This window comes from Aplidium turbinatum, chromosome 15 (genome assembly GCF_918807975.1).
Source record: "Aplidium turbinatum chromosome 15, kaAplTurb1.1, whole genome shotgun sequence".
Classification (NCBI taxonomy): domain Eukaryota; kingdom Metazoa; phylum Chordata; class Ascidiacea; order Aplousobranchia; family Polyclinidae; genus Aplidium; species Aplidium turbinatum.
In genome coordinates, this window is record NC_137486.1 from 11,242,866 (window position 1) to 11,362,556 (window position 119,691).

Below are 119,691 nucleotides of genomic sequence, written 5' to 3' on the forward strand. Positions count from 1 at the left end.
CTATACTCCTCTAACCATTAGGCAACGGTGGTTGTGGTGAAGCACTCAGTTAAATTTCTTTGCATCAAAATTTTTGGATCAGAATATCACGTCACGAGTCACATGACTGAAATCAGCTGAATCGCGAATGAACATGTCACGCATGATTGCGTACCTCTTCGACCAGTGGGTAATGTTAAAGTGCCTACCGAATTGGAAACCTGAATCACTTAGGTTGCCAGAGTTGCCAGATATTAAAGACCAAACATTCACATTTTTGAAAATTGGCATCTTTATACCAAATTGGTAACCCTGCCTGACTGAGGCCTCCTAAAACCATGCTAAAACGCTGATCCTCAATGAAATAACTGCGAATAAGACAAAAATCCTAAACATGATACAATTTTTACATAAAAAGTTATATTGTATTTTTTTTAAAAGTCGCCCAATTGAGCGCCAGCCAAGCAAAGCGCGCCCAACGCGAATTTTTGGCGCCTGGAGAAATAGTAGTAGTACCTTAAAAGTAGCCCAATTGGGCGTGAAAGCGCCCAATCTGGCAATCCTAGCTACAACATGAATATACGTCAACCATTGAAACCGACCAATACATATAGGGTAAAATGTGTAAGTCAAGTCAAGTCAATTCATTTTGTTTTAACAGCGCCATATATTAACAAGCAATCAGAGTCAAAACAATGCAATCAGAGTCAATCAGAGCAATCAGAGTCATAATTCAGATAGAAGCAATCAGAGTCATATTAACAAGCAATCATTGTCAAAACAATGCATTGTACAACTGTTGGTTAGATTATGGCGCAATCAGGATGGTGGCGAAAGACCATAAGCAGTCATCTAGTCAGCCACCACCCCATCACAGTAAATCTAACTACACATTCATACACACTAGTGTGCAGAGGCAGGCACACTACTTCATTGAATAAAAAGGGTTCGCCACTGAGATTGAAAAACAACTGCTGTTGGTTTTAATCTGCATTCTCAAACTGAGTAAACACTGAACAGCTTTTAACCGGGGAGCTTTCAACCAAGCAAAAGCTATTTATGAATACATACCCTTTACTTCACTATTTTCTAACTCTAACCTTTAGGGTGTGTAAGTATTTTGGTTGGGATTAGAAAATAGTAAAGTAAAGATAGAGTAGTCAAAACACAAAACAGCTACTTCATCTTATCTTTTTGGTCAGTTCCAATCTATGATGTCATGGCATTTTTGACCAGAGCAGAGACTTGTTTGTTTTATTATCTTTATCCTGCATTGCGGGAAAGCGGACTTGAGCGCTATGCATCGGTGTACGCCTTCCGACGTACACCTGACCCACGCTGCAGCCGACTGCAATGTCTGTTTCCGGTTGTCTACTCTATTTATGACTTAAATTGACTACAAATTGACTATGACTTAAATATGACTACTCTATTTAGACTTGTGTAGGCTATAGCGGAAAAACTTAGAACATCACACAACTAAGGCGAAAGAGAAAATTGAATTGAGTCCTGTCTTTGTCATGTTCAGTCCAGTCCCAGGTATACAAGTCCCCCCCACCCCCCTTGGTAACTCATGACAAAGACAGGACTCAATGGACATGGCTCTTTCGCTTTAGTTGTGTGATGTTCTCGGCGTTACCGTGTATAGCACTAGCCTCTAGCCTATCAGCTCCGACTTTTCGAATCAACAAATGTTTCTCGGAAATTTGGTGCATCAAAAATTGAGAGCAAAAGATACATCTCTTGCCAATGACACTGGGCTTATCAGCATAACACAACTACTTCATGCCACAGAGCTCTCGACCGCTGCTACACCACTAATGAGTCGAGCCTAATATGAGTGAAAAATGTGTATACCACTTTCATTTGTCACATAACGACTTACCGTAGAGTGTAGATGTACCAATTATTTTAGCATGCCACTCAGTATCTTCTCAGTATACACAGCTGCTCACTCTGAAGCAGTGTCAAAACAAAGTCTTCACGAACATCTAGAGACGTTTTTACCACTCGGCCTAAGGATATGAGTTAATGAGCTATTTTTTTAGTAGGCTGTAAGATATTCAAACGTAAGTACTAACAAAGAGCTGCGCTGCTGCGGTAGGTAGGCTAAAAATATAAGACTATATTTTCTGAGCAAAACAAATACTTTTTTGCCGTTTTCAGATACTGTAGGCTACAGTACTTGATCCGTTGCCTTTTCGTATGCGAGCAAGGTACTGTGAAGCAATTCTCAAATGTTTAGACTACCGTATATTTTTGTGTCATAATGCAGGTTATGTTCACCAAAATTTCGTAGACCTACTATTCAACGTAAAATTAGTTTTATTTGAAAGGTTTGATAAAAGCTAGCTAGATGTATACTCATTACTCAAATTATATCAGGCTATATTTTGGCTACAATAATTTAGCCTGCATTTGAAAACTGTTGTCTAGCCCAGTGGTTCCCAACCTGGGGTTCGCAGACCCCTTGGGGGTCCGTGAGAAAGCATTTGGGGGTCCATGATTACCTTGATGAATTTTGGGAAAAAAAAACGAAAACGATTTTTTTACTTTCATTTCTCTCTTTAAATGTGTCAAGGTCAAGCCTGCGAGAATAAACTATACCGGTAGGTATGCAATAAAATATATCTATGCTGCTGCCTACAGTGTGTACATTGACTTTTAACTACATCTACCACAACCCATGTCGATTAAAGTCAAATCAGGATTGGTTCGTCTATTACGTAAAAAAAGCATGCGCTGCAACCAAAGTTTACCTCATAGTGGCGGGAACGACACCACTGCTTGCAGTTGGAGACTACGCTGCCTACTGGTAGGCCTGTAGATATGTAGCCTACCGGTAAGCATATAGGTGAGTGCGTGTTGCATTGTCAAATCCTCAACCACAGTTCAGTCGTTTAGTTCAAGAAAGGCAACAACAACCATCATTAAATTTGCTTACGTTAAAAAAGTTTCGGCATGGTACTTTGGGTCACCTTAATATTCAAATACTGCGGACATTTCTTGAACAATTCATTCATTTTCTTATTTGAGCAACTGTTTAACCTGATATTTGCCGCAGGAGTCATAGCGGCAATGCAATATGACACAGTACAGTAGTTGAGTAGCATAATTATTACAATAGTCAATAGTATGTTAAGTGAGTTTCAGGCAAAATTTAGGTAGGGGTCCGCAGAATTAATAATTTGTCTAAAGGGGTCCGTGACAACAAAAAGGTTGGGAACCACTGGTCTAGCCGAATCACTAACCAGACCTATACTTTTAAGAATAGCCTACTGACGAGTGCTGTTTGGAGTAAAACCACAGTGAGTAAAACCCAAACAACGGCGTGGTTTATTGAAAGAAAAAATGGCAGTGATAATACAAAAACTGCGACACGATGAAAAGCGAATAGAAAAGCAGCAAAGCGCAAACCTGAAGGCAAAGTTCAGTCAGTAATAAATCGCCAGTCGTGCTGAAGCATATGAAAAATCAGCTGGGACGAACGCTTTTGCGTTCTCAAAGAACCTTTACCACAATGACTTGTACTCGAATTTAAACTTGACAAGATATTTCAAGTTGACTTGAGCGACGTCATATACAATGTATTCATTGTAAAGCAAGCTCGTGTAATCGTCGAAATTGGACAGATCAGCCTTAACACCTTTGCCATTGGGAACGGTGTAGCCGTCTTTGCATATATGCGATGCTGGATCAGGCTCGGTCGCACCAATACCTCTAACACTGTGTTTACCTTTGGGTAGCTTCCGAATACTTTTGGCGTTTGTAAGATCATACCTGAAAAAGCATTGCTTCTGTATTGAAAACAGGAAGAATAACGATCTACATACAAAACTGGGCAACGGTATATCAGTAGAGTGAGTAGACCTATACAATACATTGATACAAACACAATGTCATTCCAACTGCACAAGGAATATTAGGCTCCTATAAATTCACAGATGTTGCGCTTTGGGCATTTCGTTCATTCTGTTTTAAAGGGCGGGGAACCCAAATTAACTTTTTGCGAGTTTTTTGTTTCAGCGTGATGTCATTGTGTACAATATGCGTTTTAGCAAAAAAAAAATCCAAATTTTGTTGCCCTCGTCTCGCTAAGGCCGCTTTTGTTTGATACCCGTTTGCGAGGTCTCGCGCGCATCAAGCTGTGAATTTGTTCGCTGTGACGTCACAAGGTACATATAGTTGTGGCCAAAAGTTTAAGACCAGACTTGATTTATGACGATTTTTGCATTACTTTAAAATACTGCATCAGATATTGTTTCAGTTGCATCATCTTTATGCATCATCTTATATCTGATGCTGTATTTTGAAGTAATGCAAAAATCGTCATAAATCAAGTCTGATCTTAAACTTTTGGCCACAACTATTTGTACCTTGTGACGTCACAGCGAACAAATTCACAGCTTGATGCGCGTGAGACCTCGCAAACGGGTATCAAACAAAAGCGGCCTTAGCGAGATGAGGGCAACAAAATTTGGAATTTTTTTTTGCTAAAACGCATGTTGTACACAATGACATCAGGCTGAACAAAAAACTCGCAAAAGTTAATTTGGGTTTCCCGCTCTTTAAGTTGGTATAAAAATAAACAGACTCGACTTACGTGTTACCCAGCGCCACATCGGCCAGCAAGCATAATCCCGTTGAATTGGTTGCAGATGCTCCACAGTAATTTGCACTTTTCGAAACCATGTCGGCGAAATAAATGCCTTTTCCAAACATGTAACCCGTCTGCAAAACCGAAAAACATCATCAAATGCCGTAAAACACTCAAAAATACTAGTTGGCTTGATAGAACATATACGAGCATTCGTCATACATACCACAGGGGCTTCTGGGGGGGCAATTCGCAGACCCTGGGATAGAATACCCGCATAGTTGCTTGTACGTGAGCCGTGCCACAATAGCTTGCGGTTTGAAAGCGATTGGAAGGGACGGAATCTTGCTGATTCACCTGTAACACAGGGGAAATACCAACAACAGTTAAATATATGAAAGCCTAAAAATAAATTTACATAAAATTTATAACCTATCTGTCACATGGCTGCCACCATACAGTAATAAAAGCAATTGCTCTGGCTTCCCTGTTCCCCTTTTTTTATCACAACTTCAATGTTAGGGTCGATATTTTAGATATAAAAGCTCTTAATATCTAGTTGCTACATAAACTTGACAAACCGTAATTGCTGGAACAAACTTGATTAGCGTTATTTCAACAAATGTGAAAAAGAACATTATTCGCAACATTCATCAAGTTCTAATTTTTTGGACATATAGAAGGTTTCTGTGTGATGAGGTCTGTGTAAGATATCACTGCGACGATCAGAAAAAAGTGAAAGTTTACTTCCCATTTAAAAGAATATTATTTGCTGTTTTATATCTAGAATTCTAGATGGTATCGAATTAGAATTAATTCTGTGTCTTTCTTCGTCTAAGAGCTCAAAATAGCATGTCGATTGTCTTCTTCTTCGTCGTATGAGTTGATGGGGGCTTGATGCTTGGTGGCCAGGTGCTCGATGATGCTGAGCTTGCTGGCCGTGATGCCCTCGGTGTTCAGCTGCAGTACGGTGGGTCGTCGGTACTTTTCGACAGTGCGAGCACTGCCGTGCCCTGAAAAGGGCATTCCCCTATCCACCCTGCGCTGAACAGTCTCGTTAGCTCGAACAGTCTCGCATAATAGTCTCGATTGTCGAAATAGTGTTGAAGTTGATGTTTTCTCGTAGTCTCGTACACAGCACAACTTTTTCAAACGTGGCCGATAAAACTAAGCAAGTACCTTTGCGATTAATCTTGAACAACTCGTCCACAACCAGTTTATACTGGTTATGGGTGGTCGCATGGGTGAGGTCGGCATATTCTTTCACCATCTTAAATTCGTCTGAATCTTTCTCCAACGCCTAAACATAAACAAAAAATAAAAAAAAGTCAAAAGAATCGAATCAGTCAAACTTGTGACTATTTAACTGGTTTTTTAAGTTGTGTGGGAGTCCTTGTGGAAGAAATTTACAAGTTAAGGTTCCAAGATATAAAACAAACCATACCTCGATCTTACAATTCAGCTTTTTATAACTTGCATCAAGAGGATCTTCCTCTTCAGATGCTTCTTCTTTCTTCACGTTCAGTAGATTGTAAGCTACTTCGATGTCCATCAGAGCATCAAGCATTGATGTCTGCAAAAATACGAGGTCTCATGTGAATAGCAAAACATTCCACTTGAAAGATGAACAAGCGAACTTCTGTAATCAACGCCGTACATGCGTTGCAGAGACTCTATATAACTCTATGCAGAAACCTTTGAAAATATCATCTAATTCAAGAAAAAATAACATCTTTACACCGTTATGTAACAAGAGATTTGAAGACAACCAACAAACATGATTAATTTTTATCATGGTTTCTCTTTTTTTGGTCACTTTGCATGACAAAACAATGATAAAAAGTTGACAGTTAATAATAGCGGCGTAACCTAAAAGAAAGTTGATTGGCAACACTGCTTTTTCATGAATCGATGTCAAACTGTAGCTCACCTTGGCTTGAATGATCTCCTCGTTGTCCAACAATGGAGGTTGCTGCATTCCATAATCGTGGGGGATGAGAGTATAGAAGCGATTGGAGCAATCCATTATCTTTATTTTGTTAAGTTTGTCTTTGCTTAAAAGCTGGAATGAAGCACAGGTTTTATGAAAGAGCAAAAAAGATGGTTTTTTATGAACACCATTTATGATCTAAAAATTGTAGTTTGCGTTATGAGGGTCTGTACTTACATTCGCAGCTTCGGTGAGAACAGCGTAAGCCATCTGCATTTGTTTCTTGCTCAGTTTGCCCAAAGGCATCTTGTTCAGATCAATCTGCGTAGACAAGAAACGTAAAGACAAAATGATCACATCCACAAAACACATTGGCTATTGATGTCACTACCATCATCATTTCAGTGTAAAAGAATGCGACGGAGAAGCCAGGGACAATTGAAAGTAAGCAGAATTTAATAAATTGCCAAATCTGGATATCTCAAACAGCAAATCATTACGATCCTTTGGCAAACAAGGCCAAAAACTTACATTTTTTCACTCTCAAAACTGATTGCGCTTAGAACATGAAGATCAGTGGGATTGTTCGCGTTTTTTTTTTTTCATTCTTGAGCTAGTTCCTTTTCACATGTGGTGAGTAATTTACGAAGACTTCAACAAACCTCGAATTCCAACATGGTTTTCTTCATGTTTTCAATGTCGAATATCATTTTGATTAGACTTTGAACCGAAGGCAATAAAGTGGAGTTTGTGCCAACGGAATCCAAGGACTTGAACTGCAACACGAACCGTAGATTTTGTTTGTAAAGGTTTGTTATTAAATCTTATTTGCTTTGAAAAGCTTAAGACATCAAAAATGCCGCCTCCTCTCTTGTCAATTATTTGTGGCTGAGTCTTTTTGCGTTACGAAAATCATCATTTTTGTTTATTTTCAATGACCAATCCATTACTTTCAGCGGACCACCACTGCCTTTGAACGCGCTGATACAGCAATTAGCTGGAAATCGAAAATATTTTACCAATCCGAGTATTTTACGCTCACACTTTGAGTGAGAAGTCTGCTAAACAAAATTACCCAAGATTTTTTTTTTTGAACTTCTTCGACTATGACATCATGAGGTATGAGAGCAGTCAGAGCACAGATTGTTTGATCGTCATTACAAAATCGACTTTTGAGTTTAACGGGTTTTAAAGAGCCTGGGGCCGGTTTAACAAATACAAGAGTGACAAAACTTAAAACTCATTGCAGTTTAACCTTCAGCTATTGCTAGTCATGGAAAAACAGCTAAATTATAAGCGGGCAATTAAATTTTTTGCCAGTGCAGTATGTTAACCTCTATCACTTGCACAGTAACCACGGGACTTTGCCTCAATACATTGAAATTTTACATGGGCCTACAGTCCCTACACAGTCATTTAAACCATCAATACTTTGTAAACAAGCGAAAAAAAAGATCACCTTTGCCTCGTCTTCAACTCCGTAGTCAATGTCCAAAGGATAAAATTTGCGAGGATACTTAACGAACTCCGGATCACCGAACTCGTTTCCTAAAATGCAATCAAAACTCTCACAAAATTCGCTCCTTAAAATAATAACAATATGTTTTACACGCGCTGTATCCTACGCAGCCATGCGTTGCTTTCAGCGCTTTACAAAGCAGAAAATTCTGTTTTTACTGCACCATTCAACCACACGAAATCGATTTCAAATGCAGAATGTTAAATCTTGCCTGTCTTCTCAAGGTAAAGCTCCTGGAAGTTTTGAATGGCATGATCACGCACGGAAAAGGCTTCAAGCTTTGTTCCACCGATTGTAGTCCCAACACGGCCCCAAGATCGAAAGACATGCCATCTGAACACAAGACCATACAATCACTTGTTTTTCTACACAAACCAAGAAGTGTTAACACCAGCAGAAGGGGGTCACAGCATGAGCTGTAGCCATACCTCAGTCAGAAACTGTTCTTAGCATTCCAGCAACAATATTTTTTTTCAAAATGCGTGCTTAAAATTGGAATTAGCTATTTTGGCAAAGATCTATCAATCATTCTAGAGCAGGGGTTCTTAAACTTTTTGAGCCGCGCCCCCCTTTGACGTGCCATCCAAACTTGCGCCCCACCAAACTACAAAATTAGCAAACATTTATATGTAATGACTACAGGAATTTATATTTAGCTTTCATCAATGTGAGAGATGTAATTGTTTTTCGGAAACCAAAAGTTTAATTCGAGGCTTTGTAGCTGATAATGCACACCTCAGATCGGCTTCACAATCAATAAGTTTGTTTCGATGTTTTGTTTTTATGTTCAAAAGTGTAGAAAAGCCACTTTCGCACAGATAAATGGACGAAAACGGAAGAAGTGTGCGTATCGCCACGCTACCCACTCCCTTGTATATGTGCAAATATTTAACCCAAAAATCAGTTAGTGGCATTGCTTCATAATAGTCTTTTGCAGTCGAGTTACACTTTATTTCCAAGAATTCCTCTTGCAAACCGTCGGGAAGAATGTCCTCGTTAACACGAAAGGGATCTCTTGTCATCTTCCATTCTGGAAGGTCGGTGTCACCCAAGTCTGGGAAATAGCGTTCGAATTCTTGTTTCAAAAGCTGAAGGTGAGCCTCCACTTCAGCCTTAAGCTCACCTTCCAGTTCAAGTTGCTTTTTGTCAAGTGCAGTATCTAGGTTGGGAAATGAAGCTGCATTTTCTATTTGTATTCGGCGGTGCCACAACCCCAGCTTTGCCACAAATGCTCGAATGGAATCATAGCTATTAATCCGGTTAATATTTCTGCCCTGCAAGAGCAGATTTAAGTTATTGAGGGCCTTGAAAATGTCCACGAGGTATACCAACTCCAGCTGAAACTTCTCTGATGAAAATGGCAGAAGGAGATCTTGCTTCCCATGAGCTTCCAAAAATAGCATCAGTTCATCTCTCATTTCATACACGCGGGCTAACATATTACCTTTCGATAACCAACTAACAGATGTATGGAAGAGGAGAGCCTCATGGTTCGAATCCATATCCTTGCACAGCTTGGCAAACAGTTTCGTATTGACAGCACTGGTTTTGACGAAGTTGACGGCTCGTATGATTACTGTAAGCTTATCTTTCATTGCAGCTGGTAGAGTCCAGGAGGCCAGAGCCTCACGGTGAATCACGCAGTGAGATCCAATGGCATTGGGACTTTTTTGCTTTATCCTGGCAATAAATCCACTTAGTCACATGCGTTTAGTCACATAGTTTGACATCGCTCGCGCCCCCCTTGTGTACCTTTCGTGCCCCCCAAGGGGGGCGCGCCCCCAGTTTAAGAACCGCTGTTGTAGAGATTCAGCTTTTTCAAAAAGCAACAGTAGTTGCACTTTTTATTGACGCTTCAATTACGATTAATTTACGTATATGACAGTAGAATGTCTAACTCTAACATGTGTTTAATATTATGTATCCCACTGGAAAAGCTGCCATTCATACCTTTTACTGAACATATCGACTAAAAGCTGCAGCTTATAATAAGAATTTGCGCCAGATCTCATGTCCACCATTGAAAGTGTCGCAGTGTACTTTAAATCATTGTGCACTAAGACTTCGGCGCGGTCCTGAGATAAAAACGAGATTGCCAAAACTTGTTCGAAGCCTTTCGTGCAAATTACGTACGAAACCAGCAAGTAATAAAAAAGACTTATAAAATTTGACAAGTTTTTACGTATTCACGAAACACAACCGAGCACTGTATTTAGCATTGTGAGTAGTAAAGTTTATTAAATTTTGTCAATGAATTAGAAAAATGGCTCCTATTGTACTGAGTGTAACGGTAGATTTGAACTTAGCAAATCACCTAATGGCACATTGAACGAATATTGTTTCATCACAATTGCTCACAAATAAACAAAATCAAACGTATTCAGATAACCAAGAAAATGTTGAGATACTTAAAACATAAATCCCCTGCTATGATATAATCAAACCAATCTGAAAAATTGTCTTTATTTGTATTGAGTGTGAGAAACACAGCAAAATAATTGGATGTTGCTGATCAGCTCTCACCTCCATTTGCGACTCTGGATCCACTGCCGAACCGGACTTGACTACCAATTTCATTTTTTTAGATTTTCCTCTTTCTAAGAAAACAATGACGTCAGATTTGCAAAGAGTAGAACGTAATTGGGATAACACCATAGGCGCCTAAGCCGTGGGGGCGTGGGGGCCAGGCCCCCACGCATATTTCTGCGTGGAAGCAACTTTTTATGCTGCATTGATACATAAAACAATTGATGAACTAGCGATCGGCAGCAGGAAAACATTTTTAAATGCAAACCGCAACAGCTTCGCGATAAATAATCACTAGAACAAGTTAGTAGCGATGCTACAATCCCACCCCAGACAAAAAAATCTGTCATTTTCACATTGATTTAACGTCTGCAGACGTTAAATTAACGTCTGCAGACGTTAAATTAAAAATGAAAATGACAAAAATGACTGATTTTGCTGCCTGAGACATAGCAAAAATCTACCATTTTGCGTCGATTCAATGTCATCAGATGTTGAATGCACCCAATTTGCTACGTGGACGCAGCGTGCGTTTAGCTTAATGCGCTTGCAAACAGACTCGATGTCGCTTTCGAAAGTCGAAACCTCTGCAGAGAATTGTCGCGGCAGTGAATCGCTTGCTGTGAAATTGAACTTGAAGTCTCGGGGCCCGAGGTAACCACTAACACTAACCAACGTAACAAGGGCTGGTACAAACCGCATTGCGCACACGCCGCATAATCAACACAACAACGGACTCGCCGCAAACTGCATGGCGCACACACGACCGTTGCCATAGAAACCCGATCAAAGGCGGGTAATATGCGCATTTTTTGTTTCATCTGCAACACGAAAACGGGCGTATTACAGCGAATTGAAACTTGAAAGCTGGTCAGCTGGTCAGCGATAAGTTGCGATATTGTAGTGAAAAGGGAGCAATGTCAAGTCGAAAACTTAATCAAACGTCTCTCCGTAACTATTTTTCAAGGGCTGTTTACGGATGTCAGAAACTTTTAAATTTATTCAAGTTGACGTGCTGTTGAATTGATGTAAACATGAATGATTTTACTTTCAACAGGTATATTTTCAAGCGTATGATCAAGTTAGTATTTTCATTCCATTTACAGTATACCTTTTAGTAAACCTTTTCGTCTCTTGTTTCATGCTAATAAATCTAGTTCGTTGCTAAACTTTATGTTGTGCTTAGCTTAAAGAGTTGCAGTCCATCAACCGCTAGCCAACGCAGACGCATAACATGTGATTGTTTATAATAGTTAACGTTAGGTCGAACGTAGCGATAACTCCGAGTGTGGCAATAAAAGCAATCCTAGTGTGACGACATACTGTAATTACGTCATCCATCTGCGTGACATTTCGCTGAATTTACGTTGCTGCTGATGAAACACGCGTTCGCCCCCACGGCCAAAAAAATAGTTAGGCGCCTATGGATAACACGATCAAGTCGAAGGCTTCAGAAGAAATATTTCACATTTGACTAGACTCACATAGGCTACGTTTACATGATAGGCGAAATGAAAATGACCGAAATGAAATCTCAAAGTGGCGTGAAAAAAGTTTTGTTCACATGCCATCTCATTGCGGCGGCTTTTGGTTTCGGGCGAAAGAAATACAGCCTCTACGCATGAGTGATTTTCGCGCGTAGCTAGGCTACTGGGTACGCTGAAAATAAAGCTGGTTCTTCTACCAAAAAAACAACAACATAGATTCTACAATAAAACGTGCAATTCCAAAGGGAAAGGGTACATTAACCACTACTGAAATATCACAAGTATTTTCAAAATTCTTTTGGGTCAATAGACTGACATCACAAGTTCAGAGCCAATAATTTACTTGTGTTCTTCAAGAATGGACTACGGTAGCTTAATTTATTGACTAATTATTTGCTCTTTACTAGTGCACCAGTCCAATGCATGTCTCAAATGATTACAGATGACATTGACAATAAGTCTTTGTGCTCAGTCTAAAAAAACAGCCAACATTCTAGACTAGTCCTAGTTGAAAATGTAGGCTATATCATGCAGATGGCTGGTTCCAAAGCGCAACCAACATTCTAAACCAGTGGAAAAATTCTATTATTATGACTTCAAAAACAAAACTATTTTATTTATGTTATATTCAAGTTCTTTTTACGTGTTACACTACAGATTATTACACTACCAGTTAACTGACTATAATCAAACTACTAGGGCTATTTTCATTGCTAGGATCTCATTGCGGCGTGTTTACATAGCCGCAACCACTTGATATCGGTTTCATTTCTGTCAAAACTACCGATGTGAAATCCAGACCGCCATGAATCTCACTTCGGTCGCCGCGTGTAAACAGATTACGCGTTCACCAAACGAACCGAAATGGAAATCTTTCATTTCGGGCGCAATGAAACGTCATGTAAACGTAGCCATAAACAAGGATTTCAAAAATTCACTGTAAAATTCTTTTGGACTAAGAAAAATGAACAAAAAGTAAATTAATCAACTACTGTGATTACAACAACTGTTAACACTGAGAAAAAAGTGTTTAATTAGGTATGTTTTAGTGCAATAGTGAATCAGAATGAAATTGCTTTTATCAAAGAATGCTCAAGGACCTGTTTCTCTCTCAGTGGAGTTTTCAGAAGGTGTACGGACAAGATGCCATATGTAACAGGGCGATGACACATTTAAATTATTAGATTAACAAAAATTTCTTACCTTCCTCTCCAAGAAATCGCTTCATACTTTTGCCGCTTAATGTTTCCTTTCTCTGAATTAGTGGGGAAAGGCGGATTAAAAATTTTGCTTTAAGTTTTCACAACGATTTTCAAAAGCATCACTGATAAATAAACATTTACGACCGATTTGTCGATGGCAAACTTTATGAGCAAATTTTACGTCATCGTGCTGCACTTCACGTACCTCACTGCCCCAGCTTGCAATACTGAATTTCTTCAGCAAAGGAACAAATGAACCAGGAGCTTCCTGCATCTGCTCACATTCTGACAGAAAGTCTTCGGAAACTACAAAAATATCTTGCACTTCCAAGCCTTGGGCTTTCTTTTTGCCGGAGTCAAGTTCATCTGCAAATAAGAATCAAGAAACGGTGAGTGTTAGGGACGGAAAGCCGATTAAACTGCAATTCGGTAAATTATTGAGAGAGAACCTTTTGTACAAATGCAACAATAAGCTTTTGCAAGAGACGTAGTCACTGATCCACCAAGATGTTCTATGCTTGCTTTCAGTTCCGTTTTAGGTTTCGATAGCTTCCCCAACAGCAAGATTGACTTGTCTTTCAAAGGTTTTGGAGGTGGCCTAAAAGAATAAGTTACAAAAGTAACGTGCACTGCTTAGCCAAGTTAACATCATAAAACTACTAAATCAAGTCAAAAAGTCGACTAGTACAAAATGATGATAAGCATGTACATTGTACAAACACAAATTGGAATGTTATGCCAAACTTTCTACACATAAACAAAGCTGCTTCCTTTGTTTATCTACTACACTAACAGTATACAATTTAACGTCTCTTGTTTTCCGCATTGCGCCGGTAAGACGTAATATTACACGCAAGAAAAAACACGACTTTGCTCTCAAAAAGATGTAACCATTGTAATTATTTTTCAAAAGTTGCAGGAATACAGTATAGGCTGGATATTATACAATACATACATTGGTGGAAATATTCTGTCTCTCGGTGAATATTTGTACTTCTTCCTGCCAGAAAAAAAAAGATTAACGATCAAAATATGTCATCTGCTATCTAGCTAAGACATGTACAAGACATCAAACATCTTCTACTTACAAGTATGGAAAATCTGGTTTCAGGTTTTCAGGTATAACCCATTTACTTCGTTTGACATCGCGGCTGGTGAAAGTACAGCTAGTCCAACCTGAGACATTGCCAGTGCAACGGTAGAATCCCTTCCCGCTCACTACCAGTCGTCCATCATCGCACATGCTACAGGGAGGGAGCTTCCCAAACACCATCCCATCAGCAACTCTTTCATAAATCTACAAAATTGTTGTCACTTGAAGGAACACACCAATAACAATGATGGATAAATACATAAATGAGGATTTAATTGAAGTACGGTACAAAAACAGTTGTGTTGTAAATATGCACAGTTATAGCAGGCTTGACTAAATCTGACCACTCGGCACACCTACAATCCTACATCAATGAAATTTTACATCAATAAAATCAGAAAGTGAGTTTGGAATAAGGTATTGATGGAAAAAATGAGAATGGGAAGATCAAAGAAAACATGGGAAGACATAGCGAAGGATGATCTGACCAAGAAAAACTTAAAAATTTAAGATGCCAACAATAGAGAGAAGTGGAGGAGTACCTGCAGACAACTGGTGGACCCTAATGTTCCGAGATGAAAACCAGGCTTGTTTGAAGCAAAATGGACACAACTTAGTAAGAATAACTGATTAACTGTTGATACCAGGGTTGTCGGTATTTTACTCGACCCAAAAAAACCCGGGTGGGTTTTTTAAAAAAAACCCACTTAAAAAAACCCATAAAAAAACCCAGAGCATCATATTTGTCCACTTTTTATTAGAAAATTAAAAAAATGAACAAAAACACTACAAGGCACTTAAAACAAACTTTAAATTAGGACTTAAGGATGTGATTGTGAAGCAAATTTCAAAAAATAAACTGAAAACACAGTGGATATTGTAACAGTACACAAAAATCAAGTAATGCCACTTTGTGTATACTACACTAAAACTCATTTATGCAAGAAGGCCTAATAGTTAAACTGGTGAAAGTACTACTCTATTGTAGTCTGTATATATGATGTGAAATGCAATTTAGGAGGCTATTCACCAATTACAGATTCTGGATTCTAATGCATGGCTGTTTCAGAGCATTTGCCTAAATGGCCATTGGCCACGCAATCGCTCATCCATTACTATATATAATATATATATATAAATGATAAAAAATATTTAAACATGATGGCATAAATGCTCCTTGCCTTCAAATCTAAACAAATGATGCAATAATGTGATTTCTACCACGGTAGCATCAACTTGGTATAGAAATCAGTGGATATGCAACATCCAGTTCCTGATCTTGAAATTAATGGATGATGCAACATTTAAGCAACAACAGCCTTAGTGCATTATGTTATTGAGTTATGCAAGCACGTACTGTGAGTGAAAGGCACTTCATTCGTAAAAAGTAGTTTTGAAGTGAAATAAGCATGAATCTACCCTTTTTTGCATCTTTTTTAAAAAAAACCAATAAAACCCAAAAAAACCTGGGTTTTTTTAAAAAAAACCCGGGCGGGTTGGGCTTTTTTAAAAAAACTCGGGTTTTTCTCAACCCTGGTTGATACCCAGGTCAAGGTCTCAAAAATAGATGTTAGAGCAAAACTACAAAACTAAGATTCAGACACAAAATTGAAATCGAAAATGCTTTACAGGAAAAATTGATATGCCGCATACCAAGATTAACCATTTGTCTTTCCAATTATTTTCAAGATGGTGGTCAAAAAAATTTTTGTTTTATTGTATTTTTTGATCTAGTTTGATTGGCTCTCCAGCCCACCCAGCAACAACAAATAGATAAATTGTAGATGGCGCTATTGATTTAAAACTACAATTAAATATCTGAACAAATTCATTCAAGCACATGGGAATTAACCAGACAAATCGATCCACCAACTAAGAACGGCCATGCACCACCACCCACGGAATCGAGAAAGAGCTGTCGATCTGTCAATCCTTGAGTGCTTTTGGCCTAAAAACTTAAGTTAACTTGGGAGACTCAATCTTTTTTACCCTTGACCAATTAAGAAGTAATAAGACAAGCGGTTTATCAAATCCGTCGTTTATATGTGAAACAAACTATTCTAAAAAAAATGCCTTCACCTTGTCAATTCCAGTAGGAATAATTTGGTCATTTTCCTCCAAAATTTCACACAGTTCTGTCTTTTTCATATCTTGCTTTTTCAAATTGTCTATGACTTTCCATAGCAATCCACTTTGCTTGGCAAGTTGTTTTGTTACTTCATCATTTTCAGTTTCTTTTGAATTTCCATTTGCGGCGATGCTAACCTTTTCTTTAGTTTTTTTGCCTTTCTTCCTGTAATTTGAGACAGATTGCAAAAAGCAAAACGAATTTTGATAAAAATATTCTTACTTTCTGGATTACATAATGGTCCAAAATTAATCATTCTTTTTTCAAATTGCAAATGTGTTGTTCTATATATATCTATTTATATTCAGCATTATATTGTATATTTATGTGGCAGTCAATTATAACAATAATAAAGAGAACCCTACTAGTATTAAGCCAGTAGGCCATTAGCTCTATGAACTCAAGTGCTTTCAAATAGCATGAGGGACAAACTAATCAAGTTTGGTAGAAAAAATTAAATATTGATAAAATACTTTTTTTTGTCTAAAAGTTTCTTTAGGGTTTCTTTATCACCAGCATCCAATGACTTGAAATTAGTCATCATATCTGCAGTAAATTCCCCATCATTCCACCCCAATTCCTTTCTCCGTTTAACAAAGCATCCAACGTGATGCCAGCGATCTATCAAGCCAATCTGGGGTTTCTCTTCGTCAATTTCTTTGTGGGAAATTCGTAGTTCATCCTAGAAACAGTTCAACAACATTTTTTTGCAAGGAAAACAACATTATATCATAATCATTTAGTCAAGAGTTATCTTTCCAACTTACTCCAAAATGTAGGAAATATTTATGCCCGACCAATAATCACCTGGCACTTGTCAACAACTGTAAGTACGGTACATCATAAAACACATTGCTAATTTGTTTCGAAGAATTTTATAATCTTTTTGCAAATAGTATGGGCGGTTTACTAAGAAAGCAAATTAATCTGAACTCATGACAAAGATTAATGGCATAGTGGATCATGTTGTCATTTCGTTGTCTTCCTATCATTAACAGAACTTAAGCATTGTATGTATTATTGTTTCATGTCACTCTTGTGTTTTGTTTTTTGATAAACAAAATATTGATTGATGATAGAACATCATATTTTACAAGATGTGAATTATAAGTATTTTACAATGAAACTTGAATAATGCTATTTTGATTTGCAACCTTTTCGATTTTTTCTCCACATAGTTTGCAAGTACTTCGTCCAGAAAGAGCATATTGAACCACAAAATCTTGTAAAGACTTGGTTAGTAACTTGACAGAACTTCCAGAAACTTTCTTATCAACTTTAATTGAACCCTTTCGTTCAACTTGTGCTCGAATGCTTTCCTGATCAGCCCATCTTAAGTTATGAACCCCTTCAATTTCATCAACAGATTTGGGACGACATTTTCCAAAAAAACAAGAATAGTGATACCAGGTTGGTTGCTGAAAGAATAGAACAATAAAACATCACTAGTGACATAAGACTGAAAATAGATTATAAACAAGACAAGATAATTGCCACACAAGGGGTGCAAACTAATTCATCCCTTGAAAAGATCAAGATAAAAACAGAATAATTTGGGAGCCGCTCTGGACAGTTGGACACCCAGTTTCCGCTTTTGTTTTCAATTTTGTCTACAAAAATTGGATTTTGCAATCTTTTATTTGTCAAAAGGGATTAGGGTTATTGCTTCCCAAGTGGGTTGCGAAGCATTTATAAATATCACAGTTTGCAATGAGATCGAAAAATTGTTGCATAATTATTACGGGTCTGCTACTATTCGGCGACAGCCTTTTTTGGCGAGTTCCCTATTCAGCAATTTTTTGAAAATCCAACGATTGAATATTATTCAATATTCAGACATTGAATCAATATAATTACAAACTGTTAGGTTAATTGGGTTCTTTAAATCCTACGTCACCATCACCATCTGTATGCAAACTTAGAATATATTAGTTATTTTTGTCATCAAATTGGAAGCAGTGCTGCCAGACCTTTTTAGTTGTTGTACTAAAATGTGTATCATCAAAACTGCTTTACTTCTGTAGCTTTAATATTTTATACAAATTTAGCAACTATAATCTTTCCGTGACGCGACAATTTATCGAACGACTGTTCATCGAACGACAGTTTATCGAAAGACAGTTCATCGAACGACAATTCATCAAAACGACAGTTCATCGAAACGACTGTTTATAGAAGCGACAGTTCATCGAACGACTGTTTATCGAAACAACAATTTATCGAACGACGAAGCACATATGCAATGGAATACTCACTACTCAGGGGTTAAGGGTTAGGGGGTAGGGGATAATGGTTATGGGTTAGGTTAGGGGTTAGGTTTTCAATTAACTGTCATTCGATAAATTGTCGTTTGATAAACTGTCGTTCAATTAACTGTCGTTTCGATAAACTGACGTTTTGATAAACTGTCGTTCGATTAATTGTCGTTCGATAAACTGTCGTAGTACCAATCTTTCTCCTTAATTTGCTTTTGACGATAATTTTTTTGCATTTTTATCACTACCTTTTTGGTGAAAATATAGTATAATTGCATTGATTGAACAAAGTTTATTTGAACAGAAGTAGTATGTCTGTATTTTATTATATTTAATTATATCTCTATTGTTATTTACTTTTTTCTGAATCCGCATTGTCAAACTGAGCCGGTTTCCTGCAATTTTTATTTTTCTGAGTCTTTTATGACATTACAACCTAGTTTTTGTGTGATTTTACCAGCAATTTTTTTCATAACTGTTACGTTAACTGGGTTCTTGAAACAAATTTTTGCTGGTCAGGATAACTAGGCTACGGACCTACGGTACCCGATAGTAGGCCACACATTTGTTGATCCAAACTAATCATTTTAACTATTCAATTCAACATAAGCATGACAAATTTTAATTCAATAGTTCAAACATTTTACATTTATTTTTTTCTGCACGATCTCAACGTTTAGCGACGTTAAAACGATGTAAAAACGGCAATGATAATTAGGCTACGATAACCCATAATTTTCTTTCAAAAAATTGCTGAATAGGGAACTCGCTGAAAAAGGCACTCGCCGAATAGGGAATTTGCCGAATCAAACTAGCCGAAGCGGACTCGCCGAAACGGACCATTCCGTATTATTTCATACCAATTACACAACATTTAAAGTTATGTGTTGTATTGCACTAACAATTTTAGTACAAAGTGAAAAAGGTTGGTAAGCACTGGGCAAGGGCTTGCCGGAATGGCCCGTTTCAGTGAGTCCGATTCGGTGAGTTCCTTATTCGGTGAGAGCCTTTTTCGGTGAGAGCTCTTTTTAAATTATCGGGCACCGTAGCCTAATTATCATTGCCGTTTTAGGGTTAGGGGTTAAGGTTAGGGGTTAAGAGTTAGGGTCTTATTTCAACGTTTAGCGAAGTTAAAACGATGTAAAAGCGGCAATGATAATTAGGCTACGGCCTACGGTACCCAATATTTTCAAAAAAAAATTCAAAAAATTACCGAATAGGAAACTTTCCGAAAAAGACTCTCACCGAATCGGACTCACCGAATAGTAGCAGACCCAGGGCTTGCAGTGGCTCACAACAATTCAATGATTGATTTCCAACAAATTCCAACTTCAATCAGTGATTTTGGCACTGCCCAACTCTTCCCAAAAACATTGAAAAAAATTTGCGGGAACTTCAATCAGTGACTTGAACACTACTAGTACGGTACTCCATTTTTATCTCAATCTTTTGAGGGAATGAATTAGTTGTTGGGCAGTGGTTATTTGACCGGCTCTGGTCTTTGAATCTGAAACAATATTTGACCGGTCATGACGTCACTATATAGGCATTTTTTCTTTTTCTCTTTCAAAGCAAAAGACGAGAAGAGAAAAAGAAAGTGCCTATATATACAGAGTTTGATCTTAACGCTAGTCCGCTAGCCAATGGCTAGTGAAAATTTGCGCAGACTAGTAGAAATGTTGCAGTACTAGTCCGATTGGCTAGTGAAAATATTCGCTGATGAAAAGTTTTGGTGTACAAAATGGCAATTGGCGACGTCACTCTGAAATACTGCAAAAATTTGCTTGCCAGCTAGGCGAAATTGCACGAAGAAGGCTGCAAAGTCGGTCAAGTGAGCACGTGACATATGCTGATTCTGATTTTGACATGTCCTCTGATTTTGACAGCGAAGAAAAGCTTGTTGTCACTGTGTAATATTAATACGTCCCCAAGCTTGAACGTTTTTACAAACAATGTTTTATTTGACTTTTATTTTGTTTTTCCCTCTTCTTTGGATTGCTACCTTGTCGCAGAGCTCATGTGCCTCCGTGACCTAAAGTGTTACGGAATGGCCCGTTTCGGTGAGTCCAATTTGGTGAGTCCGATCCCTTAACGGGGGATTTTTTCAATTTTTTTTTTTAATTATTGGGTACCGTAGCCTAATTATCATTGCCGTTTTAGGGTTAGGGGTTAGAGGTTAGGAACTCACCGAATCAGACTCACCGAATAGCAGCAGACCCAAAGTGTTATGCTGACCCAACAAGCCAGACAAGTCTGACGGTAGAGGCCTAACCAAACGCAATCTATCCAATAGTCCACTTCTTTTGACAGTGAACGAATATTATGTATTGTACCACCCTGGCAAGTGCCGTGTCATCTCCTACTACAGATGCACACAATGTAATATTAAAACATAAATAAATATCAAGCACACCGCATGCCACATTTATTTTTTATGTTATAAAATTGCATTGTTTGCGTTTGTAGTACGAGAAGGTGTTTTAGTGCGTATCGTTGCTCTCTTGTGCGTACTGAAATCTGAAAGCCTTTACTTTAGTTAGTTTCAGTCTAAGTCAAAGCACTTATCTTAATACGTCATCAGACAAGTAAAAAGTCAGTAAACTGGTCGGACTAGTGAAAAATCTTGCGGGCTAGTGAAAACGGGAAGCAACTAGTCCGGTGGGCTAGTGAAAAAAAAAGTTAAGATCGACCCCTGATATATATATATAAGTTCTAAATTCAACAATTTTATTCAACTAAATCCGTGGCGCGCACATTATTTCTCGACTGGTGTTTCAGTGGGAATGAGTTCGATTCTACCCGGAAGCGTTGTTTGTTTTTTTTTAACTAGATTTTGACCTGAAGGCTGCTGCATTATTGTAGTCAATTTTTAATTTGAGTAGCCTACAGCCCAATTCTTTATATCTTTCTAGTAAGTAATAAAGTTAGAGTATTTTTAAGTTGTTGGAAAAATTGAGAGTTTCTCTGGGTAAGTTTTCGTTCGTCATAAGAGGATGTGATTGTGTTTACCAAACAATGCATTACATTTTTGCTCTCAACAAGTTAGTTTGGTGGCTGTAAAAAGTTACAATACTTCTTTAAAAAACAGATAGTTTCAATGTCAAGTTTAATAATAAAAAATAAAACTATTGAGTTTCTAACTTGTTGAGAGCAAAAATGTAATGCGTCGTTCGGCAAATACGATGACATCTTCTTATGACGAACGGAAACTTACCCAGAGAAATTCTCAAATTTCAGCAAATCCAAAATACTCTAACTTTATTATTTAAATTTCAAAATTTAGTTAAAAAAAAGAAAACGAACGCTTCCGGGTAGAATCGAACTCATTCCCACTAGAACACCAGCCCAAGAAATATCGTACACGCCACGGATTCAGTTGAATAAAATTGTTGAATTTAGAACTTATATAGGCACTTTTTTCTTCTCTTCTCGTCTTTTGCTTTAAAAGAGAAAAAGAAAATATGCCTATAGTGACGTCATGACCGGTTAAATAGTGTTTCAGTTTAAAAGACCAGAGCCGGTCAAATAGCCACTGCCTAGTTGTTGCACATCCCACAACCAGTATATCATTGTACTTTTTCTTTTGCAAAGGTTTGTGTCAAATTATTATAAATTTTTAAACATCTCCTGCAATGATGATACACTACTTTAATGTCCACACAACAAAAATGCATTCCACATGATCATTTTGAACTCTTCAACTTAACTAGTAGTTTAAACCTCAAACCTTATCTGTGTTATATATATGTTTTCTAACATAAAAACAAGGAAGTGGCTACATTTACGACGCCGTAAATACAGCCGTTCCATGCCATTTTTATAATCTTTACGTCGCTTTTACTGCGCATGGGCGCTGTTGCTGGAAAAAAAGTGCGTATATAACTTCTAAATTCAACTGTTTTTGCCAAGTGAATCAGTGGTGCGTGCGAACTTTGTCTAGCTTGTACTCTCAAGAATATGAGTTCGGTTCCACCAAAAGATGATTTTTTTTTAAAACTTAATTCTACCCTGAAGTGACTCAATTGTTAGGCTACACATTTTTGTGGCCATTCAGTTTAGTTTGTTTTTAGTTCTGTTCTGACCATCACAACGAAAAAACAGTATATGACAAATATAGTAGAGGTATAGAAAAAGGTAGAAGCAACAAAACGCGGAGGTTATAGCGTGTATGATAGCAAAGTAGGACAATCAGTTTAAAATATGGCACGGTTGTAACATCTCAAAATTTTATAAATTTAAAACTTTTTTTTACTCATTTTAATTGTTAAAGAAAAAAAACTCACTAGCCTTTTTTTCTCTCTGTTTTAAATTTATAAAAATTTTGTTAAGGCGTTACGACGACGCCACGGTTACGACCGTGCCATATTTCAAACTGGTTGTTGATTAATTGAATCTTTATCCTCGGACTGAGAAAGCTTCTTGCAGAGCTTAATCCTGGCAGTTTCGCACACCGTACTTGTAGACTTGTGGAGGCTTTGAATCACTGATGCAGGCCCGGTCACCGAGATTGACAGAGTGAAGTTTCCAATTGTTGAAGTGTTGTTGCCGGGGAATTATTCCATCCATTAGATGCCGCTGAATGGAGAGCAGTCCTTAACGTGCGCTGCTCAAGCGCACACCCCGAGAGCTATTGATCTTGAAGTTTCTTTGTTCCAGAAGTGACGCGCTAACCAATTGAGCTATTGGGGCGGTAGAGTCACCCCGAGAGTCGAACCAGCGCCGCTATTGATCTTGAAGTTTCTTCGTTCCAGAAGTGACGCGCTAACCAATTGAGCTATTGGGGCGGCTTTGGTATCATGCATGCGCGCTATAACCTCCGCGTTTTGTCGCTTCTACCTTTTTTTAGACCTCTCCTATGTTTGTCATATACTGTTTTTTGTTGTGATGGTCAGATCTAAATACGGCCACAAAAATGAGTAGCCTAACGATTGAGTCACTCCGGGTTAGAATTTAGTTTAAAAAAAAATCACCACTGGTGGACTGGTGGTATCGAACTCACATCCTTGTGAGTGCGAGCCAGACAAAGATTGCAAGCGTCACAGATTCACTTGGCAAAAACAGTTGAATTTAGAAATTATATATGCACTTTTTTCATTTGTTCATTCGTGTTTCGCTTAGAAAGAGAAGGTAAAAAAAGAAAAAAATATGCAGCAAGCGTGCAAACACAGCAACAGCGCGCGCAGTAATAGCGACATAAAGATTAAAAAAAAGGCATGGAACGGCTGTATTTTAGAGTGGTCCCCAAAATCGAATTTTTGAAATTGCTATGTCTTAGTTTGTCTTACCCTTTAAAAAGTCTCTAAATGACTTAAAACTAAACCTATAAAAAGTTGAGACCCATTGGACTATGTTTAGGGGTGCCACAATGAACTTGAAAATCAAGCTGGGGGGTCACGGGGAATTTTTGCTTAAATTTGCATAACTCCAGAACCAGATGAGATAGAGAACTGTGCTTGGTGTCAAAAGATGCAAAGCAACCACATTCCTATCTGTACTCACGAGGAAAGTGTGCTCTAACTGCTTTAATTTTTGAGTAAACGCAAAAAAACTGAAAATAGGGTTAAAATCAAACATTTTTGCCCTATGTTGCTTCAGTGAATTATCTTTGCTTTACTGCAGGCAGCCTGTATCTGTTTGCCTGTAGCTGAAATTGTATCCATTTATTTAATTGCACCTATTAAAGAAGTAGTTTTCTATAAAGGGGGTTATTCTTCCAATCACAGCATTCCATGACTTTATTTAGTATCAATACAAGGCACAGCAGTGGCACTTGTTCACTAAGAAAGCTTTTTTTTGTTGTTACCAAGCAACTATGTTAAGTTCAGTGGGCTATATTTTAGAACATTTCACAAAAGACTGTTCAGTGATTACTGATTAGATTGTTTGCTATTGTAGATATATTTCACAAGTTAAAGAGTACATACCACCGGCGCGGAGTCTAGGGCGGGCGGCGCCCGCCGGACATTTCAGGAATTAAAAAAAAAAATTTAATGCAATTTTAAGTCCCAAAATTTCTGTAACCATCTGCCACCTTCTGATACTAGCCTACTTACCTTATTCGCAGGGTTTTGTGGCCATATGATAGGCCCTACTAGACCTACTAATTAAGCGATTAGTTTTCGTCAATTATTGCCATTGTTACATTCATGCAACGTTGATTCGCCGTTAAACGAGCAAAAGTGACCAGCCGCGCCGTTTGTCTCCACTCTGCCACTCGTAGCCCAGTGCTATCAATCAAGTAAATTGCGCAAACCTGTGAGGAACTTCATTCGCGGCAAAAGTCTGACCGCAATTTCCACTGCTTTTACATCGTTTTAACATCACCAGATGTTAAATCGGTGTAAAAACTGTAGCATTGTTTTTCAAAGGAGTAATTTTCTCTCAAACCACGTTATCAATTAACTCTGCTGCCAAAATGCTCTTTTTTGTCGTCTTCAATCATCACAGTTGCGTCTGTTATGTCACTGATATTAAACTGTGCACACCTGTTGGTTTGGCAGGATGAAACCGTTGGTTGTCATTAGTTGCAATTCAGCTCCTTCGTTATATATATACGTAACTGTTCTAATTGTGGATTCAATGTAACCTCGGTTCAATAGCGCAGTTTATCGCTAGATGGCTTCTCGGGAGCTGAATTGCCGTAAAATCGCTTCTGCGTTGCATTACAGCATCTTGTATCTTATCTGTGCGCCCGCTAAGAGCGACTTATCGTATGAACCCACCGATGTATTGTGTGTGTGTTATCGTGTTGTATCAACAATAGTAATGTAATTATGGAACTAGTACAGTATTGCAGTTTTCGTCCCGCAACTAGGGGTGTTCAATTTCGATTTGATTCGATTTCGATTATGGTGATATTCGAAATTCGTTTTTCGTATCGGACATATTCGAAATTATAGCAGCCCTTTCGGCTGCACGCGGTTGAAAGTAACGCGAGTGGCGCGAAATCTGTCTTGTCGCATTTTGCAAGCGAAAAAAGACTTCGACGCATGTGCATCGTCGATCACGTGACTACCACACGCTCTCGCGGGTCCAACGGGCAGTCCTGCACCAGGGATGCCAGGTTGGCATTTTTAATGCCAAATTTCACAAATTTCTCTCAAGAATGAAGATAGCTACGTTGTGCAATAGCAGAAAGTGTAGGCTGAGCTTTGTCGCAGTTTTATTCATTTTTTACCGAATCCATAGGCGCCTAAGTCGTGGGGGCAGGGCCGTAGCTAGACCGCAGAGCAAGGGGGGGCAACTTTTTTTTAGGGGGGAGGGGGCGAAAAAATTTAAATGGGCAAAATTATTATAATTGTAGCTGTTGCTCGAGAATGTTGAGATTTTGCTAAGGGGGGGCGAAATTTTTTTCAGAGTACGAGACCCCCCTGGCCCCCGGCTGGCTACGGGCCTGCGTGGGTGCCAGGCCCCCACGCATATTTCTGTGTGGGGGCAACTTTTTATGCTGTATTGAATATTGACACATAAAACAATAGATGAACTAGCGATCGGCAGCAGGAACACACTTTTTGAATGCAAACCGCAACAGCTTTGCGATAAATAATAATCACTACGAACGAGTTGCGATACTACAATCCAACACCAGACAACAAAATCTGTCATTTTACATTGATTTAATGTCTGCAGACGTTGAATCAATGTAAAAATGACTGATTTTGCTGCCTGGGACATAGCAAACATCTACCATTTTGTGTCGCTTCAATGTCATCAGATGTTGAATGCATCCAATAACAACATAATTTGCTACGTGGACGGAGCGTGCGTTTAGCTTTATGCTCTTGCAAACGTACTCGATGTCGCTTTCGAGTCGAAACCTCTGCACTCTGCAGTGAAATGTCGCGGCAGTGAATCGCTCGCTGTGAAGATGAACTTGAAGTGTTTGGGATCCCAGTGACCTCGGCTTCAGCGGAGCGATCGTTTTCAAAAGCTGGCCTGACCGTCACGAAGCTGAGATCCCGACTGACGGGTGACTGACCATGTCGATCAGCTTGTGTTTATAATCACCAACATGGGCCTGGAGCTGTAGGCGTTATTTTGTGTTCTTTTTTCGCAAATTTTCATGGCTTTTTTTCGCGTTTTCTAGCGAATTTTCATGTCGTTTCTTTCAATAAAATCACATTTTGCAGTTAGGTGAATAGTTGTGATATTCGACATCGAAATTCGGAAATCGAAAACAAATTGAATTTCGAATATTCAAATAATCGAAATTGAACACCCCTACCCGCAACCCACACATACCAAATACAAAAAATATGCGGAACTGAATTACCAGGACCAGACGTTGTTGCGAACCAATTATATTTATTACCGTACTTGTTTCCAAATCGTGTTAGAGGAGACATAGACTTAAATGTAAAACTAAGCTAGTCCAACAACCGAGCAAAATCGCCCTTTTGAAAAACGCACAAAATAACCTTTATGACGTGACAGTATGCTCGCCCGCCCAGCTATTTTAAAAACTCGGCGCCTATGGTACATACTGTATTTATTCGGGTACAAGTCGCACCCCTAACAGTTTGGGATGTCACCTTGATGAAATAGCCCTTAATCGCTCATCAGTACGTAGGGCAAGAATCCTTCATCGGCAAGAGATCTCCATAAAAATTATACATGAATTTGTTCATGACTCTACTCACAGTTCACTGGGATGGAAAACTCCTTCCAGATATAACTGGTAGAAAAATAGTTGACTGGTTACCAGTAATTGTCACTGGAATGACTACTAACAAATTGCTTGGAGTGCCAAAGTTGCAGTCTTCATTAGGAAGTGTGCAAGCTAATGGAGTAATAGTATGGGGTGTTGTTGACAATGTAAAAGCAATGTGTTTTGACACGACACCCAGCAACGCTGGTGTTAAGTCTGGTGCCTTTATCTTAATTGCAATAGAATTAAACAAGGACTTGCTCCATTTTGCTTGTAGTCACCATATTCTAAAACTTGTATTGCAAAGAGTGTTCTTAACATGCCTTGGGCCATCATCTGGATCGAATATTCTCTTGTTTTAAGTGATTTAAAGCAAAGTGGGATAGTTTTGACAAAGATTGTTATGTCACCTTAGAAAATGATGACTTCTGCTGTGCTGATGAGATCATTAGTTTTTGCAAGGACCAGTTGGCAAAAACTCAACCAAGAGATGACTATCACGAGTTCCTTGATCATAATTCTTAATGGAGCACCACCAGTCCACCACATCGCATTCGGTTTCGTTATCCTAGCGGCAAGATGGATGGCCACTGCTATATATGCATTGAAGAATTGGCTGTTTAGAATGCAGTTTGATTTGACCAATAAAGAGTAATTAATGTGGTTTCAAAAAATGACATTTTTGTGTTAAAAGTATACCTGAAATCTTGGTTTACTGCTTCTCTAACAATATGCGGCATGCGCCCCACGGAATGATCTGCAATTGTTAAAAAGACTAAAGGAATATCAGCTACAGGGGCGCAACTAGGGGGGCTGTCTAGTCGGCATGACAGCCCCCTTTAAGATTTGCAACTTCAAGAAGAGGGACGACTAACTAGACTGAGACTTACGTACTACCTAACGTGTGTCCGTTCAAGCTACGTTCTATGCATACCAAACTTGTTTCACGCTCAAGCCGCATAAACCGCAATACAAAATATTAACAGACCGTCATTTATTCACGCAATTTGATGTCATAAAAACAAAATGGCTTGGGAAACCGGCTCAGCTTTACGCTTACAACGGCATGAAAAAGAAGCTTTGCAAAGCCATCATTTTAACAAGTTCTCATTCTCAGGTTCAATCGTTTTCTTTTTCTTTCCTTTGTTCTCTCAAAACAACACGCGCGCGCGCACACACGTAAGGGACCTCTGTTAATCACATGCAGAAACGGATTGGCATGCACGACGCACGTGACTTGCAGGCGTTTTGCGGACGGCGGAGCATTTTTTCAATTTTTTTTTTATAATTTTTTTCCTTTCTCCGTATTATTTCCGAATCCAATTACCCGATAAAAAGCGGTTTTTACATTCGATTCTGGATGGATTCGAATCTTAAGGATTTGAAATTCTACTTAGGGCATCCCAACTTAGGATGCAACCTTATTAACCCACAAAACGAAACTGCAGCTGGCTTTAGGCTAGTCTGATTTGTAATCTTCGTATGGTCGCAACTTCACACATTCTTAAACCAATTTTATAATTTTGGTATCAAAAAGACGGCAATTAAATTTTCTTTACAATCTTGACGTGTATCCAGGCCCTAAGCTTGTGTGGACTACTTTTTAAAATGTGGGCTTGGAGAGCAAACAATTTGCTGTCTACTTTCGAAAGCGCGGGAAACTTTTTTGAGAGAGTAGCAAGCGCGGACAGAGCGAAAACGGTCGCTTCGCACGTCACAGAATTGGATCATTGCGCTGTCAAATTACACTAGGCTAATATTCTAACAATCTAACTGTGATATATCCACTTCTACAAATAATTGTTAGTTTTCTCTCTCGTTGCCGACCCCCTTTGATTTTTTCTAGTTGCGCCGCTGATCAGCTACATGATTCAGTGGTAGCCAAAGAAGCAATGAAAACATTCTCAAGGCACTTATCACATTGGCCTTGCATTTTTGATGATGGTGTTTCAAGTATTGAAAAAGAAGCTATGGTTTTTGCCTTGAGCCATAACAGTATGAGTAGGTAAAGGTCCCATACTCAGATACTGAGCTTTGAGGGATGAGAAGATAAGGTTCTCATTATACTAAGCCTTCGGCACTAAAGAGAGTAGGGTGGCCAGTTCCCTTCTCTCTGCCGCCTTTACTTCAGGAACTACGCCCACCCAATTTATTACACCCTGGGTAGAGGTGAGCAGTGTTTTTTTCAACAACCAGCTGAAGCCGGGAGTCGAACCAGGTTTGCATAATTGGAAAACCAACACCTTATCCATTGGCCCATCCCACCAACAGTATGAGTAGTCTACCATTAAAGCGTACTTCTTCATTGCCTGATGATGTCTCTTCAAAAGATTCATCAGACTTTGTCACATCCAATAGCATGCGATTATTCCAGGTTCTGGATTTACAATCTGACTTTCAAAAGGTGGAAGTTGTAGCATGGTATGTGGATGAAAGTAATAAGAGGGCAGAAAGCATTGTTAGTGGTCTTCATGTGATCAACGATTTTGCTGAAAGAGGTATTGCATTGATGCAAAATTTTAACAATTTTCTGACAAAAGATGAAGATCAAATGCAGTATATTCTGTAGAGCAGCACCGATGTGATCTTCCAAATTGCAATAAAAAGAAGCACTTAAAGTCCACAGACTGAACTATATTTTGATATACGGGACCTGTAAATGTATCCACTCTAAGTGGGTGCGATATAACTTGTTCAGCATATTCAGCATATCATTACAGCACATTGGCGCCGACTTACGGGGCTACGGGGTGGCCACGCCACCCCGTAACCGCTGTGACGGGGTGGCAGCCACCCCATTTAGGTTACATTACTTGCTGCAAATAAATGTAATTTGAACGGACGTTTAAATCTTTTTTTGATCATTGGTTTTCGCTTCAAGTCAACGTAAAGCAAGAGGTGAACCAATACAGTATTGCGAAGAAAATGATTGTTTTTGTCACAAGCATGATACTCGCGTAACATCAAGCAAGCTACGTGAAGATTACGCAACACGCGGCTACGAGATTTTTCCTTGTTGTTGTTGTTGCAATCGTTTTATTTGTTACTTGTCATAAGTCATTGTTACATTTGTTAGGTTTACAATAGGATTTATTAATCAACAAAATACGATCTTTCCATTGCCTCCCTCAAAAATCTTTTTTGAAATTTTTTAAACTGCTCATGATATCGCTATAAATTATGCCAGCTATAAAATACTTGGAAATAAAATTATCTCGATGATTGATAGCTCCACCCCCTAAATAAATAAATGAATATCTATTTTCAAATTTCATTAAAAAAATGCAATTTTCGAAACTTTTTGAGTTTTATTTAAAAAGTGCACTTAGTAAAGTAGCAGTTTTAATGTTCTGCAAATTTACACGTTTACATGATTCTATTCGAGGAAAGCTACACCCCAATTCCCAATAATAAAAGCAACCTTTTGCAATTACTCAAGATTTTGCATTTTGAATTATTTTCCGATTTTAATTGGAGTGTACTGTTATCTACTTCTACTTCATGCTTTAATTTCTACTTTGTTATCTACTTCATGCAGTAATATTGCGTGTCAATGCATGACAAACTGTGAGGCGGGAATTTATTGGTCTAACATAGGAGTTGCTTGTTACATCATAGAAAAAATCACGAAAAGTCGTCCTGTAAAAGTCTGAGGCGGGAATTTATTGGTCTGACATAGGAGTTGCTTGTTACATCATAGAAAAAATTACGAAAAGTCGTCCAGTAAAAGTTTTCGCCGACATTCCAGTTTTATTCAGCTTAAAGATGCCACCGAAAAAGCGTCCAAAATTGCAGGTCATTTTTGTTGCGTCTAGTCAGGATTTCAGCCAGCATGAAAGTGACCAAACGCCTGAACGAAAGTGTGCCACTGCCAAAAAGCGTTAGCACGATCAGGGAGGTGGAAGAACCGAGCACGAGCAGGATAATCGCTGTTGAAGGGAGAAGCTATCAAAAATCGTGGAGAGCGAATTCCCGTGGCTAGAATACGATAGATGCAAAGATAGAGCATTCTGTCCGATTTGCAACTATGTCGCAACTGCTTGATCTATTTGCAAGCAATGAAACAATTTCATTAATGCTTCCAACGTGGTCTGCAGTGTGAAAATATACTTATCGTTCCCTTCCACCACCTGCAAGGCGGAGCGATCGTTTAGTGCACTCAGCCGCATAAAAACCTACTTGCGATCTACCATGACGCAACAGCGATTGAACCACGTCCTAATTTTAAATGTTTATCAAGCAGAAGCTGCACTGTTACAACTTGACCAGTTGATTAACAGTTGGACTGACAGAGCTGCTGTTCGCAAAAATATTTTTGCCAAATGTTAAGTGTCAGAGCAGCAACGTAACAATAAAATTCACGACGTACCTCCTGTGCTTTGTTTTAAAGTTGCTTTGTGAATTATCGAGCTACAAATCAGGTGTGAAAAGGCAATTGCATCTACGAAACACGCTTAGTAAAAATCAAACAAAAACATGCAGTTTGAAAGTTTTTAGGTTGCCATACTGTGCTATCCGCCACCCCGTGCAAAAATAAAAGTCGGCGCCTATGTTACAGCATATGCATGTTTTATAGCCCACTACAGACCGGAGTAGTGGCTACTGCCTAATTTGGCAAGATTGTTGCCTATTTTTCTTCGTTTTTATCTGCAGTGCAATGTATATTGTTGAGGTCTTGTTTTTAAGACATATATTTAGGCGGTTTACCTATTTTGACAAAATTTTTGTATTTTTGTCAATTTTCACTGGTCATGTGGCACCTCTAAACCTTTATCAAAATACTTCAAACTTTTAGTGAACTGTTTTTTAGTAAAAAGGAACCAAATGAGAGGGTAAGAACGAAACTTTTCCAACTTTAAAATTTTACCATACATTCGAGGACCACCCTACTGTATTTACAGCGCCGTAAATGTAGCCACTTCCTAAAAACAACACAAAAACGTTGAATACGGTATGTAATAACTCTACCACTTTAATAGCAAAATCATCAATACCTTTCCATCAAAGTGTCTGGATTGTACCATAATGGCTATCCTCAATGAGTCTTTGGCAATGTGACTAATACAACCCTTACATAATGCTCGGTTGCTTTTCGCATATTCAGTCTTGTAATTGAAGTTATCTTGTTCCATTATTTTCACAAGTTCAACCCAAGTGTATGGATAAACGCTTTTATATAAACATGAAAGGATAACAAGTTATTAACATATTTATTTGGTAGAGCAGGCCTCGAAATTCACGGCGGACATGTCCGCCGTCACAGAATGTGATGTCCGCGGGAAGTACCCTCTAGATCGGACATATTTATCCGCCGAGAAATAACACAGGAACTACCGATACAAATCGTCATTGCATAGCACAAACAATTGTTGCAAGAATATAATTTCCCGCGCATCTAGAAAATGTGAATACTGTATCTCCTAGCTTCCATTCAAAAAGGAAAACTTTCGACTTTTACGTTGCTTCAACGATTGATTAACAAAGGCAAATTCTTCGCTAAGAATCGATGGGAATACCGGTACTTCTACACTAATCACGCACAACTTAATTCAAGTCTTACGTCACAATGTCTGGCTTTGATCCAGTAATATACTAATATTGATAACACGCAAGGTTGGTTACAAAATTAGATTATACGAGTAGGCTATAACAGCAAGATGCAGCAAAATTTGTTAAGTTTTGGTATTACAGTAAAAAAGAAAACGCCCACAGAAAAGTAAATTTCGCTCACAAGACACACAAAAATAAACCTAAAGAAAAAAGCCCAATGAAACTTTGCACAGCAGAAAATAGTGGCATTAGTGTAGAAGTTTTCCGACTCGTGCCCAGAGCATTGTGACGCAAGAAGCCACACGACCTCGTTCGGTGGAAGTTAATCAGTTATGCGTCGTATTAAGCATCTACACGGCGCTTTAACTCTTTGAACGCATATCGCTGCTCTGATGAAAGCCTTTCAAAGTGACTTCACTGAAATTTTAAAAAGCCTTCTCAACCGTAGCTATACAGTAGTTCTCAAATGGCGAAGAATTATCAAGATAAAGTGATTAAACATGACGATCAACGCTAAAACTGGTGTGTCCACCGTAAGACTTACGTAATTTGTCAGCCGAGATAGCTGCTCAGACCGGACACGTTTGTCCGCCGTCAACAAAAACGAATTTCGAGGCCTGTAGAGGCTATTATTTTTGTCAATTTAACAACTAAACCATTTGGCTGTGGCTATATTTACACTGTATAGTGTAATAATAGCCTCAATAGTGTTGCCAGATAAGGAATTCTGCCCTAATTTGAGAAAAGTTTACAGTTGTTGAAAACAAAAACTTGTTTTATGGAAATAATTTGTAGTCATGGGCAAAGATCAAAAGCCTAATCTTATTCCTAACTCTAACCTTTACCCTTCCTAACTTTAATCCTAACTCTGGCAACACCTGATTGTAACCATGGCATTACCGTAAGTGTGGAAAAATAGCCACTTCCAAACAAATTATCAATCTAACAACATAAGAGCTGGAGTCAGGCCTCTTATATAGTGGCTCCGTAGCGCAGCCCTGATAATCAGTAATCTCACCTAAACTAAGACAACAAAGTCAGCCTTCAAATAAAAACATCACATTACAATGAAGTACACAGGTTGCGAATTATTGGCAGAATACAAAAAAACAAGACCAAATCATTGCAGGCGAGGTTGGAACCTGGAGTATAAAAAGCCACTTGAAGAAAAAAATTGGGTAATTGCTGACCCACTAAATCCACCTTCCAGCTAAGATTTTCTTATACTTCCCTGCCATCTGGCCCAGGGCAGCCCTGGCCCTGGGCCATCTCAGCAAAAAGCAAAATGAACAAATGGCGCGAAATATAACAGTGTTGCCAAATGCTACATGTAATTATTTACAGGCAGTTGTTAGAAAATTTTGGCATCCTTGTTCAATTCATTGTGCTAAACGACAAATACCAAACATAGCATAAGTCCAGACTCTAGATTCTAGAAAAAGGTAGAATATTTCATGTGTTGAATATTGTATATCACTTTTCAAAAAATGACCGAGGGGCACATGTTTATGTGCCCACCCTCCTAAAAATATGCAAAACAAGCAGTTTTTCTCCAGTTTTTCTAATAAAACAAATCTTATTTTTCTATGTGATGCAATGCAATACAAGACAAGACTATACAAGACAATACAATACAAGACTATACAAAACTTTCTCTTAAACAAAAAGACACTGTATATTGGATCCCAGCAAACTCAAAATGCGACCATAACAAATAAATTAGTCTAAACTTTCTGGGGGAAAGCCTTCCCAACTTCTAGAATCACTACAGGCAAGCGCTTACCATACTATTTTCATTTTCGTTGTTCAACTTTTATCATTGTTGATTTTGCTTCAAATGTTTACTTTTTTGAAGCTTTGGTGACTCTACAATTATTTTTAGATCAATAACTGTATTTAAGTGCGCTGTGATTTTATTCTATCAAACAACTAACATTCATTGCGTCTAAAAAAGATGGATAGCCATAGCCAGGCGCGGATTTATGGGGGGGCCCCCCCCCGAAATTTTGTAAAAAAATTGTATGTTTTCGCATCAAATGGTTTGATATGCTTCTAAACAGCTGATATTAGTCCCTCGGCATCACAATTGATGAAAATGGTTGTTTTAATGTCTATTTTCTAGCATATCGTATAGCCTATGTCGTACAGTCGTAGTATCATTGTTCATATCTGTTTAGCTTTTTCTTTCTTTTTAATTGATTTTCAAATTTTCTGGCCCCCCCCGAAAAAAACTCTTAGATTCGCGCCTGGCCATAGCCTACATGTTTTCAGCTCTGGAGCGATGTTGTTGCACAGACATTCTTTCGAGTGTCCCGCTAAAACTTTTTTTCTCACTTGGCCACGCACGCAGCGACAGACTGTGTTCACCCAACTTAGCGGCGTGGTGGTGTGCACAGAGCACACTGCACAGTGCTAGTGTCACAATCAACTTGTTTGTGTGAGAAATTTTATTTTGTATGTTACTCGCTCTAAGGATGCGCATTGTCATGGTGCGCGAAACGTCAGTGAAGCAATAAACCATCTTGTTTGTTGTTAATTTTACTTTCAATTTCATCAGATGAACGTAGCAACTAGTGCTAGAAACGATAATTGTCCTGATGAACACCCAAACTCTTCAGTATTCAACTTGTTTGTTGTTGCTTTTACTTTAACTTTCATCAGATGAACGTTGCAACTAGTGCTAGAAACCAGTGGCGTATTTAGAAAGTTTTGTTAGGGGGGTCCAAGACATTGTGTCAGTCAGCCGCGTAGCGGCTGACTCGGCGGCTGGAGGCCAATGAGGGTCTGGGGGTGGTCACAGCGGTAAACCATAGGCTAATATCTTCGTGGGAAAGTTGTAACATAAAGTTCCCGGATCTTTTCGTTTGTATACTCTTCTACCGAAAAAAATACTCTTCGGAAAACGTCTTTCAAGAATTGTATATCAGTAAAAAATATCCACAGGCTGTCGAAAATGGTGTGCATTACACCACTAAAAAACTTGTCACCACTATACAAATTACTTAGTGTAATTTGTATTGTGTAAATTACTTTATCCACAAAAAGTGCAAGCCAATTCGCTCTCCATCTTCGCAATTCAATAACTGCAAAGCAATTGCTTAGTTCAACATCCAGCATTTAATGGTAGAAGTCGAAATTCTCGTTGATTGAGCAGTCCTCTTCTTCATGAATCAATGAAGGCAGAAAGTGGCGTAGCCAAGGGGGGGGAGGGGTTTGGAGGTTACAACCTCCCTTTGGCTCGCGTATGACGTCACAATATTGAGAATGATGCTTTCAGTCTAAAAAAATTGCCTAATTTTAAACAAAATTGCATTAAAAGAGCGAGTTTTGCCAATACCAAACATCTCAGCCAGGAATTAGCAACAAGAAAACATAGAGACTTAGCTTTATTTCCGAAAAATGCAGAAGAAAACATGATCTTATCCTTTTGCTATGCTACCAGACACCACCATTTTACAGGAATATTTGTAACCACATTTTTGTTGAAAATGCTCTCAGAATGCACCAAATTCAAAGTAATTTTTCAAAATTTTCTGGGGGAGGCCCCCCAGACCCCCCGCCGCTGGGTCGTCAACCCCCCCCCCTTCAAAATTCTTGGCTACGCTACTGAAGGCAGAATGTGCTGACTTAAAAGCTAGCTAGCAGTGCTCATTGAATCTCTCGTGAATTTGTGCCATTCAATTGAAAAAAAAAGAAGAAAACTGTTCCTTTGAAATAGATCTCCGCAGTTTCAGCTGGAATGTTAGGTCGATGTTGTTGTCTCGGTGCTCTCCGTGACATTAGGACTTCTTCGCCAAAAACTGAGCAAGCCTTACCAAAAAGTTTTTTTTACAAAATTTGTATTTTTTTTATTTTTTTACCTGATTATTAGTGGGGATGCCATCGCCCTTTATCCCCCCCAGTGGCATAGCTAGGGGGAGCGGGGGGGCGGAACGCCCCGGGCGGCACGTCTGGGGGGGGGGGCACTTTCAGACAGGACGTTTTGTTTTTTTGTTGATAATGCAAAAGTACACGGAAAATAAAAGCAAACAGAATAGCAACGTTCAAAACAGTGACGTAGCCAAGGGGGAGGAGGGGTTTGGGGGTTACAAACCCCCTTTGGCACGCATGTGACGTCACGATATTGAGAATGATGCTTTCAGTCTCTATGTTTCTAAAACAAAGTTTGCCTAATTTTAAACGAAACTCCATTAAAAGAGCGAGTTTTGCCAATACCAAACATTCAAATATCTCAGCCAGGAATTAGCAACAAGAAAACATAGAGACTTACCTTTATTAAGTTACCGAAAAATTCCCAAGAAAACATGATCTTATCCTTTTGCTATGCCACCGGACAGCACCATTTTACAGGAATATTTATACCCACATTTTTGTTGAAAATGCTCTCAGAATGCACCAAATCCAAAATAATTTTTCAAAATTTTTTGGGGGAGGCCCCCCAGATCCCCCGCCTCTGGGTGTCGTCTTTGGCGAGGACGCCGTCGGGCTTCGCCCGCCGGCCCTTAAAACCCCCCCTTTCAAAATTACTGGCTACGCTACTGGTTCAAAACACACAATAATTCCCACTTTAAGTCAATTAAAAAAATTTTATTTTCACATGCTTATTCTTGAAGGAGCGGCAAAATCTGAATCCGCCCCGTGCGGCATATTCCCTAGCTACGCCACTGATCCCCCCCCCCCCCTCCTTAAATACGCTACTGCTAGAAACGATAATTGTCCTGACGAACACCCAAGCTTTTCAGCATTTAGTAATCTTTCCCAAGTCTTTTTCCTGGTAAGAGATAGAAAGATCCGTAGCTTAACAGATAGTAACTACTGACTCATGATTTGCGTCGTTTTTTTATGATAAACTTTCTTTTAAATTTTTTTAACTAACCACGTGACGTAAACTATCGGTACTTTAATCCCTACCGCTGACTTTTTTAAGCGAAGAAGTAGGTGGATGCTAAAGTTATCGGAATATAACGTCCGTTAGGTAGAGCTCCTGCACCACGCAGTTGTAGAGTTGATACTAAAATTCAATGACACGTAACGTTTGACTTGACGGGACTTGACATCAATTATTAACCAACCAAACCAGACGAGACCGCTTATCTGAGACAGCGTTCTTCGTTTGTCTTTTGTGGGATTGCCTGATTTCAGTAACTGCATTTGACAGGTTGAACACAAAAATATTTTGACCTTTTCGAGTAGGGCGCAGGAGACAGGAGACTTTTGGTATTTCTGTTAGCCTGATAATTGCTTCGTCTCCAGTTTGTTCAGCCTTATGGCGAAACAGAACGATCTAAGAATGAGTTAATATTTCTGTATAAAAAATATCCACATTGAATATGCTTGGTTGTTTGATTTGACATTAGATGGAGACAAACAATGTTTGAAGAAAACAAGAGAAAAAGTAGGCTAACGTTAACACTCATATCATTGCCTACAGAAGATTTTAGTGCAGTTTAGCTTGCTGGTTTTTTCTAAAGCGATTTTGCCTTCAAATTTTATTTAGTAACCTGCAATACGGCAGCCGTAAGAAACGAAAGCATTGAAATTAACCTAATAAAACCCAAATGAGTTGCATAGGCTACGTTGTATACGGCGCATGCTCACTATATTATATTCTAACTAGGGGCTTAACGTACTCAGGCCCGAATAGAGTCTTATCTAATTTAGTTTGTTGTAAACTCACCTCGCATTTCTATGTTTTAAACCTACGAGACCTTTCTTCCATAAGAAGTACATGAAATCAGCTAGGTTCGGGAACTTGTGTGATTTAGCCTATTGATAAAACTCTCGCCATCGTAAAGTATCATATCAAAGCATATACATCAGCGTCTACTTCATCTTTTTTCCAGTCTGAATACCATTAATTTCCAACAAAGGCGTAACGTTTTGACTTTTATGTCGGTATTTGTCGGTAAATGATAAACACAGCTATTTCCTTTGAGTTAAGGATGTTTAAAACCCATTGCGTGGTCGAAACAAACGAAATCCACCAGGAAAATAATTTGAAACAAGTTGAAATTAAATCTTGTTGCCTAGTCGTGTTGTGTCTTGTCTTCTTTTGGTGTCTCACAATGAAACAAAATTTTCTTTCAGTTTGAAACAAATTTTAGACCACAAAAGTTTTCGAAATAAAATCATGGTAAGGATTTTTTGTCGAAACAAAGCGAAATACTTTGAGAAGTCGATTTGGTTGAGTTTTACCAAATTTTTTATTGTTCAATTTTCTATGTTAGCTTGATTCGTTTTAAAAGTTCAACAATGTAGGGATGCGTTCCTCGTAAAACAAACGCTTGGGCGCAACTCTGCTTTTGCAGACGTTTGATTGAATGAATTCAATTGAGTTTTTACGTTTTGCGACGTCAAATAGCGACTTCAGGCTTGCGTACATTTTGTATCTCTACGCAAGAGCCATTCAAAGAAACCGATTAAGGAGTGTATATTCAAGAGAATAAAGAGAAAAGAAAAAGCTTCTCTCAGAGTGGAATTAATCCCATTGAAGCTTTCATTTGTCATGAGCAGTCTGCGAGCAAAGGCCGCGTTCATTCTGGCTTGATTGTGTATGTTTGCTGCTACTGTACTTTCAATTGCAGAATTTAGCTATAATCTAGTCTTGAAAAGTAGTTTTTGAGAAAAGCACTGCACGCAACTTGGTACATGAACGAGTCAGCACCTCAAAGAAGATTGCCAACCGCAGGTGGAGCTGGCACTTTGTTTTCGCCGAAAACGCTGTCGAATAATAATAACAAGCTGTCGATGGCTCCCAATGTATCTTCAAGATTTAGTGAAGATTATTGCGAAGAAAGGAACAGTTTGACCCCCGATGTGATACCCGCTGCTGAAAAATGTGAACTTGACCGTGAAAATCGACTGAAATGTGTTCTGCTTGGTGACGGTGCTGTGGGAAAAACCAGCCTGGTTGTGAGTTACACTACAAATGGATATCCAACTGAATATGTTCCCACCGCCTACGATAATTACTCTGGTAAGTGAGTTATAAACAGCGTTACCGTGTTGGTTAATTACTGTGTAAGTGTAATTGCAATTAAAGAAACCAAACACAGAAGATTTGATTGGATGTTTTTGGATATTTCTCCACGCGGACTGCTAGTATGTCATTATATTCTGGCTGTTTTTGTAATAACAAACTACAGTAACAGTAACAAGCCGCTTTTCTCTTTTCTCGCGTTTTTATTTGGGTCGCAAATGATTTCTTGTTTACTCCCAACTGAAAAACGTTTTCCGTAGCAATAGTTTGCAAAGAAAATAATTGGTGATGAAGGAAAAATAGATATTTCATGTAAAGCAAGCGATTATAAATGTTAGGTTATAGAATTAAATATACCAAACTCAAGGTGGAAAAAGTTGTTTCTCTGCAGATGTCTCCTGTGTTGGTTTCAGCGATTGCGCGGAGGGTTGCTTCATTGCATTATTTGTTTTGTGGAATGCTCCAGCTGTTGCAATTTGCACTAGCCGTGTAATTCAGCTGCATCTGAATGAAACGGTTAGTACAAAATGCAGCATGCCGCGTTGATCTCTCTCTGCGAAAGAGAAAATTTTCCAGTAACAAAAATAAACTGACGAAATCTTGACATTGGTATAGTCGACTTCCTTTTCAACCTCACGTTGTAATTCTGTATTTGAGCTATTTCTTGATTAACCTTTGACGTGTGCGCTGACATTATGTTGTAGTTACAAATTATAGAGAAATAAAACATAGTAACTTTAGCGGGTTTAGCATACTTTATTTCACACAAAATATAACATAATTAAATAAAATAAACTCAAACGTTTTCGACACGTTTCGACACAGTTTATTTTATTTAATTATGTTATATTTTGTGTGAAATAAAGTATGCTAAACCCGCTAAAGTTACTATGTTTTATTTCTCTATGGTTCAACAAAGCAAACTCTCTACCAAAGCTTTATCAGTTACAAATTAAACGCTTGCTAGCAACAAGGTGGGAAAATAATGCATTTGACACAACGAAGACACTTCATCAGCAAAGTTATTCGTAATTACTTTGCCTTGTGTTGACATTGTCTGTTTGAGCACAAAAAGTCAATTTTGAATTATTCTATCCCACGTATTGCAGCAAATCAAATTGAAATCTTTATTTGCAGTTCGAATAAAAGTTGATGATTCTCCAGTGCGGCTGCAAATATGTGACACAGCAGGACAGGTAAATAAACAAACAAAGTGTATTTCACTGTATCATTTCTTCCATAGATTCAACGTCTAAATGTACGTTAAAACGATTTCCGTAAACGTTTAGGTCTTTCATATTTCAGCTTGTTGACTGACACAGTCGTATTGAGGGCGGAGATGCGTATATCATTAGAAGTCTAGAATTCACTTGTGATATTCGCATTCCAATTCCTAGTGTTGACAGAGCTGTGCCTTTACACTGGTGTGCATTTGTGTGCTTAAAACTCTTCTTTTAGACAATTTGCATTTAAATCTCAAATACCATACTAACGGTCACTGACAAAATGAAAAAACTGCATTAAGATCAATGAATATGATGTGTGTGTGTACATTGGGCTTGTGTTTCCGCTCGACCTCAAAAAGCGTATTTCGAAAAACGCTCCATGAATACATTACATAATGTAGATTTTGTTCAAAACGCTGTTTAAACAGATTCGCATGTTAAATAAGAAGAATGCGATTTCAAATCTCTAAGCTGTGATCTCAAAGGACGAAGAAATAAACATACTTCCTTTTATGGTTAATGGGTTGTCTAGTGGGACCTCTTTGCAAGCACTCAAAACCTTTTTAATCTATTCAACAGTTCTATTCTGTTGTTTGAATCCAGCTTGAGTTTACATTCACAAGTGCAACCCAATGGCTTCAATGAATGGCGATGCTTGTTGTCATTTTGAATCAGTGACGTAATTCTTTTTAGCTGTTCCACCAGTACTTTCCTTTTACGCAGTTAGGTTTGTTTGTATATAAGTTGCTGCTAACAAAATGACCTTCATCAGGGCTAAAAGATACGCTTATCAGTCTTCATTGCCAGTCGTTCCACAGTTTGGTGAAGGCGTGGCGCACAACTTACAGCAAAACCACCAATTTATGACGGTTTTCCATAGTATGATATAATTAATGTAGTCTCACAAACGAATTCCGATTTGATCAAAAACAGACGCCTTCGTCTTTTCTGTTAAATTTTTGTTCAACCAAAATATTTATCTGTTTAATAGAAACAAAAGTAGCAGCGATGTGTTTTGAAGGTGCTGCTTACTAATATGATCTCAAAAAAGTCTTAAGTTACGTTAAGACAAATGCCTTGTAGCAATACTTTCGTATAAATTAAAAAATAAACTTTTGAAACCATCTTCCAGTTACTTGGCAAAATTGGACAGTGTTACGATTAGTGCAACTTTAAGCACGTGATGTTATTCAAACGCGTCTTCATCCTCCAATGACAAACAACTCGACGAAACAGTGGTGGCTTTGACGTCATGAGTCAACGACTGCTGTTTTGCGATTCTCTACTCGAGGAAGCGTTACCCGATAATTACGTAATCGAATTAGCCGATCCCGTTTGAATGGAAGCTGTATCAAATGATTGCTGTAGTTTTTTGTTCAATGGTCTTGAAACATCAGCTCAGGATGCCATTCTACTCATACTACTACCGTTTCTACTTCGGAAAGAGCCTTTGAAACATGTTTTTTGGTTACTACATCAATAAATATTTGGTCTGGCCATAACAGCAACCATCAAATAACTTTGATGTAGTTGTAAACTTGGAGAACGTCTTTGTTCAGCATGGTTTAACTTCGCTTAACTTTCTCTCGTGTTGACGGAACGTTGCTAGTAGATTGAAGGCACTTTTCCGGTGATACTCGTTTCAGTTTATGACATGTCTAAACAGCGTGTAGCCCAGATTAAGTTGCATGAAAAGATCCTGGCGTGGCGATAAAATTTCACTATAAGAAACAAACCACGAATTCAGACCATGAAACAGGAATTTTGTTATATGGTCAATCTCATTTACCATAATTGTGTTCAAATGTGTGGTGCTTTGTGTCGGCAACCCAGGGATTTGCAAATGCATTGCCACACGAACTCATGTTGGGTGTGTTAGAAAGCCAAAATTTGAATTGAACTTTTGTGTAACATAACTTTGGAACCAGACGAAGAAACCCCTTATCTTCCTAAATACCTTTTTTACTTGAATTATGTCAGCTGCCAATCAGTCCTTTTCCAATTTCTTTAATGTTTACTGACGTTGAGTCAATGTAAATAAAACATGGGTTTGCTGGCTGGGATGTGTTGCATTGCATATTTATAGAATAGCATCCACACTCCACAGTCTTTTTGAGAACTATGAAGGTTTTCGTTGATACCTAAGTAAGTTCTGAGAACACTTTCTTATTATGACAAGAGAATACTCAAGACACTTCATAACTGCTGCATGGAAAAGCATGATGTTTTCTCAAAACTTACATCTAATCCTCACAGTGTCATTGCAGCGGTTTTTTCCCAATGGGCGTACCGAATCTGATGATTACTTTTATTTATTGACAAACCCGTTTGAAAACACCTTTCATTGTCGCGACGACAAAGCCTGGTCACGGTTGGCACTTTCCTTATGAAAATATCCGGGCTCCGACTAGCTTTTCTCATTGACATCAACAGCCTAAAATCATTCATCAGGAAATGGATACAATAACAGCGTGTGGTAAACTGTCACAAAGGCAAGAAACAGCTTCTCTTTTCTGGAAATGGGATCGTGGTTATCAAGTTGTCTTTGCGCCTTCGTAATGAGTAACTTTGTCAAGTGACTGCCAGAATGTCAGATCGAGTCTTTTCTACGATGCTTCAACGTTGGTATGAATGGATTGAAGGAAGGTAAAACAAAGAACTGCTGACTCATGCATCTGTTCTTCCCTTGCAATTTGGAAGTTTTGACACATAGCACCATAACCACGATTGTTGACTTTCCCATTCCGACCACAATATGTCAATCGCTCGATTCTGATGCTTGCCTCGTTGGTTTGTCCATAACTGAACACTTGAACAGCAGTGACGCAACGTTTACAGACGTGTGATTCAACGTACGAATGTTTGACGTAAAAAAACTAGGCTTTGCCAGCTGATCTGCGAAGTAGAAAGATTTCAATAATTGTTCAAGAGGTTTCGCATCATAAAAATAAAATGCTTCACCTGCTGTATGTATGTTGTTATCGTTGCTGCCTTTCCAACCGAAAAATAACTGAAAGTTTCCTGAGCTTATCTGTTCAGAAGATGATTATTTTTGTTTTCTGGGCGTTGGATAATGTCAAATACAGTCTTTCAACCTCACAAAGAAATTTAGTTCTTTTCATGTTGACTCAACGTCTAAGGACGTTCAAGCGTTGCAAAGCGAACTGGTTTTGTGAGTTGAAAAGCAATGACACAATTTGTTTCCTGGCCTTTGTGCCATGGTGGACAGGGCAATGCGTTAACAAAAGGCAGGCAATTTTTTGTAAAGGCTAGAACTTCACAGCATTTTCTAAAGTGCTAGAATCATTGATTTAAAAAACAGTATTGCATTGTCTGTGTGCTAAGTCTTCGGAAACTCAAAAGATTCGATCTTTTCATCTTATTTCGTTGTTTTGACGTTGGCTTTCTGACCTGATAAAGAAAAACGAATGAATGGTTGGTTAGATGTTTGTGTCATGACGGGTGTTATTAACTCCCACAGAGATTTAAAATTGCCTGATTTCTTTTCAACTTCCCGATTCTCTGGTGCGTGAAGTTTTTATAGCTTTTGGGCTTTATTAATACAACAGAAAACGCATCGGGAAAACTGTGAGTCACTTTTTCCCCGCAGACCATGTGAAGGATGAACAGGCAACACCAATTTTTTGATGACGTTCCAAGGCAGTAGGTTGCTGATTTTATGGCACCAAGTGCTAGCTCGGCTTGAGGCTTTCATCATTGCAGGATTGTTCTGAGCTTTTTCAAAACCAAAGGAATATTTCGTTATAAAATTATTGGCCTTGATTCCGTTAAAAGTTTTGAAACTACTTGCTCTGTGAATGCTCATTGTCATGGAAGCTAAAGAACGTATCCCATTGTCATGAATCTTTCGAACTCGTTTTTCAAGTAGCGGCATGATTTGATCTCTGTCGAAACTAGTTGCACATTGCCGTTTTGTGCCGTGGATTTGAATGGATATTGCATATTTACCGCGTCGATTAACTTGTCAACAAGATTGCTTCTAAACAAAGAGTTATTGAAAGCTGCGAGCTCGTACCTTCTCTGCCTTGTAAATGCGCATTTCTTGCTTGCAACTTAACGGTCAGCGATGTTGCATCGGCGTAAAAGCGCTGGAGGATTTACCAACTGGATTTGTTACGTGAATGACCTCATTTTGACCGGTGCTGAGAACGCAGTGCGTTGGAGATTATTATCCACCCGATAGAAGTACTGTCCACAACAACCATTGTCTCAATTATTGATTTCTGAAATGTGCAATGAAACAAACTGCTGGTAATAACCCTTAATAGCTTTGCAATAGATAATCTCCTTTTTGTCCGCACGGCAAACATCTTTCTGTGCAAGTGGTAATTTCATAATTAAATCTTCAAACCAATTTTCTTCAAAAGCAGATTACAGTGAAGCGGCAAGCTGCATCATGCACTCAATGGTGAATGCTCACTTGTCACCTCTTTCTAAATTCAACAAAACACTGGTGACTTATTTACTTGAATCTGTGTTTTCAATTATTTCCACTTCCTAATGAAAATGGTTTTGTGGTCCCATCTTTTGTTCTAACGAAATAATTATTGTCACTAAGTATACATTTAATATATGATCAGGGATGCAATTACACTTCAACGGTGCAAATAAAGATGCAGATGACACCCGATCGAGCTAGCAGCGGACGCCATTAGTCACACATTGCGCAACACCTTTGACGTCACTTTGCTGAATTAGTGATCCATAAAGTGTATTGAGGGTCGTAGGCCACATGTTCATCGTGCACGTTCACTGTGTGGCTTCACATAAGCTATAACACGTTCACTTGATTAAGAGACTGTTAATGCAGTCATGGAAAAAACGCTGCTTATAAAATATTCTATCAAACGTGATTTTCAACTATAATTCCAGGCTTACCTAAAATTAGGCTGGGCCGAATAAATAATAATTTAGCCTTGTGTGCTTTCTGGCTGTGTATGCTTATATTTGCCACCAGCAATAAGCGTTATTGCATACATTGAAAAGTACATTAAGTTACCAACAAATTCAAACGGCTGTGTGGCCTTTAAAAAACGGAAATATTGGGATAATGTGAGGAAGTGCATGTTGCTATATTGAAAGCGTGATGAATCTTTCCATTGAACTTTGTCTTGTCAACAGTAAAATAATCTTTTTTTATACCTTCTATTTTTGTAGCTCAACACGGTATTTACTGAATGACTCAATTTTTTAGCACCAAAAAACAATATTACAAACTACCAGAAGAAAAAATGAGTAACACTCTATCTCCACTCTGTTTGCTTTGCAGGATGAATTTGACAATATGAGACCGCTCTGTTATCCAGGGACCGATGTCTTCCTAGTTTGCTTTAGTGTTGTTCGTCCTACATCTCTATGCAATGTTCGCGACAAATGGCTGCCTGAAATCAAGAAATACCTTCCCAAAGTCCCCATTGTTTTGGTAGGAACACAGACCGATTTGCGAACCGATCTTGACTACCTTGTGGACCTTGCCAGATTCAAGTATGTACATAAAGTGAATAAGTGGGTGTTAAGTCATATACATATTTACACAGTTGTAGTTTGACTTGAATCATGTGTTAGTTGACGCTTGTGTCATTTTGTGAATGCAACTGCATCAGAAGTTTTTTTTTAAAGGTGATCATTTTGTTTCTTGCTCGCTTTTGGGCTGGTAGACGTGAGTTCCGTACAATGTTGTACCAAAAAAACAATGAAAGCAGCACCCAGCCTCGTTCCTTCTTAACATCCACCACCGAGAAAATAGATTGATGAAAAATTGACACTCGGCTGCGCCTCTATGCGTTTGTGTTAAAATCAAGTGCCTTGTAAAATGCTGAGAGCAACTCATAAACCGTTATCGGTGCAGCCCTAAGTATTAACACATATAAAAAACACGTTATCATCTTTATTATTCACAGTGCAAGACCCGTGAGTGAAGATGAAGCGCGTGGCTTTGCAAAGCAGTTTGGTGCTTCCATGTATGTAGAGTGCTCCGCTCTGACTCAAAAGAACTTGAAAGAGGTGTTTGACACCGCTCTTCTCGAAGCAATACATTTCAACGAACACAAAGAGAGAAAAAGCAAAAAGAAGTCTTGGAGAAGGAAAACTGACTCTCTGAAATCGGACAAATCCAAAAAAGCTCGCAGGAAATCAGTTGTTTGGTGGAGAAAGTACTTGTGCTTGACTTAACACGTGTTATCTTGCTAAGATGAAATATAGTTACTCTCCCAGCGCTCCAAGAGAACTGTCGGTGTTTGGTTGCCGCTATTCCAATATCGCTACTCGGCAACGAAGTGCAATGCGTATGCTGCGCAATATATTTGAAAACGGCTAAGAGACAACTGGCTTCTTTCTTCAAAGCGTCTTTCCTGCGCTTTAAATGTTTCAATCAGAAGCTAATAACAGACGTGATTCATCTTAGCTCATAACGACTGGTTTCGCTCGATTTGATTACGGATGTAAACAGCAAAAGGTAGTTTTGACTTGTTGTTCACCCTTGTGCGGTTGGTAATTAAAAGAAGTAATTTTACTTTCACGTATTGTCAAAGTTTTACTCAATGTGGAATGGAAAAACAGAAATTTCGAAGTGATGTCAAACTAAACAAAAAGTCTTGTGCAAGGGCTTGGTCGATTTAACGAAAGTGTGAAAAAATATAAATTTGACGGAAATGTGAGAAAATGTAAAATGGTACTTTTGCTGCCTGAAAAATCAAACATGCTGCTATTGAGTAATTTAAAGCTGTCATACACGAAATACAACTGTCCTTCACTGTGTCATCAAGATTTAATTTCTATTTAATTTCGCTGATTTTTCTTTTAATTCAATTTCAAACGCTTTAAATTGAACTGCACGAGTATTTTAATTAATTTATATCACCTGGTCGAGCCCAAACATACACGATATGCCTTGGATCAACAGTTAATCCATTGGATACAGCCAAACTTAAACATGTGATATTGATAACTTACGATTTGGTGTTTTACTGTTGTGTGCTACCGTGGTCATTTTGCAACGGATGTCCCAGACAGCAATGTCTTTTTTACATTGATTTAACGTCTGCAGACGTTGAACTTTTCACGGCTTGTCCCTTTTTCTGGATTTTTACATTAAAATCAACAGCTTTTGCTGGGACATATGCAGTGAAAAATGTTTATGCGAATAATTTTCACGCTGTTCAAACGTTGATTTAACATTACGAAACGGTTTAAACCCTGTAGATTCGTGTTTCACCTAGCAACAAATCAGTCCTGTTTACATTGATTCAACATCTGCAAAATTATGAATCAATGTAAAAAATGACTGATTTACTCGCTGGGGTGGCATGATGCTTATTTATTGATGTAAAGCACAAGCGAGTCGACATTTGCTTAACACTGTAATTAATTAGCTTCTCTGAAGCATGAATATGCCTGTGTTATCTTCAAGAGGGGAATTAGACATACGTCAGATCGGCGACACTCTGAGTGCCACTGATGTTGTTTTTCGACTTTATGCGTACGCGCTGCTGGCATCGGTCATCGAAGTGTCATTGAGCAAAGAATATATCGATCACTTTTGAAGGACCGTCCGCACTGCGTTGCAACAAAGTAGCAAGACGTACAATCTCAATGGACGACATTGTCGTTACTTCTTTGATAATCACTTTTGCGATGAAGCAAACTACCCAGTAGCAGTTGCCTTTTCCACGTGGCCAGACGTTGAAGCGATGCAAGCAGGCAGTTTTTGCTGCTGATTATGTTCATAAGTGAGTCGTTACTTGGCTTTGGAGAAGTGTAAAAGGCCCTTTATTTGCGGTTGCGGAAGATGATTTAACTTCAGCACTGTGCAAACGCACTAAGTTTTAATGTATGTGATTCGTACTGTCATGATCAGATTTGTGGCATTTTAGGTTTCCTCTTGTTTTGCTGTGGTTTAGGTTGATTAAAGTGATTTTTGCCTTATTTTTCGTAATTTGTGTTACTGCATTCATCACATCATTATATGTACTCCATATGCGTGTGTTATCGTACTATTTATATCAGTATCGTCACCTTGTAATTAACAGAATTCGTCCAAGTCGGTAAAAGTTGTCTTTTTACGTCGCAACAATGTTAAAAAGACAACGTTTGGTGACTGGGGCAGCATCAGGCAAATAATGTTTGAATTCCGTAATTAACATCCGGGATTGTGAGCCATATCTTGTGTGTTGATTAAACTATCACACAAAGAATATTTTGTAGCTTTTCTGTCCAATACATATGCAAACGTGAAATATCCCAGTCGTAAGTGCTAGAACTTCAGCGCATCGGTTGATGCTGTTGTTTCTGATCAGCAGAGAAAACTCATCCTCGTATGACATTTTGCGTGCCTAAGAAAAATAAAAAAGCACAGACGTTCTTTGATGTGTTTTCAAGAACGAAACGTGTTGTGTTTGGCAGAATTGGCATGTTCAAACTAGAAGCTTAGAATGAAATATTAAACGTCTACAAAACTACCGTCCAGCTGGTTTGCTGATGACAGCAAAACCGGGCTTAAGCTTTGTCTTTCTGACTCAAAAATGAATTACGAGTTGAATGTTTTTACTTCAAAGATATAGTGAAGGCTTTGTCTTCCTGTCTACCCGCTGCATGGTTGAGTTGGGTTTAGAAAAGTGTCACTGTCGTAGGATTTCAAATGTATTGTTTCCGAAATGTAGACTTTATGATAGGAACAATTATCGCCCTTGGACTATAGCCTATCATTACAACATCAATCGCAACGTTCCTACGCCCTTGAGCAAAAAATATATACTATTAACAAATTGCAGTAGTTTCAAACATGCTTATGTTTTGCTCTCTTTCAAATCCCGATGTCCTGTTCCCATTTTTTACTAAAGACAACCTTTGTCGGATTGGGTAATTTTTACAAAACTAAGATCAGCAACACCAGCTTGCCATAGTCAAGGCAGTTGTGAGAACAAGTCGAATCCAGCACCAAAAACATGCGAAGCCCTCCCGACAAAAACTAGACACTCCTAAAATAATTTTTTATATCATATCAAGTCCTTCAAAAAGAATACCGGGCTTCTGAAAAGATTGCGGATCCAAAAATACCTCATTGATATGATTGACAGTACCGTATGTATTAAGTTCTCTGACAGGCTACTTTTAACACAATATTTTATTGATGTTGCATAAAAGCAAGTTACATATAACATTCCATAGAAAGATTGAAATGTTTTAAACAGTTTCTGGCTTGCATAAGTTTTACTTGGATGCTGCAAAAAAGTTGCCTAAACGGAGCAGACCAAAATACAAAATGTAAGCAGGACTTTCAGACAACAAAACAGCCACTGGTGTGCAAGGCAACTTTCATGCAAGGGAAAAAATACCCCAACAAAAAGTAATGTTTTTTAATCCTACTTCCACAATTGTCCGTTTGGCGATGAAGATTAATGATTGTTTGTCGATTCTATGAAACGTTTAGAAATCTCGTCTCTATCTTTTTGTTTCATGTGCACAAATGTGAAACAGTCAGTTCTGTTTGCAGCAGACGGCTTGCACATCGCAATGATAGCGACGTCCACGCAGAAAGATAAGCCACACGGCGAAGTGATTTGTAAATAGGCAATCGTCATGCCAGTTACGCCCGTTTGATCATCTTTGATTTACGAAAATAGCATTACAGTCGAATAAATCACATCCAATGACCAAAGTTTAAAAGAACAAAACCGGATAGAATTGTCAATCGTTATATAGTCTGTTTGTGCAAGAATTAAAGTTAAAATTTCAATCTTTTCGGTAATTCTTTTTGGTTTTGTTTTTGTTGTCAAAATTGGTTTTTACAACAGTTTGATTTATGTCAGGTTGTTCTTTATTGATGTCGTACAAAGGTAACCACAGTAAGCAGCAATAATTGTTAACAACGCCAAAGGAAGCCAACTTGTGCGAGTGGTAGCAATTGTGTGACATTAGGGCACCGCCCAACGGTAATTGTAGGGCTTGCTCATAGGCTACCAGATGTAACTTTCTTTGACATAACTTAAAGATCAAGGTCACTTTCAAACGGGCTTCAAGTTAATGAAAATAAATCAGTCAAAACCTTATTGGAGAATTGAAATAGCCTGGTAGGCTACGTAAAGTTGTAATCAAGATGCAGAGCAGATCATTTGCGATCGTATAACTAACGATCAGGGGCGTTGAGAGAATTATTTGAGCCCCAAATTAAGACACTTTTAAGAAAAACGCATTACACCCAAAGAATACGCGGGGTCGCGGGGGTTTCCCAAGTTTCCGAGCTCTGAAAATCTTTCCGGTCCTGAGTCCAAAAGTACCCCCTGGACCCCCTTGTCAACGTTACTGCCAACAATTCTTTTCAAGGCAAAGACAGGGCTTTTTATTTGAACACACGTAGCAAATAGTCGCACTGTTTATTGAGTGTCTGCTGCGTTACTGTGAGCTAACGTTAATTTTTAACCGAAACATGGATCACTTAATAGCAATTTTACACCATCATTTAAGCAATCATAAAATATTGACCGAAAACCGCTTATAGCATACTTAGGGGTTCGATTTGATCCCACAGGTTTTGGTCTTGGTTTTGATTTGATGCAATGTCGATATTTTGACTTATTTTAAAATAGAGCTTGGGTTACCAAAGCAGTTAAAGCAAAAAGTTCCGACTAATATTTACAGTTACCAAAGTGAAACCCACAGACAATGTTTAAAATACGTTTGTGAGCACAACTTGTTAAACATTGGATAAAACCTGCAGAGTAGAAGTATTAATCTACCACTCTGCACTAAATCCTACTCTCCTTCAAAAAAAGCAGAAAAGTGGCTTCTTGAAACAATCTGTTGCAAAAAAATATTTAAAAAGTTTTGGTTAGACAAGTGAAAAATTCAAATATATCTATTGCTTTTTCTTGTAGTAGCCTACGATAAATGATATGGATACCACGTTTATTTGCTTTTCTTTGTGGCTTATACTAGAATCGGTGGGGTTGATGCTTATGACGTATTGCTGGTTAATTTGTGAAGGCATGAAATTCAGTAGCGTGACTCACAAGAGCCAAACAGGTGCAAATACAAACATCAGTTTATTGGTGTCGGAATTGTAGCCTGCATGTGACTTACCACAGTAGTGGCTATAGAAAAATATTTGGGGTGCACCAGAATTTGAACAACAAAAAAATTAAAAGCGAAATAAAAGTGTAAATATTGAGTTCTAATGGAGGAAAAAGGCTGACAGGGCGCTTGCCCACCACAAAATTTCACAACAAATTATTTTAACCTATAATTTTACAAAAAAACTTAATTTCACGTAAACAATGCTTTTTACTCATGTTTCTACTACTGTATTCAGTAAAAAAATGTTTGTAATATTTAATGGAAAATTTTTTTAATTTTTTTTTTGAATTTGATTGAGGCAAGCAGTGCATGCCTTCCATTCCCAAAGAACGAAAAGAGCATATCACTTGTACGCAGTTGACCATTCATGAGTTTGGCTAATCAGATTTCATTCATAGAAAATTCGTGTATTGTGTTCCTGTCATGCGAATCATAGCCACCTTCTTTGAATCGAAACAAATGAAAGTTAAAATAGAAAAGAAATTCGTTGGTACTATAATTGTAAACTTTAAATAAAACCCACTCCAAAGAAATAATATCAATAGAAAGTCGCGCTTTTATTGAGCTAATTGCGAAACTGAGCATTTTGCGTTTCTGAAACGAGTCGCATGTAGATCAGTTTACTCTTTGATAGTGAGCCAGTCCCCGTAGTATGCAATAGCCTATAAACTGAACGTGCCTTTTTTGTTTTGTTTTAAAACAAGTGTTAATTTTAGATTTGCAAAGCTTAAATCAATGGATATCTAAGTTTTGTTATACTACAAAAACACTTGTCATGATCATAGTCATTTTAATATTTAGATTATACAGTCTTATAGGCTGCTGTAGATTTTTAACCTGAAGTTCATAAACCACTAGGGGGTCCATAGATCAGGATAAACACTTTCTTAAACAAAAACTTAGGCTTTCAAATATTTAGAATGTTAATAGAGCTTGAATTGTGACTTAGCTGTTAAATTTTAAACAGTTGCTTTAGATCAGACATGTGCAACAAGCGGCCTGCGGGCCGCAGTGCGGCCCGCCAGGTTGTTCCGTGCGGTCCGCGTGGTGCTCAGCAGAATCTTAAAAGTTTATACTAGCCATTACTATTTGATGCAGTTTACATCAGAGCAACGGAAATTTTCGCACGCTGTGTACAAAAATATTGCGCTTTGTAATGCAAGAATGCTGCGTTGCATAATTTCGCAATTGCATTGTACAAATGTACAGTACCGTAGTTGAAACTTGATGGAGTTGTTGGTGCTACATAGATAGTCTACTGTTGAAAACAATTTGGTGAACTTTTATAAAAACAATGTTAGGGAGAAGCATCAGAATCTTGTCGACAATGCCGTAAAAACCATTTCGCTTTTCGGAAGCACATATTGCTGCGAGCAATTTTTCTCTAAGATGAAATATTGCAAAGGAAAGCAAAGAGACCAACTATCGGACCGACATTTGAAAAGTCAACTTCGAGTTGCTTATAGTTCTGTGAAAGCAAATATTCCAAAAGTTTGCAAAGATCTGCAACAGCAAAAATCACATTAATCTGTGATTAAATACGCTTGACTGAATTTAGTTTTCTCATATTCCATCGACAATTATTATTCATAGTTTTTCAATAAACTGTCGCACAAGTGTGTCGTGGACTGCATTAAATCTATTTCTTAACTACATAAACTACTTTCATAGGATAATACTGATTTTTTTTTTTTAATTCATGTGGCCGCGTTATCATTCAAAATTTTGTATTTGGCTATTTGGCCCTCCGGTGAAAAAGGTTGCACATGCCTGCTTTTAGGTTGCACATGCCTGCTTTTAGGTTGCACATGCCTGCTTCGCCGTTTGTAGGTTGTAGCATCGACTTAATCAAAGACAAAAAACGTTAGGTTGAAATTAGGGTCAAAAATTTTGCTTTATGTTAAATCCTGCAACTAATGTGCAATGCATGAAGTTAAAAATCATACATCCGCTTGACGGCGCAAACCAGACAGATAATTTTGAAAAGATAAGAAAGGTTAATTGTCTTCTTTGCAAAATAAGCATAATAATTTCCTGCTGAGTGTAGAGCCTCTTCATTGTTATTATATTTGTGTAACTTTATATCAGCAGAGAACGTCCATTCTCTTGGCTACACGCTTGAATTACTTACTTTTGAAGAATACTAACTGAATTGTATTTTCAACTAAGAATTTTAACTAATCTCGACGCCTCAAGTGACCTGATACTTAAATTCATGTTTTTGTGTATGCAAATAAAGCATAAACACTACACAGTGACGTAACTAGAAAGAAAAGTTTTAGGAGGCCAAAGTAGCTGTTGGCGGGGCAAATGTCATTCAACTTGAATTAGGCTACAATGGTGTTTAAAACGTTGTAATAGTATTAAACCATTTTTGGTGAGGGACAGGATAAAATTTTTGGGGTCGATTGCCCACTAAAGCCCCCGTGGCTACATCCCTGACGCAACATCAACGCGGCGCCCAGTTTGGGAATCGTTGCTCAAGTGTTTAACCAGGGCGGTGGAGTCGAACGAAAAATATAAAAATGTACGACCGACTCCGACCCCTCGATTTATAACTGGCTGACTTCAGCATTGCCAGATTTTGGAGGATTGCCACTTTTTTTTTAAATTAATTTTACTTTAAGTTGTGAGCTCAATACAGAGAAGAAGAAACAATATTTTGAAAAATGATTGCAAATAAACTTAAATTGTTTATCGTTTTGAATCAAGCCGAATTCGGGGTCCATCTTTTTTAAAGACTCCGACTCCAAACACGCCAAAACCCTTCCGACTCCACAGCCCTGTGTTTAACACGTCAAAAGGAACAAGTACTTGTTTTACTCATCTTTACACTCTTCGTTTGGGAAGTGCTGCTGTACTGAATTTGGTTACATCGTTGATCAGCCAACAATATGTTTATTTAATTTATCAATTAACTTTGGCACAATTTATAAACTCTACCTTGCCAATTTTTTTAATAAAATTATTTTTCTGTGTTTTACAGATGATTGGGCGATCCCTTTAATCGCCTCTCTCTAGATCAGCCACTGCATCAGGAAGGAACTCCCTTCATAGCATATCACTTGCTGTTGTTTCTCTGGGAAAGAAACTTTACGATAATTGCCTCTACCCAGTGATCGATTTCGAGTAATGGGTAGTACCAAATGTCATTGCCGTCGGCTGCAGCGTGGGTCAGGTGTACGTCGGAAGGCGTACACCGATGCATAGCGCTCAAGTCCGCTCTCCGCAATGCAGGGTAAAGATATGAAAAACAAAACAAATCACATTCTTGTTGCCTTTTACTACAGCTGTGTGAGCCAGCTTTTCGGCTGCAATAAAAACGGACCCAAGCAATCTCATAATTAAAACCTCAATGCTATGTTGAGTGTAAGCTTGTTATTGTTAGCTATGAAACTTTGCAACAAATTGTTTTGTAAGTTGCTTTTTTTTTTCATTTTGTTGAAATACAGTAGACTATATTAATTATCCAAATTCATTAATTTTCTTTTTTCATGTTTGAGCCAATTAAATCGGACCGTAGTATATCTAAAAGTGGGCCCCAATTTTCAATAAAGGTGAGCTGTGAACAGATAAGGGTTGGGAACTGGTCTTATCACCTCCCTCCTTTTTAAATACGAGTTACGATTTTAAATTAATCTTTTTAACTTTACGACGTTACCGTTTCACTATTCGTTTGTAAATATCATGATGTGTCGTCAAAACGCTTCCTTGTACAATGCCAATGATGCAACAATAATCGGTAATTAATCTGTTTTGTTGAAATAATATGGGTTGGTTTTCTTTCAGAACAAATCCACTTCATTCAAGCACTCCAACATCAAGTGTTTAAAGATGTCTATGACCGAAACCTGAGGAATTTTTGTGATCAACTCAGTGACGTACGACGTTGGTCTACTCTAAAGGTGTAAATGTCTTTTCAAGTTGTTTTCACCACAACACGTATTGACCTGAGCTTCACAAGAGAATGTTTTGCATGAAAATCCGCCTGTTCCACAGAAACTTGCTAAATGACGTCTCCATTGATCTATTACGTTTATTAAACGTTATTTTATGTTAATCTTTTCTTAGTTTGGGCACCCTTGTCAGTTTTTGATAGTTATTTTTTTTAAAAGAAACTATTGGTGCTGGCAGACAGTGATGTAACTAGAAAGAAAATTTCAGGGAAGCAAAAAGAACTGTTGGAGGGACAAATGTCATTCAACATAAATTACAATAGTATTAAAACATCTTAAGAATACAAAAACATGTTTTTTGGGAGGGATGAAAGATAAAACTTTCTGATTGCCCCCCAAACCACCCGTTCATTTCGCTTTGAAAGTCAAGCGATTTTTTTTCGTTGTGGCTTTCAAACAAAAACCAACCATACAAATTGAAAGTGCGTGGTTTTGTATGAAGTTCTTGAAAAATCTGATAGGTATTCAAGCATACGAGTGTTCAAAACAATTTTTCTAAAGGTAAGTAATTTTTTTATTTTACAGAACTCAGCTTTAATATGATGAGTTTGTCAATTTCAAAGTGAGCAAAAAACTTTGTTAGATCTTAAATACACACAAGATGACCAAAAGGTAAAATTAGTTAGCATTTACTGAGGGGCAAGCCTCCTAACCTCTACCAATTTTTTTTCTTTTTTTTACACACCTATAACAACACAGATAACAAACTGACTGGCTGGCTCCCGGATCAATTAAATTGAGGCACGGTTGGCTATTCAAAGTTCGCTTCATCTCATTATTGCTACAGTGCTTCACAAAGAAAAGTTTGCTTAATTGCGGTCAAGAAGTTTGTTGTGTTTTGTTTGCTGAGCAGAACAAGAACTAACGATGTGGCGCAACTCAAGGTCAGCACAAAGAGGATTGCGACCTAAGTTTAGATCACCATCAAGAAAAACTTTACTTTGCTTTCTGTAGTGAAAAACTCACTTGACTTTCAATCGCAGCTTTCTGAGCATAGGGCTGAGTGTTGCTGTTAGATTGGACATTGGACAAGACATACGTTTAAGCATTTGGCTATGTTTATTAAACGGACCCGTTGGATGTTGGATCGCAAAGACGCTAGTCCTTTTTTTTTCCAGGTCAAGCTTAAACCTTAATTGATATTTGTGAACTGTCAATCAAATCAAACACACCTTCAAAAGACAATTCTCCTGAAACGTCATCATTGAAACATTTATGTATGACCTTGGGTAAATACCAAGTGACGTTTAATAAAGTACTAAAGGAAAGTCTGTGCGGTTACGTTTATCCCGCCCAATTGAAAAATGATGGTCACGTTTCGTCACTTCCATGTAAAACATACAGGATACTAGAATAAATTTAATTAAAATGTTATCATAAGTGCGCGCATGCTCTTTATTGTAATGAAATATACCATACTTTTACAGAAAATTTGCATACTAGCGTAGCTCAAAACTATTTAGAGGTGTTAAAACGGGTTTCCCAGCTATAAGAACCCATTGACCTGTCAAAGATGTAATTCACATAAATTTTCCATCACGCAATCATGTCCTACGTTCATGTTCGATTTGTGAAGAAACAAACCAAATCGTTCTCAAAACCGATTGCGGCAATCACTTCCCCCCCCCCCTAAAACACAGTTAGGCAACTTCACTCACGGTGATTTCAAGAACTGAATAATAGTGACGTGCATATCATTATGTTGTACGATAAACGACATTAATACTACAAACTAATGTAACACAAAAATTTAGGCGATTATCAGATCAAGTTGTGTAGTTTCAGTTTTCGGTAGCAGTTTGACTTCAAAGTTTTCAATTTAAAAAAAACCTCGCTATTCAGTTTGAAGTGTCCTTACAGTTACAGTTATAGTGCATAATCAGATTTATCGTATACAGTAATTTTCATTTTATGTAGGCTATATTGCGGATTTGTAATTCCTGATGAGGACTCAACACGAGTAGCCTACGTGTCAAAAACGTTAGAGTTTATTTTAATTATGTTATACATATATTTTGGGTAAAACGTTAAGTTAAACCTGTTAAAGTTATTGCGTTTTTTCTGTCTGTGAAACTGTGGTTCAACAAAGCGAACTCTCAATCAAAGCTTGAAAAAAAGTCAGGAAAACAAAGTTTGCCACCAGTGAGGTTTGAACTCACGACCCCTGGTTTACGAGACCAGTGCTCTACCACTGAGCTATAGCGGCACGCTCGAGATGGATGCAATTTTCAAGTCATATTACAGCGCGTTAGAAATCACAGTTCAACAGGTTATAAATTTAACAGGTCAAAGCTAAATCAACGGCTAAATGCGGCTTTCGAAAACGATATAATAAAAAATTGTTAAATCTATAACCATGTTAAAGCATTTACCGTTTTGCAAGGAGTTTATTAGTTTAACTAGTTTTCCATGAACTACTTGTACTCTTGTAGATCAGGGACCAGGATCACTTTTGGTACGGTACCCACCAGGCGCGAATCTAAGAGTTTTTTTCGGGGGGGGCCAGAAAATTTGAAAATCAATTAAAAAGAAAGAAAAAGCTAAACAGATATGAACAATGATACTACGACATATACGATATGCTAGAAAATAGACATTAAAACAACCATTTTCATCAATTGTGATGCCGAGGGACTAATATCAGCTGTTTAGAAGCATATCAAACCATTTGATGCGGAAACATACAATTTTTCACAAAATTTCGGGGAGGGCCCGGGCCCCCTGGGCCCCCCCCCTAAATCCGCGCCTGGTACCCACCCTAAAACTTGTTGAGAGAGAGAGAGAGAAACCTTTTATTTTGAGAGGCCCGGAAATTTTCCTATAGGTTTTCATTTTAACACTGTGATAGCTGAGGTGTCCTTTCTTATAAAACAACCATCCCACTTTTTCTCGGAAAAAAAAAATTTTTAGAGATGTCTTGCTTTTTTCAGAAAATGTTCCGATTACGTTTGGTATCGGGATGCAGGCGCGGATTTATGGGGGGGGCCCAGGGGGCCTGGGCCCCCCCAAAATTTTATGAAAAATTGTATGTTTCCGCATCAAATGGTTTGATATGCTTCTAAACAGCTGATATTAGTCCCTCGGCATCACAATTGATGAAAATGGTTGTTTTAATGTCTATTTTCTAGCATATCGTATATGTCGTACAGTCGTAGTATCATTGTTCATATCTGTTTAGCTTTTTCTTTCTTTTTAATTGATTTTCAAATTTTCTGGCCCCCCCGAAAAAAACTCTTAGACTCGCGCCTGTCGGGATGGACCTGTTGTCCCAGCGACCCTCATCGTAGCTACTGTAAGCCAATATCCATAAAGCAAATCAGTTGGTTTTACATTGTTTCAACGTCCACTATTGTTGAATTAGTGTAAAAAATAACTGATTTCCTGACTACGCGAGCCTGTCTTGAATCATTGTAGAATTGTAAAGTTGTAGAGCGTACAATCGTTTTGATGAGTTTCAGCAGCTTTGAAAAGATTCCCATTGAATCAATGTTTTATTTATTTGTCAGTAACAGGAATGCAATTAATATACACAATGCAAAGTTACACAAGTTCCCATACCGACAGGGAGACAACGAGACGACCATACGGTCTACTAGTCAATTGCCAATTTGCCATTGAAGCGTTTTGTATATTGTCAAAAAGGTTTTATTACATGGTTTTTATTGTGCCAAAAACGTTAGCACATCTTTAGGTGTCATAATGAGGGATTTTGTGGTTCTTACTGTTAGTTTGCAATTCAACTCATTTCATTAGAGTTAATTACTGTACCCGTTTACTTGCACTGATGTATTGAACATTGCGAGTAAAAGGTTGTTCGAGGTGGCATATGGTCTGACTCTCATCAGGAGCTATCGTCAGAATGATGTTATGGTTTTATTTATTGTCGCGCTACAACAACTAAGGTCGTTTTAATTTTATATCTAGTTTACGATGTCATCACATTATTTTCTGACTGATTCTCATTGCGTTATGCTAGGAAGAGCACAATCGGTAGGCCTACCGTTTTTAAAGTCTTCGGTTTGACCCGACTTGGAATCCATCTCAATTCTCAGGCCTACCAGCACCAAAGCCGAAGGCGAAACCACTCGCCACTAATCAGGGGTATCGTCAAAATAATAATACTGTTAAGTGTTATGGTTTTATTTATTGTCACTCTACAACAGCTAAAGTCTTTTAGCGACAGCGCTTTTTTTATTTTATATCAGATTAACGATGTCATCGCATTATTATGCGACTGATACTCATTGCGTTATGCAAGAAAGAACACAATCGGTATCGTTTTTTGTATTAAGTCTTCGGTTTGACCCGACCTGGAATTGATCTAAAACGCCATGATCTAAAATCTACCAAAATCAGAGCTGAAGGCGAAACCACTCGGCCACTGACCTGGTTGTCGTCAGAATCGACATCCACGATGTGGTGAAGTATTTATAGTCGAAGAAAAGAAGAAAAACGAAATGTGAATTTTGGCTACAGAAATTCAAACTATCGAAAGAACTTTTAGGCATAAATGAATAAATACTTTACCGCATTTAGGTTTATGTTATTCTGACAATAGTCCTGATGAGGGTCAGACGAAAAGCCGCTCAAGCAATGAGCCTTTTACTCTCAATCTTCAGTGTTTGTACCATCAATAAACTCTTCAACCAAGGTTTTGAAAAAATTACAACAATGTCAAAGCATGGTGACTTTCATACACAAGCCATGGCAACGTGCAGCTTAAAATTTGACTGATGGCTGATCCGTGAGTAGCCAAAATCGTTAGTATAAGTTGATAGTTTAAGTCAGTGTTTCTCAACCCCGAGTCCGCGGACTCAAATGAGTCCGCGGAAGGGCCTGGATGAGTCCGCGAGCACAGTTGCTTTTGCTAGTAGTCAGTTCATATTGCATTACAAATAAAACGTAAAATGCTCCTATTTCACCAACTTTATCTTTGTGATGTCGTAATAAATGGGCTAAAATTCTAAAACTGACTGTGTTCTACCGGTGAGAACACAGTCAGTTTTAGATTAGATGCCTGGTGAACAGTCTCAGACAGAATTACTTAAAATGGCTAAAAGAAAACAAGTTTTTGCATATAATGATGAATACTTGAAGCTTGGATTTACTTTGATTGAGGTGAATGGCGAAGTGAGGCCGCAGTGTGTGTTGTGCTTAACAGTCTTAGCTCACAGCTCTTTAAAGGACACGAAACTTTGTTGGCACCTAGAATCAAACCATGGAAATGTTGTTAACTTAACAAATCTCTTGAAGTATTTAAAGAAAAAGAGCATCAGGTGAAGCGAAGTCGCATTGATCGCCCAACTGCTTGGGGAGGAGTAGTATATTCTCACAGTCATGCAGTGCGTGCTTCTTTTGCGGTTGCATGGAAAATCGCTTACAAGTGCAAAAGCACCTCACACAGCTGGAGAAAATTTGATTAAACCAGCATCTGTTGAAATGGCCAGGATAATGTGTGGTGATGCTGTTGCTAACAAACTGGAAATGGTTCCTTTGTCAAACGACACCATGAAGCGGCGTATCGAAGAACTCTCAAGAAATGTTCTGCAACAAACAATCGCTGCCATAAGATGCTGTGAAAGATTTAGTTTGCAACTGGATGGGACAACCGATATCGGAAGTGATGCACAGCTCATGGTGTTTGTGCGATATTTTGACACAAATGATTTCGTTGAGCAGTTTCTGTTTTGCCGTCCACTTGCTAAAAATACCACAGGAGAAGAAATATTCAAGAAAGTGGATTACTTCTTTGAAGAACATCAGCTTGAGTGGTCTAATTGCGTGTCTGTTTGTGCTGATGGTGCTCCAGCCATGATGGGAAGTAAGAAAGGCTTCATGAGTTTTGTGAAAAAGAAAAACAATAACATTTCGGTCGTTCATTGTCTTCTCCACAGAGAAAATTTGGTAACAAAAGAAATACAAGAAAATGTTGCCATAGTTTTCAAAGAGGTTGTATCTGTGGTGAATTATATTAAATCTCGTCCTTTGAACACTCGCTTATTTCGTGCTTTGTGTGACGAAATGGGAGCGGAACTCAGTGGGCTTAAACTTTAGGTATTAGTTGATAAATATAATCTTTGTGTATATTTAGTGGATTTTGAGTTATTTTTGTGCTTTTATTATCATTCAAATAACGGAATAGACTTTAGCACTTGTGTTGGAAATCCAAAAAGCGTCTGGCAACACTAGTAATTGGAAAAACATTGCCATTTTTTAACATAATAATATTATGAGTTTTGTAGTGATTTGAGATTCAGTGATCACACTTTGGCAACTTAGATTTTCAAAACTATCATTTCAAAGGGATATGAAGTGAATTTAACTTAAACTTTAAACTCGAAAATACACCACCCTTCCGTCAGGCCTCCAGTGCGCGCGTTGGCAAGGCATGTGTTGTGTAATATACCGATCGCTATGTGCCAAAGCACTTGCCATGGCTTTATTTACAGTGCATTTGCAAGGTAGAATTAATGTAGGCCTAGGCAGGTGTTCCGCAATGGTGCATTCAACCCTAAGTTTTTTTTCGCTTCATTTATATAAGTGGTGTCTGTGTGAGGAGTGGGTAGAGGTAACGGCTGACAAGACAACAGCTTATGGTGTGTCTTTTGCCATCATTCTAATTGGGCCATATTGTAATTTAATTAATCTATTAATATGCAATACGTCGTTTTCAAAGTTTTATTCACTCTATTACATGGCTCTATCGAAACAAATAACTTGGCTTGGCTCTCTGGGTGAAAACTTATTTCGTTTTAGCCACTATTTTAAAACCAGAGATGCTGAAACGCTTTTCATGGCGAGATGAAAGTTGATTCTCCTAAGTTCCACTTTTCGCTGGCGGTGAATAGATTGAAACGCCCTTTTTCTCGAGAAAAAGTTAAAAAAGTCGATTGCTTATCCCTCACTGGCACTCAGCGTTGCCAGATGGGGAAATAGGATCATCATCATTTTGTTCCTTCCTCGTCTGGAGGGTTGGATACAATGCGCCATTGTTCTCGACCATGAGCTGTGCGTACGTAAATAGGATACCAAATAAAAAAATTCTGGTGAAATTTAGAGGTCTTTGGTACCACGCATTTTGACCTTGGAACCAAACAACGTTTTGGTGAAATCTGGTGAAATATTTCCCACTCAAGTTTTTCCAAAATTTTTTAAACTTTTTAGCAAAAAATGTCTGCTCGTGCAGAAAATGTTTTGCAAGAGGTTTGCGCATGCTTGATGGCTGTGTTTAGTTCAGAGTGAGTGTGTTGCAAGTTCAGAGTGACCAATTTGCGCTCTTCAATCAATCTTTTGAATCTGACAGCAGCACTGTACCAGCGATCGTGTAGCTTTTGCCACTGGCATGGTTGCAGGCAGTGGCGAGACAATGCTTTTTGGAGAGTTCTTTTTACTAAAAAACTGGCCAAAAAGACAAGTTTTATATTTAAAATTAGTGAAGGAGGTTGTTTTTTGCCCAAAAACTAGAAGTTTATCAACATCAGTGACCTTACATAGGCTACACAAGCATACAGTGGCCACTTGTTTCATTTTCATGGATATTCTGACCCTGTGCAGGATATGCAAAAGTCTTTCAAATTTTTTCATCGAGATGTTATTGCATCTTGGAGTGCATTTTAACCCTGGCCGTAAAAATTTCCGCTTTTAAAGTAAAAACAACAACTTTTTCGGTTACCTAAAACCTCAACTTTTGAAGTTTATACTGATATTTATGACTGCTACAGTTATAATCCGTGTATGCGATGTGTGACAAAACATATGTTTTGCATATTCGTTTCGCTTTAGTCTTATGTCTCAAAAAGTCAAAAACTATTTGTATTTTTAGGCGAAATTGCTTTATTTAGGGTATTTTAAATATCTGGTGAAATTGAATGCAATCTGGTGAAACTTTAGTTACTTTTTGGTGCCAAGCAGCTTTCAGCATCTGGCAACGCTGCTGGCACTACACATATTCGCGCGTGCGATCAGATCACAGATGCTTATTGTTGGTTGCTTAACGCGTTTCCTTGCTGCATGTAAACTTTGGAGATCATTTAATTTGAGTTTATACAAAAAACGACGTCCTGGCATAAGTGACTAGCAGTGGCCGATAATTTTGGTATTTTTTTTTTCATTTTGCTGTTAGCCAGAAAGTTACAAAAGAAAAAAAAGTCTTGAAAAGGGTTTTTCAACTGCGAGTTCAAATATGGCATGTAAAAGATTGGACTGTTAATAATTAAGACTGAAAGAGGTGCAGATCCTGAAAAGATTTTTTTTTTTTCAGAAATGTCAAGTGTATTGAGAAAGCCTAGTATTAACTGATTCGGTTTGCAGTTTGCCAGTTGTGCTATATTTGTAGCCTTCTATTGCCATTTACAATCACAGATATTGTGTTATTTCAGATTATATTTTCCTGACATAGAGTAGCCTGCAATTGAAATTGCTGAAAGCCTACCACAAAATTATAAAAGGCGAAATCAAAACAGCATGGCTCCTGATATACCGTCAAGATTTGATCAAAGTCACCATTTTCCGAGCTCGACTCCAGACCTAATTCCTGCCTTAGAAAAGTGCGAGGCAGACCGCGAACAGCGCATAAAATGTGTTCTTCTCGGAGATGGAGCAGTTGGCAAAACGAGCTTGGTCGTCAGTTACACTACTAATGGGTATCCGACCGAATATGTTCCCACTGCTTTCGACAATTACTCAGGTAAAGACATTAGACTGAGCCATGTTATGTAAGTTCATAATTACTGTAGTTGTTTACGATTATTGCAGCAAGCGTTTGAGAACAATTTATTTTGCAATACTGTTTCAACTTTTTATGTCATATACAAAAAGATCAGTGTTGTATTTGCTCAATTTAATAAAGTTTTACTTTATTTCTAGCCAGAGTAAACGTCGATGATCAACCAACTCGTTTGCAACTGTGCGATACTGCTGGACAGGTTGGTAAAACTGTTTTTAAAGTTTGTTGCATTTAACGATCAGTAATTTTTTCCTAGATGTTGCTTTTATTTATTTTTTGTTTAATTTAGCGGTGGAAGTAAGCTGCAAAGTTGACCATTTGTGCTTATTAATCCAAGGGGAGGTGTGCGGAAATTGCCAATCCCTTTTGTGTGTGGCACTTTATTGATTCAGTGAAGAAATGAAGGCGTATGGGAACCTGTCTGTTTGCTTAAATAAAGCCTAATAATGCCCTTCTCTATTGTCAATTTTGTAAATTATAACCTTGTTCTATCAAAAGACCAGCGTCCAAATGTCTCAACCTACGTTTATCCGGCGCGGTTAGACCCTTTGTTAGAACCATTCAACAACCCTATTTACTTCCGATGAAAGCTGCTTTAGTTTATCTCGATTGCTTAGATCCAATTGTATTCATTGTTCCTTTGTTTACCAGAGGTATTGTTGCCTTTACGGTAGGCCACTGTCCAAAAAACACATTTTGCTGATAAATATCACTAAATTCTCACCTAACTCAATGAAAATGAGTTCAACTTTTTGGACAAAGCAATGGGCTTTTCTCTTTGGCAACCCCCGCTGAGCTGTGATTACTTCACTGATATGATTTCTTCGAGTTCATTTCTAAAGCATTTATAGTTTATATAACGTCACAGCTCACAAGTCTTTCATCACGTTGTGGTCACACGTTGGTTGTAGCTTTACAAAAACACAAATTTTGTTCATTGCGTTTGTTCTATAGGGCAGTGAGCTACATCAAATACACTCACTGTTGACTAACAACCCTGACAGGCTGTTTCACCCTTATTGAGATTATCAGAAGGTTCTTATACAAATTGTGTCTCTTGCCAGCGCTTTCATATCATCGCAAGACATCACCAAACACGTTTTCGTTGCCATCGTAGTTCAGTCATAGTTTTTGACTTTAGTCATAGTTTATGACTATTGACTATTTCTAGCTACAAATTGAAACGCTTTTATGGAGCGATAAACTACCATATGTTTTTCGCGTAGTCTTTCAATTTGTTCTTTATGTTAACCGGCAGCACACTCTGTTATGTGCAATTATGGCGCTGTGGTGCAAAGTAGATTTTGAGGGAGTGTGTCCTACTGGGAGGCAACGAATATTTGTAAAGAAAAAACGCAAGAGATATTTTCAATCGATTCTTTATAGTCAATGGTGTAAATCCGCCACAATTTGCACTGCTCGTATAGGCTACTATTTTTTGCAGCAGACAAAATAAAAGGTTTCTCTCTTTCTGCTCACTATTCTTTATTATCCTTTTACGAAACACAAGTCTTCAAATTGGAAAGCTGGGTGCAACGTGATTAAAACAGATATTTCCTTAGTTTCATTTTGATTTTACGTTGATACCAGTAAAGAAATCGTTGATATTTATAGATCGTTTAATTAATCAGACTTTTTCATTGTTCAGGACGATTTTGACAACCTGCGGCCATTTTGTTATCCTGGGACCAGCGTCATCCTTCTCTGCTTCAGCGTTGTCAGGCCAACGTCTCTATGCAATGTCCGTGACAAATGGCTCCCTGAAATTAAAAGAAATATGCCTAAAGTCCCAATTGTCTTAGTTGGAACACAAACAGATCTACGATCTTCGGTGGACGTACTGGTAGATCTTGCAAGAAAAAGGTTGGCACTTGTTCGATTTTTTTGCTGGTGTGTCTGCAATTTAGGTTTACTTAAGTGTGGTCTATGTTAAATAAGTAATAACCACGTCGTTTTGATGGGCTTTTTATATTGGGTTTCCTTTTCATGTGCTATTTTACCCATACAATTTTGGGATGGAGTCGTAATTTCAACATTGTTTTTAAGTCTGTAAACGTTACATTAATGTAAAGAGGCCTGATTTGCTAGCTTGGAGTCCAGATGTTTTGTTGTTTTATCGGAAAATAACACAAATAAAACTTTGCGATGTCCCTTGTTGTTATTTCAAGTGCACGCCAGCTAAAAGTAGATAATATTTTTTTGGAAAAAAGTTGCTAAAGTGGAACACATAATTAACACTCCATGGAATTAAAGTAACGTTGTGTCTTTCATAGTGAGAAACCGGTTGCTGAAAGCGAGGCCCATATTTTTGCTGGGGAATGTGGAGCGACGTGCTACGTTGAATGTTCGGCTTTGACGCAGAAAAACCTCAAGCAAGTTTTCGACACTGCAATTCTTGAAGCCATGAAGTTTAAGGAACACGTTGAAAAGAAAAGGAAGAAGTCCTGGAGAGTGAAACGATCCACATCACAAAAAAAAGAGCAAACCACCACCATTTCTGCGGAATTGCAACAAAAATTTTCCACGAGATGGAAGAAACTGCTTTGTTTTGCTTGAAATAACAGCAAAAGAACAACAGAAATTTACGTTGTTTTGCAACATGGCAAAGGTGTCTGTCATGTTGTAAGTTAGCCCAGTGGAAACGAAGGCAGCAAAGTGAAAAGAGAACTACGAGGGGTGTTCTTTATTGTGTGCAATGCGGGTCACGTGCTATCTGATCTGACTTATTCTTCACCTACCAACCCAAAAGAAATGGACTTCATATCAGAGATGTCACATGCATTTACAGCTCATTAAATTGTTTAGATTTATCTGCAAAATTCGATTTCATGAAAGTCGGAGTTTGCACATGAAGCTGAGAAATAAGTTAAGCTATTTTGTTGAGTGATACAATCATCAATCCTTGGTGCATTCGCTTAGCAGCAATTTTACATTAAGAAAACATTCTCGCTTCAACAGGCACAAAACATTATGATTTTCAAGTTTTCAGCTTATCCCAGCACTTAGCTATCATAAAGCGTTATGTGGGAAACTGATGCTGAACGTATTCGATTTTGCTCAATGCAACTATTTCTCATTTACAAATCCTTGCTGATCTGCCTTTCGCAAGTTACCGATACACTGTGTGGCGCAGTTTTTATGTTTTGTGTAATTCTTTTAGTTGTCTATTTGACTTGTATTTTTTCTACGCATGCTCGCTATTTATTGAATAATTGAATTGCTAAGTTTATTGTGCTATTCGCTCTTTAAAAAACGTACTGAACCTAAGTCGGAGTGTCAATGCTTATCATATTCCCTTAAAATCATTGAAACAGCAGTGAGATGACAATGTGTAGTAGCACGTTTGCGATGCTACAAACTTGGGGCTATAGCGATTGCCGTCTTAAGATAGGTCACATCAAGTTAATTTTCAAGTTTAATGTTTGTCTTTGATTAAAGATGGTTTGTTATTGCTTAATATGTCCGTGCAGTAATCAGTTTTAAAAAGATTTGATAATTTCATTCAAACTTGGAATTGATAAGTTACCGGTACAACTTACTGATGCAACTATTGTAGCCTAAGTGGCCCATGTTCATTGCAAGCCTGGTGCTAGAAAAGGCGTTAAACAGTCACATGCTTTACTTGCTAAATAATAATTAACAAGCAAATAAATACTGTTGTGACTTAATTATCTACAAGAATGTTGCCCATGACCAATAAACCTATTTAACATGATATCATTTATTCGCTGAGTCATAAGTTTCGAAACTAGTATTAATTAAAAGATTTGAATGGTTAAAACTAAAGAAAGTATTGCAACATTATTGTACAAGAATGCACCGTGCTTTTTACAAATCCTACAGTTTACTGTGGTTCGAATGACGTGCAGACATCCGGTGTGGTTTTGTTGAGAAAACATTTTTTTTTGTAGTTTTTGTCTTTGTCTATTTCTGCAAGGAGATCGTCAAAGCTGCAAGTCGTCAAACAACCACCGGCTTGTACGTCATCGTTTGCTAAAGTAGCTCAGCTTTGCTGTTGGTTTTTGTCTTTACGCCTTTTAACTTCAACCAAGCAATGAATGACAATAAACAAAAGACCACGAGACAAGCAGTTTGTGTTGTTGGTACTCCAGAATTTGTTTTGAGAGTATGCCTTTGAGGACCAGTGCAGGATGAAATGTTGGCATTTGCGAGGAAGAACGCACTGTAGCGGAAATAACGCGTGTACGCTTGTTCGATCAGTTTTCATGAATATAACGTTCTTTGATGGGACAACTACAGGACGAGTAAACTTTATCCCGCTACAAACAATGCTTAATTTTAACCGTTTGATTTTTAAACAAACTTTAGTAGCGTGAATGGGATTTTTGCGGTAACCTTGTGTAAATTTATGATGTAATGATGAATTGTGATTTTTCTGTTCTGCTGGATTCCAGCGGGAGTAGCGGGCTGAATGAGGAGCGGGGGAAAACTTTGTGAAAATAAAATTCCTCACACAAAAAAGAAGCAAAGGGAAAGAATCTTACGTCAAAAATAGAAATATTTCTTTTTCGAACACCTTCACTGTAAAGTCCACGTATCCTAAGTAGGCTAATGAAGTTGGACTGTTCCACTTTTGTTGCAGAAAATTCAAAACGTCTTCGATGCTTGCCTCAGCGACATATAAAAACATTGTGTTGGAACAAAGACAATAAAATCTACTAAACCATAAACGAACCTAGCAAAGCAACTCGAATCATCATTTGTTGGTTGTTCAAATAAAAAAACTGACAAAAACCAATGGGACGTTTTTCTTCTGCATGCATTCAACGGGATATATTTCCTTAGCCTTAATTTTCCGACCGGCCGGGCATATCTCTTGTGGTGATTCGAAATGGGTGGACGGGATGTCAAAAACTTTAATTTTATCTGGTAACTTCAATCACACGTCGTGACTATTACAACATAATATCTAAAAACGACATCAATTGAAATAAAATTGTGTCGCAATTACAGGCTATCACCGGTCGTAATTAAGGCATTCAAAGATCAAGTTTCCTTTCGATGGCAAACGTTACGTGACCCTTGCTTTTTTATCATTAACCCCGCCTGTACATCGCCGCGTTGGCTCTTTACTTTATTTAATTGAGCACTTCATGTTGATATATTGTCTTGCGACGTAAAGCAGACAAAAAAATCTATTAATAACAAGACCTTTGAGCAGGTGGAGCGTGGCTGGTGTTGATGAATTGAAATGACACATAAGCCTTCGTTAATGGATGGAGCACGCTTTCCAGGGATTCCAACAGACAATAAAGAAATATTTTTTTTTATCATCAAACAAGCTAAAGCTATGTAGCAAAACATGAAAGAGATTTTAATTTGATGCAAAGTAGGAGAAGGCGGTAAATTTTCTGGAAAGATTAAATACAGGAAAATTGATTTACAAGCGAAAAATGATGTGTAGTAAATCTGAATTTAGTTTGTTGCCTCAAGATTTTGCGTTTGCGCGAGTTACGACAGCCTTTGTTCACGAGCAGCAATAAGCGGCCTACAGCTGACTCATTCCTACCACAACTTAGACCTACTTGTTGAAATCCAAAATGTGTTTATTTATTTCTGTGAGTGAAACACAGCGCCGTATAAATTTGCTTTAAAAGGTCTTGATTCAACAAAAGTGATCAAAGATTAACATCTGACTCCAATATCAACCTCGTGAGTTGACAATTCATTGTCTGTTTGGATTAAAAGTTTCCCAAGTTTACAGCTGGATACACACTATGAAGGCCAAAGGATCAAGCATGCAACATTTAAGTCCAGTTTGCAGCGGTAACTTGTTGTGTTGCTCAGAATGATTTCCGTTAATCGTGACAGATTTTCATATCTGTTCCTATTGTAGTCTTGAATCAAAATTAAGCAATTTTAATCTTTGCTGCTCATCCAGATGTTAGATTTTCTTGAATTGGGTCTGATGGATATCTTTCGATCATTTCTGATGTTAGGCTAACTCAAGTTTTTTCCTTAATTCATGCGCACTGCACCGAACATTACGCAACTTAAAATTCTCAATAAGTCAAAAACATTTGTATGGTTAACGTTTCTCTAGCTCTAGCGCGAAACAACATTTTTATAACTTAGTTTCAGGCTTTCAACCGACAGTGTCATACGAAGAACCAGAGCTGTATAAAAATAATAATCGGGTCTATTTTTACCGATAGTTCTAGATAACGTTTAACATCAAAGAGAACAATTTACAATATACCAAGCCAAACACCCTGAATGCGCTTTAAATGCTTGATATCAATCATGGCTATTCAAAATCGCTTATTGGAAATTGTAAAGCGATTACGTCTAGTTTGAAGATATCATTGAACGAAAAAAAACGAATTTTGATCACTTGATATACCAATGTTAACAACGAATCAACGATACTACCTAATCTACACAGGCATTAATTATTTTCAATTTTATTACTCACGCTTTCAGTGTAATCTATTATTCATCATTTACAAGAAAATTGTAAGTGTAGTTACATGAAGCAGAGCACAAAATGCAAACCGCGAGATATCTTTCGTCGGTTTCTTATCTCCGTTTGGCTATTCTTCAATATTTTGTAAAACAGTTATGCTAATCTTTAATTAGTGTAAGTATCATAAAGTTTTTGTGAAAACAAAAAAATTGCTGATAAGCTAAAAAAATTCACAGATTTACTGAAGATTTGTTTGATGGTAAACTTTGCAGCGGACATCTTGCTTGAGATTGTGCTGCAAGGCACCAGTTTCTGCAGATTAAAATGCTGCAGAGCGTTTGTTAGGCGTCTTGGTGAACTTCTAAACGCAGCGGCAAAGCGTCGATTACAGAGCACGGATTTTGGAGGGTGTGAGAACCTACTCTGACAGGACCAGATGAGTTCTCTGTTTTTCTAAAATGTATCATTACCAAACAAGCAAATCAAGACAGGTGGAGTTTTTGATGGGAAACTATTCTTTGTTTATCGGATGCTTTGTGAAAAACCAAAAATCCGTCATGATTCGCAGACGTATCTATCAAGTGTTCGTCAATTAGAGTCCTAATACAACGTCACTTTTCACTTCAGAGTCTATCAACTTTGAAATGTCGACACCCGATCTCGTTTTGCCAACTAAAAGCGATACAGTCGCACAATTCTTATTGATTAAAACTCGACAGTTTCCTGTCACCAAAAAACAATTCTTCTTCAGAAAGAATCCAGGTGTTGAAACAATAGTTCTTTGTGTTCACCTAACGTTAAAAACCGTTGAGCCAACCCCAACTTTAGCTAAGAGTCTCATGACCATTGAGTAATTCATTTCGCAAATTTTCACTGCAAACGTCATGTGGTTGTATATTGACGTTTGATTTTAATGACTGCTGAAACCTGAGCTTGATGACCCATTGTGACTTTACTGCTCACTCCAGACGTTAAGCGTGGGAAGAAATAAGAAGTGCGTTTGTTGTTTATTTTATTTCATTCTGTATAAAACCTGATCAAAAACTATTTCTCCAGAAAAAACCATGTTTCGACAGCGACTTTCAAACTTTATTGTTCAAAGTTTTGCGGCGCGTAATATACACAACATGTCTGTACACGGAGGCTGAGCGATAAAATCACAAAAATCGGGCTTCGGAAATAAAAACAAGCAAGAAAGAACAACGCTTTATTACTCATAACAGAGCCTCAGGCAGCTAAAGTGACGAAAGAGGCTCCATCACTTCCCAGCAAGACAGCTTTTCCTTTTTTCTTGGTAATTGAATAAGCAGCACAAAAGGGGGATGATTTATAACAGAAAAGGTCAAAACTTCACAAGAAATAGTTTCGCCATCTCAGTTCGTCTTTTCCCTGACTCATTTGATTTATACTTTCCCCTACAAAAGGAAGTAAATTAAAGGGTTAACAGTAAACAAAAAGTAAAAGTTAACCTATTCATAACCTTCAATTAATGTAAAGATGACACTGAAATTTAATCGCATTGCCTGGGCAATGCGGTAATATGGAAAGTACTCTTTAGTTTAGTTTATAAGATTTTTATTAGTACATAAAATAGGACGCGATCACTTTATTCAGACAAAACACTTGTTTGCTCAATCTCAAAAATTCACATCACATCATTAACCTCAAGTTAGCAATTTTTAAACCAAAGCTTCTCTCCGGCGAAAAAAAAACAGGAAGTGAAAGGTTATGAACTTTCAAACACCATTCCGAGGCTAATTCAGAAAAAAATTGAAGAGATTCGAATATTCCAGGCAACAAAAATATCAATTTGCCATAAAATGTTCTTGACATTAGAAAATGTTTTTACCTTAAAAGATTGTACGACAAGCCAAAGCTTGCTATAATCTTCCTATTTTCTTGACCAAAGAGCATCAAAGCATCATGTTTCAAAAAATATTTTCGACAAATACAAAGTGAACCACACACCGTAGAAACGTTAAGAAAAGTCTATGTCAAATTAAAAATAAAAAAATTCGGTATGTTTCAAAAGGTACGATAAGAGTTTCGAAGTTATGTAGAACCCAAAACTTGGTTTATGTTCAAACGATGTCAGGTTGTGTTTTTAGTTTGTTTTTATGATTGCTGCAGAAAGTAGATTTCCCATAAATTGTCGATTTCGCTAGACAACGGAACAATCACAATAAGAATGGTTCAGTGCAAAGTCGTGAAGGGGCAGAGCAATACTTGCTTTAACAGCAGTTGGACTGCAGCAACAGCAGTGCGGTAATAAAACTATTTTGACTTTAGCAATGTTTACACATAAGCGATGACCAGTGACAACAAAAGCTTGCAAGGATTGTACAATACAGAACAAATCTTTTTCATGATAGAACATGTCTTATATTGATTCAACGTTAAATTTCATTAAATTGTCAACAACCGAAAAAGAAGACGTGTTGTCTGGCATGCGGACACATGTAACGCATCACTTGGAAGACAAAGCTAGTTGCAAACAAAAGCGGAGAAATCACATGAATTGCGCACACAACTTGTTATCAACGCCGAAGCTTTTGTCACATCAAATGAACTCAGATCATCCCTTGGGAGTCTATCTTTTTTGCATGAAGTCTAGCTAGACTCAGCTCGAGTTTTTGCAGAGAAGAGAAATTTGTCAACTTACAATCAAAAGACATGTTTACTTATCGATTTTCGTGTTGACAGAAGTTTAAATTTCAACGCGATAGCCTCTTGATCTGCTCGGAAGTATTTCCTTCTAATCTGGAACGTACGGAAGTCGAAGCGTGTTTAGTTAACATTTCAACCTAGAAGTGTCCAGAACTGATGTTTTGAAGAGTGATTTGCAAGCCGCTGACGTGTTTCCCTTTTTTAAATACAACAAATTGTCATTAACTCAAGAGAAGTTGTTATGGGATTACTGACTAAATTTGGGTCGCATGATTTTGTTTAGATACTAGCCTTTTAGCAGACCACCCATCCACAGAGTAAATTTTAATGTTTGTGATAACAATCGGGATTAAGATAAAACTTGGTGATACTTTACGATGATCAAACTATAACGTTTCGAATACCTCGAGAATACTTAATAATTTCACGCTCTTTTTTGTCAGCATCAAAATATCTTCCCATTTATCGATTTTGTGAAGTTGTTTATGCGTAGTCATCGCCTGAACATGATTTTTATTATGAATGTTGCGGTATACAAAAGTTATTGAATTATTATTTGTGCAAAAAATTCTTAGAATTTTCGGGCTGTAAGGCTCAAATAAGCATCAAATGAATAGTTCAGATCACCAAATTTTCGCTTACGGAATATTGTAGCTCAGGCATATTTCCTTAACCAACCAGGTCTGCAAATACATGTAGCCTACTTAGAATTAACAAAAGAGTTTGCTAAGGCAAACAGCCACAAAAAATGATCTGGTGAATGGCATGATTTTGTAACGAAGGCTTTTACTACAATCATTATTAGGGTTGGTAGCTTAACCTATATAACAGCAATCTAAAAAAAGTAAACTCCAATATTAAGGTAAGGTAAATGTGGTCCAATACTTGATTCAAGTGTCGGGCATGAGAAGATAAAGTTCTCATAGTAGGCTACTACTAAGCCTTCGGCACTAAAGAGAGTAATTTGGCCAGTTCCTTTCTCTCGGCCGCTTTTTTTGAAGCAATTAAGCCCACCCAATTTATTACACACTAGATAGAGGTGAGAGGTGTTTTCAACAACTAAGTTAGTTGAAGCCGAGAGTCAAACCTGATTTGCATAATTGGAAAGCCAACGCCTTGTCATCAAAATTGCTTTGCTTTATTTTTCATACACGAAAGCTCAAGCTCTTCGATTTGCAGTCTCAACAAGGCATTACTCTTGGTCCTTTTACGCCACCACACGACTACATTAAATGTTATTTTTTTGAAAATAAAGGATAATGTATATGTGTAAATGACATTGACAGCACCAACAAATCTCACATGATATATTGAGGGACGATCATTACAAATATTATTACATTGGCGTTGCATTGAGCCTGCAGCGTGGAAAGAACTAGCCTAATGAATGAACGAATTGCAGCGACAAGAAATGGTGTCATATTTTCGGACGTTATCGTGAGCACAACCATAGTTGGTGAGGAGACTTGAAAACTAAAAAGGCTATTATTAATCGTACTGTGAGAAATTCGTTGAGATAAAAAATCAACGAAACTCCTGAACGAATAAATTCATTTCACCAGGTAGGCGGAGATGTGCTACCTATGGGACAAAAATGACATTATTACTGATAAAATGCTTTTTTAATTCAAATTATGAAATAAAGGAATTGTGTTGTGAAGTTTAGTCATTGTTTCATAACATGAAGTCAAAACAGTAACAAATTTAATATTAGTTTATTGCTTTTTATCTCATTAAAAAATGTTACTGAAGTGTCCCATAAGTTGGTTGCATGACTGACCAATGAGACAAGAGGATACGTCCTTTGGGACACTTAGTTAGATATAGCAACGCGGTGTCTGACGTATCGCAATGAGAAACAATGTTGTAAAGTGGTAACCTTAGTGCTTACGGAACAGTACTTCACAGCACTACATAAAGGAAGTCACATGACATGTTTATTAGACATTCAAATGCACAAATATTTAGCAAAACAAAAGATGAAATTTGCAGGTCAAATTCTGAAAAATTTACCTCCGGCTAGCCTACATCAACTGATTGTTGAAGGTATGGTAGGGCTACCATATGTCCTCTTTTTTGCAGAAAAATAAATTGTCCTCCGAGGACACCCAAAAATGCTCAAACGTCCTCTTTTTTTACATTTTCAGTTTTCTTGCTCAAATTTTCAACAAGATTTGATTGTTATGTGACTTTTACGCAATTTCCAACCATTTCTGTACCAATGCAACATACCGATTTTCAAAATAGATTTTCAAAAAAACATTGACGTAGCCTACTATATGATCTGCTGTTCCAAACAATCTTAGACGTTCATTGAAGCATACTACATTGCTTTACTTGCGATTGTCTTTGGCAAAGTAACCCTTTGGCAAAGTAGCCAAATAGTGGTCAGCGATGAGTGCGAGTGAAACTGCAATGGCCGAGTGGTTAGCGCGTTGGGCTCGCAGTCGAGAGCCTGCATGTTCGACTCCAGCCACCCGCACTTGCTGTTGTTTCCCTGGGCAAGAAACTTTACGATAATTGCCTCTACCCAGTGATCGATTTCGAGTAATGGGTAGTACCAAATTTAAGTCATAAGTAGAGTAGACAACCGGAAACAGTCATTGCCGTCAGCTGCAGCGTGGGTCAGGTGTACGTCGGAAGGCGTACACCGATGCATAGCGCTCAAGTCCGCTTTCCCGCAATGCAGGAAAGATAAAACAAACAATGCAACAATTGTGAGGAAATTTCCTCATTTGAGGAAATCTGATCAACAAATTTATGAAAATGAAAAATTCGGACAAAATAAAAAAAAATGGAGTAGGCTAAATCACAAAGAAATAAATCATTGAAAAACGCAAAAACTTGCAAAAGGGTTTGACGTATTTACATTTTAAGCTTCTCACACTTTTACAATAAATTATTGTTTTACCCAGATCTATTTTGTATTGTTTAGCGCCTGTAGAGTGTAGACGTTGCTGATTACGGACATAAGATAATAGTTTGACTAATTTGTCAAGTGAAGCAAATCGAAAAATATCTAATGTGCACTGTGCATAACATAACTATTTCAAAAATATTTATTTTTAAAATAAATCGTGGCGTGGATGCTTACAACTTATATGGGTGCAAACTGCAAATGTAGAATGAATTTAATCTATGATGCAGTCACAATAGTACAAGGAAGGCAACAGCCTTTTAGTTGAGTCTGTTCTTACTCATTCACAGCTGTAGGTCTATACAACTTCAATTATATTTCAAGCAAGTAATTTTATAATTTCGTTAAAGCTAATCCTTTTTTTCTGAAAAAAGTTAAGGCATGCCTACCTGCAAAAGCTGCCTGATTTATCACATTCTTATGACATTATCACATCACATTTTTATTTTGTCGCAACAAATCGGCTTGCGAAAAACAAATTTGTCTGGGTTTTTTGTGCCTGTTTTTTTGCTGTAACTTTTCTTGCATAGGCTACGCCTATAATTATCCAAAAAGGATGTAAAACATTCTTCATGCTTAACATTCTACTTGTATTTTACCCGCTGGCGAAACGTGTCCTCTTTTTAGGCGATGAAATATGGTAGGCCTAAGGTATGGTGGAAAGAAAGAGATGCTTGAGAACTTGGGGAAATAGTGTAAACTGACTCGTCGAGCATCGGATGGGACATGTCCTAAGGTAATTGATTGCATTGTCCTATTGCTTGAACAACCACCATTTTGTGTTCAACTTGCCTGAAAATCTGTCACAGTTGGATTTGTAGTTTTCTGTTGCTATAGTTTTAAAGCTATTCATATGACTCAAAATTTATTGCCAGGCCCCAGCTGTTATGACCCTGTTTTAGTATAGAAACGATCAACAACAGTCAACCGTTCAAATTTACTCTGAAAGCTAAAAAACAATTAACTGATCTCACCACTTAAGTATAGCTTATTATTACACTAGTAAGTAAACCACGTTGTAATGATGTAATGTTAATCTCGATTCCATGACAAAAATCTCAGTTTTTATGTAGGCTACACACATATTCAGAAATAATGAGCTGTCCCATAGGTGATGATGTCCCATCGATAGTACATCTCCCCCTATCTGTCTAGCTTATTAGGCTACAGCTGTCACTATCGTGCGTCTGCCACCACCATCTAAAGTTGTTCAATTTCAATATGCTGCTATTAGATGCTAATAATATGTTACCAACGCAATATGCCTTTTATAGACCGATCCATCAATCAGAGCGAAGGAAAGCAAGCTTTGTTAGCTTTCCAACTAGTCGCATTGGTTTTGTGCAGTTTCGGTCACGTTTATGTTGTTTTCGTGATGGTAAATAAGCGACGTAGTTATGGCACTAGTTATGACTAAAATTGGTAACACTTCATAGTCCCGGACTTCATGTACCGGTATTGATTGTATTTTAATACATTGCAAAAGCACCACTACAAATAAACATTAAAATCAGTCTATCGGTACCCTCCAGCAGACGTAATAGATTGTTTAGGCAATTGATCCAGCATTGTAAGAGAGTTTCTGTTTTGATGAAATCGCAAACCATTTCAGATTCTAGATAGTAGGCTAGTTCCCACCTACCTTTAAACAAACGTATGAATGATGGTTAATTCTTGACACGTTTAGCTGTGCATGAGGCCGACCACATGCTTTGATCCAACGTAAACAGTCTTTCAATCTTGTTTTTGGTTTAGGAAAGCAAATGAAAGTGATATCTTTGCATTTCTCTGGATATCTGTCGTCAGAATTGCAAGTGCCATAACTACATCGTTCATTTACCATCACGAAAACAGCATAAACGTGACCGAAACTGCACAAAACCAATGCGACTAGTTGGAAAGCTAACAAAGCTTGCTCTCCTTCGCTCTGATTGGCTGAGCGTTGCTAGGCGATGGATCGGTCTATTGGTCGAACTACGTATGGTATATGCAGCGGTTTTCAACCTGTGGTCCGCGGACCACTAGTGGTCCGCGGGCATTTGCCTGGTGGTCCGCAAGCAAAGTCTGAAATCGTTGTTTTTTAACCATTTGCATAAAAGCTGTCAATTTTATCAAGGCTCATCCACTAAATTGTCGTCTCTTTGCTTCATTATGTTCGAATAAGGATCTTGATCATGAACAGCTACACTGATGCATTATTCAAGTTTGCTGGTTATCAAGGGGAAAAGTGTTTAACCGACTGTTTGAGTTACGTGATGCTGCGAAAGAGTTTCTCAGAGAAAACATCCAAGCTTGCTGCTCATTTTAACGATAGCTTTTGGTTGCTGTTCTGGCTTATTTGGCTGACATTTTTGAACAACTGAATAAACTTAATTCATCGCTGCAAAGAAAGCAGATAAATTTAATTACCCTCAGTGATAAAGTGTCTGCTTTTATAAAAAAAACTTTATCTTTTCAGGACAAGATTATTGCAGGGCAACTTTGACATGTTTGATCAATTGTACGAATTCACTGACAAACCAGAAATGCTGAAATCAATAAACAACTGTTGATGAATTTTATTTCTGACCATACCCAGTCACTGCAGGATCAATCTAACTTCTACTTTGGTGATTTGAATGTTCAGAGTTTTTCATGGGTTTCCAGTCCGTGAACTGACCAGTCAGTGGCGTAGCCAAGGGGGGGGTTTTGGGGGTTACAACCCCCCCCCTTAGGCACGCGTGTGACGTCACGATATTGAGAATGATGCTTTCAGTCTAAAAAAAAATTGCCTAATTTTAAACAAAATTGCATTAAAAGAGCGAGTTTTGCCAATACCAAACATTCAAACATCTCAGCCAGGAATTAGCAACAAAAAAACACAGAGACGTAGCTTTTTTTTCCGAAAAATGCTGAAGAAAACATGATCTTATCCTTTTGCTATGCTACCGGACAGCACCATTTTACAGAAATATTTGTACCCACAGTTTTGTTGAAAATGCTCTCAGAATGCACCAAATTCAAAGCAATTTTTCAAAATTTTCTGGGGGAGGCCCCCAGACCCCCCGCCGTTGGGTGGTCAAAACCCCCCCCCTATCAAAATTCCTGGCTACGCTTGTTCCAGACAATTGTTCACCTAATCAAACGTCATGTAAAAACCGTTCAAGTCTACTGAATATTACGTCATGGAAATTCCTAAAACATGTGCCAAAATTGCACCATCGTTCGTAAGACCTGTGTCAAACCTGTTTAAACCTGTTTCAGTTGAAACCTGTTTAAACATGAAATGTTGCGTCGCGCTAACTGCTGGCGTGCCTTTGAGTTATCACAAATTTTTCTGATTCATTCTCGAAGTTGTTTGTTGGAAGTCGATCGCACATTTAACTTGTTTATTTGGTGCTTGCTAGCTGGACAAATTCTCCGTCTTTTATCCAAGTAATCTGTATCGTAGTGACAGTTTTAGAGGTGTACAGCTTTGCATCTCGATTTCGATAGCCGCGGGCTAATTTTACAGGAATACACTTTAAGAATAGACGTTTCGAGGAGTGTTTCTTTTTCGGTCACTACATGCAGACAAACGGATCCGGGAACTTTATGTTACAATTTTCCCACGAAGAGATTATGGTTTACCGCTGTGACCAACGCTATTGTGACCAGTGACACTACTTTGAATATGTTGCATTCATCTGAGATTGATCTTGATAAAATTTTGGATACAAGCTTCGCATGAGTAGGCTATTCACAACTGTCTCAGAAAGCTTTGAAAATAATTTTACCTTTTGCGACATCTTATCTTTGCGAACGTGGATTTTCTGTATTAGTTACAATAAAAACAAAGTATCGTTCCAGACTTGAAGTCGAAGATGAACTCCGATTGAGTCTTTCAAGCATTACCGTACACCTCGTTTGGATATGTTGTGCTCAAATGTGCAAGCTCAAGACTCGTATCAATGTAGCAATCTTTGTAAAACCAATTACTGTTTATGACTTAGCAAGCAATAAGTGACATTTGTTTGTTACAAGGGGAGGGGAGTAGTGGTCCGTGACAGAGACACAATTTTTTTAAGTGGTCCTTGAATCTCAAAAGGTTGAGAACCTCTGATATTGCATTTGTTCAAAGAACCTTGTGACTCTCTGTTACTTTGTTGTGTAGATTTGTTCGACGAGAGTAGTAGCCTACAGCAACTGTACAGAAGGTGTATCACTAGCAGTTTGTTTGGAAATTAATTTGAAAAAATTCCAAAGAAACTCCATCCTTCACCCAGAGCCACTATATACATCTATATACTAGGCTATATACACTATACATAGTGACTCTGCTTCACCGACACCAAAGCCACTTGCATGCCATCACGACCATTCTCAGATCATCTTCACTACGGTACGTTTTTCATCCTTTATGATCATCATCACTGTCGTAGCTGCAAACACTTCACTTCATTTTATTTAAAAGCGAAACATGGTAGCCTACTGTAGTTTTTTGTATTACAAGCTCAGTATCGTACGTTTATTCTTAAATGCTCGTTTTTTTTTATTTTTATTTTTTTGCATTGGTTGTGATGTTCAGTCGCCGCATGGCTTCATCAAGTGGCACACCTCTAGTTGCTTTAGGCACAGTCTCTAGTCTGTGCTTTAGGTATGTGGAGCCAACTAGTTCCTTCAACTAATTCATCTATTTCAAACTGTTAAGTTTGGTGACCGTGCTTAATTTACTTTCATCTACGCAACCTTTAAATCTGCATCGCACGTAAGTTTTCAACTTCTCTGGTTTTGCCACCTTTCCCTTTTGTTGGTTTTGTTCCTGTCCACTACTGGTAACTTTATTATTGGCAATTAATGTTGTTTTCCGACAAAGAAAAATAAATTGAATTGGTTTTCTCATTCGATATCTTCCATATTTTCCATTCAAAAGTGCAGGGGGCGGTTTTTCCGCTTTTCACACGGTCGCTGGGACGATTCAGTTCCAGTCACGTGAACGTGACCAGTGTAATTTTTACCCGCCAAAGGATGTCAGTAAATCAATGTCTATGGTTGACTTGACAATGTAAAACCACCTTGAAGTTTATATTTCAGGACATTTAGCTGTCAAAGTTGTTTTTTTCGGGTTAGCGGATAGAAAAGAAAAGATGGGTGCAATTTTGGCATGCGCACTTAGCAGCAGCTAGTCTAGCCAACAAATTTTGCCTTTTTTTGTCTGTGTCCCCACCAGTGGCGTACCTTGACCACTTTGACAGGGTGTTCAGTGACGGCAAAGCAACAGCGGGGGGGGGGGGGTCTGGGGGGCCTCCCCCAGAAAATTTTTAAAATTAACATTGAATTTGGTGCGTTCTGAGAGCATTTTCAGCACAAATTCTGAACATGAACAGAACTGACAAAAATAATGTTGTCGGAATGGAGAAAAATACAAAATAGATATTTATTTGACAGCGCCTATTAAATGAAAGACTAAATAATATGAAACATTAAGTTGCATTTCTAAAGTCACATACTTCAGTGCACTTTTTATTTCCGACCATCAAAACGAACAATATTACTTGCCATAACACAGCAGGAGTCTGAAAAAACGCGAAAGTTAAAGCGTGCTCAAAATGGAAATGATTTACTTCATGCAAGGATTAGGCACGGTCGCAACACCTTGAGAAATGTACAAGCGAATTAAAAACAAACATGTAGTAAAAACGGATGTAGTCTAAACGCAGCTTTAGCCACTAGCCAATTTTTTTATTATCAGTATATACCGGTATCATTTTGTTCATTGGCTTCACATTTTAATATATAGGCTGTATTATATACCGTACCGGTGGTACACCCAAGACGAAACAAACATAGGCAATAATTAATGTGAGACAAACCAGGAGACACAGAAAGCGACTTTGAGTCAGCTGGCACCTGTTACATAATTAAGGTGTTTCAGCTATAAGGTACAATACCAGTAACATACAAACACTCTAATTACAAAACGATTAGATGTGTTGTTTTAGAATGGTGCATCAATGATATTGGCTGTTGCCATAAGGTTTGTTGCAGATTCAGACAAGCTAGTCCTAATTTACTGGCACTTGGTGCATAAATAACATTTTATCTTATCTTGTTTCCAACTCTGATCACCTCAAACTCTAATCCAACAAGCTAAAACTTGCTATTGCCTGGGATTCCCCCCAATGACGCGCCAAGGTGTGCAGATCAGCGAGTGCACAGCCTGGCTGACCTAAAACCATTGCTGTTTTTGCTGCCTTGTGACGTCATTTTTCTTAATTGTTTATTTTAAATAGCACTCGCCAAGCTGTCAGTGCACACCCAGCTTGAAGGTAATGACCGAAAAAAATTAAAGACAATGACCTCAAACGTTGGAGTATTAAAATTAGAAGGGGACGAGTTTTGCAATTGAAAAGAAAGCAATCAGCATGCAGCAAGATGTTAGAATATCATGAAAGTAAAGAACATTGACAACCGATGGAAGTTTTCTTTTTTTCTGGATTTCTTGGGGTGTTCAGTGCACACCTTGAACACCCTGAATATATGCCACTGGCCCAAATATTGAATTAGGTAATAGAATTGGGTCACAATTTAATTATCATCACCCTACTATGAACATTAGGGTGGCCAAAAAAAATGAAAATTTTTTATTTTTGTTTGCACACCCTCTCATTTGAGGAGGATTCATGAAAAAATGACACTGTGAAAATTTGAGGTGAATCCGACAAGAGGAAGTGCTCTCCCACCGACCTCAAAGTTTGCTTTCTTTGGCATAATTCGTCAAAATTCCTTGAATATCTGACATAATTTTTTTTTGACTTATCTACATTGCAGTTGCAGCATTTTTGTGTTAACCATTGTTTTACTCTGAATTTATGATACAATAAGTGTTTCCACATGCAGAAAAACATAAATAATGCACAAAATAGATCACATTAACAAGCGTTTGGTATAAAATTAAATGCACTAAACTTTAGCTAAAACCGCATAAAAGTACGTTCACCAGTCATGATCGCAACGCTTCAGGTGACAACACATTGCTCAGAAATTGCAAGAGAAATGTTTGTAAAGAGTCAAGCCATTGGTTGACTTTATTGCACTTGTTGGAAGCAGCTTTCTGTGGTGCTTGACCACTTGATAGAGGAGCTGGCGCTGTTGTTCATTTTTTGTATGGACTTCATTGAAGTCAGTAGCTAATTTGACTGCCTGCTCTGCACAATCATTGACGGCTTTGAGATGACGCCAAACTTTGCATGCTTCTTTATAATCATCACGATCACGCCATGTGTCAACAGAAGCAGTGACTCGAAAAGGTTAAGTGAACGCTGTGTTACAAACTGTGCCAAAGAGAGACGTTAAAACTTGACAATTTTGTTTGGGGCAACACGACGAACATCTTCGGGAAATGGGTCTTTCTTAAGAGCATTAACCATGGACTTCTAAATAGTAGCATCTGGACTGGAAACGCAGTGACTAACAAAAGGCCAAACAGTTGGTACAACAGTTGGCCAACAGTGGGCCAACAGGGTTAGTTACTTGGCTGTTGGCCCACTGTTGGCCAACTGTTGTACCAACTGTTTGGCTTTTTGTTGGTCACTGCGTTTCCAGTCCAGATGCTACTATTTAGAAGTCCATGCATTAATAAAATTTGCCTTCTTTTCATCATCTGTGTTATTATCACTGAATAAAGGCAGTGCAGCAAGATCCTCACTAATGTACCACAAGCGCAACCTCAACTTTTTTTTGCCACTTGAGAAATTGCTTTGTTAACCTCTTTATAATCCTCTGTGAGCTGTAACATTGCTAGATCATTTGTAGGGGCAGATATTGATGAAGGTGCTGCAAACCAAAAAGTGACATAGATGGTAGTAGTTAATATTACTTCATCTGCAACTGTACTGCATGCAAGTGGCAGTGTAATCTTATTGACCTTCATCTCGTAGTAGACGGCGAAGAACCACACCCCATACAGGCAGCTGACATGGCCCTCAAGAGAGTCAACAAATGGACACCCACTCTCTAGTGTTGACTCCCTTGAGGGGCTATGTCAGCTGCCTGTATGGGGTGTGGTTCTACGAGATGAAGATCAATTAGGTTACACTGCCACTTGCTTGCAGTACAGTTCTTGTGAGTGAAAGCTAATATCGCTACCACTGCAAAGACTCACGTTGTTACCAAACTAAAACGCATCCATCAAGAGCATATAGGAGAATCAAAGCACAAAAGGAGGCGAAATTCAGCTTCCCAGCTGACCTCAGAAGCTGACTTCACCCAGAGCTTAAGTGCATTATTTGATATTGCACATGCTAACTGGGAATGCCGCATAACAATACCAGAAGACTGCCAGTTTTTGATAGACCAAGGTGGTGCATGACAGATACTGATGACAACAGAGGACCCAATGCATCGGCAAGCTGCTGCAAAGTATAGAAAGCGCAAAGATGATGAACAGAGACGCAACAGAAATCGCATTGATCCAGTACCATCAAGTGCTGCTGCTTTCTCATCTGAAAATGATTAGCAGATGATGAAGATTCTTCCAGTGACCCACTGTTTGCACCGTAAATCCAAATAACACCAAAACAAAAGAAAACCCAGTAGGAGCGGCCATTACCAAAACGCTGCATTATCGATAATCCACTGTTTAATGCAGCACTGAACAGAACTATAACATCAAGTCGTCAAGCAATGATGATCGTCACTCCTGCTCTTGCTGCAGCTGGAATTGATATAAATGAATTGACAATGTCACATTCCTCTGTCATGAATGCTCGAAACACCTCATGTGAAAGCCTGGCAGCTGCAGTGCGGCAAAAATTTAAACCAACAGTTACAGTTCCACTTGTTGTTCATTTTCATGGTAAACATTTGACTAATGCCAATGGCACAAAGTGCGAATCTTTGGGCATTGTAGTTTTTGGTATGCAGGTTGAGATACTGCTTGGCATTCCGAAGCTGCCTGTTGGAACGGGATCACTAATGGGTCAAAAAGTAGTGGAATTCATACACGAGTTGTAGCAGAGCACTTAGCTACACTTTGTTTTGACACGACATCAAGTAATACGGGAATCCACACTGGAGCTATCACTGTCATGCAGCAGGCATTTAATCGAAGGCTGCTATTTCTTGCATGCCATGATCTCAAAGTCGTCAATGATTGTGCAGAGCGGGCACTGGGCAATTAGCTACTGATTTCAATGAAGTCCTTACGGAAAATGAACAACAGCGCCAGCTCCTCTATCAGGTGATCGAGCACCACAGAAAGCTGCTTCCAACAAGTGCAAGTATAAGCCAACATGCCAACAGCTCCATTAAATAAAATCAACGGCTTGACTCTTTACAAACATTTCTTTTGCTTTTTCTGGGCAATGTGTTGTCACCTGAAGCGTTGCGATTGTGACTGGTGAACGTACTTTATACGGTTTTCGCTAAAGTTCAGTGCATTTAATTTCATACCAAACGCTTGTTAATGTGATCTATTTTGTGCATTATTTATGTTTTTCTGCATGTGGAAACACTTATTGTATCATAAATTCAGAGTAAAACAATGGTTAACACAAAAATGCTGCAACTGCAATGTAGATAAGTCAAAAAAAAATTATGTCACATATATATTCAAGGAATTTTGACGAATTATGCCAAAGAAAGCAAATTTAGAGGTCGGTGGGAGAGTACTTCCTCTTGTCGGATTCACCTCAAATTTTCACAGTGTCATTTTTTGATGAATCCTCCTCAAATGAGAGGGTGTGCAAACAAAAATAAAAAATTTTCATTTTTTTTGGCCACCCTAATGAACATTTGACACAAAAATCAGTGTTCTTATCGCGAGCTGCCACACTGGAATGATCTATTCACTTTCAACTAGCATTTCTAGTTTCTAGACAAAGTTACAAAGAAAAAGTCGGCACTTATTTTGTGGTGGCCCATAAAAAATTCAATGATTATTTCAAAAGGTAAAATTTAAAATGTTTGCTAAACTCCGGTCAGCGACTTCAGCTGTGTTCTATTTTTTCTTTCGATCTTTTAGGGGATGAAGTGTTCAGGGGACAAAATAAGTTGCATCCATGACCAAACGAGTCCAATGCAAGCTGAAAATCTCATTTACTGACTTGGACTTGCTGAGTTGTCGCATGCCAAGTGGTATGACAACCATGTAACATGGTTTTGACAAATGGCATGATTGGGTCGTCGATGAAACAAATTGGTCCACAGGATTTATTTCTTAAAAAATGTTCCATGGGATGAAAAAGGTTGAGAATCACTACTTTACCACTAGTGTAAAAAAAGCAGATTAATGTAGCCATGTAGAGCTAGATGGTAGTATTTTTTTAGAGCGGTGGTACATAATTCTGGGAATGACAATGCGACACTTAACCAAAACTCTGTGACTTGAAAAAACCAAAAAGATCTCAACAGCTTGAGTCTTTTTTCAAATCAATCAATTGGTTCTGCAATTTATCTTCCCTATTCTCAGGAAAAAGCTGAAGTAAATTTTTTGTAACGGATAGGTTATCTCTACTTAGGGAACGTTCAAATATTACGTAACTCTTTTTTTCCGAATTTTTGACCCCCCCTCCCCCATGTAACGCCAACGTAACGCTTTTTTCAATCCCCCCCTTCCCATGTAACGCTTTTTTACTACGAATTCAGCACAAAAAACTATCATTCCGTACTTGAAAGCGTTACGTAACGTTTTGCTTGAACCCCCTCCCCCCCGATGTGACGCTAACGTAACGCTTTGCATAAACCCCCCCTCCCCCTCGAAGGCGTTACGTAATATTTGAACGTTCCCTTAAGAAAAATAAAATTTTAATATTTGCTTTCTAGCTTTTGAAGATATTTACTATTTAGCAACATTGGTCAAGTGCTTCATCTAACTCTGAAGTAGGGGAAGGTCGGAGCCTATGAGCATATTGGGTCCTATGATCCACCCCTCTATTTTTTTAAATAAAAAGTTTTGCCACTCCGTTTCAGTCGAGATCTTTTCTTCATGCTTGAATGCATTTCCCACAATTGCCAGGACAATCTCCTGTGAGAATTCAAAGCAAAAGGAGGGTTTCTTTATTTTTATGTTGAAAAAGTAAATTTTGAGGGGTTCGGAAATTTTACTATAACTTCCTAGTTTTTCAACAGATATTGAAATGGTTTAATTTGGTGACAAGTAGTGTCCTTTTTAAAGGAATAATGAAAGAAGTGCAGTATTAAAGTTAATACTTTAGAGTCAATACATGTGAATTTGTCAATATGGAGAGTCGGCACCTATGAGCCACCTTGTGTGCTGATCCTATGAGGCCGGCTCATAGGATCCTACTTGGTTGAAATGCAGATCACAATTAGTTTATTGTTAGAAAGTTGTTTATTTATTTTTTATATTTAAGCTAGTTAAGATTATAGTAAATTGTTTATGTGTACTTTTTAATTTTTGTTTAACAGTTTAAGATACAAATGTAGGCTATATCTGTACATAAGCGATTTCAAAAATCAGTTCACAAAACTGACTGTAATGCCTTGAACAACTGCTAAAAAAACTCATCGTGGTAAATCGCTGTTCCAGTTTCCTCTGTAGTCATAGTTCTTCCTCCGCCCATCACTGCTGGGTCAACAAAAAGAGTGAAGGGAATTAGAAAAATTTTGATTGACTTTTCTGCTTTTGATCTTGTGTGAATAGCCTGTTAGTAGCCTATAGGCTATTCGATGGATCGATTTTGTAAGCTTGTGATCATAAAAATGATGGCACGGTTGTGGCATGCTTAATTTGTTTCATATTTTCTAGCCTTCTAGGCCTATATAAATCTGTCACTTATAAAAAAAAATGTAGGCCTAATGTGATTATTAGAAATTATTATCTTTTTATTTAAAAATTATGGAAATCTTCCAGTTTCATGATCACTTAAGCCTCTATTTTCAACTTATCACGTCCCATTATCTTGCAAATGTGTTGTTGTGTATTCATGTAAATGTATTCATGTAAATACGTTTATTCTTTTGATTGTACTGGTGGCTCATAGAACCCCACGCGTTGGATCCTATGAGCCACTTCAACAAATTTACATTTTTTGCTCCACATTAAAAATCTGACAAGATAGGAATTTTCTCTTTGGTGATTCAACAGGTTATATATATCACAAGTTATGCTAACATGAAATATGAGGTGAAAATATTCAGAAACAAAAGAGTTATGGGATTAAATCAAAAAGGGGGATCATAGGCCCCGACCTTCCCCTATCAGCCAGGTTGCTAGGCTAACTAGTACAGCCTGGTTGCTAGGCTAACTATTACAAACTAAACTTTCCGTCAAGTTTGACAATTATATCCAAAAGCTTTGATCAAATCCACAAACTAAATAGTGTTTTTTTTTGGCAGTGGTTATTTGACCGGCACCGGTCTTTTAATCTAAAACACTATTTGACCGGCATGGCATAACTTATTTTTTCTTTCACCCTCTCTTTCAACGCAAAAGACAAGAGAAGAGCAAATGAAAAAAAGTGCCTATATAACTTCTAAATTCTACAGTTTTTTCGACTGAATCAGTGGCGCATGCGATATTTGTCTGGCTGGTATTCCCAAGGATGTGAGTTCGATACTCCCCCGAAGCGTTTTTTTAAAAACTAAATTCTAACCCGAATACTCAATCTCAGTTGGTTAGCGCGTGATTTCTAGAACGAAGAAACTTCGGTGTTCTTTTACAATTCGCCCTGTTGGTGAACTGGATGATGACATCATCATATGTCACACACATTGGAATTAACTATTATAAAGGAGGAAGTATGGAGTGGAAATGCACTGAGTTCGGGTTAGTAACACAGTACACATTTAACATGTTCTTTTAATTGGCTGTCGTTTAATGTTTTTATCATTTAAAGTAAACTTTTGATAATGGTTTGAATTTAGTCAAGTTTAGGTGGCCACCAGATGGAGCTAGTACTATTTTGTGACTTGGTATTAACTTAGCTGGTTAGATCTATGCTTGTGCTTTCCAACGATAGCAAATTTGTTGAAATTGAACAACAAATGAATAAATGGGAGACAATTTCCTTCAGTTGTTTTTCAGTGCATTTCCACCCTGTACTTCCGTTATAATAGTCCATTCCAGTGTGTATGACATATAATGATCTTATCATCCAGTTCACCAACAGGGCGAATTGTGAAAGAGCACCGAAACTTCAAGATCAAGCGACGCTGGTTCAACTCTCAAGGTGTGCGCTTGAGCAACGCACGTTAAGGATTGCTCTCCATCCAGCGGCATCTAATGGATAGAATAATACCCTGACAACAAGACTTCAACAATCAGAAACTTCACTCTGTCAATCTCGGTGACCAGGCCTGCGTCAGTGATTCAAAGCCTCTACAAGTACGCGAAACTGCCAGGATTAAGCTCTGCAAGAAGCTTTCCCAGTCCGAGGATAAAGATTCAATCGATCAATCGTTAGGCTACTGCATTTTGTGGTGAATTTTTAATTTGAGTAGTCTACAGCCCAATTTTTTATGTCTTCAAATATGAGTTGTTACGGCTGCGTGATCCTCCGCTCCTTGCGTATTTTTTAATGTTTGTGTTTTATCCGGCAACCCTGTTTTTCTTATCTTTTTAAAATGTGGCCAGTTTGAAATCACTTAAAAGAAAGCTTGGTAGGCTACTAAGTTTAAGTCGTCATTAGTGAAAATGAATAGTTGTATGTTGTCCTTATTAAGGCGATCGGAACTGCCACAAGGAAATCTGTACTTGAATTGGTATGTAATTTCACATTTATCTGTTGTATACTATCTGCATTGCTGTGTTACTTGTCCTGGGACCGTATCTAGTGTGTTGTGCTCAATCTGTGCTGTGCAAGAATAACGCTACAAATTAAATAGTAAACCTGGTCTAATCAATACTATGCTGTTGGGCTCATATCCGGCATACCTTTTTTATGTTGTAGTTAATATGTGATGTTATTTGATGCATAGGGTATCCTATCATTACTAACATGTCCTGATATAATTTGTCATGTGCCCTATTGTTACTTAGATTTGTTGAAGCCTGAGTTCATTGGTAAATGTTGTTGTAGATTGTTTGCTTGGAAGAAATTCAGTTTTTTATTGGGTCTTGGTTTTGCCAATGTCAGGTACATACTTTGTGCGATTTGGTTTACTGTATTTAGATGCAAATGATGCCGTAAGAATAAGATAACTGTAAGAATAGTATCATACATTGTATGAACACTGTTTAGTTTATTATGTGCAAGTGTAAATATGTGTATAGGTTAGGCACCTGTCTTAGTCTCGTTTGTTTATTGCAGTTATCGTCAGTCTTCACCTTGACATCAATCAATATACACAACAATTCAATTGGCGTGGTTGTGCATTGGAGTCTGGAGGAGGCTGTCGCATTAAAAACCTACACTGACAGGCGGGTAGACTGCTGACGCTGTCATAGCATCTGACGTCAGTAACAATAACTGACGCTGATTATTCATAAGCAGCCTAAACCTAGCTGACCCTAACTTGTTTATTGCTTATTCAACTTGGTATTTGAACATTAGCTCTACGATCTACACGATGGCCAAACATGAGCAGTTCGGTTCACTCTTAACGAATTCAAGAAATGTTTAAAAACTATTAATAGGTTAAAAGTTAAATCCAGTGACAGTGCAGAGATTTGATGTGCCGTTGGGAAATTGTATTTGCCATTGGATAGTTGGATACCTCAGAAGAGTCTTTTGTGAGCGCAAGGGAAAGCAATCTGGACGAAGAAGGAAAATTCAAAGAAGAGTTTGAAAATTGCGAGAAGCTTGCTGATCAAGCTAACAAGAGTGTTGAAGAAGCACTTCAAAGACTTGCAATCGAGTTTAGTTCCAGTGACTCAATGTCTCTTTTCTCTGGTGTCTCAAGAAAATCAAAGCAACATGTAGGTCCCAAGAATCCCATCCCGTTCCTGAAGGAAACAATGATGGACATGTAACCTTGAAAAATCCAAAAGAAGAAGCCAGATCCATGGCAATTAACCGTGGTCCACATGAATCAAGTTTAAATTTAATGCTGCAAAATATTCCTGTAGAATCAGAACACGAGCAGAAACATCGGATCATGTCGTCTATGGAAAATCTACACATGGAATTGGAAAGAGAATACAACAATAGAGCTCCCTTATATGCTGAAAAGGCAACTGCAATCTGCAAGTTACTGCATCCTTGACATCAATCAATATACACAACAATTGGCGTGGTTATGCATTCGAGTCCAGAGGAGGTTGTCGCATTAAAAACCTACACTGACAGGCGGGTAGACTGCTGACGCTGTCATAGCATCTGACGTCAGCCACATGAATCCACATGTAATAAAGTTAGAGTTTTTTTTAATTTGTTGAAGTTTGAGAATTTTTCTCGGTAACTTTCCGTTCATCATAAGAGGATGTGACCGTGTTTGCTGAACGACGCATTACATATTTGCTCTTAACAAGTTAATTTGGTGGCTGTAAAAAGTTACAATACTTCTTTAAAAAAGATGGTTTCATCAATGTGCAGTTTACTTTTAGGCAGTATTTTTTTAGCAGGCAATTTAGTTTAAAAGAAAGCGCTTCTATGGAGTATCGGACTCACATCCTTGGGAATACCAGCCAGACAAATGTCGCACGCACCGCTGATTCAGTTGAAAAAAACTGTGGAATTTAGAAGTTATATGCCTACTGGTAGGCACTTTTTTCATTTGCTCTTCTCTCGTCTTGCTTTAAAAGAGAAGGTGAAAGAAAAAATAAGTTACATCATGCTGGGGGCATTCTTAGTGTACTGTACCAGGAAAATGGCAAAAGTTAACCCAACCTCTCAGATTTTCCTGAAATTTGGTACAGTTGTAGAACTTTTTATGCTGATTCCAAAAATGTAATTTTTTTGAAAATTGGTCTATGGGGTACGAAATACGGGTCGTTGAAATTTCCCACTTTTATGCAGGTAATTGGCAACGAAAAACGCATAAAAATCATTATGAATATTACTTTGAAAAATATATTACCATTGTAGTAGTTATAGAAGCATTTTTCTTTCTAAAAGTGATTTAGTGTGGTGTTGTGTCATAATATTATCATACAAAACTGATCTTACTTTTTGCTTTTCACAATTTCAAAGGGGTTAATTAAAAGCAATTTTTGTAATCAGTCATGCGTAACGCAAAATTCAAACCCCTGTATATTCTGGTGCATAGCAGCTATCTTGTCATGTGATACCTCATTCGATTCGCCTTGATGAGGAGAATACAATGTTAAAATATCTCCATGACTTATTTTTCCTTATTCAAAAAAATAGGTGAAATGTCCATTACATAACAAAAGTGTTTTACAGACTCAATATCTCACTCCTTTTATCAACCGTGCAAAAAATTCATATTTCTGTACAATTGATGTGATAGCATAACCCCTTAAAATCTCTAAAAGTGAAGAATGTTATCTAATAATTCAACATGCAGCCGTATATTTTACCCAGCACTAAACGGTCAGCGTAAATACAGCAAGTACAAAAAATTGTACACTTTCATCAAAGAAAAAAGAGTTTCTGCTCTGTGCTCACACTCAGCACTGTTTCAAATTGTGCTTTATATAAACTACAGAGCTACATTGTCATTTGTACTTACAGAAAAATAATGTTAATTAAGCCTTGGCATCATGATTTATTTTGGAAAGACAACCATTTTGTGTGTAATTTTTCTTTGCATCCAGCTGAAGGGTGATATTGTCCTCGTGTGGTAGCAAGCATGGGAACATCAATCATGCACAGAATATGCTGGAAGGGAACCCAGCAGACATCTTCATGTTGTGGCCAATGAAATGATCGAGAAGGACCATTTGGGTGCATGCACTCGACTAAGGCGTCATCGTTTATTCCATCAACTTTTTTCACAACACCAATGTACCATTTCTGGTCATACACAATGCAAACAAATTGACCTTCCGCTATTTGCAGTGGTGAAGATATAGTTGAATCTGGTTGTGATGTCACCAAAGCAAATTGCGCATCACTGCTTACTCTTTTCATCCCTAATCTCCCAGAGTTGAGTGGCTTGAAGTAGTGGAATCCACGAGTTCCTTTGATGGTCGTAGCGTGAATAAATCGATCATTAAGTTGTATTCTAAAATTATCCAATTCTTGTTTAGAAAGTTGAAAAAATGAGATACTGTATTTGGCAATTTTTCTGTGCAATGTGTGATCATAGCAGTAATATCAGTGATCTGATCCCTTAATGGTCTTCTAAGACTCTCCATTGCAGTACTACGTTTAACGGTGCCACCAATGCCATCACAAGGTGATTTACCATGGCTGGTGGCAAAAAAAGACCAAGCTGCTTTAACACTAAAATCATTTTCATGTTGGCAGAGGTTAGAAAAAGATTTTTTGTTTTTATATTGTGCTGCACACCCATCAGTAAAGTATTCTACACTTTGGAGATTTTGGATCTTTAGTCTCAGAAATTCAATCGTTTTCTTCTGAATGAGGTAAACCATCACAACATCATGTTGCAATTCTTCAGAAAGAAAGCAGATACTCGTATGTTTCAATTCGCTATCATTAGTCTTGTAGTAACACACGACAGGGTGCACAGTGCACGTTTGATGAGTCCAGTGGAAACCCTGGGCTTCATCTTGGACATGAAATGCATAGTTTTCAGCGAAGTCCATTAAAAAAATAGCTGTGCTTCTATCAAGTGATTCTTTTTTGTGTTTTAAATAGGAAGACTGTGCATGAGAAATGAAGTGGTGTGGTATTAGTTTCAAAATTTTAGAAACAAGTCATCATCATCATAATCCATCGTCGGTTTGTTCCCCACTAGTGGGGGTGGCCGATTGTTTCCGCGCAGCAATTGTTTTAATTCCTTTTCTCCATTTCACCCTGTCCCTTGCATCTTCCTCCTTCAGTCCGACTTTTTTAAATTAATCCTTCACTTGTTGTTTCCACGTTCTTCTTGGACTTGTTGTTTCCACGTTTCCTCTTCCCATCCACCTTTAGATCTAGTGCCTTTCTAAGAAAACTTCCTTCCTCCATCCTTATCACATGTCCATACCATCTTACTCCATTTGCCCTTGCCAGTTGGTCTATGGTCTCTCTCATCTCTAGCATATCCAATAATTCTTCAGTCCTTTTTTCCCTTCTCGTTTTCACCCCACACAATGCTTTCACCATTGACCTTTCCGTTCTTCTCAGGATTGCCAGTTCACTCTCAATACCTATGTCTCGCTACCATATAGCATTGCAGGCCGCACACAGCTCCGATATACTTTTCCTTTCATCCTTAGTGAAAATTTTCTGCCATACAACATTTCCCCACATTCCCTGAGCGAATTTGATTTCATCAATTTCGCTATCAGTGGAACTGGAAACTTCATTCAATGTGTTCTCGGAAGTTTGCTCTATGGCTTCTTGAATCTTTGTTTTGCAATTGATGCATATTTTATTTCCTGGAGCAACATTCAAATGATTGAATCGAGATTTGATGGCATGATAAAATTCCAAGGATATAGGACGCAAACTTTTATTCTTGATAGGTTTTCTGTGAATGTGAAATGGATCACAACATTTTGTTTTTAAAGCTGCATAACGGTCAAGATAGCTGTACTTGTGGAAAATACAACGTAAAAAACATTCCGATCCTGTTTCTGCTGCAACACGAATATTTAGGAGCTCTCTCTCATCGATAGGCAAATCGTCCATAGCTAATACACCCTGCTTTTGTGTAGCATATGACTTCTTATGACATTCTGTGTTTAGTAGGGCTCCAACACTACAAGTCTCCATCTTCAGTGTGTAGTTTAAGTTATTCTACAGTTAAAGTACTCTTACAATCAATAGGTTACATACACTTTTTAAGAAAAATCAGTAAAAATAATTTTTTATTTCAATTCATCATAGCTTGAAAACAAAGAAATAAGTCATGGCAATATTTAAAACAAAGCAACTCCTCAACAAGACCTTTCATTTGAGCCATTACTCAACTTTCTAGCTGCTATGCACTGGATGTTATATGCTTTCAAAGTTTGTGTTACGCATGAATGCACACACCCTCACCCCTGGACTAAGACCCCCGTAATTAACCCATTTGAAGATTAAAAGTGTCAAAAAGGCTGAAAACCTCTTAAACATAACTAGGAGCATTATTATGCCAAAGTTTCATGACAATACCACTTAATACAAAAAAGATATTTCATATTTTGCATTAATATTCAAAAAAATAATATACGTTCCGCTTCAGTAGTCACAAAACCATGTAAATTTTGAAAGGTCGTAACTTTGTCATTTCTTGACGAATTTCAAAAATAAAAATTGTGCTGGAATCAGCGTTGTTTACTCTACAAGCACACAAAATTTCAAGAACATCTGAGAGATTGGGTTAAATGGCCTGGATCACTTGACAGAGAATGACCCGCTGGTCAAATAGTGTTTTAGATTAAAAGACCGGTACCGGTCAAATAGCCACTGCCTTTTTTTTCTTTCCTTTGCTTCTGGCAATTAGTCTACTCTGGACAAAAACCTTTGCGTAATAGCAAGTATTTTTGTCCGATTCAATCCCATTTTGCATTGAAGAAGTTGTCAACTTTTTGTGTTATTTACATTTGCCTTTGTACTGTTGTCCAAGGTGCTACAAAGGCTACTTTGATGTGCTCACTGTGTAGCAAACAAAAGACATGAGTTAAGAAGCTAATGATAGATCAACAGTCAACACCATCCAGTTGGATGGAAAATAGGCCAAAACAGACTTATTATATATATATTTTATTTTAGTTGTTGGTGATCTTTTATATGTGTTCTGACAATAATGCAATCTGTTCCTTTACTGTGTCATTAGATAAAGGAATATCTTTAAGGGGGTAGGTGTTATTAGATAAGTCAATTAGGAATGATAAACAAAAAACAGTATAAACTCTTCAAACTTTGTGTTCCAATGAAAATATCTTGGTGGCCACACTTGGCCACAGTTTTGGAACCAGTGGCTTAGATTAAGTAGTTTTCATTTTGTGAATTTAAATCAAAAATGTGAATGTGAAACAATTTATTCATGAACTCTCACTACCATACTGATAGGTTTTTGTGTGAACCTAACGTATTAAGATAGTTGAGAACAATGTTTATAGATATACCTAGCCCTATTGTGTTAGTAACAAATATAATTGGGTATTACTGTGAACTTTATCTCTTATGTGCCATACTTATTTATAATTTTGCAGTCACATTCCCTAATTAAAACCTCTGGTTGAAATGTTACCTCGGTGCATCCTTAGCTGTATGAATAAATGATTAACCAGATCAAGCTGTCATTTTTTATGAATTTATTCTCTATTTGATTGTAGACATGTCTTGTTTACCACAACCTTACAAACAGAAGTGACTAAACTATGTATTCTCAGCATCATTTTTGCACAGGTTATCACTGAAAGATCAATACTGAACAGTGAACATGTATTTTCTCATTTACAAATGTTTGAACTAGTTGTTAATTGCAGCAAGGGGTTATCATTGTTCTAACATTTTTATGTAATTTTTTTTATCCTAATGATTTCTTGATATTTGTTTAGTGAACATAGTTATTTTCTACAAGTTGGTAATTAGGTTTGTATTTTTGAATATTATTTATAAAGTATATTTTTTCATGAAATATGTCTTCAACATCTCAAAAGCACAAAGATTTTGTTGGTGAACCCATGGGAGAAAAAGATATTCGAGAGGTTGCTGGAATTGGTGAAGTCCTTGGTCAACGGCTAACTGATAATGGTTTTGACAAGGCAAGTACCGTACTATAAATAGTCTTAGATATATATATATATGTTTATTTATAGTTCTTTGAGTATGCAGACCAAATCGATTACATGTATTAATTGTTTTCAAGATTCTATAAGTAAAAAAACACATTGGTAGTCAAATAAATCTTGTTATTTGCTTAGAATAATTCTATGCATTTGTAGAGTTATATCACATCATCCCATAAGCAGAAGATGTGAAACGTGATGCATAGAGTGTTCAACAAGTTAATTTTTCGAAAACAGTATGAGCTTAGGAAAGCTATCCTGCTATGAATGTGGTCTGCAAAACTGATCTACTTTTTTGTCACAATTTTACTCACAATATCACACTGCCAAGTTCCAATTGTCATTCGCAGTAGTGTGTGATGCTTCATACAAAAGTGTGTTTTGTGCGTCTCCTTGTGTGCTCTACTAATCTTCCTCAGGGTGAGCAGAAAGTCTTTGGGCTAACTTATATAAATGATTTATTAATAGAAAATAAATAAAATTTTATTAAAAAGGTATCACAATGAGAGCTTACAACACTAAGAATGAATTTATTTATTTTCAATGTTGCCGCCCTTCACTGGGATAACTCTTTCAATTCTTTGTCGGAAATTTTCGACTGAAGCACGTAGCTTTTACCTAGTTGCAATACTGTTTATATGTTTTTGTGCACCATATCAAGCCATTTAATAAAACATTATAAAGTGAATAGCTTTAATTAAAATTGAGCAAATTAAAATAGGATATGTGACTTCATGCTTCCTCTGTGCTTGACATAACAGAAGTCCACAACATTTCAATTCCCAGCATGTCTTCAAAACACCTTTGTAGTGCAGGATAGCGATTAAGCCAGGGCCTGATTAAGGCTCACGGGGTCCGAGGCACAGCTAAGTTTAGGGGCCCCTATTGGCAATCGCTTTCGATGCAGAGCAGGAGTGCTCAACTGTTACTGCAAAATCGTTACACAATTTGATATTGTTACTCAAAAATAACAAGTGAGAACATACTGGCACAACAACTTTCACTACCTACCCTACGGTAGGGAAAAGTGCTATAAAGTGGACCGGCTGATAATTTAGACCACTGCTGTTTTTTCAATGACGGAAGTAAATAATTTCATGGTTTGTGAACAGCTTGAATTAATCTTTCTCACTGACCTAGTTTTTACTATTTCAAAATTAAGATTCAAAGGATTGAGCTGGTTCTTTGTTGTTACTAGAGGTTTTGTGTTTTGGGGGTCTGCGATGTTATTTTGCTGGTCCAAACTATTGATAATTTTTCAAATACCTGTATTGCTACAGTTACAAAAGATTATACAAAAGTAATCTACAAGACTACAGGAGAGGCATTACTAAATGACTATCTGCCAAAATCTTGAAGAAATGTCCACTGTTTAAGTTTATTAATTCTAAATGACACCAAGCAACATAAGATTATGCTAACTATAATATGGACTACCTAACTGTTTGGTAATATGGACCAGTGGTCCAGGTTATGGTCAATTGGTAGAAATTTGTTGCTCAGTAATGAAGACAGGCATTGAAATGAAGTTCCATGAGATTTATGCATTTTTTTCAAACTTTTTAGAGTGCATTATAAAACATATTTATAACTTGCTTTCTTATAGTGATAAAAGCTACTACCAGTAATTTGCATAATCACTTTGATATTATAAACAATTTGATTAAATTCTGATGACATGTCTAAGCATGGAAATTGGATTTAAAATGGATTTAAATGCAGTAAATGGATTTAAAAAAGCAGGAATTTACCCCATTAATCCTCTTGTATTTGATGAAAGTGATTTTCACTCAGCTGAAGTTACTGACAAGCCTCATGAAGTAGACACCTCTCCAAACAATGTATCACCGCTGATAATTGATGATCAAGATATGTCTACTCAAGATGCAATTTCTCGAAACATTTCACCTTTGTCACAAGATGTGGTAAACATTGAGAAAGTGGCAAAAAATCTATCATGTCAACAGAATTAAATGCTGGAACTTTAGCTGATGCCCCGTATGAAGCAATCTCACAAGCACCAGGACCATCGTCATTGAGTGTTAAGAACTTACAACCTTGTTCAGTTAGCATTTCATGCAGGGTATCTGTCGAGAACATGAGCCCACTTCCAAAATAAGTTACAAAGGGAAGAAAACGTAGAAAAACTACAAAGGCTACTGTGCTGACAGGTACACCACACAAACATAAAATCAGGTTCACAGAAAAAGCTAAACCAGCAAAACAAGTGAGAAAAGGCTTAACCTTTAAGTTTTCAAAAAAGAGAAATATTCCAAGCAATGCTGCTTCTGCATGCACTTGTCTTGTGTGTGATGAGTCCACTGATGAGGATTGGATTCAGTGTTGTCAGTGCAAGAAATTGGCCCATGAAAGTTGTGCTGATATATCAAATGCTCATTTCTACTATTGTGACAACTGTGCCAACGATCAATGGTTTGAAACTTGTTTGAGATGACTATCATGAACGTTTCAGACTATTTTTATTTATTGAGTGTTTGTGTTCTGTTTCATGCCTTTGAAGTTTGACTTCCTTGATATATTTACTTTCACATGACAATGGTCCGTATTACAGTATGGTGGACTGGTGGTCCATATTATGAAACAGGGTGGTCCATTTTGGAAACTGGGTTGATAATATAGACCACTATATAAAAAAAATAATAATGTAGTTTTTTTTTTTTTTTTTTGATTGCTTGATATAATAATAATAATGTTATGGTTTTATTTATTGTCGCTCTACAACAGCTAAGGTCTTTTAGCGACAGGGCTCGTTTTTCATTCATATCAGGTTTACGATGTTATCACATTATTACCCGACTCATTCTCACTGCGCTATGCAGGATAGAACACAATCGGTACCGTTTTTAAAGTCTTCGGTTTGACCCGACCTGGAATCGATCTCAGACCTACCAGCACCAGAGCCGAAGGCGAAACCACTCGGCCACCCGTAACTAATCAAATAAAGTTAACTGCACCCCAATGTTGTGGATCTTTTTAAAAATATTAAGATTTTTCATTAGGTGGTCCAAATTATAGTACTTTCCTTACTAATGTAAAAAAACTGGGGGCCCCAAAAACCAGGGGGCCTGTGCCTCGTGTGCCTCATGGTTAATCGGGCCCTGGATTAGGCACTGGCTTTCAAATAATTAGGACTTGGTTTGACACCTGGTTTACAGGTGATTGTTGATAAACTGCTCAGTGCTCACCACTACCTTGGCTGTAATAAATTGGGTAGGTGTTGCTGAGAACATTATCTTTTATTCTCTGAGTCTGAGTAAATGAGAACGTATAGGGACTAGAGATCTAGGCTGGCTTGGTGAACTATTCTTGTCCTAGATCTCGACTACAACTCACTAAGTCTCGTAACAGACCAAGATTGAACTTATTGTATATTGTATTACCCCCTACTGCGAAATTTTTACCAATGACTGTGAGTTCAGTGAGTCAGTGACAAAAATTTGAGTTAGGAAAGTGTAGGGCATCATGACTTCTGCAATAACACTAATGTTGAAAAGCGTAGGCTAAATGATTGCAACAAAAACGATGAAGTAATACGTAAGAAAATGCTTAGAGCTTCATACAGTGCAATCATTGTAGCTACCCGTTTCATTGCTTCAACGCAAAAGTGATGTAAAATTTATAAATGCTTTTTTACCTTGACATTATAAGAAATTGAGAAATTAACATAAACACGCATCAAGGCATTGGTAAAAGTTTTTATGCAATGCTATAATGCTATAACAAATGGCAATTGATGATGTTATGTACAGTATAATAAGCTTTAAGCTATGATGTTTGTAACAAGATAACTCCGACAGGAGCGAAACACAGTGGAATTTGGAAGTAATTCCCAACCTATTTAATGCAACGTGGAGTGATACGTGACATGGCTGTTTGTATGTCGATGACAGTATTTATTGAGTGAATAATAATGTAACATACTTAACTTTTACATCTGACGATGTTTGAAACGGCATAATTGAGATGAATTATGCCTTAGGCTGGGACAACAATAGCATTTGTGCACGGGTACTATTTCTATAATAATATTGTATGATTTACATATGGGGTACAAGGTTCTGTCACCCCCACTGTGATGAAAAATAGTATGGTAGCAACAAGCAATTGAAGGATTGTAACGCGAAGTAAAATTGCATAAAATTGTCGATTTCCTGGAGCCATGTTGTTTAAGTACTGGAGGTGAGAATGACTGTGTCGCCGCCAGGATGTCTGGCCTCATAACCAACAGCATCACTGATTTCGTTAGGAGTATGCATCACAACAAAAACGCGTTACAAAACGTAGTTGCTCAGTTTGCGAAAACTGCTTTGCAATCTTCACATAAAGAAGGACAGGAAATTAAATCAATAGTCCTCACGCAAGAGATCTGGGTTGATAAATTAACGGAATCTTATTTGTGTGACAGTTTTCCGTGGATTACCAAGTGATCCAAATGTCTTGGAAGATTACGAACTCTTGTGCTGTGTTTTAAACATTATGCAACGTTGATTTAAAATAAAACAATTTCTAAACCTGTGCAGAATATAGGGAGTAAGGGACGGTACTTTTCAATACGTTTTATTAGTACAACCGTAGTCCGTAGTGTTAATGAGCAACGACTTTTACGATTGTAACATTTAAACAACATAACCAGCAGACGGTAAGATTTTGTTTCGAGTAGCGTTTAAGCAAATACAGTAGAATTCGCCTATAACGGCACCTCTAGGGGATTGCAAAAACTGACATTATAGCCGAATTGACGTTATAGACGAACTACTGCAAACTATTCCAAAACTGCCTTTTGATTAAAGAAAGAGGTGTATAATCCAGTCAGGTTTACTGTGTACCACCAAACTGACAAAAGTCAAGCAGAAAATACAGTAAACAAATAAATTGTTTAAAAAAATAACCTACAGCGAAAGATACAGGAAATTTGCGCAATACAGCTCGTTACATACAGTTTAAAGGTCAGTTGTAAAGCTGCTTTTTACACGTGATAGTTTTTCACGCGGAAAAAAGTTAATTCAGTTAATTAAAGTCCCTGCTGCGAACGACGTAGCAAAATAAAGAGAAGACATTTTGCAAGCAGCAGCGCTAACTGGATTGAAAGACTGACCGTTCGTGGTGAAGGTGATGGCTTAAAATGACGTTATAAACGAACAAAATACGTCTGGGGACCAATAAAGGGTGCTGTTACATGCGAATTGACGTTATAGGCGATGCTGTTGTAGCCGAACTACAATGTACGTAAAAGATAGGAATTCTGCCGGGACCGAGCGAAATGTGACGTAATAGGCGAATTGACGTTATAAACGAAGCCGTAATAGGCGAATTCTACTGTATCTAGTTAATATCAACAAAACAATAACACCAGAAGTTTGTAACAGTGCCTAGGCGGCTGTAATTTCACATGATAAGCGAAGAAATTCTTAACAGGGAAAAGTATGACAGACTGTATCTGCTAGAAATAACAGTGGTCATAAATGTCGAAAGGAAAGTGTAAGTAACGAAGAGTTTAAGATGGCAAAGCTGTGGGCAAGTAGTAAAAGGGAACCTAAATATTTAACAGGCTACAATGTCATCCAACGACCCAAGAAATATCACAAACTGGGGGTCGCGACCCCCCAAGGGGTCGCGTAACAAACTTCAGGGGTCGCAGAAAGTATACCAATTTGCACAAGGTACTGCATATTAACACTTCTGTGCAAGATGCTATGACAGTTATTAACTTTGTTAAGAGTCGCGCACTCAATAGGCTGCCCGTATTTTTGAAAATTTATGAGGTGAAATGGAATCGGAGTTAAAAACTCTTTTATTGCATCGTTCGTGAAATAAGGTGGCTTTCAAAAGTTAAAGCTGTAAAATGGCTAGCCAATTAACGTTGAAAACCGAAATCGTGATTTTTCCAACAGACTAAAATTCCGTCTTGATTGATTGATTGAATCTTTATCCTCGGACTGGGAAAGCTTCTTGCAGGGCTTAATCCTGGCAGTTTCGCATACTTGTAGAGGCTTTGAATCACTGACGCAGGCCCAGTCACCGAGGTTGACAGAGTGAAGTTTCCGATTGTTGAAGTCTTGTTGCTAGGGAATTATTCCATCCATTACTTGTAGATGCCGCTGAATGAAGAGCAGTCTTTAACGTACGTTGCTCAAGCGCACACCCCGAGAGTCGAACCAGCGCCGCTTGATCTTGAATCTTCTTCGTTCCAGAAGTCACGCGCTAACCAACTGAGCTATTGGTCCACCATTTTCACAATGACATCTAGCTTTTGGAATTATGTCAAATGTCAGATTTGCTTGAAGAACTAAACGAATTTAATTTGTCCTTCCTAGGAGAAAACATCAATAGTTTGCATTGAAATCTAAAATTGGTGTCTTCATCAAAAAATTGAACATCTGGAAACCAAAATTCAAACTGATTTATCTGAGATGTTCTCACTTCGCCTACCGTTCCAACCTAAACAACATTGAAACCGCCTTGAGACCTGCATTAACAAACACTGAGCCAGGGCTGGACTTGCTTTGTAGCAGAAGGCAGTCACACCCATCACACTGAATAAATGTGTTTGCTTTTTCGTTTTGTTTTCAGTAGGCTGCCCATAGGCTTCGTTGTTATGGTCAGAAATAAATATAAATAAACTGAACTGAGTGCCGGTAAATTGTTTTTGGTTTTCGTTAGATTTAAGCTTTTCAATAAATATCACAAATGTATATTTCGCACTCTTCGTGGTTTTAATCGTAAGGGGCCGCAAAAAATTTTGGGAAATTGAAAGGGGTCGCGAGCAAAAAAGTTTGGGAAGCCCTGTTCTAATGCAAAGACACCAGAGCATAGGTGTGACATCAAGTGCAAGATTTAATCTTGACAGCTCAAAGCCTGTCTATTAGCTTGTCACTACTTGTTATCTTCACTGACCATTGTAAAGAAAAACCTTGATAGTCTGTTGAGCTTGCACACTACAGCGCATTTATTTTACATTTTTAAATAATCCATTTGATTGAAACCAGCTAATTTTGTTTTTCAGGCTTATGTGTTGCTTGGTCAGTTTTTGCTTTTGAGAAAAGATGAAGATCTTTTTATTGATTGGTTTAAAGACGAAGTGAAGGCGAACAAGAAGCAAGCTGGGGATGCGTACAGTTGTCTCAAGCAATGGTGTGATGCGTTTTTGTAAGATCAGTTGTATTATTGGACTGTTTTATCGCAGCCATGAAAGTCAAATGCATGAGAAATATCTCAATGATAAATTATCAAGTCCATTTCTTTCAAACATTTTTTGACATCACCATACTCTAAGAAGATTCTTTACACAAGGTATACTAGAGTTTAGTATATCTTGTGTTAAGATTTTTCTGTGTACTGTTAGCCAAGTGTGTTTCCTGTATCACAAATATTTTGTGGCCTATTTACACACTCTTTGAATTTACATGGTGTGCGTGCCTTTGGCAAAACTATGGTCACAGTAATGGTCAAATGCGCAGTTGGGTAATTTTGCGTTTCGAAATTGTGTCATGGAAATTTTCTTTTAGATTTCACCTATTTTGTTTAAAGTGTCTTGTCAATACAAGTGTAAAAATACGTGATAGCTAATTAAATGTGATTTATCTGTTCCGCAGGTATTACAAACATCACACCAAGACCATTTTCTTTTATATCTTTCGATCATTTGAACACCTTTACACAACTTTTAAACTTACGTCAAATCTTGCTCTATCGTGGTCGTTTGATTGGAACTGATTAATCGATTTTTTTTTGTGATAGTTTACAAATGCGTCGAATACTGTATGTGCACATTTCACTGTTGTCCGAAATGTTGGTTCAAGCTAATTTGTGAGTATGCTGTATGCCTACTGCCTAGCCTATATCCGAACAGGAAATATGACACCTCCGCTCAGGCAACTTTTCCCTTTTAATGAATTAGTTGGCTACGCAATTAGGCCCACCCTTAAAAAAACATTACTGAAACTGCCTACAAGATTTAGTGAAGAAAATACTTTTCTATCGTTTTGTTACTACAGTATTCATATTTCTAAAATAAGTTTAGTTAATTTGATGTTATTTCTAAAATGAATTACTGTACTCCTAAACCATCCACAGTCGTCCTTTGTTAGCTTTCAAATTAGCACAACAACATTTTTCGTTTCTTGTCAGCATCTAAATTGTCTTGTTACATGTTTTATAAGCGTTATGAATGAATGACGGACCTTGTGATCACTAGAATGTAAGAGAAGTTTTTACTACAAAGAGCTATTGACAACATCTTAATGCCATGAAAGAGCGTAAATCACTGCTTCCGCAGTTTTCGTGTTTTTACTGCCTGATTGAATATGGTGAACACTTTTAATGTCTTGTTTATTTTCAACAAAAAGTTTCTTTTTCCGCGATGTGGGTTGTCTCAAGTTTGTATTTTATGCCATTCAGTTATAGTGAATTCCAGGAATAGAAACGTTTTTTTGCAATGGGATTGAAACCTGCGCAAGAAACGCATTTGAATTGATATTGACAGATGGCTTTGAACGGTAGTGATAAAAATTATAAAATTTACAATTAAAAATGGCACGAAACTTCGTTGGGTTTTTGAATCGTTATCCTCGGACTGACAAAGCCTTGATAGGTTATTCTTGGTAGTTTTGCATACTTGTGTTTGTGTAGAAGCTTTTGACGCATGGCTGGTTACCGAGATTGACATAATGAAGTTTTTCCGATTGTTGAAGTGTTGTTGCCAGACTCTAGGTTTTTTTTTTCAGTCATTTATCGGTCATTGACCGATTTTTTAGCAAAATGTCCGAAAAAAATATAGTCAATTCGGTCAAAATGTCCGAAAAAATATAAAGCTCACTGCTTGCAATTTGAGCACTTTGGCAAGGTTGGCAGTAGTACTATTTTTGGTGCTTACGTACCACAAATAGGAAAATCTCCATGGCCATTCCAGTGTAAACACTGCACTGAGGAGACCGGAAGGTCGAAACGGTGTGCACGGTCTGCAGTTAGTCAATTGACTATATATGACCAAAAATGACCGAATTTTTTCAAGTCATTTCGGACAAATGACCGAAAAGTCTCAGCAAAAAAAAAACCAGTTGCCAGGAAAGTATTCCATCCATTTGAGGTTCATTAGGTTAGTCAAACGCGCACATCATGAAAGTCTAACCAGCGCTGTTTGATGTTGAAGCTTCTTCATTTACGAAACTTAAATCAATCAATCATTTTATTTTTCGTCATTAACGCGTCCGGGACGAAAAAGATACTAACTACAAGAATCTATATAAACCTACCAGCACGTTAGGGAACGTTCAAATATTACGTAACGCCTTCGAGGGGGAGGGGGGGTTTATGTAAAGCCTTACGTTAGCGTCACATCGGTTGGGAGGGGGTTCAAGCAAAACGTTACGTGACGCTTTCGAGTACGGAATGGTGTTTTTTTGTGCTGAATTCGTAGTGAAAAAGCGTTACATGGGGGAGGGGGGATTAAAAAAAGCGTTACGTTGGCGTTACATGGGGGAGGGGGGGGAGTCAAAAATTCGGAAAAAAGCGTTACGTAATATTTGAACGTTCCCTTAACGAACGGGAAAAGGTGACAAAACCTTGAAAGGTTTAAAACGTGCCTGAATGAAAAATTATGTAGTAGGCTATATATTAGTAGTTAGCACGGCCACAAAAGCCAAAAAAACAAATAGCAAAAAACAAAAACAGAGAGAAGCACACATGTAGTAATGCATGACAGCCTAATGAAAAGTGTTGTGGATTGAATTTGCCAGTTCCAATATTGATGTGGATGAGCAGTCATAATAATAGGATGGAGAAAGAAAACCGGACATAAAAGAAACCCATCCTCAGGCAAAAGCCCGTTTCAATGTGGCCCAGGAGAGCAGGTGTTGAGCTCTTTCTATGGTTAGACTGCACATCACACAGTAGCCTAAGACGATTGAGGTTTGATATCCAATTTAACCCTTATCCTGTAATTACGGGCCTTGAAGGCGCGGTGAGAGAGAAAATTCTTTTAATTTTTTTCTTTTTTGGTTTTTAGAGCTGTTGCTCTAGAAATGCCTAAAATAGTGTCGTTTGCAAAACTTAAAACCGGAATGTAAGGATTAATAAGTCCAAAAAAAATTTGTTGGCTAAAAACAAAAGTACACCTCAACTTGCAATTTAGGGCCTCGGAGGCCCGGTTGTAGTTTAGAGTAAACTTTAGATTACCGGTATAATCTAAATTATAATAGAATTAAGAAGTGGTAGGCATACACCAGCGAGGTGGTGTTCGCCCATTTTAAAGTACCTGAGTCAGTAATTCTAGAACTGGCCTGTGTTGACTTTGATTTGGGTACAAACATCGGTCTTGCGTAGCGTGAAGTGTCGACCTAAGATTGGTGACCTTGCCATATCTGAGCTGTGTCGTTCTGTGTTCTGCAGCGGCTGTTTGGAGAGTTTCACTATCCCAACCTGAGTATAGCTCCAATTGGGGTTTCAGGGTGGGATTGGGGAATGATTTGGATGTCGGGGGGGGGGGGCTCTCTTGAGTGTGGAGCTCATTTATCTTGGGTTAGGGTTGTGTTTGTCCATCATTCACATTACGTTTTTTTCATTTTGTTTCCGTATATATTAATTCCGTATATATACATAATTTGTAGGCTATAACGATCAATGCATCCTTCCAGCCGCTACATATGGTGCAGAAACTTGGAACCTTACAAAGAAATTAACTCTTAAACTAACAACTATGCAGAGAGCACATGAACGAATCATGATGGGTTTAACATGGCGAGATAAAAAGACTGCCGAATGGATCAGAAATCAAACGAAATCACGAGATATATTAAGCACAATCAAGAAACTAAAATGGTCCTGGGCAGGTCACATAGCAAGATATCAGAACAATAGATGGACTAAAAAATTAACAACATGGACAAACAATGCAATACAACCAATTGGTAGGCTACCAACTAGCACATAATCATGTAAATTGGCATTAAAAGGGGAAGGCTTACGCTCTACAGTGGGCTCTCACAGGCTAAAAATGATGATGATGATATGTTAATTCATTTACATAGATAGTAGTAGACAAAACGTTAAATTTCAGTAACATATATTGGGCTGTAGATTCATTGCTTTATATGCCATGAAACAAACATTTACTGTTTAGTTTTACAAAGATTTAAAACTGTCAACATTGAAGTGATTACTGGTAATGCTTACTGAGTATTCTATTGGCGTGCCCATAACCTATTTCAATTATATCACTAAGTTATGACTGTATTACAATAGTTGCTTAATACCTGTGTTTTTTATATAACTATAATTGCTTGATTTTGACACTGGGTAGGCTGAAAATGTAGTTTTTTGTTGTTAATTATTGCAGGGATGAAACCAGTTTCAAAAAAATTGGGGGAAAAAAGGAAAATCTGGAGTCACCCCACGAAAATATTTTTGAAACGGTAGAGTTACATTGAATTTAGCACATTCTGTGGCAATTTTGAGATCGCAATTTTTTGGAGGGCAAAATAAATTTTTAGGGGGGCAGTTCCTCCCCTGGGAAACCCTGTTGCTACATCCGTGCATTATAGGCAACTTTGGCCTACAATCATTTTCTGAAAACGAATACAGCCGATGTAATGAATTGAGATACGATTGACTTACTTTTTCATATTATGTTAGTATTGGGCCTAAGAGGCCCGTAATCGCTGTTTCTGTTACAGAACAGTAATTACAGGATAAGGGTTAAGTTATTGTTTCTTGTCCTGGTGGGTGATGGACTTTGGTGACTTTGCGCTTAACTAACCTAATGAACCTCTAAGAAATTATAAATAGCCTACACACTTCTTGCAGTCATGCAAAGACATTTGGCAATGTGCTTTTGCCTTGATTTTGTAGTTTGGTTGGCTTATCAGACAACAACACTGGTGAAGCATAAATTCAGTGAATAGCAGTACATTTTAATCTCAATAAATGGCAGACGATTGGCTGTAATCCATCATAACTTAGGCCTACAACGAATGGCACTGAGAAAATAGGCACTATTTGTTGAACGTCACTTTAACATTGAATTGACATATCAACAACATGTTAACTACGTAAAAATGGAATCTTGTCTCAGGCAGCATGGCTTCGCACAAACAGGAGTTACAATATCAACTCATTGGAATCTGCAAAAAGATCAAAACGAAAAGCTGTTAGACTACTAGATCCATAATCTATTCTAGTTACCTAAGAAAGTCCATATAAGCAAAACTAAAATACGTAGACAGCTCATTTTTTGGAGAATAGTGGTCCATTGTTCAGTTGTTCACCAATGTTTAAAACTACAAGAGAAGCAGAAATTGTCTAAGAACACCTAAACTTCACCACATTTTAGTAGACAAGTTTTATAACAAAGTTCTGAGAAAAGCGTTTCAACCTCTTTGCCGCAGAGAGTGTGGTGTGAAAGTTTTAAATTCCTTGTGTGGAATATTTATTCAAGTAGTTTTAAAAGATAGTGAACAAAGGTATTAATTTTATTTGCAATTTTTTCAAAAATGCAAATGTCCGTTTTGCCCGCCTTTCCCTACTTGCCGCGTGGTCTGACGACCGACCTATTTCTTGTAGCGATTTCAATTTAAGTAAATCTGAATAGCCTAGAGTGGCTGCGAATGCAAGCCAGCTTCATAGCTTACATTAATTCGATTTTAAAAATTCTTATGATAATTTCAAGTAAAATAAGTTGTAGGCTTATTCTTTTTGCGGTCTAAGCCGAATATGCACATTTGGCCCGACAGTATGAAAGGTTGCACACCCCAGTCTTACAGCATGATTGTAGATGATTGTAGACTCAATGATTGTAGACTAAATATATAATGTATATCTTGCTGATGCGTTGTGTGCTAACGGGCTATTGACCTAACACACAGTGTCTCATAACACTTCTTATAGCCTAACATTAGCTGCTGAAACCGCTAGCCTAAATGGACCTGCCTCTGCAAAAAATTCGATCTCCTGTTATAGTAGTTTCTACAAGTAGACTATAATCACTGAGAAGGAATAATAAAATTAATGATTCCAACAATCCAACATCTTCGCACGAAAAAGCGACGGTGATCGTAGAGTTGTAGAAATGTCACGGCAGTGAAAGAACATGAGATTTAGAGTTAATAGTCTGTCGATTATGTAGATTATTGAATTTAAACTTCTCTTAACAGGTAGATGCGACAGGCTCATTCTTGAGAGCCACTTCAAAACGTGGGGCTAACGAAAACGAAAGGGTTAACACGTTAATAACCCACTTCACTGGTGATAAAATTGACTAATGAAGTGTGATATTGGTATCGTAAAGGCAACAAGCAACTTTTGTGTTAATAACATTCACTTACAGCTTATTGAAAAATGTCGCCTTTCTTTATGAACGGGCTCATCAACTTTCCACAAGCACCTTTCTTCAATTACCTTGTTTCTGTTAGGATCGAAGACAGTGCTTTTGAAATTGTCCTGGAAATAAAAGTAAGCAAAAATAGATTAGATAATAAACTTGACATTAACTGACACGGTTAGATATGAATAGTCTAGAGCAGGGGTCACCAAACTTTTTTCTCTGAGGGCCGGATTGCTGCGAGATTAACAGCTGCAGGTAGGATGCAAATTGCGAAAAGATATACAACTATTTAGAATCTCCATTGACTCGAATTGAGCACAATAAATAACAAAGTCAGCGGTGGAATAGCAAAGTTGTGACGAAAATCGAAAGGTTGCTGGAAAAGTTATCTCCTGCTGTGATACACTACAGGGCATCGTGCTCTTGAAAAAAAAAAAACATTACATCTTTCCAAATTTGGCCTAGGCTATCTCCATTTGTGGTGGCCTAATGATAAAAATAAAACACCAACATATAGCCTAGGCTCAGGCTGCCTGGTGGAAAAATGTACAAATTCAACATACAACAACGAACTATAAGAACGAACAATTTTAACAAAGAAGTCTCTATTACACAAAAAGGCAAAGCCAAAGACGGTTGCTAATGCCAAGGGAAGCACATGTACAGAATTTATAACATTGTCTGGCAGTTTGTCTATTATAGAAAACGTATTATTACAAAAACAACTCTTATTTTAGTTTTAAAATCTATAATAATTTGTAGAACTTGAAATAATTTGTGATAGGCATAGGCAACTAATATTGCTATTTGACAGAATTGTTTCATAAGAAGAAACAATATGAAAAAATCATTAGCAGGTTGCGTGTAGCTCAACAGCAACGTCAGTCCTTTACAAAAAGTTTGGTAACTTTTTTCCTCAACAGTAATGTTGTAGTGCAGCTGTTATTTTCGCAGTACGTGGCAGGCCGGATGAAATCAGTTCATGGGCCGGTTCCGGCCCGCAGTTTGGTGACCCCTGGTCTAGCGCAAGCGTATGGGAAGTAGGGAATGATGCCCCTGTTGGAGAAACCCATTGCACGTGTACAGCGTCTGAAAGCAAAATTTTAACACGTCATTAACAGATTTTTAAATTTCTGATCTTAATTTTTAACCACAGCATTAGTTAAAAAATTCCAATAAAAAGCTAGTCTGATAGATTCTCATCTGGCAGTTTAATTTTGCATAAAAGTGTAGGTGTAGCTTATCACTTTTATTTTGGTGATCTTGAATAAAAATCACTTTTTGTGTGATCTTGAAGAACAATAAGATCAAGATCATTTTAAATACAAAAATCTTTAAATGGATACAATTAAATTGTAAAAGTGAAGTATGAAAAGCTCAATGGGCATCCTATCCAACGTTCAATATGAGGAAGGAACATAGCCTAATGATGATGATTGCAAATAATTCTATTCATAGGCGTCATTTCAGGGGTGCGAAGGGTGCTTGAGCACCCCAAAATGAAGATCTGAGGTAACAACATAAATGTGAGAGCACCCCTGGGTCCTGGTTTGCATAGAAAATACACCGATTCAAATAGAAATTTGCATTGCTAAATAACGTTTTTTTTTCTTTCTTGAAAGTCGTTTCACCAAAGCGCAATATTTTCAGTGTTTTACATTTGTGTGTGGCACGCAGCGCCACACATACCAAGGGCAGACATGATTGTACTATTGCGTAACAATTAAGCACAAACACGCGCACTGCGTCAAAAAGTGCCGTTCGAGAGAAAACAATTTGTCTGGCTCGAAGAAAATTGCTGTTTTGTACTCAAACGTCTACAAAAACATTCTGCAAACGGCGTCAGATCCAATCGTTAGCCGTTTCCCTTCTTTATCATACCGAATGGCAGACTTGCTACGAGAGCTGCTAGAGAATCCCACAATGAAAGAAGCTGATGTTACAAAAGTAAGCAAATTTTATGATGGTGACTGGGAACGCAAGGATTTGCTGCGTGAACGCAAACAGTGGTTCGCTTGTTGCAAACGTGACGGTGATGTTGTGACAGTGAATATGCTACGTCAGAAATTCATTGCACAGCCGTCAATGGTCGATATAATGCCAAATATATATGCAGCTTTGGTAACTTACATTGTTATGCCGACTTCTTCCTGTGAAGCCGAACGTTCCTTTTCGTTATTACGACGCTTGAAGACCTACCTTTGCAGCACTCAAACGCAACAACGACTGAACAATTTGGCCGTTATAGGTAGTCATCGCGAATTGGAGGAGAAATTAAACATGGAAGAACTTGTCACAGAGTTTGTTTCCAAGACAACGACCCGCAGAAACAAATTTGGATGTGATTAATTTATAGCAAGCCACATTATAAGGCAGACGTGAACAAATTAAAGTCGAATATATTTCAATATTCAATGTAAGATCACTTTCGCCTCGCATGTAATACTTGTTTTCATTTCTATCTGATCGTTTGACATACCGCTGCAGTCTATTCGATTACACATACGACAAAATTATCTTTTATGTTGATTCGACGTTTCATGACGTAGGCTAAACATGGTTGAATTTACTATTAGATTGAGTCATTTGTTTTAACATTTTCCATCGGTCAGGTTTTCAATTGATTAGCCTATATTGACAATTTTCATAAGATAACTTAGAGCACCCCTAATTTCGACAAATTTAAAAAAAAAATTACGCCAATGATTCTATTTAATTGATCGGTGCAAAAGCCATCAAAATGATCTTGCCAATTGCATCTTTATGACACTGAAAAAAGATTTTCTACTCTGACAAAATTTAAAATAAAAAAATCTTCTGGAATTAATGACAAATGTGGGTATGCTTAGTAACAACAGAAAATCATTTTAATGTAATTTATTTTCAAAAACAAACATTCCCATAGCTTTAAAATGTGTAGAATAACATTTTTAAAACAACTTTGCTTTCTTTTAAATGCACCACATAATGTTTATCTTGTTTTCTTAGTGTTTGTTTGTTTGTTTATCTTTATCCTGCATTGCAGGAAAGCGAACTTGAGCGCTATGCATCGGTGTACGCCTTCCGACGTACACCTGACCCACGCTGCAGCCAACGGCAATGTCTGTTTCCGGTTGTCTACTTTACTTATGACTTAAATTTGGTAGCTTACTACCCATTACTCGAAATCGATCACTGGGTAGAGGCAATTATCGTAAAGTTTCTTGCCTAGAGAAGCAACAGCAAGTGCGGGTGACTGGAGTCGAACATGCAGGCTTTCGACTGTGAGCCCAACGTGCTAACCACTCGCCATTGCTGCCGACGCTGTGCTTCATAAACTAAATTTTTTTTTAGAAGTAGTAGTCTATCCTTTTATGACCCCAAGTTCAGGTGAACAGTTGAACATCTTTAGCAAGACAAGGAGATTCTGTCAATTGCTTTCCTGATGAAAAAAGATTTGATGAGGTGAATAAACAAACAATACCGGTAACAGTCAAGTTTTGTGTTTAGTCTTTAGAATAGCTGCTTCATCGTGAGTTGCAAAAAGATATCCATGCTTTCATTGCTGCCAGAAAAAACTTGTAGCCTACCAGTAGCCTATATGATGTCAGCTATAAAACAGTATAAAATTGTTTGACTTCTCATTGGATTGAAGTCTTGACAGATAGACTGTAGGCTATTGTATTTTATCATGCATGCAAACTGAATATTTATTGCGTTAATAAGCAATGAATAAATGTGATTTAAACATAGAACTTTACATTGCAGTTTCACACTCACCTCATAATGCTTTCTTTCTGTTCGACACCAGTCTTGATATTTACTGAGTTCAACAGCACACCATGATTCTCGAGCATTCCCTAATGCCTCCATAGCTTTCTGTTTGTCAAGGAATTCCATCAAATTTACAATAATTCAACTAAAATATTTTCAAATTTTTTGAAAATCAATATTTCAGTGAGACTAAATATGCGAATAAGACTAAATCTTATTCTCAACCTGAAGCCTACCAACAACTCGCGCTTTGCAAACTACCAGTTTTTGGTTTCCACTAGTTACGCCACAAATGGTGCTAAAGTGTTTTTAGCCCACTTTGTTTTCAGCCAGGTTTGTGATATGTGTCATGGACACTGGACAGGGGCTCCGAGAGGGGGGAGTCGGGCAACAGCATTACATTGTAAAGGAAAAATGAGTAATCTTTCATTTTTGAGGGTGGCCAATTTTTGCTACTAAAATAAAAATGTAGGCTACCAACTTCAAATTGAACAAGTTTTTAAGTGGGTAGTTTCAGTCTCAGATATTCATTGTACTGTAGATGCTACTTCATTTGTGTCTCATCAAGAACAAACCGTTGTCGTATTAAGATTGGCTATGTTTAACTGCTTTAAGACGTAAAATCTGATGCTGTTTAGCCTACTGATTTTTGTATCACTGAACGAATTCTGTTGTTTTAACTCGAAAACTGGTGCTGCTTGGGCTAAGCGTGTAGCTTACTATTCTTGTTTGACCAACTGAACCTTGACTTTAAACATTGCGTTGGCCAGGCATATTGATCCAACATGTCTGGAAAGGTGAACATTTTTCAAGCAAGATTAAAGGAAGTAAACCCTTTCTGCTTATGGATGGCATTGTTTTAATCTAGTTAGGCTCACACTAGCCTACAGTGTTGTCCAGATGTCATATCAATTTTGAAGTAATTGATCGAATGTAAGTTTGTGTCAGTTTCAATTGCAACCGGCCAGATAGGTAATTCTAAAGAAAGCTGTTCCGTTATTTAAGCAGCCTACTTGCAGCATACAGTTTAAAATCTATGCCGTTACCGTATGTGGATTATAATAGTCCTAAGCGAGATTTACTCCACTAACTTACTCATACAGCGCAAAGACTGTTCAATGGACAATCAGCTGATGAATTTAATGAAATTACAGGAAGATGTAAAAAAAATTAGAAAAACCTAGAAAGAGTAGGCTACTTGCAAGCTAAATTTGTTGGCGACACTAAGAACTAAAAAAAAAGATTTTGTGGGGACGGAACGCTCCTACAAAACCGCTTCACAGCCTCAATCATAGGTTACAAACGAAATTTATTCTATCGCAGGCTATGTTGGAAAATATTTGCTATAGCTATTGATAGTCTAATAACAGATGTATCAGGAAATTCAAACACATCATCGATTAATTTGAAGTTTTATGGAAATTTCATCGTATGTCTGATATGCAGTTGCAAGCATGTAAAATAAATTTAAACAAGGTGTATAATAATGACATTTTGGATGAGTTGGTACTTTTGAAAGAACGCTACACAGCCAACTTGAACTGAAAATCGAAACTCATCACCCATGAACTTTACTCAAGGAAATCATTAATCGCAACTTTCGAAACACTTTTCAAAATATTTTTTCTGCTTTGAGAATCTTTTACGTAAACCGGTAGGCTACGTCCAGCAGTTGTGTGTTGAAAACGTGGTTTTAGCACTGTGGTTTTAGCACACTGAAGTTTGTAAAGAATATTGCTTAACCATGACTCAAAACCGATTTAACAGCCAGTAAATGTTGTGCACTAAATCATACGTTGCATTTGATGCTGTGATCCACAGCTTGCATTGCCAAAGGTCCGGAGTGGACTGAATGCTTTGTTGAGCTATTTTCATTACACCTGCAGCCTAAACATTACCGAACTGAGTTTCTGTCTCATTTTTTTGTTTGTTTGAAACAAATAATAAATATTAATGTATTCTATTTTAACCAACTGAGAGGTTTCAAATAAAGCTTACGTTGGCTCAAGCCAGCTAAAATAAACTATTCGCCTTTTTTTTGTATTTGCCGTATTTTTTTTTTAATTTGTCAATCGCTTGACTTTTTATTGTATGTAAATTTGTAACAGTAGATAGCCCATTTAGTGAGCTTTTAAACCGACGGCATCCAAAGTGGCTCTCTGTGACCTTTGTGCATTTGCAGTTTGTGTATTATTTCGTTGTTTTTGTTGTGGATATGAACAACTTTGTCTGACGCAAATAAAAAAAAAAAAAAAAATAATAAATAAATTTTTCAGAATAATTAGCGGCAGCTCTAAAAAAGCATGCCTGATTGAGCAGTAAAAAGTAAAACTAAACTACTAAAGTACAAAAAGCAGAATTATCATTCATATTGGCTTTTGGTAGACCACGTCACGAGACCACGTCTTTTAAGGACAGACAGTTAGGTGCCTGCAAAATAGGTGCGTGCTCTGTGGCGTCAGGATATTTAGCTTCGGCGCACAGTCATTGCTATTATTACATGACATTAATTTAATCGCTTGCTTGTTGCCTTTAATAACGCATTTAGAGGTATTGACAATTTGCCCAAACCTTTTAGTGTTCATGAACATCAAGTCTTGTGTAACATTGTTACATTTGAATGTACGGAAATATGTTTATTTTTTCTTGAAAGATGTGAATCGTTGTCTAATGTTATTGTTGCCTCCCTGATAAGGTCTGACTGCAATCGTAAATCGAACTACTGTCTTCATTACAATAAGACTATGCATGCTGTTACTTAGCCTTGATGGCTGTCATGGCATAAAGATATCAATAGTCATTGTTTGCTAACGTTAAATCTAACTGGTTGGTTATTTAAACAAAATGAGCTTATAATTTCATTTCAATTACTTCTGGGCTGTAGCTGCGTATATACTACTGTAGCCTACGCCTTTTATTTTTGTATTTTTTGTGTGATATGAATATGGATATTCTTGTCTGATACAAATATATAATAATAATATTAGTGTCAAATTACACTCATAATCAGAAATGCTTGATTAAGTGACAGTTTTCTCTGCTGTGTTCCTTTACAAAATGAATTTCAGTATGAAACATATAGTGTATGGTACATGGTTATAATTAGCAAATGGGCGTTTTTTAAATTTGTTATTGTTTTAAAATAAAAAGCATTTCGAATGCCCCTCCCCCTTCAGAGAAAATCCTGCGTACGCCACTGTACCACCATCAAGCACCGAATGAAATTTACTCTGTGACTGGGAATAGCACCTAAATGACCAAGCGCCACACCTAAATATCCTGGCGCCACCATGTCCACAGTACACCTATTTGGCAGACACTTAACTATCTGCACCTAAGGGATGTGCTCCATTTTTTTGTACGTTTGACAGGCGAGTTTTGGTTTGACATGTTGGCATTTTTTTGGCGTTTTTTGAAAGTTAATATGCATTTAAAATTGAAGTTTAAAAAAAAACCTGTTTTACCTCAGAGTATAATATATTTGCAGTGGTTGGCATTCGTTACAGGCCTATAAGCTTCTAGCAACCATCCCGGCCATAGCCATCAAAAAGTCGTTAAACTGCCTCTGAAGTTGATAAATGGACTCCATAGGCCATATTTGGTCGCCGGCTTCCACAAGTCAACATTTCTCCACTCGCATGTGCAAGTGGAAAAACTGAGCCGCTGAGTGCTTCCGCTTGGTCTTCAGCATGTTTTTTCCAACAGAGAAAGGTCTCTCCATCGCAGCATTGGATGGAATAGGGAGTTGCATTTAATAAAGAAACATTTTAAATTAGCACTGGGAAAGCTCAAGGGTTTGCTTCTGTCTGAAAAACAGGCCTCCACAGCTCCATGTGGATTTGTTTTTTCATACCAACATTTGATGCGATGGCACAAATACATCAAAAATTCATCCTCAGAGTCATGACTTGAATTGAACTAGAGATGGGCAATTTAAAATGGTAGGTTTGAATCCTAAACTATTTGAATAATTTGATTCCAAAAATAGGATTCGGTATGTAGCATATCTCACTTATTTTTGTTCAAGTCACATATTATGTTATTTATCACTGATAGACTGAACTTAGCTATTGAGTATTTTGAGCCATCATAAAAAAGTTTGCCCATTGCTGAACTGAGCACATGGCTATCTTACCTATATACAAAGGTAATAGTTACTATATAAGTAACTGGGCTATAGCCTCTGAAGCTTTAGTTATCTTACATCACTCGAGTGTGATTTCATGCACTTAATTATATATTTTCGTAAAACATGAGTCTGCATATGCAGCATGCGGGTCTGCTACTATTCGGTGAGTCTGATTCAGTGAGTCCAATTTGGTGAGTTCCTAACCTCTAACCCTAACCCTAAAACGGCAATGATAATTAGGCTACGGTACCCAATAATTTAAAAAAAAAATTGAAAAAATCCCCCGTTAAGGGATCGGACTCACCGAATCAGACTCACCGAATAGGACTCACCGAATTGGACTCACCGAAATGGGCCATTCCGGCAGCATGCACCATACCCAAGTGTACTTAGCCAGAAAAAAAGCATCACAAAACAGTTTAAGATAGGGTATATTTTGATAATTTTGTTTAGAAAGTAGTAGCCTATCATAAAAATGTGGTGGGATGGCGCAATGGATAAGGCGCTGGCTTTCCAATTATGCAAACCTGGTACGACTCCCGGCTTCAGCTGGTTGTTGAAAAACACCGCTCACCTCTACCCAGGGTGTAATAAATTGGGTGGGCGTAGTTGCTGATGTAAAGGCGACTGAGAGAAAGGAACTGGCCACCCTACTCTCCTTAGTGCCAAAGGCTTAGTACAATGAGAACCTTATCTTCTCATACCCGACACTTGAATCAAGTATGGGACCCCTCTTTACCTTTTTTATCATAAACTTGTACAGCAACCAAGTCTAAACCTACTTGATTACATTGAAAATGTAGTGCATATGCTCATTCTTTTTCCCACACAAGGCTAACAATTAACTGCACTAGAA

The 119,691-nt window shown here is 37.8% G+C and overlaps 6 protein-coding genes and 1 non-coding gene across 7 annotated transcripts; 4 read left to right on the plus strand and 3 right to left on the minus strand.

The window, feature by feature from the left end:
* Positions 1-3,292: 3,292 nt before the first annotated feature.
* On the minus strand, positions 3,293-32,526 carry LOC145783862 (poly [ADP-ribose] polymerase 1-like). Its single transcript, XM_082595617.1, has 21 exons — positions 32,358-32,526; positions 17,616-17,879; positions 16,935-17,143; positions 16,413-16,626; positions 14,329-14,537; positions 14,196-14,240; positions 13,690-13,838; positions 13,446-13,606; positions 13,242-13,293; positions 10,549-10,622; positions 9,976-10,100; positions 8,237-8,358; positions 7,966-8,054; positions 7,169-7,282; positions 6,744-6,827; positions 6,507-6,638; positions 6,021-6,149; positions 5,756-5,876; positions 4,803-4,933; positions 4,583-4,710; positions 3,293-3,759 (listed from the first exon to the last, which is right to left on the minus strand). The coding sequence occupies exons 1-21, from the start codon at positions 32,493-32,495 to the stop codon at positions 3,492-3,494; spliced, it is 2,958 nt and encodes a 985-aa protein (XP_082451743.1). The 5' UTR covers positions 32,496-32,526; the 3' UTR covers positions 3,293-3,491.
* A 6,953-nt stretch (positions 32,527-39,479) lies between these two features.
* On the plus strand, positions 39,480-49,495 carry LOC145784117 (cell division control protein 42 homolog). Its single transcript, XM_082595873.1, has 4 exons — positions 39,480-39,889; positions 41,030-41,088; positions 46,409-46,623; positions 47,040-49,495. The coding sequence occupies exons 1-4, from the start codon at positions 39,562-39,564 to the stop codon at positions 47,308-47,310; spliced, it is 873 nt and encodes a 290-aa protein (XP_082451999.1). The 5' UTR covers positions 39,480-39,561; the 3' UTR covers positions 47,311-49,495.
* Positions 49,496-58,299: 8,804 nt separating this feature from the next.
* On the minus strand, positions 58,300-58,371 carry Trnat-cgu (transfer RNA threonine (anticodon CGU)). The gene has a single exon. It is a non-coding gene; the product is annotated as a tRNA-Thr (tRNA).
* A 3,131-nt stretch (positions 58,372-61,502) lies between these two features.
* LOC145783970 (protein FAM200C-like) lies at positions 61,503-62,219 on the plus strand. Its single transcript, XM_082595731.1, has one exon. It carries the CDS (start codon positions 61,503-61,505, stop codon positions 62,217-62,219), a length of 717 nt encoding a protein of 238 aa, XP_082451857.1.
* Positions 62,220-64,565: 2,346 nt separating this feature from the next.
* On the plus strand, positions 64,566-68,967 carry LOC145784878 (cdc42 homolog). Its single transcript, XM_082596713.1, has 4 exons — positions 64,566-64,851; positions 65,031-65,089; positions 66,539-66,753; positions 67,164-68,967. Exons 1-4 carry the CDS (start codon positions 64,629-64,631, stop codon positions 67,444-67,446), a joined length of 780 nt encoding a protein of 259 aa, XP_082452839.1. The 5' UTR covers positions 64,566-64,628; the 3' UTR covers positions 67,447-68,967.
* A 28,423-nt stretch (positions 68,968-97,390) lies between these two features.
* Positions 97,391-105,998, plus strand: LOC145784305 (barrier-to-autointegration factor-like). Its single transcript, XM_082596098.1, has 2 exons — positions 97,391-97,593; positions 104,642-105,998. Exons 1-2 carry the CDS (start codon positions 97,468-97,470, stop codon positions 104,786-104,788), a joined length of 273 nt encoding a protein of 90 aa, XP_082452224.1. The 5' UTR covers positions 97,391-97,467; the 3' UTR covers positions 104,789-105,998.
* A 2,054-nt stretch (positions 105,999-108,052) lies between these two features.
* On the minus strand, positions 108,053-114,950 carry LOC145784601 (uncharacterized). The gene is made up of 3 exons (XM_082596461.1): positions 114,713-114,950; positions 110,955-111,069; positions 108,053-109,754 (listed from the first exon to the last, which is right to left on the minus strand). The coding sequence occupies exons 1-3, from the start codon at positions 114,830-114,832 to the stop codon at positions 109,732-109,734; spliced, it is 258 nt and encodes an 85-aa protein (XP_082452587.1). The 5' UTR covers positions 114,833-114,950; the 3' UTR covers positions 108,053-109,731.
* Between the last annotated feature and the right edge of the window lie 4,741 nt (positions 114,951-119,691).

Coding starts and splice junctions, on each gene's coding strand:
- LOC145783862 (XM_082595617.1), bottom strand. CDS start 32,495: ATGGAACAAGATAACTTCAATTACAAGACTGAATATGCGAAAAGCAAC. Junction 17,144..17,615: donor GTGGAGAAAAAATCGAAAAG/GTTGCAAATCAA, acceptor AACTGTTTCTAG/GATGAACTACGAATTTCCCA. Junction 6,639..6,743: donor TTCTCACCGAAGCTGCGAAT/GTAAGTACAGAC, acceptor GCTTCATTCCAG/CTTTTAAGCAAAGACAAACT.
- LOC145784117 (XM_082595873.1), top strand. CDS start 39,562: ATGAACGAGTCAGCACCTCAAAGAAGATTGCCAACCGCAGGTGGAGCT. Junction 39,890..41,029: donor CGCCTACGATAATTACTCTG/GTAAGTGAGTTA, acceptor CTTTATTTGCAG/TTCGAATAAAAGTTGATGAT. Junction 46,624..47,039: donor GTGGACCTTGCCAGATTCAA/GTATGTACATAA, acceptor TATTATTCACAG/TGCAAGACCCGTGAGTGAAG.
- LOC145783970 (XM_082595731.1), top strand. CDS start 61,503: ATGCAGTGCGTGCTTCTTTTGCGGTTGCATGGAAAATCGCTTACAAGT.
- LOC145784878 (XM_082596713.1), top strand. CDS start 64,629: ATGGCTCCTGATATACCGTCAAGATTTGATCAAAGTCACCATTTTCCG. Junction 64,852..65,030: donor TGCTTTCGACAATTACTCAG/GTAAAGACATTA, acceptor CTTTATTTCTAG/CCAGAGTAAACGTCGATGAT. Junction 66,754..67,163: donor GTAGATCTTGCAAGAAAAAG/GTTGGCACTTGT, acceptor TGTCTTTCATAG/TGAGAAACCGGTTGCTGAAA.
- LOC145784305 (XM_082596098.1), top strand. CDS start 97,468: ATGTCTTCAACATCTCAAAAGCACAAAGATTTTGTTGGTGAACCCATG. Junction 97,594..104,641: donor CTGATAATGGTTTTGACAAG/GCAAGTACCGTA, acceptor TTTGTTTTTCAG/GCTTATGTGTTGCTTGGTCA.
- LOC145784601 (XM_082596461.1), bottom strand. CDS start 114,832: ATGGAATTCCTTGACAAACAGAAAGCTATGGAGGCATTAGGGAATGCT. Junction 111,070..114,712: donor CAGAAAGAAAGCATTATGAG/GTGAGTGTGAAA, acceptor TTTTATTTCCAG/GACAATTTCAAAAGCACTGT. Junction 109,755..110,954: donor GCGACATTTTTCAATAAGCT/GTAAGTGAATGT, acceptor ATCTTTTTGCAG/ATTCCAATGAGTTGATATTG.